Here is a 144179-nt window from a genome sequence, read left to right as displayed (position 1 = left end):
AAGCCGGATGTGGAGGTCCTGGGTTGGCATGGTTACACGTGGTCTGCGGTTGTGAGGCGTCCAGTTGGACATATTGCCAAATTCTCTAAAACGATGTTAGAGGAGGCGGCTTACGGTGGAAAAATGAACATTCAATTATCTGGCAACAGCTCTGGTGGACATTCCTGCAATCAGCAAGACAATTTGCTCCCTCAAAACCTGAGACATCTGTGACATCGTCATGTCTAACAAAACGGGCCTTTTATTGTCCTCAGCACAAGGTGCACCTGTGTAATGATCATGCTGTTTAATCAGCTTCTTGACATGCCACACCTGTCAGGTGGATGAATGCTCACTAACAGGGATGTAAAACACATTAGTCCTTCAACATTCGAGAGAGAGACACTTTTTGTGTGAACGGAAAAGATCTGTGATCATGAAACATGGATCCAACACTTTAAATGTTACGTTTTATATGTTAGTTCAGTGTTAATATCTGATTCAGATAAAGATACATAAAGTAATTCAATATGATACATTAAATGTCTAGATTAGTGAATTGCTGAATGGGTGGGTTCAACAGGATTTGTTGTTAAGCCTTGTCCTGGATTTAATGAAACACATTTTCACAATCATCTATTGAAATGATGGTCCAGAATTAGGGTTCATCTGTATGTATCCGGGGAACCAGCCATTTGAAGTACTTTATCATTTAGACTAGAGATTATAGACCTGATTCTACAGTTGACTGATCAGGTTCTGATATTCCCTGATTCTACAGTTGACTGATCAGGTTTCTACAGTTGACTGATCAGGTTTCTACAGTTGACTGATCAGGTTCAGATATTCCCTGATTCTACAGTTGACTGATCAGGTTCAGATATTCCCTGGTTCTACAGTTGACTGATCAGGTTTCTACAGTTGACTGATCAGGTTTCTACAGTTGACTGATCAGGTTCAGATATTCCCTGGTTCTACAGTTGACTGATCAGGTTTCTACAGTTGACTGATCAGGTTTCTACAGTTGACTGATCAGGTTCAGATATTCCCTGGTTCTACAGTTGACTGATCAGATTTCTACAGCTGACTGATCAGGTTCAGATGAATGTTAAAGGAACAAACTGGGACTGGGACATCCATTTTTGGACATTTTAAAAGTGACAGGATTGTTTTTCGAATCCTAGATTGTCCGTTTCAACCCAGTGCAGTTTTAACAGGCTGTTATATCTCTGCAGGTCGACACTCACAGTCTAAATGGGGGACTTCCGAATTTGAGTTGTGTCACCTTTCAATACTGCTGTAATAGAGATGGCATTCACACGTAGAAGCATGCACACACACACACACACACACACACACACACACACACACACACACACACACACACACACACACACACACACACACACAGACACATACACACACACACACACACATACACATACACACATACACATACACACACACACACACACACACACACACACACACACACACACATACACACACACACACACACACACACACACACACACACAGAGACATACACATACACACACACACACACATACACACACACACATACATACACACACACACACACACACACACATATTCCACACACACACACATACACACACACATTCCACATACACATACACATACACACACACACACACACAGATGTAGACGCAGGAATATGGACATGATATCGTCACTCCTAAAGTTACAACAGGTCAACTAACCACTATTGGAGAACCACGAGATATTCTCTCAGATCGGAAAGCAAACGGTCCAGAGTAGGAGGGACTGTGTCCTGTTTAATGTGTCCTGCTGTGGATCTGATGGTCTGTCACCCAGAGTAGGAGGGACTGTGTCCTGCTGTGGATCTGATGGTCTGTGACCCAGAGTAGGAGGGACTGTGTCCTGCTGTGGATCTGATGGTCTGTCACCCAGAGTAGGAGGGACTGTGTCCTGTTTAATGTGTCCTGCTGTGGATCTGATGGTCTGTCACCCAGAGTAGGAGGGACTGTGTCCTGTTTAATGTGTCCTGCTGTGGATCTGATGGTCTGTCACCCAGAGTAGGAGGGACTGTGTCCTGTTTAATGTGTCCTGCTGTGGATCTGATGGTCTGTCACCCAGAGTAGGAGGGACTGTGTCCTGTTTAATGTGTCCTGCTGTGGATCTGATGGTCTGTCACCCAGAGTAGGAGGGACTGTGTCCTGTTTAATGTGTCCTGCTGTGGATCTGATGGTCTGTCACCCAGAGTAGGAGGGACTGTGTCCTGCTGTGGATCTGATGGTCTGTCACCCAGAGTAGGAGGGACTGTGTCCTGTTTAATGTGTCCTGCTGTGGATCTGATGGTCTGTCACCCAGAGTAGGAGGGACTGTGTCCTGCTGTGGTTCTGATGGTCTGTCACCCAGAGTAGGAGGGACTGTGTCCTGCTGTGGATCTGATGGTCTGTCACCCAGAGTAGGAGGGACTGTGTCCTGTTTAATGTGTCCTGCTGTGGATCTGATGGTCTGTCACCCAGAGTAGGAGGGACTGTGTCCTGCTGTGGTTCTGATGGTCTGTCACCCAGAGTAGGAGGGACTGTGTCCTGCTGTGGATCTGATGGTCTGTCACCCAGAGTAGGAGGGACTGTGTCCTGTTTAATGTGTCCTGCTGTGGATCTGATGGTCTGTCACCCAGAGTAGGAGGGACTGTGTCCTGCTGTGGATCTGATGGTCTGTCACCCAGAGTAGGAGGGACTGTGTCCTGCTGTGGATCTGATGGTCTGTCACCCAGAGTAGGAGGGACTGTGTCCTGTTTAATGTGTCCTGCTGTGGATCTGATGGTCTGTCACCCAGAGCAGGAGGGACTGTGTCCTGCTGTGGATCTGATGGTCTGTCACCCAGAGTAGGAGGGACTGTGTCCTGCTGTGGATCTGATGGTCTGTCACCCAGAGTAGGAGGGACTGTGTCCTGTTAAATGTGTCCTGCTGTGGAATGATCCCTGTGTCTGTGTGAGCTCTATCTGTGTGGTGTGGTAGAAAGTTCTGCCAGGGAATTGCGTCGGATTCCCGGGTCAAGTTCTGTTTCCGGAACGATCTGTGTTTTTGTAACAGGAGACAGGGTTTGGCAGGAAGGCTCTTCATCTCCTCTCTTCTCTTCTCCTCCTCTGCTCTCTTCTCCTCCTCTCTTCTCTCTCCTCTGCCTTCTCTTCTCCTCCTCTCCTCTCTTCTCTCTCCTCTCCCTTCTCTTCTCTCTCATCTCCCTTCTCTTCTCTCTCCTCTCCCTTCTCTTCTCTCTCATCTCCCTTCTCTTCTCTCTCATCTCCCTTCTCTTCTCTCTCCTCCCTGTGTCTTCTCTCTCATCTCCCTTCTCTCTCCTCCTCTCCCTTCTCTTCTCTCTCTGCTCTCCCTTCTCTTCTCTCTCATCTCCCTTCTCTTCTCTCTCATCTCCTTCTCTTCTCTCTCCTCTCCCTTCTCTCTCTCTCATCTCCCTTCTCTTCTCTCTCCTCTCCCTTCTCTTCTCTCTCCTCTCCCTTCTCTTCTCTCTCCTCCCTTCTCTTCTCTCTCATCTCCCTTCTCTCTCTCTCCTCTGCCTTCTCTTCTCCTCCTCTCTCTCTTCTCTCTCCTCTCCTCTCTCTCTCTCAGAGTCCCTTCTCTTCTCTGTTTAATCCTCTCCTCTCTTGGTCTCCTCTCCCTTCTCTCCTCTCTGTTCTCTTCTCTCTCATCTCCCTTCTCTTCTCTCTCATCTCCCTTCTCTTCTCTCTCATCTCCTTCTCTTCTCTCTCATCTCCCTTCTCTTCTCTCTCCTCTCCCTTCTCTTCTCTCTCATCTCCCTTCTCGTCTCTCTCCTCTCCCTTCTCTTCTCTCTCCTCTCCTTCTCTTCTCTCTCATCTCCCTTCTCTTCTCTCTCATCTCCCTTCTCTTCTCTCTCCTCTCCCTTCTCTTCTCTCTCATCTCCCTTCTCTTCTCTGGACTCCTCTCCTTCTCTTCTCTCTCCTCTCTCCTTCTCTTCTCCTCCTCTCCCTTCTCTTCTCTCTCCTCTCCCTTCTCTTCTCTCTCCTCTCCCTTCTCTTCTCTCTCCTCTCCCTTCTCTTCTCTCTCATCTCCCTTCTCTTCTCTCTCATCTCCCTTCTCTTCTCTCTCATCTCCCTTCTCTTCTCTCTCATCTCCCTTCTCTTCTCTCTCCTCTCCCTTCTCTTCTCTCTCCTCTCCCTTCTCTTCTCTCTCATCTCCCTTCTCTTCTCTCTCCTCTGCCTTCTCTTCTCCTCCTCCTCTCTCTTCTCTCTCCTCTCCCTTCTCTTCTCTCTCCTCTCCTTCTCTTCTCTCTCTCTCCCTTCTCTTCTCTCTCCTCTCCTTCTTCTCTCCTCTCCCTCTCTTCTCTCTCATCTCCTTCTCTTCTCTCTTCTCTCCCTTCTCTTCTCTCTCTCTCCTTCTCTTCTCTCTCCTCTCCTCTCTTCTCTTCTCTCTCCTCTCCTCTCTCTCTCTCCTCTCCCTTCTCTTCTCTCTCATCTCCCTTCTCTTCTCTCTCATCTCCCTTCTCTTCTCTCTCCTCTCCCTTCTCTTCTCTCTCCTCTCCCTTCTCTTCTATCTTCTCTCTTCTCTCCCTTCACTCCCCTTCACTCTACTGCACCTCTCCATATTCTCAATCTTTATCATTAACACACTCACCAGATTTCAAGTGTTATTAATCATTCAATGAGGAAGTGTCTGAGGTCAATACAGAACACAAAGAGGACAGGAGGACAGGAGGAGAGGAGAGGAGATGAGATGAGAGGAGAGGAGAGGACAGGACAGGACAGGAGGAGAGGAGATGAGAGGAGAGGACAGGAGGAGAGGAGACGAGAGGAGGAGAGGAGAGGAGATGAGAGGAGGAGAGAAGAGGACAGGAGGAGAGGAGATGAGATGAGAGGAGGAGAGGAGAGGAGATGAGAGGAGAGTACAGGAGGAGATGAAATGAGAGGAGGAGAGGAGAGGAGGAGAGGAGAGGAGGAGAGAAGAGGACAGGAGGAATGGAGATGAGGGGAGAGAGAGGAGGAGAGAAGAGGACAGGAGGAGAGGAGGAGAGAGGAGAGGAGAGAGAGAGGAGAGAGAGAGATGAGAGGAGAGAGAGAGGAGAGAGAGAGGAGAGGAGATGAGATGAGATGAGATGAGATGAGATGAGATGAGATGAGATGAGAGGAGAGAGAGGAGAGGAGAGGAGAGGAGAGATGAGAGATGAGAGAGAGGAGATGAGAGGAGATGAGAGAGATGAGAGGAGAGGAGAGAGAGAGAGAGAGGAGAGGAGAGGAGAGGAGAGGAGGAGAGGAGAGGAGGAGAGAAGAGGAGAGGAGGAGAGGAGATGAGAGAGGGAGGAGAGAAGAGGACAGGAAGAGAGGAGGGGGAAGAGGAGAAGGAGGAGGAGCAGAGGAGGGGGAAGAGGAGAAGGAGGAGGAGCAGATATTATGATTGTGTATGAGTTGATAGATGGACTGTAGATCCTGTAATGTCAGAGACATGTCCTCCTAGCGTGTGGTAGATAGCGTGTGGTGGGTAGTGTGTGGTGGGTAGTGTGTGATGGATAGCATGTAGCGTGTGGTGGGTAGCGTGTGGTGGGTAGTGTGTGATGGATAGCGCGTGGTGGGTAGTGTGTGATGGATAGCGCGTGGTAGATAGCGTGTGGTGGGTAGCGTGTGGTGGGTAGTGTGTGATGGGTAGCGTGTGGTGGGTAGTGTGTGATGGGTAGCGTGTGGTGGGTAGTGTGTGATGGATAGCATGTAGCGTGTGATGGATAGCATGTAGCGTGTGATGGATAGCATGTAGCGTGTGATGGATAGCATGTAGCGTGTGATGGATAGCATGTAGCGTGTGATGGATAGCATGTAGCGTGTGATGGATAGCATGTAGCGTGTGATGGATAGCATGTAGCGTGTGATGGATAGCATGTAGCGTGTGATGGATAGCATGTAGCGTGTGATGGATAGCATGTAGCGTGTGATGGATAGCATGTAGCGTGTGATGGATAGCATGTAGCGTGTGATGGATAGCATGTAGCGTGTGATGGATAGCATATAGCGTGTGATGGATAGCATGTAGCGTGTGATGGATAGCATGTAGCGTGTGATGGATAGCATGTAGCGTGTGATGGATAGCATGTAGCGTGTGATGGATAGCATATAGCGTGTGATGGATAGCATGTAGCGTGTGATGGATAGCATGTAGCGTGTGATGGATAGCATGTAGCGTGTGATGGATAGCATGTAGCGTGTGCTCTCCTGGAAACAGAGAACAGAGAACAGTGGGAGTTACTGTCTCCAGGTACATTCAGACACTCTGACAGAGAGACAGGAAACAGGAAACAGAGAATAGTGGTAGTTACTGTCTCCAGGTACATTCAGACACTCTGATAGAGAGACAGGAAACAAGAAACAGAATAGTGGTAGTTACTGTCTACGTACATTCAGACACTCTGATAACAAATAGGGTTAAGTGCATTGCTCAAGGGCACGTCGACAGATGTCCTAGTCATCTCGGGGATTCAAACTGGCCCAACGATCTTAATTAACCACTTAACCTGCCACCCCAAACTAAAACTCTGTACTTTACAGATCTATCAAACTTTAAAACTCTCCTCTCTCTCCTCCAGGCATGGTAACAGTACTAAACAGTACAAGGTGAGGGTTGGGGATTATCATTCTCTGGTTCCCGAGGAGTTTGAGGAGGAGTACGCTGTCGATCAGATCGTCCTGCACCCTAGCTACCGTTCCCACAGCAACGACTACGACCTGGCCTTGGTGCGTCTGTCGCCGGGAGTGGCAGGGAAGGGCCGCGGTCGATGTGTGGCGTTCAGTCGCCACGTCCTGCCCGCCTGTCTGCCGCTACGCAAGGAGAGAGTCCTGAAACAGGCTTCCAACTGTCACATCACAGGCTGGGGGACACAGGTGAGATGGGGGGGCACAGGTGGGATTGGGGGGGGTGGAAGACCAGGGGGTGTTAGTGGGTGATTTAGTGTGGAAGACCAGGGGGTGCTAGTGGGTGATTTAGTGTGGAAGACCAGGGGGTGTTAATGGGTGATTTAGTGGGGATGATGAGGGGGTGTTAGTGGGTGATTTAGTGTGGAAGACGAGGGGGTGTTAATGGGTGATTTAGTGTGGAAGACCAGGGGGTGTTAGTGTGGAAGATGAGGGGGATGTTAATGGGGATTTAGTGTGGAAGATGAGGGGGTGTTAGTGGGTGATTTAGTGTGGAAGACGAGGGGGTGTTAATGGGTGATTTAGTGTGGAAGATGAGGGGATGTTAGTGGCTGATTTAGTGTGGAAGACCAGGGGGTGTTAGTTGGTGATTTAGTGTGGAAGACGAGGGGGTGTTAGTGGGTGATTCAGTGTGGAAGACCAGGGGGTGATTTAGTGTGGAAGATGAGGGGGATGTTAGTGGGTGATTTAGTGGGGAAGACGAGGGAGGTGTTAGTGGGTGATTTAGTGTGGAAGATGAGGGGGATGTTATTGGCTGATTTAGTGGGAAGACCAGGGGGTTTTAGTGGGTTATTTAGTGTGGAAGACGAGGGGGTGTTAGTGGGTGATTTAGTGTGGAAGACCAGGGGGTGGTAGTGGGTGATTTAGTGTGGAAGACCAGGGGGTGTTAGTTGGTGATTTGGTGTGGAAGACCAGGGGGTTTTAGTGGGTGATTTAGTGTGGAAGACGAGGGGGTGTTAGTGGGTGATTTAGTGTGGAAGACCAGGGGGTGGTAGTGGGTGATTTAGTGTGGAAGATGAGGGGGTGTTAGTGGGTGATTTAGTGTGGAAGATGAGGGGGCTGTTAGTGGGTGATTTAGTGTGGAAGACGAGGGGGTGTTAGTGGGTGATTTAGTGTGGAAGACGAGGGGGTGTTAATGGGTGATTTAGTGTGGAAGATGAGGGGATGTTAGTGGCTGATTTAGTGTGGAAGACCAGGGGGTGTTAGTGGGTGATTTAGTGGGGAAGATGAGGGGGTGTTAGTGTGGAAGATGAGGGGGTGTTAGTGGGTGATTTAGTGGGGAAGATGAGGGGGATGTTAGTGGGTGATTTAGTGGGGAAGATGAGGGGATGTTAGTGGGTGATTTAGTGGGGAAGATGAAACACACTAAAGGCCCAGTGTAATGGTAATCGTCTCTCTAATTAAACAGACTAAAGGCCCAGTGTAATGGTAATCGTCTCTAATTAAACAGACTAAAGGCCCAGTGTAATGGTAATCGTCTCTCTGATTAAACAGACTAAAGGCCCAGTGTAATGGTAATCGTCTCTCTAATTAAACAGACTAAAGGCCCAGTGTAATGGTAATCGTCTCTCTGATTAAACACACTAAAGGCCCAGTGTAATGGTAATCGTCTCTCTGATTAAACAGACTAAAGGCCCAGTGTAATGGTAATCGTCTCTCTAATTAAACAGACTAAAGGCCCAGTGTAATGGTAATCGTCTCTCTGATTAAACAGACTAAAGGCCCAGTGTAATGGTAATCGTCTCTCTAATTAAACAGACTAAAGGCCCAGTGTAATGGTAATCGTCTCTCTAATTAAACAGACTAAAGGCCCAGTGTAATGGTAATCGTCTCTCTAATTAAACAGACTAAAGGCCCAGTGTAATGGTAATCGTCTCTCTGATTAAACACACTAAAGGCCCAGTGTAATGGTAATCGTCTCTCTAATTAAACAGACTAAAGGCCCAGTGTAATGGTAATCGTCTCTCTAATTAAACAGACTAAAGGCCCAGTGTAATGGTAATCGTCTCTCTAATTAAACAGACTAAAGGCCCAGTGTAATGGTAATCGTCTCTCTAATTAAACAGACTAAAGGCCCAGTGTAATGGTAATCGTCTCTCTAATTAAACAGACTAAAGGCCCAGTGTAATGGTAATCGTCTCTCTGATTAAACACACTAAAGGCCCAGTGTAATGGTAATCGTCTCTCTAATTAAACAGACTAAAGGCCCAGTGTAATGGTAATCGTCTCTCTAATTAAACAGACTAAAGGCCCAGTGTAATGGTAATCGTCTCTCTGATTAAACACACTAAAGGCCCAGTGTAATGGTAATCGTCTCTCTAATTAAACAGACTAAAGGCCCAGTGTAATGGTAATCGTCTCTCTGATTAAACACACTAAAGGCCCAGTGTAATGGTAATCGTCTCTCTAATTAAACAGACTAAAGGCCCAGTGTAATGGTAATCGTCTCTCTGATTAAACACACTAAAGGCCCAGTGTAATGGTAATCGTCTCTCTAATTAAACAGACTAAAGGCCCAGTGTAATGGTAATCGTCTCTCTAATTAAACACACTAAAGGCCCAGTGTAATGGTAATCGTCTCTCTAATTAAACAGACTAAAGGCCCAGTGTAATGGTAATCGTCTCTCTAATTAAACACACTAAAGGCCCAGTGTAATGGTAATCGTCTCTCTAATTAAACAGACTAAAGGCCCAGTGTAATGGTAATCGTCTCTCTAATTAAACAGACTAAAGGCCCAGTGTAATGGTAATCGTCTCTCTAATTAAACAGACTAAAGGCCCAGTGTAATGGTAATCGTCTCTCTAATTAAACAGACTAAAGGCCCAGTGTAATGGTAATCGTCTCTCTAATTAAACACACTAAAGGCCCAGTGTAATGGTAATCGTCTCTCTAATTAAACACACTAAAGGCCCAGTGTAATGGTAATCGTCTCTCTAATTAAACAGACTAAAGGCCCAGTGTAATGGTAATCGTCTCTCTAATTAAACACACTAAAGGCCCAGTGTAATGGTAATCGTCTCTCTAATTAAACACACTAAAGGCCCAGTGTAATGGTAATCGTCTCTCTAATTAAACAGACTAAAGGCCCAGTGTAATGGTAATCGTCTCTCTAATTAAACAGACTAAAGGCCCAGTGTAATGGTAATCGTCTCTCTAATTAAACAGACTAAAGGCCCAGTGTAATGGTAATCGTCTCTCTGATTAAACACACTAAAGGCCCAGTGTAATGGTAATCGTCTCTCTAATTAAACAGACTAAAGGCCCAGTGTAATGGTAATCGTCTCTCTAATTAAACAGACTAAAGGCCCAGTGTAATGGTAATCGTCTCTCTAATTAAACACACTAAAGGCCCAGTGTAATGGTAATCGTCTCTCTAATTAAACAGACTAAAGGCCCAGTGTAATGGTAATCGTCTCTCTAATTAAACAGACTAAAGGCCCAGTGTAATGGTAATCGTCTCTCTAATTAAACACACTAAAGGCCCAGTGTAATGGTAATCGTCTCTCTAATTAAACACACTAAAGGCCCAGTGTAATGGTAATCGTCTCTCTAATTAAACAGACTAAAGGCCCAGTGTAATGGTAATCGTCTCTCTAATTAAACACACTAAAGGCCCAGTGTAATGGTAATCGTCTCTCTAATTAAACAGACTAAAGGCCCAGTGTAATGGTAATCTTCTCTCTGATTAAACAGACTAAAGGCCCAGTGTAATGGTAATCGTCTCTCTAATTAAACAGACTAAAGGCCCAGTGTAATGGTAATCGTCTCTCTAATTAAACAGACTAAAGGCCCAGTGTAATGGTAATCGTCTCTCTGATTAAACAGACTAAAGGCCCAGTGTAATGGTAATCGTCTCTCTGATTAAACACACTAAAGGCCCAGTGTAATGGTAATCGTCTCTCTAATTAAACAGACTAAAGGCCCAGTGTAATGGTAATCGTCTCTCTAATTAAACAGACTAAAGGCCCAGTGTAATGGTAATCGTCTCTCTGATTAAACAGACTAAAGGCCCAGTGTAATGGTAATCGTCTCTCTGATTAAACAGACTAAAGGCCCAGTGTAATGGTAATCTTCTCTCTAATTAAACAGACTAAAGGCCCAGTGTAATGGTAATCGTCTCTCTAATTAAACAGACTAAAGGCCCAGTGTAATGGTAATCGTCTCTCTAATTAAACAGACTAAAGGCCCAGTGTAATGGTAATCGTCTCTCTAATTAAACAGACTAAAGGCCCAGTGTAATGGTAATCGTCTCTCTAATTAAACAGACTAAAGGCCCAGTGTAATGGTAATCGTCTCTCTAATTAAACACACTAAAGGCCCAGTGTAATGGTAATCGTCTCTCTAATTAAACAGACTAAAGGCCCAGTGTAATGGTAATCGTCTCTCTAATTAAACAGACTAAAGGCCCAGTGTAATGGTAATCGTCTCTAATTAAACAGACTAAAGGCCCAGTGTAATGGTAATCGTCTCTCTAATTAAACAGACTAAAGGCCCAGTGTAATGGTAATCGTCTCTCTAATTAAACAGACTAAAGGCCCAGTGTAATGGTAATCGTCTCTCTAATTAAACAGACTAAAGGCCCAGTGTAATGGTAATCGTCTCTCTGATTAAACAGACTAAAGGCCCAGTGTAATGGTAATCGTCTCTGATTAAACAGACTAAAGGCCCAGTGTAATGGTAATCTTCTCTCTAATTAAACAGACTAAAGGCCCAGTGTAATGGTAATCGTCTCTCTAATTAAACAGACTAAAGGCCCAGTGTAATGGTAATCGTCTCTCTAATTAAACAGACTAAAGGCCCAGTGTAATGGTAATCGTCTCTCTAATTAAACAGACTAAAGGCCCAGTGTAATGGTAATCGTCTCTCTAATTAAACAGACTAAAGGCCCAGTGTAATGGTAATCGTCTCTCTAATTAAACACACTAAAGGCCCAGTGTAATGGTAATCGTCTCTCTAATTAAACAGACTAAAGGCCCAGTGTAATGGTAATCGTCTCTCTAATTAAACAGACTAAAGGCCCAGTGTAATGGTAATCGTCTCTCTAATTAAACAGACTAAAGGCCCAGTGTAATGGTAATCGTCTCTCTAATTAAACAGACTAAAGGCCCAGTGTAATGGTAATCGTCTCTCTGATTAAACAGACTAAAGGCCCAGTGTAATGGTAATCGTCTCTCTGATTAAACACACTAAAGGCCCAGTGTAATGGTAATCGTCTCTCTGATTAAACACACTAAAGGCCCAGTGTAATGGTAATCGTCTCTCTAATTAAACAGACTAAAGGCCCAGTGTAATGGTAATCGTCTCTCTAATTAAACAGACTAAAGGCCCAGTGTAATGGTAATCGTCTCTCTAATTAAACACACTAAAGGCCCAGTGTAATGGTAATCGTCTCTCTAATTAAACAGACTAAAGGCCCAGTGTAATGGTAATCGTCTCTCTAATTAAACAGACTAAAGGCCCAGTGTAATGGTAATCTTCTCTCTAATTAAACAGACTAAAGGCCCAGTGTAATGGTAATCGTCTCTCTGATTAAACACACTAAAGGCCCAGTGTAATGGTAATCGTCTCTCTAATTAAACAGACTAAAGGCCCAGTGTAATGGTAATCGTCTCTCTAATTAAACAGACTAAAGGCCCAGTGTAATGGTAATCGTCTCTCTAATTAAACAGACTAAAGGCCCAGTGTAATGGTAATCGTCTCTCTAATTAAACAGACTAAAGGCCCAGTGTAATGGTAATCGTCTCTCTAATTAAACAGACTAAAGGCCCAGTGTAATGGTAATCGTCTCTCTAATTAAACAGACTAAAGGCCCAGTGTAATGGTAATCGTCTCTCTAATTAAACAGACTAAAGGCCCAGTGTAATGGTAATCGTCTCTCTGATTAAACAGACTAAAGGCCCAGTGTAATGGTAATCGTCTCTAATTAAACAGACTAAAGGCCCAGTGTAATGGTAATCGTCTCTCTAATTAAACACACTAAAGGCCCAGTGTAATGGTAATCGTCTCTCTAATTAAACAGACTAAAGGCCCAGTGTAATGGTAATCGTCTCTCTAATTAAACAGACTAAAGGCCCAGTGTAATGGTAATCGTCTCTCTAATTAAACACACTAAAGGCCCAGTGTAATGGTAATCGTCTCTCTAATTAAACAGACTAAAGGCCCAGTGTAATGGTAATCTTCTCTCTGATTAAACAGACTAAAGGCCCAGTGTAATGGTAATCGTCTCTCTAATTAAACAGACTAAAGGCCCAGTGTAATGGTAATCGTCTCTCTAATTAAACAGACTAAAGGCCCAGTGTAATGGTAATCGTCTCTCTGATTAAACAGACTAAAGGCCCAGTGTAATGGTAATCGTCTCTCTGATTAAACACACTAAAGGCCCAGTGTAATGGTAATCGTCTCTCTAATTAAACAGACTAAAGGCCCAGTGTAATGGTAATCGTCTCTCTAATTAAACAGACTAAAGGCCCAGTGTAATGGTAATCGTCTCTCTGATTAAACAGACTAAAGGCCCAGTGTAATGGTAATCGTCTCTCTGATTAAACAGACTAAAGGCCCAGTGTAATGGTAATCTTCTCTCTAATTAAACAGACTAAAGGCCCAGTGTAATGGTAATCGTCTCTCTAATTAAACAGACTAAAGGCCCAGTGTAATGGTAATCGTCTCTCTAATTAAACAGACTAAAGGCCCAGTGTAATGGTAATCGTCTCTCTAATTAAACAGACTAAAGGCCCAGTGTAATGGTAATCGTCTCTCTAATTAAACAGACTAAAGGCCCAGTGTAATGGTAATCGTCTCTCTAATTAAACACACTAAAGGCCCAGTGTAATGGTAATCGTCTCTCTAATTAAACAGACTAAAGGCCCAGTGTAATGGTAATCGTCTCTCTAATTAAACAGACTAAAGGCCCAGTGTAATGGTAATCGTCTCTAATTAAACAGACTAAAGGCCCAGTGTAATGGTAATCTTCTCTCTAATTAAACAGACTAAAGGCCCAGTGTAATGGTAATCTTCTCTCTAATTAAACAGACTAAAGGCCCAGTGTAATGGTAATCGTCTCTCTGATTAAACAGACTAAAGGCCCAGTGTAATGGTAATCGTCTCTCTGATTAAACAGACTAAAGGCCCAGTGTAATGGTAATCGTCTCTCTGATTAAACAGACTAAAGGCCCAGTGTAATGGTAATCTTCTCTCTAATTAAACAGACTAAAGGCCCAGTGTAATGGTAATCGTCTCTCTAATTAAACAGACTAAAGGCCCAGTGTAATGGTAATCGTCTCTCTAATTAAACAGACTAAAGGCCCAGTGTAATGGTAATCGTCTCTCTAATTAAACAGACTAAAGGCCCAGTGTAATGGTAATCGTCTCTCTAATTAAACAGACTAAAGGCCCAGTGTAATGGTAATCGTCTCTCTAATTAAACACACTAAAGGCCCAGTGTAATGGTAATCGTCTCTCTAATTAAACAGACTAAAGGCCCAGTGTAATGGTAATCGTCTCTCTAATTAAACAGACTAAAGGCCCAGTGTAATGGTAATCGTCTCTCTAATTAAACAGACTAAAGGCCCAGTGTAATGGTAATCGTCTCTCTAATTAAACAGACTAAAGGCCCAGTGTAATGGTAATCGTCTCTCTGATTAAACAGACTAAAGGCCCAGTGTAATGGTAATCGTCTCTCTGATTAAACACACTAAAGGCCCAGTGTAATGGTAATCGTCTCTCTGATTAAACACACTAAAGGCCCAGTGTAATGGTAATCGTCTCTCTAATTAAACAGACTAAAGGCCCAGTGTAATGGTAATCGTCTCTCTAATTAAACAGACTAAAGGCCCAGTGTAATGGTAATCGTCTCTCTAATTAAACACACTAAAGGCCCAGTGTAATGGTAATCGTCTCTAATTAAACAGACTAAAGGCCCAGTGTAATGGTAATCGTCTCTCTAATTAAACAGACTAAAGGCCCAGTGTAATGGTAATCTTCTTTCTAATTAAACACACTAAAGGCCCAGTGTAATGGTAATCGTCTCTCTGATTAAACACACTAAAGGCCCAGTGTAATGGTAATCGTCTCTCTGATTAAACAGACTAAAGGCCCAGTGTAATGGTAATCGTCTCTCTCTGTCCTCCAGGTCGGTTTCTCTAATTAAACAGACTAAAGGCCCAGTGTAATGGTAATCGTCTCTCTAATTAAACAGACTAAAGGCCCAGTGTAATGGTAATCGTCTCTCTAATTAAACAGACTAAAGGCCCAGTGTAATGGTAATCGTCTCTCTAATTAAACAGACTAAAGGCCCAGTGTAATGGTAATCGTCTCTCTAATTAAACAGACTAAAGGCCCAGTGTAATGGTAATCGTCTCTCTAATTAAACAGACTAAAGGCCCAGTGTAATGGTAATCGTCTCTCTAATTAAACAGACTAAAGGCCCAGTGTAATGGTAATCGTCTCTCTGATTAAACAGACTAAAGGCCCAGTGTAATGGTAATCGTCTCTCTGATTAAACACACTAAAGGCCCAGTGTAATGGTAATCGTCTCTCTAATTAAACAGACTAAAGGCCCAGTGTAATGGTAATCGTCTCTCTGATTAAACACACTAAAGGCCCAGTGTAATGGTAATCGTCTCTCTAATTAAACAGACTAAAGGCCCAGTGTAATGGTAATCGTCTCTCTAATTAAACAGACTAAAGGCCCAGTGTAATGGTAATCTCTCTCTAATTAAACAGACTAAAGGCCCAGTGTAATGGTAATCGTCTCTCTGATTAAACACACTAAAGGCCCAGTGTAATGGTAATCGTCTCTCTAATTAAACACACTAAAGGCCCAGTGTAATGGTAATCGTCTCTCTAATTAAACAGACTAAAGGCCCAGTGTAATGGTAATCGTCTCTCTAATTAAACAGACTAAAGGCCCAGTGTAATGGTAATCGTCTCTCTAATTAAACAGACTAAAGGCCCAGTGTAATGGTAATCGTCTCTCTAATTAAACAGACTAAAGGCCCAGTGTAATGGTAATCGTCTCTCTAATTAAACAGACTAAAGGCCCAGTGTAATGGTAATCGTCTCTCTAATTAAACAGACTAAAGGCCCAGTGTAATGGTAATCGTCTCTCTGATTAAACACACTAAAGGCCCAGTGTAATGGTAATCGTCTCTCTGATTAAACACACTAAAGGCCCAGTGTAATGGTAATCGTCTCTCTAATTAAACAGACTAAAGGCCCAGTGTAATGGTAATCGTCTCTCTAATTAAACAGACTAAAGGCCCAGTGTAATGGCCCAATTAAACAGACTAAAGGCCCAGTGTAATGGTAATCGTCTCTCTAATTAAACAGACTAAAGGCCCAGTGTAATGGTAATCGTCTCTCTAATTAAACAGACTAAAGGCCCAGTGTAATGGTAATCGTCTCTCTAATTAAACACACTAAAGGCCCAGTGTAATGGTAATCGTCTCTCTAATTAAACAGACTAAAGGCCCAGTGTAATGGTAATCGTCTCTGATTAAACAGACTAAAGGCCCAGTGTAATGGTAATCGTCTCTCTGATTAAACAGACTAAAGGCCCAGTGTAATGGTAATCGTCTCTCTAATTAAACAGACTAAAGGCCCAGTGTAATGGTAATCGTCTCTCTAATTAAACAGACTAAAGGCCCAGTGTAATGGTAATCGTCTCTCTAATTAAACAGACTAAAGGCCCAGTGTAATGGTAATCGTCTCTCTAATTAAACAGACTAAAGGCCCAGTGTAATGGTAATCGTCTCTCTAATTAAACAGACTAAAGGCCCAGTGTAATGGTAATCGTCTCTCTAATTAAACAGACTAAAGGCCCAGTGTAATGGTAATCGTCTCTCTAATTAAACAGACTAAAGGCCCAGTGTAATGGTAATCGTCTCTCTAATTAAACACACTAAAGGCCCAGTGTAATGGTAATCGTCTCTCTAATTAAACACACTAAAGGCCCAGTGTAATGGTAATCGTCTCTCTGATTAAACACACTAAAGGCCCAGTGTAATGGTAATCGTCTCTCTGATTAAACAGACTAAAGGCCCAGTGTAATGGTAATCGTCTCTCTGATTAAACAGACTAAAGGCCCAGTGTAATGGTAATCGTCTCTCTGATTAAACAGACTAAAGGCCCAGTGTAATGGTAATCGTCTCTCTGATTAAACAGACTAAAGGCCCAGTGTAATGGTAATCGTCTCTCTGATTAAACAGTGTACTAAAAACAGGCCCAGTGTAATGGTAATCGTCTCTCTGATTAAACAGACTAAAGGCCCAGTGTAATGGTAATCGTCTCTCTAATTAAACAGACTAAAGGCCCAGTGTAAAACAGACTGGCCCAGTAATCGTCTCTCTAATTAAACAGACTAAAGGCCCAGTGTAATGGTAATCGTCTCTCTAATTAAACAGACTAAAGGCCCAGTGTAATGGTAATCGTCTCTGATTAAACAGACTAAAGGCCCAGTTAAAAACAGACTAAAGGCCCAGTGTAATGGTAATCGTCTCTCTGATTAAACAGACTAAAGGCCCAGTGTAATGGTAATCGTCTCTCTGTAGTGTAATCGTCTCTCAGGTCGGTTTCTCTAATTAAACAGACTAAAGGCCCAGTGTAATGGTAATCGTCTCTCTGTTAAACAGACTAAAGGCCCAGTGTAATGGTTTCTCTCTGATTAAACAGACTAAAGGCCCAGTGTAATGGTAATCGTCTCTCTGTCCTCCAGGTCGCTCCTACTCTAAGACCCTCCAACAGGCTCCTCTCTCCCTCCTCCCCCCCGTCGTCACTGCCAACAGCGTTACCACGGAGCCTTCACTAGCCGCATGCTCTGCGCCGGGACAGACGGCCAATCGGAGCGCCGCGTGGACAGTTGCCGTGGAGACAGCGGCGGCCCGTTGGTGTGTGAGCGTCCGGGCGGAGGGTGGGTAGTGTACGGTGTGACGTCGTGGGGTCACTCCTGTCGCACGCAACACTCACCTGGCGTCTACACTAAAGTCTCCGCCTTCACACCCTGGATACACAAGGTGATTGGACAATGAGAGGGATACAGGAACTGGATCGTCAAGGTGATTGGACAATGGGAAGAATATAGGAAGTGGATCTGCAAGGTGATTGGACATTGGGATAAGGGCATGAAGAGATGACAGCCAATATGAGACAGTGGTAGATAACGGACTGGCCAATTGAAAAGGACTATATTTGGAGCTTGTGATTTGATTGGTCAGTAAAATAAGTGGTTTCAAACCAGTTGAAAGGCTTAACCAATCTCACCCCTGTCTCTCTTTCATATCCACCCCTCCCCCTTTACCCCCCCTCTCTCTCTCTCCTTTCCCCTCTCCTCTTCCTCCTCGCTCCCTCTCTTCCTCCTCGTTCCTTCTCTTCCTCCTCGTTCCTTCTCTTCCTCCTCGTTCCCTCCTTCTCTTCCTCCTCGTTCCTCCTCTTCCTCCTCGTTCTCTCTCTTCCTCCTCGTTCCCCCTCTCTCCCTCCTCGTTCCCTCTCTTCCTCCTCGTTCCCTCTCTCTCCTCCTCGTTCCCTCTCTTCCTCCTCGTTCCCTCTCTTCCTCCTCGTTCCCTCTCTCTCCTCCTCGTTCTCTCTCTTTCCTCCTCGTTCCCTCTCTTCCTCCTCGTTCCCTCTCTTCCTCCTCGTTCCCTCTCTTCCTCCTCTTCCCTCTCTCTTCCTCCTCATTCCCTCTCTCTTCCTCCTCGTTCCCTCTCTCTTCCTCCTCCCCTCTCTCTTCCTCCTCGTTCCCTCTCTCTTCCTCCTCGTTCCCTCTCTCTTCCTCCTCGTTCCCTCTCTCTTCCTCCTCGTTCCCTCTCTCTTCCTCCTCGTTCCCTCTCTCTTCCTCCTCGTTCCCTCTCTCTTCCTCCTCGTTCCTCTCTCTTCCTCCTCGTTCCCTCTCTCTTCCTCCTCGTTCCCTCTCTCTTCCTCCTCGTTCCCTCTCTCTCTTCCTCCTTGTTCCCTCTCTCTCTCTTCCTCCTTGTTCCCTCTCTCTCTCTTCCACCTTGTTCCCTCTCTCTCTCTTCCTCCTCGTTCCCTCTCTCTCTTCCTCCTCGTTCCCTCTCTCTCTTCCTCCTCGCTCCCTCTCTCTCCTCCTCCTCCTCCTCCACATCCCAGACAACCGGTCTAAAATGTTTTATATTGTTCTATGAATGACCTGATGAAAGCAGCTACAGGTACAGCACATTGTTGTTGACATCCGACTCCTAGGGAACGACGGGGACCACAGGCAGGGAAAGGACTATGTCCTGAACACACACACACAACAATATTACTGAGTCTCCTTCGTACTATAAAGGAGAAGGTGGAGATTTACACTGAAAACATAGAGGTACTGCTGTCAGTCAGTATTTCACTGTTAGTCTACACCTGTTGTTTACAAAGCATGTGACTAATACAATCTAATTGGATTTGTTGTTGTTTACTGTTCACCCTCTGAGTCCGACAGCTAAACTGTTTATCAAACGGATTCAGATGGCACCCTATTCCCTATATAGTGCACTACTTTAGACCAGAGCCCTATGGCTCATTCCCGATATAGTGCTCACTACCTTTATAGCACCCTATTCCCTATATAGTGCACTACCTTTATAGACCCTATTCCCTATATAGGGCACTACCTTTATAGAACCCTATTCCCTATATAGGGCACTACCTTTATAGAACCCTATTCCCTATATAGTGCACTACTTTATAGAACCCTATTCCCTATATAGTGCACTACTTTATGACACCCTATTCCCTATATAGTGCTCACTACCTTTATAGAACCCTATTCCCTATATAGTGCACTACTATAGACCAGAGCCCTATTCCCTATATAGTGCACTACTTTATAGAACCCTATTCCCTATATAGTGCACTACCTTTATAGAACCATATTCCCTATATAGGACACTACTTTAGACCAGAGCCCTACTCCCTATATAGTGCACTACTTTATGACACCCTATTCCCTATATAGTGCTCACTACCTTTATAGAACCCTATTCCCTATATAGTGCACTACTATAGACCAGAGCCCTATTCCCTATATAGTGCACTACTTTATAGAACCCTATTCCCTATATAGTGCACTACCTTTATAGAACCATATTCCCTATATAGGACACTACTTTAGACCAGTAGAGTAATACATAGGGAATATAGTGCCATTTGGGACCTATTGTCTCTATGTACTTTATCCTTGTTCTCTAGTTGTAAACTTTCATTCTGTTAATATCGTGTTTTTAGTCACACTAGTATCTAATGTTGGGTCTTGGATTGTTTCTTTAGTGTTATTTAAACTCGTCCGGCGCTTGTGACTGTTACAGCGTTGCTATGGTGACAGATCGATCAGGTTTTCAACCCCCCGGGGTCGTCCACAGAGATACCGATCCCTCGGCTTCAGTTCAGAAGAGCAAGTCTTCAGGTGTTTTCAGGGTTACCTCGTCAAGGTCTGTAAGTGGGAGACCAGGGTTCAGATCCTATCCGGCTAGTGTACTACATCAGGACTAGGGGCCCATTTAGGATGCTGACCCTGTCTGTGTTGACTCAATGTACTGTACTACATCAGGACTAGGGGCCCATTTAGGATGCTAACCCTGTCTGTGTTGACTCAATGTACTGCTGCCTCATCAGGACTAGGGGCCCATTTAGGATGCTGACCCTGTCTGTGTTGACTCAATGTACTGTACTACATCAGGACTAGGGGCCCATTTAGGATGCTAACCCTGTCTGTGTTGACTCAATATACTGTACTACATCAGGACTAGGGGCCCATTTAGGATGCTGACCCTGTCTGTGTTGACTCAATGTACTGTACTACATCAGGACTAGGGGCCCATTTAGGATGCTGACCCTGTCTGTGTTGACTCAATGTACTGTACTACATCAGGACTAGGGGCCCATTTAGGATGCTAACCCTGTCTGTGTTGACTCAATGTACTGTACTACATCAGGACTAGGGGCCCATTTAGGATGCTAACCCTGTCTGTGTTGACTCAATGTACTGTACTACATCAGGACTAGGGGCCCATTTAGGATGTTGACCCTGTCTGTGTTGACTCAATGTACTGTACTACATCAGGACTAGGGGCCCATTTAGGATGCTAACCCTGTCTGTGTTGACTCAATGTCCTGTTGCCTCATCAGGACTAGGGGCCCATTTAGGATGCTAACCCTGTCTGTGTTGACTCAATGTACTGTACTACATCAGGACTAGGGGCCCATTTAGGATGTCTGTGTCCCTGTCTGTGTTAACTCAATGTACTGTACTACATCAGGACAAGGGGCCCATCTAGGATGCTAACCCTGTCTGTGTTGACTCAATGTCCTGTTGCCTCATCAGGACTAGGGGCCCATTTAGGATGCTAACCCTGTCTGTGTTGACTCAATGTACTGTACTACATCAGGACTAGGGGCCCATTTAGGATGTCTGTGTCCCTGTCTGTGTTAACTCAATGTACTGTACTACATCAGGACAAGGGGCCCATCTAGGATGCTAACCCTGTCTGTGTTGACTCAATGTCCTGTTGCCTCATCAGGACTAGGGGCCCATTTAGGATGCTAACCCTGTCTGTGTTGACTCAATGTACTGCTGCCTCATCAGGACTAGGGGCCCATTTAGGATGCTAACCCTGTCTGTGCTGACTCAATGTACTGTACTACATCAGGACTAGGGGCCCATTTAGGATGCTAACCCTGTCTGTGCTGACTCAATGTACTGTACTACATCAGGACTAGGGGCCCATCTAGGATGCTAACCCTGTCTGTGTTGACTCAATGTACTGTACTACTTCAGGACTAGGGGCCCATTTAGGATGCTAACCCTGTCTGTGTTGACTCAATGTACTGTACTACATCAGGACTAGGGGCCCATTTAGGATGCTAACCCTGTCTGTGTTGACTCAATGTACTGTACTACATCAGGACTAGGGGCCCATTTAGGATGCTAACCCTGTCTGTGTTGACTGTCCTGTTGCCTCATCAGGACTCCCATTTATGCTAACCCTGTCTGTGTTGACTCAATGTCCTGTTGCCTCATCAGGACTAGGGGCCCATTTAGGATGCTAACCCTGTCTGTGTTGACTCAATGTACTGTACTACATCAGGACTAGGGGCCCATTTAGGATGCTAACCCTGTCTGTGTTGACTCAATGTACTGTACTACATCAGGACTAGGGGCCCATTTAGGATGCTAACCCTGTCTGTGTTGACTCAATGTACTGTACTACATCAGGACTAGGGGCCCATTTAGGATGCTAACCCTGTCTGTGTTGACTCAATGTACTGTACTACGTCAGGACTAGGGGCCCATTTAGGATGCTAACCCTGTCTGTGTTGACTCAATGTACTGTACTACATCAGGACTAGGGGCCCATTTAGGATGCTAACCCTGTCTGTGTTGACTCAATGTACTGTACTACATCAGGACTAGGGGCCCATCTAGGATGCTAACCCTGTCTGTGTTGACTCAATGTACTGTACTACATCAGGACTAGGGGCCCATTTAGGATGCTAACCCTGTCTGTGTTGACTCAATGTACTGTACTACATCAGGACTAGGGGCCCATTTAGGATGCTAACCCTGTCTGTGTTGACTCAATGTCCTGTTGCCTCATCAGGACTAGGGGCCCATTTAGGATGCTAACCCTGTCTGTGTTGACTCAATGTCCTGTTGCCTCATCAGGACTAGGGGCCCATTTAGGATGCTAACCCTGTCTGTGTTGACTCAATGTACTGTACTACATCAGGACTAGGGGCCATTTAGGATTCTGACCCTGTCTGTGTTGACTCAATGTCCTGCTGCCTCATCAGGACTAGGGGCCCATTTAGGATGCTAACCCTGTCTGTGTTGACTCAATGTACTGTACTACATCAGGACTAGGGGCCCATTTAGGATGCTAACCCTGTCTGTGTTGACTTAATGTACTGTACTACATCAGGACTAGGGGCCCATTTAGGATGCTAATCCTGTCTGTGTTGACTCAATGTACTGTACTACATCAGGACTAGGGGCCCATTTAGGATGCTAACCCTGTCTGTGTTGACTCAATGTACTGTACTACATCAGGACTAGGGGCCCATTTAGGATGCTGACCCTGTCTGTGTTGACTCAATGTACTGCTGCCTCATCAGGACTAGGGGCCCATTTAGGATGCTGACCCTGTCTGTGTTGACTCAATGTACTGTACTACATCAGGACTAGGGGCCCATTTAGGATGCTGACCCTGTCTGTGTTGACTCAATGTACTGCTGCCTCATCAGGACTAGGGGCCCATCTAGGATGCTAAACCTGTCTGTGTTGACTCAATGTACTGTACTACATCAGGACTAGGGGCCATTTAGGATGCTGACCCTGTCTGTGTTGACTCAATTTACTGCTGCCTCACCAGGACTAGGGGCCCATTTAGGATGCTAACCCTGTCTGTGTTGACTCAATGTACTGTACTACATCAGGACTAGGGGCCCATTTTGGATGCTAACCCTGTCTGTGTTGACTCAATGTACTGTACTACATCAGGACTAGGGGCCCATTTAGGATGCTAACCCTGTCTGTGTTGACTCAATGTACTGTACTACATCAGGACTAGGGGCCCATTTAGGATGCTAACCCTGTCTGTGTTGACTCAATGTACTGTACTACATCAGGACTAGGGGCCCATTTAGGATGCTAACCCTGTCTGTGTTGACTCAATGTACTGTACTACATCAGGACTAGGGGCCCATTTAGGATGCTAACCCTGTCTGTGTTGACTCAATGTCCTGTTGCCTCATCAGGACTAGGGGCCCATTTAGGATGCTAACCCTGTCTGTGTTGACTCAATGTCCTGTTGCCTCATCAGGACTAGGGGCCCATTTAGGATGCTAACCCTGTCTGTGTTGACTCAATGTACTGTACTACATCAGGACTAGGGGCCATTTAGGATGCTGACCCTGTCTGTGTTGACTCAATGTACTGTACTACATCAGGACCAGGGGCCCATTTAGGATGCTAACCCTGTCTGTGTTGACTCAATGTACTGTACTACATCAGGACTAGGGGCCCATTTAGGATGCTAACCCTGTCTGTGTTGACTCAATGTCCTGTTGCCTCATCAGGACTAGGGGCCCATTTAGGATGCTAACCCTGTCTGTGTTGACTCAATGTACTGTACTACATCAGGACTAGGGGCCATTTAGGATGCTGACCCTGTCTGTGTTGACTCAATGTACTGTACTACATCAGGACTAGGGCCCATTTAGGATGCTAACCCTGTCTGTGTTGACTCAATGTACTGTACTACATCAGGACTGGGGCCCATTTAGGATGCTAACCCTGTCTGTGTTGACTCAATGTACTGTACTACATCAGGACTAGGGGCCCATTTAGGATGCTAACCCTGTCTGTGTTGACTCAATGTACTGTACTACATCAGGACTAGGGGCCCATTTAGGATGCTAACCCTGTCTGTGTTGACTCAATGTACTTTACTACATCAGGACTGGGGCCCATTTAGGATGCTGACCCTGTCTGTGTTGACTCAATGTACTGTACTACATCAGGACTAGGGGCCCATCTAGGATGCTAACCCTGTCTGTGTTGACTCAATGTCCTGTACTACATCAGGACTAGGGGCCCATTTAGGATGCTAACCCTGTCTGTGTTGACTCAATGTACTGTACTACATCAGGACTAGGGGCCCATTTAGGATGCTAACCCTGTCTGTGTTGACTCAATGTCCTGTTGCCTCATCAGGACTAGGGGCCCATTTAGGATGCTAACCCTGTCTGTGTTGACTCAATGTACTGCTGCCTCATCAGGACTAGGGGCCCATCTAGGATGCTAATCCATGTCTGTGTTGACTCAATGTACTGTACCTAGGGGCCCATTTAGGATGCTAACCCTGTCTGTGTTGACTCAATGTACTGTACTACATCAGGACTAGGGGCCCATTTAGGATGCTAACCCTGTCTGTGTTGACTCAATGTACTGCTGCCTCATCAGGACTAGGGGCCCATTTAGGATGCTAACCCTGTCTGTGTTGACTCAATGTACTGTACTACATCAGGACTAGGGGCCCATCTAGGATGCTAACCCTGTCTGTGTTGACTCAATGTACTGCTGCCTCATCAGGACTAGGGGCCCATCTAGGATGCTAACCCTGTCTGTGTTCTCAATGTACTGTACTACATCAGGACTAGGGGCCCATTTAGGATGCTAACCCTGTCTGTGTTGACTCAATGTACTGTACTACATCAGGACTAGGGGCCCATTTAGGATGCTAACCCTGTCTGTGTTGACTCAATGTACTGTACTACATCAGGACTAGGGGCCCATTTAGGATGCTAACCCTGTCTGTGTTGCCTCATCAGGACTAGGGGCCCATCTAGGATGCTAACCCTGTCTGTGTTGCCTCATCAGGACTAGGGGCCATCTAGGATGCTAACCCTGTCTGTGTTGACTCATCAGGACTAGGGGCCCATTTAGGATGCTAACCCTGTCTGTGTTGCCTCATCAGGACTAGGGGCCCATCTAGGATGCTAACCCTGTCTGTGCTGCCTCATAAAACTAGGATTTTTTAAAGAACTTTGTGTTTTTGATTGTCTAACGGTTATCTGATCTCTCATATGATTTAGGATCCAAACACTTCCTGTTATATATATATATAAATATATATGCACGACTGTTCAAAAGTTTTGGGGGTCGCTTAGACATTTCATTGTTTTAGAAAGAAAAGCACATTTTTACCTTTATTTAACGAGGCAAATCAGTTAAGAACAAATTCTTATTTACAATGACGGGCTAGGAACAGTGGGGTTAACTGGTCTAGGAACAGTGGGTTAACTGGCCTAGGAACAGTGGAACAGTGGGTTAACTGGTCTAGGAACAGTGGGGTTAACTGGTCTAGGAACAGTGGGTTAACTGGTCTAGGAACAGTGGGTTAACTGGTCTAGGAACAGTGGGTTAACTGGTCTAGGAACAGTGGGGTTAACTGGTCTAGGAACAGTGGGTTAACTGGCCTAGGAACAGTGGAACAGTGGGTTAACTGGTCTAGGAACAGTGGGGTTAACTGGTCTAGGAACAGTGGGTTAACTGGTCTAGGAACAGTGGGTTAACTGGTCTAGGAACAGTGGGTTAACTGGTCTAGGAACAGTGGGTTAACTGGTCTAGGAACAGTGGGTTAACTGGTCTAGGAACAGTGGGTTAACTGGTCTAGGAACAGTGGGTTAACTGGTCTAGGAACAGTGGGTTAACTGGTCTAGGAACAGTGGGTTAACTGGTCTAAACAGTGGGTTAACTGGTCTAGGAACAGTGGGTTAACTGGTCTAGGAACAGTGGGTTAACTGGTCTAGGAACAGTGGGTTAACTGGTCTAGGAACAGTGGGTTAACTGGTCTAGGAACAGTGGGTTAACTGGTCTAGGAACAGTGGGTTAACTGGTCTAGGAACAGTGGGTTAACTGGTCTAGGAACAGTGGGTTAACTGGTCTAACTGGTCTAGGAACAGTGGGTTAACTGGTCTAGGAACAGTGGGTTAACTGGTCTAGGAACAGTGGGTTAACTGGTCTAGGAACAGTGGGTTAACTGGTCTAGGAACAGTGGGTTAACTGGTCTAGGAACAGTGGGTTAACTGGTCTAGGAACAGTGGGTTAACTGGTCTAGGAACAGTGGGTTAACTGGTCTAGGAACAGTGGGGTTAGGAACAGTGGTTAACTGGTCTAGGAACAGTGGGTGTTAACTGGTCTAGGAACAGTGGGTTAACTGGTCTAGGAACAGTGGGTTAACTGGTCTAGGAACAGTGGGTTAACTGGTCTAGGAACAGTGGGTTAACTGGTCTAGGAACAGTGGGTTAACTGGTCTAGGAACAGTGGGTTAACTGGTCTAGGAACAGTGGGTTAACTGGTCTAGGAACAGTGGGTTAACTGGTCTAGGAACAGTGGGTTAACTGGTCTAGGAACAGTGGGTTAACTGGCCTAGGAACAGTGGGTTAACTGGTCTAGGAACAGTGGGTTAACTGGTCTAGGAACAGTGGGTTAACTGGTCTAGGAACAGTGGGGTTAACTGGTCTAGGAACAGTGGGTTAACTGGCCTAGGAACAGTGGAACAGTGGGTTAACTGGTCTAGGAACAGTGGGTTAACTGGTCTAGGAATAGTGGGTTAACTGGTCTAGGAACAGTGTGTTAACTGGTCTAGGAACAGTGGGTTAACTGGTCTAGGAACAGTGGGTTAACTGGTCTAGGAACAGTGGGTTAACTGGTCTAGGAACAGTGGGTTAACTGGTCTAGAAACAGTGGGTTAACTGGTCTAGGAACAGTGGGTTAACTGGTCTAGGAACAGTGGGTTAACTGGTCTAGGAACAGTGGGTTAACTGGTCTAGGAACAGTGGGTTAACTGGTCTAGGAACAGTGGGTTAACTGGTCTAGGAACAGTGGGTTAACTGGTCTAGGAACAGTGGGTTAACTGGTCTAGGAACAGTGGAACAGTGGGTTAACTGGTCTAGGAACAGTGGAACAGTTGGTTAACTAGCCTAGGAACAGTGGGTTAACTGCCTTGTTCACGAACGACAGATTTTTACCTTGTCAGGTCGGGGGATTCGATCTAGCAACATTTCGGTGACTGGCCCAACACTCTAACCACTAGACTACCTGCCTCCTCTACACTCTAACCACTAGGCTACCTGCCTCCTCTCCACTCTAACCACTAGGCTACCTGCCTCCTCTACACTCTAACCACTAGGCTACCTGCCTCCTCTACACTCTAACCACTAGACTACCTGCCTCCTCTATACTCTAACCACTAGGCTACCTGCCTCCTCTAACCACTAGGCTACCTGCCTCCTCTACACTCTAACCACTAGGCTACCTGCCTCCTCTACACTCTAACCACTAGGCTACCTGCCTCCTCTAACCACTAGGCTACCTGCCTCCTCTACACTCTAACCACTAGTCTACCTGCCTCCTCTACACTCTAACCACTAGGCTACCTGCCTCCTCTAACCACTAGTCTACCTGCCTCCTCTACACTCTAACCACTAGTCTACCTGCCTCCTCTAACCACTAGGCTACCTGCCTCCTCTACACTCTAACCACTAGGCTACCTGCCTCCTCTACACTCTAACCACTAGGCTACCTGCCACCTCTACACTCTAACCACTAGTCTACCTGCCTCCTCTACACTCTAACCACTAGACTACCTGCCTCCTCTACACTCTAACCACTAGACTACCTACCTCCTCTACACTCTAACCACTAGTCTACCTGCCTCCTCTACACTCTAACCACTAGTCTACCTGCCACCTCTACACTCTAACCACTAGTCTACCTGCCAGCCCGAAATGGTTTTCTAATGATCAATTAGACTTTTAAAATGATCAACTTGGATTAGCTAACACAACGTGCCATTGGAACACAGGAGTGATGGTTGCTGATAATGGGCCTCTGTACACCTATGTAGATATTCCATTAAAAATCAGCCGTTTCCAGCTACAATAGTCATTTACAACATTAACAATGTCTACACTGTATTGCTGATCAATTTGATGTTATTTTAACAGACAAACAAATTGCTTTTAGGATCTTAACACTTCCTGTTTTGTGTATAATTTACAATCCTAACACATCCCAACACTTCCTGTTATATCCTTTAGGATCCTAACACATCCCAACACTTCCTGCTATATAATTTAGGATCCTAACACATCCCAACACTTCCTGCTATATCCTTTAGGATCCTAACACATCCCAACACTTCCTGCTATATAATTTAGGATCCTAACACATCCCAACACTTCCTGCTATATAATTTAGGATCCTAACACATCCCAACACTTCCTGTTATATAATTTAGGATCCTAACACATCCCAACACTTCCTGTTATATCATTTAGGATCCTAACACATCCCAACACTTCCTGTTATATCATTTAGGATCCTAACACTTCCTGCTATATAATTTACAATCCTAACACATCCCAACACTTCCTGTTATATCCTTTAGGATCCTAACACATCCCAACACTTCCTGCTATATAATTTAGGATCCTAACACATCCCAACACTTCCTGCTATATCCTTTAGGATCCTAACACATCCCAACACTTCCTGCTATATAATTTAGGATCCTAACACATCCCAACACTTCCTGCTATATAATTTAGGATCCTAACACATCCCAACACTTCCTGCTATATAATTTAGGATCCTAACACATCCCAACACTTCCTGTTATATAATTTAGGATCCTAACACATCCCAACACTTCCTGTTATATTATTTAGGATCCTAACACATCCAAACACTTCCTGTTATATCATTTAGGATCCTAACACTTCCTGCTATATAATTTAGGATCCTAACACATCCCAACACTTCCTGTTATATAATTTAGGATCCTAACACATCCAAACACTTCCTGTTATATCATTTAGGATCCTAACACATCCCAACACTTCCTGTTATATCATTTAGGATCCTAACACATCCAAACACTTCCTGTTATATCATTTAGGATCCTAACACATCCCAACACTTCCTGTTATATCATTTAGGATCCTAACACTTCCTGTTATATCATTTAGGATCCTAACACATCCCAACACTTCCTGTTATATCATTTAGGATCCTAACACATCCTGTTATATTATTTAGGATCCTAACACATCCAAACACTTCCTGTTATATCATTTAGGATCCTAACACATCCAAACCCTTCCTGTTATATCATTTAGGTTCCTGGGGCGGCAGGGTAGCCTAGTGGTTAGAGTGTTGGACTACTAACTGGAAGGTTGCAAGCTCAAACCCCCGAGCTGACAAGGTACAAATCTGTCGTTCTGCCCCTGAACAGGCAGTTAACTCACTGTTCCTAGGCCGTCATTGAAAATAAGAATTTGTTCTTAACTGACTTGCCTAGTTAAATAAAGGTTAAAAAAAAGATAGATGGAGAGATGGAAGGATGTTTTTAAAGTGTGAACACATGTGAACAGTGGCCCATCTATCACACCCTAGTGAAGGGAGAGTCTAACATAAAGGCCTGCTTTGTCCACAGCTCTGAACTGTGTGTCTGCTTATTCAGCAACCACACACAAACAACACAATGGCTGTCATTCCACAAGGCATTGTTTGACAGGGCAGTGCTGTGTTAAAGAGAGAGAACTAAGATTGAACAACAAACCTGACTAACATTTGGTCCTAAACTACAGCATATCTGGGAAAGACGGGGTATATAGACGGGGAGAAAGATATATATAGAGGGAGAGAGAGAGACAGAGAGAGACAGAGAGAGAGAGACAGAGAGAGACAGAGAGAGACAGAGAGAGACAGAGAGAGACAGAGAGAGAGATATGGGGGGAGAGAGGGAGAGAGGGAGAGAGATGGAGGGAGAGAGAGAGAGGGAGGGAGAGAGAGAGAGAGAGAGATGGGGGAGAGAGGGAGAGATGAGGGGGAGAGAGGGAGAGAGAAGGGGGAGAGAGGGAGAGAGAGAGAGAGAGAGAGAGAGAGAGAGATATATGGGGGAGAGAGGGAGAGATGGAGAGAGAGAGAGACAGGGGGAGAGGGAGAGGGAGAGAGAGGAGAGAGAGAGAGAGAGACAGAGAGAGAGAGAGAGAGAGATGGGGGGTTAAGAGAAAGAGAGAGAGAGACAGCAATGAGAGAGAGAGACTTAACAACAGGAAGAGAGGAGTAGCTTGTATTCTGACAGGAAGTGTTTGGATGTGTTAGGATCCTAAATTTGGATGTGTTAGGATCCTAAATGATAACAGGAAGTGTTTGGATGTGTACCACTAGGCTACCCTGCCGCCCCATCTAACCCTCATCTCTCTTTCTCTCTCTTACCTTATAAACCCTTTTACTGACCTTAGATCAGTGTAATGGGATGCAGTCTCTCTGGATAAACCCTTTTACTGACCTTAGATCAGTGTAATGATATGCAGTCTCTCTAGATAAACCCTTTTACTGACCTTAGATCAGTGTAATGGGATGCAGTCTCTCTGGATAAACCCTTTTACTGACCTTAGATCAGTGTAATGATATGCAGTCTCTGGATAAACCCTTTTACTGACCTTAGATCAGTGTAATGATATGCAGTCTCTCTGGATAAACCCTTTTACTGACCTTAGATCAGTGTAATGATATGCAGTCTCTCTGAATAAACCATTTTACTGACCTTAGATCAGTGTAATGATATGCAGTCTCTCTAGATAAACCCTTTTACTGACCTTAGATCAGTGTAATGGGATGCAGTCTCTCTGGATAAACCCTTTTACTGACCTTAGATCAGTGTAATGGGATGCAGTCTCTCTGGATAAACCCTTTTACTGACCTTAGATCAGTGTAATGATATGCAGTCTCTCTGAATAAACCATTTTACTGACCTTAGATCAGTGTAATGATATGCAGTCTCTCTAGATAAACCCTTTTACTGACCTTAGATCAGTGTAATGACCTTAGATCAGTGTAATGACCTTAGATCAGTGTAATGGGATGCAGTCTCTGGATAAACCCTTTTACTGACCTTAGATCAGTGTAATGGGAGGCAGTCTCTCTAGATAAACCCTTTTACTGACCTTAGATCAGTGTAATGACCTTAGATCAGTGTAATGGGATGCAGTCTCTCTGGATAAACCCTTTTACTGACCTTAGATCAGTGTAATGGGATGCAGTCTCTCTGGATAAACCATTTTACTGACCTTAGATCAGTGTAATGACCTTAGATCAGTGTAATGGGATGCAGTCTCTCTGGATAAACCCTTTGACTGACCTTAGATCAGTGTAATGACCTTAGATCAGTGTAATGGGAGGCAGTCTCTCTAGATAAACCCTTTTACTGACCTTAGATCAGTGTAATGACCTTAGATCAGTGTAATGACCTTAGATCAGTGTAATGGGAGGCAGTCTCTCTGGATAAACCCTTTTACTGACCTTAGATCAGTGTAATGACCTTAGATCAGTGTAATGACCTTAGATCAGTGTAATGGGATGCAGTCTCTCTGGATAAACCCTTTTACTGACCTTAGATCAGTGTAATGGGAGGCAGTCTCTCTGGATAAACCCTTTTACTGACCTTAGATCAGTGTAATGGGGTGCAGTCTCTCTGGATAAACCCTTTGACTGACCTTAGATCAGTGTAATGACCTTAGATCAGTGTAATGACCTTAGATCAGTGTAATGGGATGCAGTCTCTCTAGATAAACCCTTTGACTGACCTTAGATCAGTGTAATGGGATGCAGTCTCTCTAGATAAACCCTTTGACTGACCTTAGATCAGTGTAATGACCTTAGATCAGTGTAATGGGATGCAGTCTCTCTAGATAAACCCTTTTACTGACCTTAGATCAGTGTAATGACCTTAGATCAGTGTAATGATATGCAGTCTCTCTGATAAACCCTTTTACTGACCTTAGATCAGTGTAATGATATGCAGTCTCTCTGAATAAACCATTTTACTGACCTTAGATCAGTGTAATGATATGCAGTCTCTCTAGATAAACCCTTTTACTGACCTTAGATCAGTGTAATGGGATGCAGTCTCTCTGGATAAACCCTTTTACTGACCTTAGATCAGTGTAATGATATGCAGTCTCTCTGAATAAACCATTTTACTGACCTTAGATCAGTGTAATGATATGCAGTCTCTCTAGATAAACCCTTTTACTGACCTTAGATCAGTGTAATGGGAGGCAGCAAGTCTCTCTGGATAAACCCTTTGACTGACCTTAGATCAGTGTAATGACCTTAGATCAGTGTAATGGGATGCAGTCTCTCTGGATAAACCCTTTTACTGACCTTAGATCAGTGTAATGACCTTAGATCAGTGTAATGGGATGCAGTCTCTCTGGATAAACCCTTTGACTGACCTTAGATCAGTGTAATGGGATGCAGTCTCTCTGGATAAACCCTTTGACTGACCTTAGATCAGTGTGATGACCTTAGATCAGTGTAATGACCTTAGATCAGTGTAATGGGATGCAGTCTCTCTGGATAAACCCTTTGACTGACCTTAGATCAGTGTAATGACCTTAGATCGGTGTAATGGGAGGCAGTCTCTCTAGATAAACCCTTTTACTGACCTTAGATCAGTGTAATGACCTTAGATCAGTGACCTTAGTGTAATGGGATATCAGTCTCTCTGGATAAACCCTTTTACTGACCTTAGATCAGTGTAATGACCTTAGATCAGTGTAATGACCTTAGATCAGTGTAATGGGATGCAGTCTCTCTGGATAAACCCTTTTACTGACCTTAGATCAGTGTAATGGGAGGCAGTCTCTCTAGATAAACCCTTTTACTGACCTTAGATCAGTGTAATGGGGTGCAGTCTCTCTAGATAAACCCTTTGACTGACCTTAGATCAGTGTAATGACCTTAGATCAGTGTAATGACCTTAGATCAGTGTAATGGGATGCAGTCTCTCTAGATAAACCCTTTGACTGACCTTAGATCAGTGTAATGACCTTAGATCAGTGTAATAGGATGCAGTCTCTCTAGATAAACCATTTTACTGACCTTAGATCAGCGTAATGGGAGGCAGTCTCTCTGGATAAACCATTTTACTGACCTTAGATCAGTGTAATGGGATGCAGTCTCTCTGGATAAACCCTTTGACTGACCTTAGATCAGTGTAATGGAATGCAGTCTCTCTGGATAAACCCTTTTACTGACCTTAGATCAGTGTAATGATATGCAGTCTCTCTGGATAAACCCTTTTACTGACCTTAGATCAGTGTAATGGGAGGCAGCAAGTCTCTCTGGATAAAAGCTTCTGCTAAATGGCATATTATTGTTATTAGGATACAGTATATCATCAGTGTCTGGGGTCAAAGGTCATCCTTCTATGTAAAGCAGTAGCTGGGTCGTTCCATCAAATGACTGCCTATTGTCCCTATGATATTTTAAGTAGAAATTGTGCACCAATAACTTCAAATCCTGTTATATTCCATGGAGAATTCAATGTCACTGCTACTAGAATGACCCTGCTACTGGAACAAACCTTTTAATATAGACCACATGGAGAATTCAATATCACTGCTACTAGAACAAACCTTTTAATATAGACCACATGGAGAATTCAATATCACTGCTACTAGAACGACCCTGCTACTGGAACAAACCTTTTAATATAGACCACATGGAGAATTCAATATCAGATTTTTAATATCAATAAGGACTTGCTAAAGTGCCAAAATTCAGCATTGTGACATGACCCTCTGTGCACCGCCTGCATTGTGACATGACCCTCTGTGCACCGCCTGCATTGTGACATGACCCTCCGTGCACCGCCTGCATTGTGACATGACCCTCCGTGCACCGTCTGCATTGTGACATGACCCTCTGTGCACCATCTGCATTGTGACATGACCCTCCGTGCACCGCCTGCATTGTGACATGACCCTCTGTGCACCGCCTGCATTGTGACATGACCTCTGCACCGCCTGCATTGTGACATGACCCTCCGTGCACCGCCTGCATTGTGACATGACCCTCTGTGCACCGCCTGCATTGTGACATGACCCTCTGTGCACCGCCTGCATTGTGACATGACCCTCTGTGCAGCCTGCATTGTGACATGACCCTCCGTGCACCGTCTGCATTGTGACATGACCCTCTGTGCACCGCCTGCATTGTGACATGACCCTCTGTGCACCGCCTGCATTGTGACATGACCCTCCGTGCACCGTCTGCATTGTGACATGACCCTCTGTGCACCGCCTGCATTGTGACATGACTCTCCGTGCACCGTCTGCATTGTGACATGACCCTCCGTGCACCGTCTGCATTGTGACATGACCCTCCGTGCACCGTCTGCATTGTGACATGACCCTCTGTGCACCGTCTGACATAGGGCGGTGAACAATTGGCCCAGCGTCGTCCGGGTTAGAGTTTGGCCGGGTTAGGGTATAGCCAGGGTAGGCCGTCATTGTAAATAAGAATTTGTTCTTAACTGACTTGCCTAGTTAGACAAAGGTTAATTAAAAAATAAATAATCTTCCTGGAAGATTTTAATCCACTGAACACCAACAGTCCTTCAAGGTTTTCACCATTATTGTAAAGCCCTCGTTGCATTCAATTGCCCCTCCCTGTTGCAAACAACAAGCTTCCATTTCCTCTGTCACAAGGAGTTATGAATGATTTAAGATGAAATCGTCAACCCTGTTCCGGTCAACCTGGTTCCGGTCAACCCTGTTCCGGTCATCCTGGTTCCGGTCAACCCTGTTCCGGTCAACCTGGTTCCGGTCAACCCTGTTCCAGTCAACCCTATTCCAGTCATCCCTGTTCCGGTCAACCTGGTTCCGGTCAACCCTGTTCCAGTCAACCCTGTTCCAGTCAACCCTGTTCCGGTCAACCCTGTTCCAGTCAACCCTGTTCCAGTCATCCCTGTTCCAGTCAACCCTGTTCCGGTCATCCCTGTTCCGGTCAACCCTGTTCCCAACCCTGTTCCAGTCAACCCTGTTCCCTGGTCAACCCTGTTCCAGTCCCTGTTCCAACCCTGTTCCGGTCAACCTGTTCCGGTCAACAACCCTGTTCCAGTCATCCCTGTTCCAGTCATCCCTGTTCCAGTCAACCCTGTTCCAGTCATCCCTGTTCCGGTCAACCCTGTTCCGGTCAACCCTGTTCCGTCAACCCTGTTCCGGTCAACCCTGTTCCAGTCATCCCTGTTCCAGTCAACCCTGTTAACCTCTTGAGATGGGAAACTGGTGGTTTAGTAATTTGAACATCTGCTCTTTATGACGGAATGTTAAAATGAGGTGAAATTGCATGTATTGTTTCATCAAGTTACACTTCTCAAAAGGCAGCGAATTGGTTCAACGACCCTGCTACTGGAACGACCCTGCTACTGGAACGACCCTGCTACTGGAACGACCCTGCTACTGGAACGACCCTGCTACTGGAACGACCCTGCTACTGGAACGACCCTGCTACTGGAACGACCCTGCTACTGGAACAGCCCTGCTACTGGAACGACCCTGCTACTGGAACAGCCCTGCTACCCCCTGCTACTGGAACAACCCTGCTACTGGAACCCCTGCTACTGGAACAACCCTGCTACTGGAACAGACCCTGCTACTGGAACAGACCCTGCTACTGGAACGACCCTGCTACTGGAACGAACCTGCTACTGGAACCCCTGCTACTGGAACGACCCTGCTACTGGAACGGCCCTGCTACTGGACCCTGCTACTGGAACGACTGCTACTGGAACTGGAACAACCCTGCTACTGGAACAACCCTGCTACTGGAATTGGTGGAACGACCCTGCTACTGGAACAGCCCTGCTACTGGAACGACCCTGCTACTGGAATTGGTGGAACGACCCTGCTACTGGAACAGCCCTGCTACTGGAATTGGTGGAACGACCCTGCTACTGGAACAGCCCTGCTACTGGAACACAAAAATCTCTCTTTCCTCCTGAAGTCTACACCTTCACTGCTCTCTACAACAACATCTGAAAGCTATAGGTTGGTAGAGGCATGGGCTAGCTAGAGGAAGTTAACGCCCCTCTTCCAGCACACTTTGGGCGGAAGTAGAGAATTGGTGACAAACGGCCTTTCTGATGATCATTGTTCACAGTTTATTCACGGTGGAATAACGCGATACAACATCACCACCGTGTGGTCGCATCTACTCCATTGCACCAGCACAAAGACAGGAACGCGACGAACTATGACGCAAATTACATGCGCAGCATTCGAACCGGATGGACGTCATCACAACTCGACTAACGTTCATTGTTTTCGAGTAAAAAAAGCTTTTCGACCTCCGACACCGCCGCAAGAAAAAAACTAGTTTTAAACTATTTTTTTTTTGTGTAACTAACTAACGAAATACTTTATTAAACTAAACACCGATAAAGAAATGAATAGTCGCCTACAGGAGATACGGGAAAAGCAGAAGCTGCGACGCCAGCTTCTAGCTCAACAGGTAGCTAGCTGTAGCTAAGCTAGTTATACTAGCTGGGGAGCTAACATGCGTTGTCTTCTTGTTTTTGACTTTATTTATTTATTCCACCTTTTATTTAACCTGGTAGGCCAGTTGAAAACAAGTTCTCATTTACATCTGAAACCCTGACCAAGATAAAAGCAAAGCAGTTCGACACATACAACAACACAGAGTTACACATAAACAAACATACAGTCAATAATACAGTAGAAAAACAAGTCTATATACAGTAGTATACTAGTAGTATACTATATACAGTGTGAGTGAGATGAGGGGAGGTTACATGCTGGCCCACTAAAGACTTTAGCCTGGGGAAGAGACATCTATGTATCTAGCTACATAACTACCATACCTTGTGAGTTGACTAACTAATGTAGCTAATGTAAACATGTAACGTTATGCTGTTGGTGTTTGGTTTAACTGAATAGTATTAGGTTAACAGGTATTAGCATGACTTAACATGTCATTGACCTAGCACATCGTCTAAAGTGAGCCTCTACTTAGCTATTAACTTGTTGTTAGTTAGCAATCGGAGTTACTGTACATATTGTTGTTATTTAGCTATTTTGGCTTATTTTGTGCCAATTGACCTTGATTGAGTTGAGTGGAAAAAGCTAAACGTATATTAGTTAACCAACGCATGATAGTTGACCAAGTATCTTTTATCAACTCATAATAGTTACGTATAACATAATTGTTCGTCCGATACATTAGTTACTGTTATGACGTGAGAGCATTTTGTGCGTATGATTGTAGATAAGAGACGGATCGCTTCTAGATGAACCATTATCTCTGTGCATTAGAGGCGTCTCATACTCATCTCATATGTATATACTGTACTCTATATCATCTACTGTATCTTGCCTTTGCCGCTCTGTACCATCACTCATTCATATATCCTTATGTACATATTCTTTATCCCTTTACACTTGTGTGTGTATAAGGTAGTAGTTGTGGAATTGTTAGTTAGATTACTTGTTGGTTATTACTGCATTGTCGGAACTAGAAGCACAAGCATTTCGCTACACTCACATTAACATCTGCTAACCATGTTTTGTGACAAATACAATTTGATTTGATTTTAACATATGTTTATAGCTAAGAGACGGATCGCTTCTAGATGAACCATTATCTCTCTGCATTAGAGGCGTCTCTAACGCCCAGAAAGCTCAGATTCAACATCCCATTATTAACCAGCTCTGCAACCGTTCATGTCAAAATACGTTTATTGATTCACCAAATATGGAGTGTCGCTAAGCAACTGTCTTCATTTACTCCCGTTATGCCGGTGTGTATATACACTGAACTAAAATAAAATATAAATGCAACATGTAAAGTTTCATGACCTAAAATGATCTATAAGCACATAAAGCATATTTATGCACTAATTTGTCAACATCCCTGTCATCTCCTTTACAGCATGATCGTTATACAGGTGCACCTTGTGCTGGGGACAATAAAAAGCCACTAAAAGTTCTGTCTCAACAAAAATGCCACAGATGTTTCATGTTTTGAGGGAGCAATTGGCATGCTGACTGCAGGAATGTCCACCAGAGCTGTAGCCAGAGAATTGAATGTTAATTTCTCTACCATAAGCCGCCTCCAACGTCGTTTTAGAGAATTTGGCAGTACGTCCAACCGGGATCACAACCGCAGACCACGTGTAACCATGCCAACCCAGGACCTCCACGTCCGGCTTCTTCACCTGCAGGATCATCTGAGACCAGTCACCCAGACAGCTGATGAAACTGAGGAGTATTTCTGGCTGTGATAAAGCCCTTTGTGGGGAAAAAAAAACACATTCTGATTGGCTGGACCTGGCTCCCCAGTGGGTGGTCCTGGCTCCCCAGTGGGTGGACCTGGCTCCCCAGTGGGTGGGCCTATGCCCTCCCAGGCCCACCCATGGCTCTGCCCCTGCCCAGTCATGTGAAATCCATAGATTAGGGCCTAAGGAATTTATTTCAATTGATTGATATCCTTATATGAACTAACTCAGTAAAAATCATTGAAGTTGTTGCGTATATCTTTTTGTTAAGGATACGTCAGTTAAGAACAAATTACTATTTACAATCCGGCCAAATGCGCGCCGCCCTACGGGACTCCCAATCACGGCCAGATGTGATGCAGCCTGGATTCAAACCAGGCCTCTTGCACTGAGATGCAGTGTCTTAGACCACTGCGCCATTCGGGAGCCCAGATTACACTGTTTCCATGAGGTGCCAAAGAGGATTATTTTTTAGAGCGCTCCCGAATGACGCAGTGGTCTGAGACACTGCATCTCAGTGCAGGTTGGGAGTTTACTACAGCTCAATACATTCTAGTTGGCACCTCATGTTTACCTCATTACTGCCATGCAGGTTGGGAGTTTACTACAGCTCAATACATTCTAGTTGGCACCTCATGTTTACCTCATTACTGCCATGCAGGTTGGGAGTTTACTCCAGCTCATTTATTTAGCCCTGTTTTGGAGGTAGATACCGGCTATAACTGGAGTAAATAAAGGTCATAGCGAATCTCCATATTTGGTGAATCAACTCATGTATTTTGGTGAATCAACTCATGTATTTTGGTGAATCAACTCATGTATTTTGGTGAATCAACTGATGTATTTTGGTGAATCAACTGATGTATTTTGGTGAATCAACTCATGTATTTTGGCATAACGCTTACAGAGCTGGTGAATGGGAGTATTAGTCTGAGTTATTATTTTATTTTTTTACATTCCGCACAGATACTGGTTCAGCTTGTAGCTAATCTTCGTATTGAACTAACTTGTCTGGTCCTCTCCTAGTTGGGAGCAAAGAGTGATAGTTAACTAGTAATGTTAGCTAAAAGCTAACTTGTCCGTTCCTGTCCTAGCTAACATTAATAGCTAACTAACTTGTTTGTTCCTGTCCTAGCTAACATTAATAGCTAACTAACTTGTTTGTTCCTGTCCTAGCTAACATTAATAGCTAACTAACTTGTTTGTTCCTGTCCTAGCTAACATTAATAGCTAACTAACTGGTCCGTTCCTGTCCTAGCTAACTAACTTGTCCGTTCCTGTCCTAGCTAACATTAATAGCTAGCTAACTTGTCTGTTCCTGTCCTAGCTAACTAACTTGTCTGTTCCTCTCCTAGCTAACTAACTTGTCTGTTCCTGTCCTAGCTAATATTAATAGCTAGCTAACTGGTCCGTTCCTCCCCTAGTTAGGAGCAGAGAGTGCGGACAGTATAGGAGCCGTTCTGAACAGCAAAGACGAACTGAAGGAGATTGAGGAGACCAGAGAGACATACAGGTATACACACACACACACACACACACACACACAGAGACAGACAGACACACACACAACTGTCACACACACACAGAGACTACTGTCACAGGTATAGACACACACACAGACTGCTGTTACAGGTATACATACACACTTCCAGCAATCATTGAGTGTTTCTCAATTCCTTGGGGACAACAGGAGTGTGCACATTTTTGTTCCAGCCCAGCCCAATCACTTGGTTTAACTATTCCACAAATTGTGTATGTGTAGGGCATCGTTCGATGCTGCCGGGCCGAGCTCCAAGAGGAAGCCTCAGGTGGAGGGAGAGGACACAGAGGAGGACGTTGAGGAGCCGAAGGTAGGAACACACACACGTCACTGAGAGAAACGTCTCTGTAATAGACTGGATCACTGAGAGGAACGTCTCTGTGATAGACTGGATCACTGAGAGGAACGTCTCTGTGATAGACTGGTTCACTGAGAGGAACGTCTCTGTGATAGACTGGGTCACTGAGAGGAACGTCTCTGTGATAGACTGGGTCACTGAGAGGAACGTCTCTGTAATAGACTGGGTCACTGAGAGGAACGTCTCTGTGATAGACTGGGTCACTGAGAGGAACGTCTCTGTGATAGACTGGGTCACTGAGAGGAACGTCTCTGTGATAGACTGGGTCACTGAGAGGAACGTCTCTGTGATAGACTGGGTCACTGAGAGGAACGTCTCTGTGATAGACTGGGTCACTGAGAGGAACGTCTCTGTGATAGACTGGGTCACTGAGAGGAACGTCTCTGTAATAGACTGTGTGTGTGTGTGTCTGTGTCTCTGTGTGTGCGTGTCTGTGTCTGTGTGTGTGTAGGAAGAGTTGGAGATGCAGCCGCCAGATGAGAGCAACCCTTATGAAGAGGTCTACAAGGACTCTACCACCTTCCTGAAGGTAACACACACACACACATACACACACACCACATTTACACACACACACACCACATACATGTCAACACTGTTGTTATAGGTTAACTGTCTGTCTGTCTGTATCAGGGTACCCAGAGTCTGAACCCCCATAATGACTACTGTCAACACTGTTGTTATAGGTTAACTGTCTGTCTGTCTGTATCAGGGTACCCAGAGTCTGAACCCCCATAATGACTACTGTCAACACTGTTGTTATAGGTTAACTGTCTGTCTGTCTGTATCAGGGTACCCAGAGTCTGAACCCCCATAATGACTACTGTCAACACTTTGTCGACACCGGACACCGACCACAGAACTTCATCAGAGACGTCGGTACGACAGTGTGTCTGTAATCTGTGTCTGTGTGTGTAATCTGTGTCTGTGTGTAATCTGTGTGTGTAATCTGTGTGTGCGTGTAATCTGTGTGTGTGTGTGTGTGTGTGTGTGTGTAATCTGTGTCTGTGTGTGTAATCTGTGTGTAATCTGTGTGTGCGTGTAATCTGTGTGTGTGTGTGTGTGTAATCTGTGTCTGTGTGTGTAATCTGTGTGTAATCTGTGTGTGTAATCTGTGTCTGTGTGTGTAATATGTGTCTGTGTGTGTAATCTGTGTGTAATCTGTTTGTGTGTGTAATCTGTGTCTGTGTGTGTAATCTGTGTGTAATCTGTGTGTGCGTGTAATCTGTGTGTGTGTGTGTAATCTGTGTCTGTGTGTGTAATCTGTGTGTAATCTGTGTGTGCGTGTAATCTGTGTGTGTAATCTGTGTGTGTGTGTAATCTGTGTGTGTGTGTAATCTGTGTCTGTGTGTGTAATCTGTGTGTAATCTGTTTGTGTGTGTAATCTGTGTCTGTGTGTGTAATCTGTGTGTAATCTGTGTGTGTGTGTAATCTGTGTCTGTGTGTAATCTATGTGTTTCAGGTCTGGCAGACCGGTTTGAAGAGTATCCTAAACTCAGAGAGCTGATCAGACTGAAGGATGAACTGATCTCAACCACCAACACTCCCCCCATGTAGGTCCCAGTCATTTAACCCCCCCCATGTTTACCCCCCATGGTCCCAGTCATTTATCCCCCCATGTATATCCCAGTCAGGTCCCAGTCATTTAATCCCCCCCATATAGGTCCCAGTCATTTTTCTCCCCCCCATGTCTCTGGATAGGAGAGTCTGTTAAATGACTCCCTGATAGGAGCGTCTGTTAAATGACTCCCTGATAGGAGAGTCTGTTAAATGACTCCCTACGGTAGTGACTCTGGATAGGAGACGTCTGCTAAATGACTCCCTGATAGGAGAGTCTGTTAAATGACTCCCTACTGTAGTGACTCTGGATAAGAGAGTCTGTTAAATGACTCCCTACTGTAGTGACTCTGGATAGGAGAGTCTGTTAAATGACTCCCTACTGTAGTGACTCTGGATAGGAGCCGTCTGCTAAATGACTCGCGTGTTAATGTAGGTATCTGCAGGCCGACCCAGAGCACTTTGACCTGCGTGATCTGAAGACTAAGTTTGATGTGATCCTGCTGGAGCCCCCACTTGAGGAGTACTACAGAGAGTCAGGAATACCCCACACAGAGCGCTACTGGAACTGGGACGATGTGAGTTACTGGGGGGGTACTGGACCTGGGACGATGTGAGTTACTGGGGGGATAGGAGAGTACTGGACCTGGGACGATGTGAGTTACTGGGGGTTCTACTGGACCTGGGACGATGTGAGTTACTGGGGGTTCTACTGGACCTGGGACGATGTGAGTTACTGGGGGGTATTGGACCTGGGATGATGTGAGTTACTGGGGGGTACTGGACCTGGGACGATGTGAGTTACTGGGGGGGGTACTGGACCTGGGACGATGTGAGTTACTGGGGGTACTGGACCTGGGACGATGTGAGTTACTGGGGGGTACTACTGGACCTGGGACGATGTGAGTTACTGGGGGGGGAGTACTACTGGACCTGGGACGATGTGAGTTACTGGGGGGGGTACTGGACCTGGGACGATGTGAGTTACTGGGGGTACTGGACCTGGGACGATGTGAGTTACTGGGGGTACTACTGGACCTGGGACGATGTGAGTTACTGGGGGGTACTACTGGACCTGGGACGATGTGAGTTACTGGGGGGGGGTACTGGACCTGGGACGATGTGAGTTACTGGGGGGGGGTACTACTGGACCTGGGATGATGTGAGTTACTGGGGGGTACTGCAGAGAGTCAGGAATACCCCACACAGAGCGCTACTGGACCTGGGACGATGTGAGTTACTGGGGGGGGTACTGGACCTGGGACGATGTGAGTTACTGGGGGGTACTGGACCTGGGACGATGTGAGTTACTGGGGGGTACTGGACCTGGGACGATGTGAGTTACTGGGGGGGTACTGGACCTGGGACGATGTGAGTTACTGGGGGGGGTACGACTACTGGACCTGGGGGACGATGTGAGTTACTGGGGGGGGGGTACTACTGGACCTGGGACGATGTGAGTTACTGGGGGGGGTACTGGACCTGGGACGATGTGAGTTACTGGGGGGTACTACAGAGAGTCAGGAATACCCCACACAGAGCGCTACTGGACCTGGGACGATGTGAGTTACTGGGGGGTACTGGACCTGGGACGATGTGAGTTACTGGGGGGTACTGGACCTGGGACGATGTGAGTTACTGGGGGTACTGGACCTGGGACGATGTGAGTTACTGGGGGGTACTGGACCTGGGACTGATGTGAGGGACGATGTTACTGGGGGTACTGGACCTGGGACGATGTGAGTTACTGGGGGGTACTGGACCTGGGATGATGTGAGTTACTGGGGGGTACTGGACCTGGGACGATGTGAGTTACTGGGGGGGTACTACTGGACCTGGGACGATGTGAGTTACTGGGGGGTACTGGACCTGGGACGATGTGAGTTACTGGGGGGTGAGTACTGGACCTGGGACGATGTGAGTTACTGGGGGTACTACTGGACCTGGGACGATGTGAGTTACTGGGGGTACTGGACCTGGGACTGTTACTGGGGTACTGGACCTGGGACGATGTGAGTTACTGGGGGTACTGGACCTGGGACGATGTGAGTTACTGGGGGGTACTACTGGACCTGGGACGATGTGAGTTACTGGGGGGGGGTACTGGACCTGGGACGATGTGAGTTACTGGGGGGGGTACTACAGAGAGTCAGGAATACCCACACAGAGCGCTACTGGACCTGGGACGATGTGAGTTACTGGGGGGTACTGGACCTGGGACGATGTGAGTTACTGGGGGGGGTACTGGACCTGGGACGATGTGAGTTACTGGGGGACTGATGGGGGGGTACTGGACCTGGGACGATGTGAGTTACTGGGGGGTACTGGACCTGGGACGATGTGAGTTACTGGGGGTACTGGACCTGGGACGATGTGAGTTACTGGGGGTACTGGACCTGGGACGATGTGAGTTACTGGGGGGTACTGGACCTGGGACGATGTGAGTTACTGGGGGGTACTGGACCTGGGACGATGTGAGTTACTGGGGGGGGTACTGGACCTGGGACGATGTGAGTTACTGGGGGGTACTGGACCTGGGACGATGTGAGTTACTGGGGGTACTGGACCTGGGAGATGATGTGAGTTACTGGGGGGGGTACTGGACCTGGGACGATGTGAGTTACTGGGGGGTACTGGACCTGGGACGATGTGAGTTACTGGGGGGTACTGGACCTGGGACGATGTGAGTTACTGGGGGGTACTGGACCTGGGACGATGTGAGTTACTGGGGGGGGTACTGGACCTGGGACGATGTGAGTTACTGGGGGGTACTGGACCTGGGACGATGTGAGTTACTGGGGGGTACTGGACCTGGGACGATGTGAGTTACTGGGGGGGACGATGTACTACTGGACCTGGGACGATGTGAGTTACTGGGGGGGGTACTGGACCTGGGACGATGTGAGTTACTGGACCTGGGGGGTTACTGGGGGTACTGGACCTGGGACGATGTGAGTTACTGGGGGGGGTACTGGACCTGGACCTGGGACGATGTGAGTTACTGGGGGTACTGGACCTGGGACGATGTGAGTTACTGGGGGGTACTACTGGACCTGGGACGATGTGAGTTACTGGGGGGGGGTACTGGACCTGGGGCGATGTGAGTTACTGGGGGGTACTGGACCTGGGACGATGTGAGTTACTGGGGGGTACTGGACCTGGGACGATGTGAGTTACTGGGGGTACTGGACCTGGGACGATGTGAGTTACTGGGGGGTACTGGACCTGGGGCGATGTGAGTTACTGGGAGTTACTGGGGGGTATGTACTGGACCTGGGACGATGTGAGTTACTGGGGGTACTGGACCTGGGACGATGTGAGTTACTGGGGGGGACCTGGGACGATGTGAGTTACTGGGGGGAGTACTACTGGACCTGGGACGATGTGAGTTACTGGGGGACTGGACCTGGGACGATGTGAGTTACTGGGGGGGGGTACTGGGACCTGGGACGATGTGAGTTACTGGGGGTACTGGACCTGGGACGATGTGAGTTACTGGGGGGTTACTGGGGGTACTGGACCTGGGACGATGTGAGTTACTGGGGGGTACTACTGGACCTGGGACGATGTGAGTTACTGGGGGGGGGATGTGAGTTACTGAGGGTACTGGACCTGGGACGATGTGAGTTACTGGGGGGTACTGGACCTGGGACCTGGGACGATGTGAGTTACTGGGGGGGGTACTACTGGACCTGGGACGATGTGAGTTGGACTGGGGGGGGGACCTGGGACGATGTGAGTACTGGACCTGGGACGATGTGAGTTACTGGGGGGTACTACTGGACCTGGGACGATGATGGAGTTACTGGGGGGTGTGAGTGGGGGGACCTGGGACGATGTGAGTTACTGGGGGGTACTACTGGACCTGGGACGATGTGAGTTACTGGGGGGGTACTACTGGACCTGGGACGATGTGAGTTACTGGGGGGGAGTACTGGACCTGGGACGATGTGAGTTACTGGGGGTACTACTGGACCTGGGATGATGTGAGTTACTGGGGGGTACTACTGGACCTGGGACGATGTGAGTTACTACTGGGACCTGGGACGATGTGAGTTACTGGGGGGTACTACTGGACCTGGGACGATGTGAGTTACTGGGGGGGGTACTACTGGGGGTACCTGGGGGACGATGTGAGTTACTGGGGGGGGTACTACTGGACCTGGGATGATGTGAGTTACTGGGGGGTACTGGACCTGGGATGATGTGAGTTACTGGGGGGGGGGGGACTGATGTGAGTTACTGGGGGGGGACCTGGGATGTGAGTTACTGGGGGGTACTGATGACCTGGGAATGAGTTACTGGGGGGACTGATGGGACGATGAGTTACTGGGGGGGGACTGGATGGGACGATGAGTTACTGGGGGGGACTGATGTGAGTTACTGGGGGGTACTGATGGGACGATGAGTTACTGGGGGGTACTGGGTAAAGAAGATGAATTTATAATGATGAAGATGTTTAATAGAAGCATTGTTTAATAAATTTTCTGTTGATTTCTCTCCTCCTCCCCCCTCCTCCCCCTCTTCTCTCTCCCCCTCTTTCCTCCCCCCTTCTTTCTCCCCCATCTCTCCCCTCCTCTCTCTCCTCCTGAGAATGGTAGTTATGGGGGGAGATACTCTTCTCTCTCCCCCTCTTTCCTCCCCCTTCTTTCTCCCCCATCTCTCCCCCCCTCTCTCTCCCCCCCCTCTCTCTCTCCCCCATCTCTCCCTCCTCTCTCTCCCCTCCCCCTCCTCTCTCTCTCTCCCTCTTCTTCTCTCCCTCTAGATAATGAAGCTGGAGATAGAGGAGATATCAGCCCTGCGTTCCTTTGTCTTTCTCTGGTGTGGATCAGGAGAGGGACTGGACCTGGGGAGAATGGTATTATACACAGAGAGGGACCTGGGGAGAATGGTATTATACACAGAGAGGGACCTGGGGAGAATGGTATTATACACAGAGAGGGACCTGGGGAGAATGGTATTATACACAGAGAGGGACCTGGGGAGAATGGTATTATACACAGAGAGGGACCTGGGGAGAATGGTATTATACACAGAGAGGGAGGGACCACAGAGAGGGACCTGGGGAGAATGGTATTATACACAGAGAGGGACCTGGGGAGAATGGTATTATACACAGAGAGGGGACTGGACCTGGGGAGAATGGTATTATACACAGAGAGGGACCTGGGGAGAATGGTATTATACACAGAGAGGGACCTGGGGACCTGGGGAGAATGGTATTATACACAGAGAGGGACCTGGGGAGAATGGTATTATACACAGAGAGGGACCTGGGGAGAATGGTATTATACACAGAGAGGGACCTGGGGAGAATGGTATTATACACAGAGAGGGAGGACCTGGGGAGAATGGTATTATACACAGAGAGGGACCTGGGGAGAATGGTATTATACACAGAGAGGGACCTGGGGAGAATGGTATTATACACAGAGAGGGACCTGGGGAGAATGGTATTATACACAGAGAGGGACCTGGGGAGAATGGTATTATACACAGAGAGGGACCTGGGGAGAATGGTATTATACACAGAGAGGGACCTGGGGAGAATGGTATTATACACAGAGAGGGACCTGGGGAGAATGGTATTATACACAGAGAGGGACCTGGGGAGAATGGTATTATACACAGAGAGGGACCTGGGGAGAATGGTATTATACACAGAGAGGGACCTGGGGAGAATGGTATTATACACAGAGAGGGACCTGGGGAGAATGGTATTATACACAGAGAGGGACCTGGGGAGAATGGTATTATACACAGAGAGGGACCTGGGGAGAATGGTATTATACACAGAGAGGGACCTGGGGAGAATGGTATTATACACAGAGAGGGACCTGGGGAGAATGGTATTATACACAGAGAGGGACCTGGGGAGAATGGTATTATACACAGAGAGGGACTGGGGACCTGGGGAGAATGGTATTATACACAGAGAGAGGGACTGGACCTGGGGAGAATGGTATTATACACAGAGAGGGACCTGGGGAGAATGGTATTATACACAGAGAGGGACCTGGGGAGAATGGTATTATACACAGAGAGAGGGACTGGACCTGGGGAGAATGGTATTATACACAGAGAGGGACCTGGGGAGAATGGTATTATACACAGAGAGGGACCTGGGGAGAATGGTATTATACACAGAGAGGGACCTGGGGAGAATGGTATTATACACAGAGAGGGACCTGGGGAGAATGGTATTATACACAGAGAGGGACCTGGGGAGAATGGTATTATACACAGAGAGGGACCTGGGGAGAATGGTATTATACACAGAGAGGGACCTGGGGAGAATGGTATTATACACAGAGAGGGACTGGACCTGGGGAGAATGGTATTATACACAGAGAGGGACCTGGGGAGAATGGTATTATACACAGACCTGAGGGGTACCTGGGGGGAGAATGGTATTATACACAGAGAGGGACTGGACCTGGGGAGAATGGTATTATACACAGAGAGGGACCTGGGGAGAATGGTATTATACACAGAGAGGGACCTGGGGAGAATGGTATTATACACAGAGAGGGACCTGGGGAGAATGGTATTATACACAGAGAGGGACCTGGGGAGAATGGTATTATACACAGAGAGGGACTGGACCTGGGGAGAATGGTATTATACACAGAGAGGGACCTGGGGAGAATGGTATTATACACAGAGAGGGACCTGGGGAGAATGGTATTATACACAGAGAGGGACCTGGGGAGAATGGTATTATACACAGAGAGGGACCTGGGGAGAATGGTATTATACCTGGGGAGAATGGTATTATACACAGAGAGGGACCTGGGGAGAATGGTATTATACACAGAGAGGGGGGACTGGACCTGGGGAGAATGGTATTATACACAGAGAGGGACCTGGGGAGAATGGTATTATACACAGAGAGGGACTGGACCTGGGGAGAATGGTATTATACACAGAGAGGGACCTGGGGAGAATGGTATTATACACAGAGAGGGACCTGGGGAGAATGGTATTATACACAGAGAGGGACCTGGGGAGAATGGTATTATACACAGAGAGGGACCTGGGGAGAATGGTATTATACACAGAGAGGGACCTGGGGAGAATGGTATTATACACAGAGAGGGACCTGGGGAGAATGGTATTATACACAGAGAGGGACCTGGGGAGAATGGTATTATACACAGAGAGGGACCTGGGGAGAATGGTATTATACACAGAGAGGGACCTGGGGAGAATGGTATTATACACAGAGAGGGACCTGGGGAGAATGGTATTATACACAGAGAGGGACTGGACCTGGGGAGAATGGTATTATACACAGAGAGGGACCTGGGGAGAATGGTATTATACACAGAGAGGGACTGGACCTGGGGAGAATGGTATTATACACAGAGAGGGACCTGGGGAGAATGGTATTATACACAGAGAGGGACCTGGGGAGAATGGTATTATACACAGAGAGGGACTGGACCTGGGGAGAATGGTATTATACACAGAGAGGGACCTGGGGAGAATGGTATTATACACAGAGAGGGACCTGGGGAGAATGGTATTATACACAGAGACCTGGGGACTGGACCTGGGGAGAATGGTATTATACACAGAGAGGGGGGAGAATGGTACACAGAGGACCTGGGGAGAATGGTATTATACACAGAGAGGGACCTGGGGAGAATGGTATTATACACAGAGAGGGACTGGACCTGGGGAGAATGGTATTATACACAGAGAGGGACCTGGGGAGAATGGTATTATACACAGAGAGGGACTGGACCTGGGGAGAATGGTATTATACACAGAGAGGGACCTGGGGAGAATGGTATTATACACAGAGAGGGACCTGGGGAGAATGGTATTATACACAGAGAGGGACCTGGGGAGAATGGTATTATACACAGAGAGGGACTGGACCTGGGGAGAATGGTATTATACACAGAGAGGGCCCTGGGGAGAATGGTATTATACACAGAGAGGGACCTGGGGAGAATGGTATTATACACAGAGAGGGACCTGGGGAGAATGGTATTATACACAGAGAGGGACCTGGGGAGAATGGTATTATACACAGAGAGGGACCTGGGGAGAATGGTATTATACACAGAGAGGGACTGGAGGTGAGGTGGTGTTGATATACATGTGAGTCTGTTGAGCGTGAAAAACCCGGCAGCTTTGCAGTTCTTGACTCAAACCGGACCCCTGGTACCTATTGCCATACCCCTTTCAAAGGCACTTCAACCTGTTGTCTTGCCCGTTCACCCTCTGAATGGCGCATCACTGTCTCAAGGCTTTAAAAAAAAACATTTTATTAACAAGTGACATCAAATAAGGGATCTTTCACCTGGATTCACCTGGTCAGCCTGTCATGGAGAGAGCAGCTGTTCCTAATGTTTGGTACACTCAGTGGACACAAACTCACACACACCTGTTATTCAGCTGGTATTCTCCCTAAACCGATCTAATTATCTCCCCTCCCCCTTCACTCACCCCTCCTCCTCCTCTCCTCTCCCTCCTCTCCTCTCCCTCCTCTTCCTCCCCCCTCTCCCTCCTCCCTCTCCTCCCTCTCCTCTCCCCCCCTTATCCCTCCTCCCTCCTCTCCCTCCTCCACAGTGTCTGAGAAAGTGGGGTTTCAGGCGTTGTGAGGATATCTGTTGGATCAAAACCAACAAGAACAACCCTGGAAAGACCAAAACCCTCGACCCTAAAGCTGTGTTTCAGAGAACCAAGGTAACACACACACTCTCTCCTTTCCTCCTCCTCCCTCCCCCTCTCCCCCTCCCCCTCCCCTCTCCCCTAGGAACACTGTCTAATGGGTATTAAAGGAACAGTCCTCTCCCCTCCCCCCTCTAGGAACACTGTCTAATGGGTATTAAAGGAACAGTCCTCTCCCCCCTCTAGGAACACTGTCTAATGGGTATTAAAGGAACAGTCCTCCCCCTCCCCCCCCCCTCTAGGAACACTGTCTAATGGGTATTAAAGGAACAGTCCTCTCCTCTCCCCCTCTAGGAACACTGTCTAATGGGTATTAAAGGAACAGTCCTCTCCCCCCTCTAGGAACACTGTCTAATGGGTATTAAAGGAACAGTCCCCCCTCTAGGAACACTGTCTAATGGGTATTAAAGGAACAGTCCTCCCCCCTCTAGGAACACTGTCTAATGGGTATTAAAGGAACAGTCCTCTCCCCCTCCCCCTCTAGGAACACTGTCTAATGGGTATTAAAGGAACAGTCCCCCCCCTCTAGGAACACTGTCTAATGGGTATTAAAGGAACAGTCCTCCCCCTCTAGGAACACTGTCTAATGGGTATTAAAGGAACAGTCCTCCCCCTAGGAACACTGTCTAATGGGTATTAAAGGAACAGTCCTCTCTAGGAACACTGTCTAATGGGTATTAAAGGAACAGTCCCCCCTCTAGGAACACTGTCTAATGGGTATTAAAGGAACAGTCCCCCCCCTCTAGGAACACTGTCTAATGGGTATTAAAGGAACAGTCCTCCCCCCTCTAGGAACACTGTCTAATGGGTATTAAAGGAACAGTCCTCTCCCCCCCCCCCCTCTAGGAACACTGTCTAATGGGTATTAAAGGAACAGTCCTCTCCCCCCCTCTAGGAACACTGTCTAATGGGTATTAAAGGAACAGTCCTCTCCCCCTCTAGGAACACTGTCTAATGGGTATTAAAGGAACAGTCCTCCCCCCCTCTAGGAACACTGTCTAATGGGTATTAAAGGAACAGTCCTCTCCCCCCCCTCTAGGAACACTGTCTAATGGGTATTAAAGGAACAGTCCTCTCCCCCTCTCCCCCCCCCTAGGAACACTGTCTAATGGGTATTAAAGGAACAGTCCTCTCCCCCACTGTCTAATGGGTATTAAAGGAACAGTCCTCCCCCTAGGAACACTGTCTAATGGGTATTAAAGGAACAGTCCTCTCCCTCCCCCCCTCTAGGAACACTGTCTAATGGGTATTAAAGGAACAGTCCTCCCCCCCTCTAGGAACACTGTCTAATGGGTATTAAAGGAACAGTCCTCCCCCCTAGGAACACTGTCTAATGGGTATTAAAGGAACAGTCCTCCCCCCTCTAGGAACACTGTCTAATGGGTATTAAAGGAACAGTCCTCCCCCCCCCTCTAGGAACACTGTCTAATGGGTATTAAAGGAACAGTCCTCTCCCCCCCCCTCTAGGAACACTGTCTAATGGGTATTAAAGGAACAGTCCCCCCCCCTCTAGGAACACTGTCTAATGGGTATTAAAGGAACAGTCCTCTCCCTCCCCCTCTAGGAACACTGTCTAATGGGTATTAAAGGAACAGTCCTCTCCCCCTCTAGGAACACTGTCTAATGGGTATTAAAGGAACAGTCCTCTCCCCCCCACTCTAGGAACACTGTCTAATGGGTATTAAAGGAACAGTCCTCTCCCCCCCCTCTAGGAACACTGTCTAATGGGTATTAAAGGAACAGTCCTCTCCCCCCCCCTCTAGGAACACTGTCTAATGGGTATTAAAGGAACAGTCCTCCCCCCTCCCCCCCTCTAGGAACACTGTCTAATGGGTATTAAAGGAACAGTCCTCTCCCCCCCCCTCTAGGAACACTGTCTAATGGGTATTAAAGGAACAGTCCCCCCCCTCTAGGAACACTGTCTAATGGGTATTAAAGGAACAGTCCTCTCCCCCCCCCCCTCTAGGAACACTGTCTAATGGGTATTAAAGGAACAGTCCTCTCCCCCTCTCTCCCCCCTCTAGGAACACTGTCTAATGGGTATTAAAGGAACAGTCCTCTCCCTAGGAACACTGTCTAATGGGTATTAAAGGAACAGTCCTCTCCCCCTCTCTCCTCCCCCCCCCTCTAGGAACACTGTCTAATGGGTATTAAAGGAACAGTCCTCTCCCCTCTAGGAACACTGTCTAATGGGTATTAAAGGAACAGTCCTCCCTCCCCTCTAGGAACACTGTCTAATGGGTATTAAAGGAACAGTCCTCTCCCCCAGTCCTCCCCCTCTAGGAACACTGTCTAATGGGTATTAAAGGAACAGTCCTCTCCCCCCTCTAGGAACACTGTCTAATGGGTATTAAAGGAACAGTCCTCTCCCCCCTCTAGGAACACTGTCTAATGGGTATTAAAGGAACAGTCCTCTCCCCCCCTCTAGGAACACTGTCTAATGGGTATTAAAGGAACAGTCCTCTCCCCCCTCTAGGAACACTGTCTAATGGGTATTAAAGGAACAGTCCTCTCCCCCCCTCTAGGAACACTGTCTAATGGGTATTAAAGGAACAGTCCTCTCCCCCTCTAGGAACACTGTCTAATGGGTATTAAAGGAACAGTCCTCTCCCCCCTCTAGGAACACTGTCTAATGGGTATTAAAGGAACAGTCCTCCCCCCCCCCCCCCTCTAGGAACACTGTCTAATGGGTATTAAAGGAACAGTCCTCTCCCCCCTCTAGGAACACTGTCTAATGGGTATTAAAGGAACAGTCCTCCCCCCCCCTCTAGGAACACTGTCTAATGGGTATTAAAGGAACAGTCCTCTCCCCCCCCCTCTAGGAACACTGTCTAATGGGTATTAAAGGAACAGTCCTCTCCCCCCTCTCCTCTCCCCCTCTAGGAACACTGTCTAATGGGTATTAAAGGAACAGTCCTCTCCTCTCCCCCCCCTCTAGGAACACTGTCTAATGGGTATTAAAGGAACAGTCCTCTCCCCCCCCTCTAGGAACACTGTCTAATGGGTATTAAAGGAACAGTCCTCTCCCCCTCTAGGAACACTGTCTAATGGGTATTAAAGGAACAGTCCTCTCCCCCCCCCCTCTAGGAACACTGTCTAATGGGTATTAAAGGAACAGTCCTCTCCCCCCTCTCTAGGAACACTGTCTAATGGGTATTAAAGGAACAGTCCTCCCCCCCCTCTAGGAACACTGTCTAATGGGTATTAAAGGAACAGTCCTCTCCCCCCTCTAGGAACACTGTCTAATGGGTATTAAAGGAACAGTCCTCCCCCCTCTAGGAACACTGTCTAATGGGTATTAAAGGAACAGTCCTCTCCCCCCCCCTCTAGGAACACTGTCTAATGGGTATTAAAGGAACAGTCCCCCCCCTCTAGGAACACTGTCTAATGGGTATTAAAGGAACAGTCCTCTCCTGTCTAATGGGTATTAAAGGAACAGTCTCCCCCCCTCTAGGAACACTGTCTAATGGGTATTAAAGGAACAGTCCTCTCCCCCCCCCCCTCTAGGAACACTGTCTAATGGGTATTAAAGGGAACAGTCCTCCCCCCCTCTAGGAACACTGTCTAATGGGTATTAAAGGAACAGTCCTCTCCCCCCCCCTCTAGGAACACTGTCTAATGGGTATTAAAGGAACAGTCCTCTCCCCTCTAGGAACACTGTCTAATGGGTATTAAAGGAACAGTCCTCCCCCCCTCCCCCTCTAGGAACACTGTCTAATGGGTATTAAAGGAACAGTCCTCTCCCTCCCCCTCTAGGAACACTGTCTAATGGGTATTAAAGGAACAGTCCTCTCCCCCAGTCCCCCCTCTAGGAACACTGTCTAATGGGTATTAAAGGAACAGTCCTCTCCCCCCCCTAGGAACACTGTCTAATGGGTATTAAAGGAACAGTCCTCCCCTCCCCCCCTCTAGGAACACTGTCTAATGGGTATTAAAGGAACAGTCCTCTCCCCCCCCTAGGAACACTGTCTAATGGGTATTAAAGGAACAGTCCTCTCCCCCCTCCCCCCTCTAGGAACACTGTCTAATGGGTATTAAAGGAACAGTCCTCTCCCCCCCCTCTAGGAACACTGTCTAATGGGTATTAAAGGAACAGTCCTCTCCCCCCTCTAGGAACACTGTCTAATGGGTATTAAAGGAACAGTCCTCTCCTCTCCCCCCCTCTAGGAACACTGTCTAATGGGTATTAAAGGAACAGTCCTCCCCCCTCTAGGAACACTGTCTAATGGGTATTAAAGGAACAGTCCTCCCCCTCTAGGAACACTGTCTAATGGGTATTAAAGGAACAGTCCTCTCCCCTCTAGGAACACTGTCTAATGGGTATTAAAGGAACAGTCCTCCCCCCCTCTAGGAACACTGTCTAATGGGTATTAAAGGAACAGTCCTCTCCCCCTCTAGGAACACTGTCTAATGGGTATTAAAGGAACAGTCCTCTCCCCCTCCCCCCTCTAGGAACACTGTCTAATGGGTATTAAAGGAACAGTCCTCTCCCCTCCCCCCCCTCTAGGAACACTGTCTAATGGGTATTAAAGGAACAGTCCTCTCCCAGTCCTCCCCAGTCCTCTAGGAACACTGTCTAATGGGTATTAAAGGAACAGTCCTCTCCCCCTCTAGGAACACTGTCTAATGGGTATTAAAGGAACAGTCCTCTCCCCCCTCTCTCTCCCCCTCTAGGAACACTGTCTAATGGGTATTAAAGGAACAGTCCTCTCCCCCCCCCTCTAGGAACACTGTCTAATGGGTATTAAAGGAACAGTCCTCTCCCCCTCTCCCCCCCTAGGAACACTGTCTAATGGGTATTAAAGGAACAGTCCTCTCCCCTCTAGGAACACTGTCTAATGGGTATTAAAGGAACAGTCCTCTCCCCCCCCCTCTAGGAACACTGTCTAATGGGTATTAAAGGAACAGTCCTCTCCCCCTCTCTAGGAACACTGTCTAATGGGTATTAAAGGAACAGTCCTCCCCCCCCCCCCCTCTAGGAACACTGTCTAATGGGTATTAAAGGAACAGTCCTCTCCCCCCTCTAGGAACACTGTCTAATGGGTATTAAAGGAACAGTCCTCCCCCTAGGAACACTGTCTAATCTAGGAACAGTCTGTCTAGGAACACTGTCTAATGGGTATTAAAGGAACAGTCCTCTCCCCCCCCCTCTAGGAACACTGTCTAATGGGTATTAAAGGAACAGTCCTCTTTAGGAACACTGTCTAATGGGTATTAAAGGAACCCCCCCTAGGAACACTGTCTAATGGGTATTAAAGGAACAGTCCTCTCCCCCCCCCTCTAGGAACACTGTCTAATGGGTATTAAAGGAACAGTCCTCCCCTCCACTGTCTAATGGGTATAGGAACACTGTCTGTCTAATGGGTATTAAAGGAACAGTCCTCTCCCCCTCTAGGAACACTGTCTAATGGGTATTAAAGGAACAGTCCTCTCCCCCCTCTAGGAACACTGTCTAATGGGTATTAAAGGAACAGTCCTCTCCCCCTAGGAACACTGTCTAATGGGTATTAAAGGAACAGTCCTCTCCCCCCTCCTCTCCCCCCTCTAGGAACACTGTCTAATGGGTATTAAAGGAACAGTCCTCCCCCCTCTAGGAACACTGTCTAATGGGTATTAAAGGAACAGTCCTCTCCCCCCCCCTCTAGGAACACTGTCTAATGGGTATTAAAGGAACAGTCCTCCCCCTCTAGGAACACTGTCTAATGGGTATTAAAGGAACAGTCCTCTCCCCCCTCTAGGAACACTGTCTAATGGGTATTAAAGGAACAGTCCTCTCCCCCCTCTCCCTGGGTATTAAAGGAACAGTCCCCCTAGGAACACTGTCTAATGGGTATTAAAGGAACAGTCCTCTCCTCTCCCCCTCTAGGAACACTGTCTAATGGGTATTAAAGGAACAGTCCTCTCCCCCTCTAGGAACACTGTCTAATGGGTATTAAAGGAACAGTCCTCTCCCCCCCCCTCTAGGAACACTGTCTAATGGGTATTAAAGGAACAGTCCTCTCCCCCCTCTAGGAACACTGTCTAATGGGTATTAAAGGAACAGTCCTCTCCCCCTCTAGGAACACTGTCTAATGGGTATTAAAGGAACAGTCCTCTCCCCCCCCTCTAGGAACACTGTCTAATGGGTATTAAAGGAACAGTCCTCTCCCCCCCCCCTCTAGGAACACTGTCTAATGGGTATTAAAGGAACAGTCCTCCCCCCCCCTCTAGGAACACTGTCTAATGGGTATTAAAGGAACAGTCCTCTCCTCCCCCCCCTAGGAACACTGTCTAATGGGTATTAAAGGAACAGTCCCCCCCCCCCCTCTAGGAACACTGTCTAATGGGTATTAAAGGAACAGTCCTCTCCCCAGGAACCCCCCCCCCTCTAGGAACACTGTCTAATGGGTATTAAAGGAACAGTCCTCTCCCCCCCTCTCTCTAGGAACACTGTCTAATGGGTATTAAAGGAACAGTCCTCCCCCCCCCCCTCTAGGAACACTGTCTAATGGGTATTAAAGGAACAGTCCTCTCCCCCTCTAGGAACACTGTCTAATGGGTATTAAAGGAACAGTCCTCTCCCCCAGTCCTCTCCCCCTCTAGGAACACTGTCTAATGGGTATTAAAGGAACAGTCCTCTCCCCCCCCTCTAGGAACACTGTCTAATGGGTATTAAAGGAACAGTCCTCTCCCCCTAGGAACACTGTCTAATGGGTATTAAAGGAACAGTCCTCTCCCCCCCCTCTAGGAACACTGTCTAATGGGTATTAAAGGAACAGTCCTCTCCCCCTCTAGGAACACTGTCTAATGGGTATTAAAGGAACAGTCCTCTCCCCCCTCTAGGAACACTGTCTAATGGGTATTAAAGGAACAGTCCTCTCCCCTCTAGGAACACTGTCTAATGGGTATTAAAGGAACAGTCCTCTCCCCCCCCCTCTAGGAACACTGTCTAATGGGTATTAAAGGAACAGTCCTCCCCCCTCTAGGAACACTGTCTAATGGGTATTAAAGGAACAGTCCTCTCCCCCCTCTAGGAACACTGTCTAATGGGTATTAAAGGAACAGTCCTCTCCCCCTAGGAACACTGTCTAATGGGTATTAAAGGAACAGTCCTCTCCCCCTCTAGGAACACTGTCTAATGGGTATTAAAGGAACAGTCCTCTCCCCCCCCCTCTAGGAACACTGTCTAATGGGTATTAAAGGAACAGTCCTCCCCCCCCTCTAGGAACACTGTCTAATGGGTATTAAAGGAACAGTCCTCCCCCCCCTAGGAACCCCCCCAACAGTCTAGGAACACTGTCTAATGGGTATTAAAGGAACAGTCCTCCCCCCTCTAGGAACACTGTCTAATGGGTATTAAAGGAACAGTCCTCTCCCCCTCTAGGAACACTGTCTAATGGGTATTAAAGGAACAGTCCTCTCCCCCCCCCTCTAGGAACACTGTCTAATGGGTATTAAAGGAACAGTCCCCCCCCCCCCCCTCTAGGAACACTGTCTAATGGGTATTAAAGGAACAGTCCTCTCCCCCTCTAGGAACACTGTCTAATGGGTATTAAAGGAACAGTCCTCTCCCCCCCTCTCTAATGGGTATTAAAGGAACAGTCCCCTCTAGGAACACTGTCTAATGGGTATTAAAGGAACAGTCCTCTCCCCCCCTCTAGGAACACTGTCTAATGGGTATTAAAGGAACAGTCCTCCCCCCCTCTAGGAACACTGTCTAATGGGTATTAAAGGAACAGTCCTCTCCCCCCCCCTAGGAACACTGTCTAATGGGTATTAAAGGAACAGTCCTCTCCCCCCCCCTCTGTCTAATGGGTATTAAAGGAACAGTCCCCCTCTAGGAACACTGTCTAATGGGTATTAAAGGAACAGTCCTCCCCCCCCCCTCTAGGAACACTGTCTAATGGGTATTAAAGGAACAGTCCTCTCCCCCTCTAGGAACACTGTCTAATGGGTATTAAAGGAACAGTCCTCCCCCCCCCCCCTCTAGGAACACTGTCTAATGGGTATTAAAGGAACAGTCCTCTCCCCCCCCCCTCTAGGAACACTGTCTAATGGGTATTAAAGGAACAGTCCTCTCCCCCTCTCTAGGAACACTGTCTAATGGGTATTAAAGGAACAGTCCTCTCCCCCCCTCTAGGAACACTGTCTAATGGGTATTAAAGGAACAGTCCTCTCCCCTCCCCCCCTAGGAACACTGTCTAATGGGTATTAAAGGAACAGTCCTCTCCCCCCCCCTCTAGGAACACTGTCTAATGGGTATTAAAGGAACAGTCCTCCTCCCCTAGGAACACCCCCCCTCTAGGAACACTGTCTAATGGGTATTAAAGGAACAGTCCTCTCCCCCCTCTAGGAACACTGTCTAATGGGTATTAAAGGAACAGTCCTCTCCCCCCCCTCTAGGAACACTGTCTAATGGGTATTAAAGGAACAGTCCTCTCCCCCCCTCTAGGAACACTGTCTAATGGGTATTAAAGGAACAGTCCTCCCCCCTCTAGGAACACTGTCTAATGGGTATTAAAGGAACAGTCCTCCCCCCCCCCTCTAGGAACACTGTCTAATGGGTATTAAAGGAACAGTCCTCTCCTCCCCCCCCCTCTAGGAACACTGTCTAATGGGTATTAAAGGAACAGTCCCCCCCCCTAGGAACACTGTCTAATGGGTATTAAAGGAACAGTCCTCCCCCCTCTAGGAACACTGTCTAATGGGTATTAAAGGAACAGTCCTCTCCCCCTCTAGGAACACTGTCCCCTCTAGGAACACTGTCTAATGGGTATTAAAGGAACAGTCCCCCTCTAGGAACACTGTCTAATGGGTATTAAAGGAACAGTCCCCCCCTCTAGGAACACTGTCTAATGGGTATTAAAGGAACAGTCCTCCCCCCCTCTAGGAACACTGTCTAATGGGTATTAAAGGAACAGTCCTCTCCACTGTCCCCAGTCCTCCTCTAGGAACACTGTCTAATGGGTATTAAAGGAACAGTCCCCCCCCCTCTAGGAACACTGTCTAATGGGTATTAAAGGAACAGTCCTCCCCCTCCCCCCTCTAGGAACACTGTCTAATGGGTATTAAAGGAACAGTCCTCCCCCCCCCTCTAGGAACACTGTCTAATGGGTATTAAAGGAACAGTCCTCTCCCCCCCTCTAGGAACACTGTCTAATGGGTATTAAAGGAACAGTCCTCTCCCCCCCTCTAGGAACACTGTCTAATGGGTATTAAAGGAACAGTCCTCTCCCCCCCTCTAGGAACACTGTCTAATGGGTATTAAAGGAACAGTCCTCTCCCCCTCTAGGAACACTGTCTAATGGGTATTAAAGGAACAGTCCTCTCCCCCCTCTAGGAACACTGTCTAATGGGTATTAAAGGAACAGTCCTCTCCCCCCCCTCTAGGAACACTGTCTAATGGGTATTAAAGGAACAGTCCTCTCCCCCCCCTAGGAACACTGTCTAATGGGTATTAAAGGAACAGTCCTCCCCCCCTCTAGGAACACTGTCTAATGGGTATTAAAGGAACAGTCCTCCCCCCCTCTAGGAACACTGTCTAATGGGTATTAAAGGAACAGTCCTCCCCCCTCTAGGAACACTGTCTAATGGGTATTAAAGGAACAGTCTGTCTAGGAACACTGTCTAATGGGTATTAAAGGAACAGTCCTCCCCCCCCTCTAGGAACACTGTCTAATGGGTATTAAAGGAACAGTCCTCTCCCCCTCTAGGAACACTGTCTAATGGGTATTAAAGGAACAGTCCTCTCCCACTGTCTAATGGGTATTAAAGGAACAGTCCTCCCCCTCTAGGAACACTGTCTAATGGGTATTAAAGGAACAGTCCTCCCCCCTAATGGGTATTAAAGGAACAGTCCTCCCCTCTAGGAACACTGTCTAATGGGTATTAAAGGAACAGTCCTCTCCCCTAATGGGTATTAAAGGAACAGTCCTAGGAACACTGTCTAATGGGTATTAAAGGAACAGTCCTCCCCCCCTCTAGGAACACTGTCTAATGGGTATTAAAGGAACAGTCCTCCCCCCTCTAGGAACACTGTCTAATGGGTATTAAAGGAACAGTCCTCCCCCCTCTGTCTAATGGGTATTAAAGGAACAGTCCTCTCTAGGAACACTGTCTAATGGGTATTAAAGGAACAGTCCTCTCCCCCTCTAGGAACACTGTCTAATGGGTATTAAAGGAACAGTCCCCCTCCCCCCTCTAGGAACACTGTCTAATGGGTATTAAAGGAACAGTCCTCCCCTCTCCCCCCTCTAGGAACACTGTCTAATGGGTATTAAAGGAACAGTCCTCTCCCCTGTCTAATGGGTATTAAAGGAACAGTCCTCTCCCCCCCCCCTCTAGGAACACTCTAATGGGTATTAAAGGAACAGTCCTCTCCCCCCCCCCTCTAGGAACACTGTCTAATGGGTATTAAAGGAACAGTCCTCTCCCCCCTCTAGGAACACTGTCTAATGGGTATTAAAGGAACAGTCCTCTCCCCCTCTAGGAACACTGTCTAATGGGTATTAAAGGAACAGTCCTCCCCCCCCCAGTCCTCCCCCCTCTAGGAACACTGTCTAATGGGTATTAAAGGAACAGTCCTCCCCCCCCCCTCTAGGAACACTGTCTAATGGGTATTAAAGGAACAGTCCTCCCTCCTCTAATGGGTATTAAAGGAACAGTCCCCCCCTCTAGGAACACTGTCTAATGGGTATTAAAGGAACAGTCCTCCCCCCCCCCCCTCTAGGAACACTGTCTAATGGGTATTAAAGGAACAGTCCTCCCCCTCCCCCCCCTAGGAACACTGTCTAATGGGTATTAAAGGAACAGTCCTCCCCCCCTCTAGGAACACTGTCTAATGGGTATTAAGGAACAGTCCTCTCCCCCCCCCCCCTCTAGGAACACTGTCTAATGGGTATTAAAGGAACAGTCCTCCCCCCCCCTCTAGGAACACTGTCTAATGGGTATTAAAGGAACAGTCCTCTCTCTAGGAACACTGTCTAATGGGTATTAAAGGAACAGTCCTCTCCCCCTCTAGGAACACTGTCTAATGGGTATTAAAGGAACAGTCCTCTCCCCCCCCTAGGAACACTGTCTAATGGGTATTAAAGGAACAGTCCTCCCCCCCCCCTCTAGGAACACTGTCTAATGGGTATTAAAGGAACAGTCCTCTCCCCTCCCCCCCCCTCTAGGAACACTGTCTAATGGGTATTAAAGGAACAGTCCTCTCCCCCCCTCTAGGAACACTGTCTAATGGGTATTAAAGGAACAGTCCTCCCCCCCTCTAGGAACACTGTCTAATGGGTATTAAAGGAACAGTCCTCTCCCCCTCTAGGAACACTGTCTAATGGGTATTAAAGGAACAGTCCTCCCCCTCTAGGAACACTGTCTAATGGGTATTAAAGAACAGTCCTCTCCCCCCCCTCTAGGAACACTGTCTAATGGGTATTAAAGGAACAGTCCTCTCCCCCCTCTAGGAACACTGTCTAATGGGTATTAAAGGAACAGTCCTCTCCTCTCCCCCCTCTAGGAACACTGTCTAATGGGTATTAAAGGAACAGTCCCCCCCCCTCTAGGAACACTGTCTAATGGGTATTAAAGGAACAGTCCCCCCCTCTCTAGGAACACTGTCTAATGGGTATTAAAGGAACAGTCCTCTCCCCCCAGTCTCCCCCCCTCTAGGAACACTGTCTAATGGGTATTAAAGGAACAGTCCTCCCCCCCTAGGAACACTGTCTAATGGGTATTAAAGGAACAGTCCTCCCCCCCCCTCTAGGAACACTGTCTAATGGGTATTAAAGGAACAGTCCTCCCCCCTCTAGGAACACTGTCTAATGGGTATTAAAGGAACAGTCCTCTCCTCCCCCCCCCCCCTCTAGGAACACTGTCTAATGGGTATTAAAGGAACAGTCCCCCCCCCCCTCTAGGAACACTGTCTAATGGGTATTAAAGGAACAGTCCTCCCCCCTCCCCCTCTCTAGGAACACTGTCTAATGGGTATTAAAGGAACAGTCCTCCCCCCCCCCTCTAGGAACACTGTCTAATGGGTATTAAAGGAACAGTCCTCTCCCCCCTCTAGGAACACTGTCTAATGGGTATTAAAGGAACAGTCCTCTCCCCCCCCTAGGAACACTGTCTAATGGGTATTAAAGGAACAGTCCTCTCCCCCTCTAGGAACACTGTCTAATGGGTATTAAAGGAACAGTCCTCTCCCCCCCCCCCCTCTAGGAACACTGGGTATTAAAGGAACAGTCTAATGGGTATATAAAGGAACAGTCCTCTCCCCTCTAGGAACACTGTCTAATGGGTATTAAAGGAACAGTCCTCTCCCCCTCTAGGAACACTGTCTAATGGGTATTAAAGGAACAGTCCTCTCCCCCTCTAGGAACACTGTCTAATGGGTATTAAAGGAACAGTCCTCCCCCCCCTCTAGGAACACTGTCTAATGGGTATTAAAGGAACAGTCCTCTCCCCCAGTCCCCTCTAGGAACACTGTCTAATGGGTATTAAAGGAACAGTCCTCCCCCCCCCTCTAGGAACACTGTCTAATGGGTATTAAAGGAACAGTCCTCCCCCTCTAGGAACACTGTCTAATGGGTATTAAAGGAACAGTCCTCTCCCCCCCTCTAGGAACACTGTCTAATGGGTATTAAAGGAACAGTCCTCTCCCCCTCTCTAGGAACACTGTCTAATGGGTATTAAAGGAACAGTCCTCTCCCCCTCTAGGAACACTGTCTAATGGGTATTAAAGGAACAGTCCTCTCCCCCCCCCTCTAGGAACACTGTCTAATGGGTATTAAAGGAACAGTCCTCTCCCCCCCCTCTAGGAACACTGTCTAATGGGTATTAAAGGAACAGTCCTCCCCCCCTCTAGGAACACTGTCTAATGGGTATTAAAGGAACAGTCCTCTCCTCCCCCCCCCCCTCTAGGAACACTGTCTAATGGGTATTAAAGGAACAGTCCTCTCCCCCCCTCTAGGAACACTGTCTAATGGGTATTAAAGGAACAGTCCTCCCCCCTCTAGGAACACTGTCTAATGGGTATTAAAGGAACAGTCCTCTCCCCCCTCTAGGAACACTGTCTAATGGGTATTAAAGGAACAGTCCTCCCCCCCCCCCTCTAGGAACACTGTCTAATGGGTATTAAAGGAACAGTCCTCCCCCCCCCTCTAGGAACACTGTCTAATGGGTATTAAAGGAACAGTCCTCTCCCCCCCTAGGAACACTGTCTAATGGGTATTAAAGGAACAGTCCTCTCCCCCTCTCTAGGAACACTGTCTAATGGGTATTAAAGGAACAGTCCTCCCCCCCTCTAGGAACACTGTCTAATGGGTATTAAAGGAACAGTCCTCTCCCCCCCCCCTCTAGGAACACTGTCTAATGGGTATTAAAGGAACAGTCTCCCCCCCTCTAGGAACACTGTCTAATGGGTATTAAAGGAACAGTCCTCTCCCCCTCTAGGAACACTGTCTAATGGGTATTAAAGGAACAGTCCTCTCCCCCCCCTAGGAACACTGTCTAATGGGTATTAAAGGAACAGTCCTCTCCCCCTCTCTAGGAACACTGTCTAATGGGTATTAAAGGAACAGTCCTCTCCCCTCTAGGAACACTCTAGGAACACTGTCTAATGGGTATTAAAGGAACAGTCCTCCCCCCTAGGAACACTGTCCCTGGGTATTAAAGGAACAGTCCCTCTAGGAACACTGTCTAATGGGTATTAAAGGAACAGTCCTCTCCCCCCCCCTCTAGGAACACTGTCTAATGGGTATTAAAGGAACAGTCCTCCCCCTCCCCCCCTAGGAACACTGTCTAATGGGTATTAAAGGAACAGTCCTCCCCCCCCCTCTAGGAACACTGTCTAATGGGTATTAAAGGAACAGTCCTCTCCCCACCCTCCCCCCCCTCTAGGAACACTGTCTAATGGGTATTAAAGGAACAGTCCTCTCCCCCTCTAGGAACACTGTCTAATGGGTATTAAAGGAACAGTCCTCTCCCCCCCCTCTAGGAACACTGTCTAATGGGTATTAAAGGAACAGTCCTCTCCCCCCCTCTAGGAACACTGTCTAATGGGTATTAAAGGAACAGTCCTCTCCCCCCCCCCTCTAGGAACACTGTCTAATGGGTATTAAAGGAACAGTCCTCTCCCCCCCCCCCCCTCTAGGAACACTGTCTAATGGGTATTAAAGGAACAGTCCTCTCCCCCCCCCTAGGAACACTGTCTAATGGGTATTAAAGGAACAGTCCCCCCCCAGTCTAGGAACACTGTCTAATGGGTATTAAAGGAACAGTCCTCTCCCCCCTCTAGGAACACTGTCTAATGGGTATTAAAGGAACAGTCCTCTCCCCCCCCTCTAGGAACACTGTCTAATGGGTATTAAAGGAACAGTCCTCTCCCCCCTCTAGGAACACTGTCTAATGGGTATTAAAGGAACAGTCCTCTCCCCCTCTAGGAACACTGTCTAATGGGTATTAAAGGAACAGTCCCCCCCTCTAGGAACACTGTCTAATGGGTATTAAAGGAACAGTCCTCTCCCCCTCTAGGAACACTGTCTAATGGGTATTAAAGGAACAGTCCCCCCCCCCTCTAGGAACACTGTCTAATGGGTATTAAAGGAACAGTCCTCTCCCCCTAGGAACACTGTCTAATGGGTATTAAAGGAACAGTCCTCCCCCCCCCCCCCCCTCTAGGAACACTGTCTAATGGGTATTAAAGGAACAGTCCTCTCCCCCCCCCCCCTCTAGGAACACTGTCTAATGGGTATTAAAGGAACAGTCCTCCCCCCCCCCCCCCTCTAGGAACACTGTCTAATGGGTATTAAAGGAACAGTCCTCCCCCCCTCTAGGAACACTGTCTAATGGGTATTAAAGGAACAGTCCTCCCCTCTAGGAACACTGTCTAATGGGTATTAAAGGAACAGTCCTCTAGGAACACTGTCTAATGGGTATTAAAGGAACAGTCCTCTCCCCCTCTAGGAACACTGTCTAATGGGTATTAAAGGAACAGTCCTCTCCCCCCCCCCCTCTAGGAACACTGTCTAATGGGTATTAAAGGAACAGTCCTCTCCTCCCTGTCTAATGGGTATTAAAGGAACAGTCCTCTAGGAACACTGTCTAATGGGTATTAAAGGAACAGTCCTCTCCTGTCCCCCCCTCTAGGAACACTGTCTAATGGGTATTAAAGGAACAGTCCTCTCCCCCCTCTAGGAACACTGTCTAATGGGTATTAAAGGAACAGTCCTCCCCCCCCCCTCTAGGAACACTGTCTAATGGGTATTAAAGGAACAGTCCTCTCCCCCCCTCTAGGAACACTGTCTAATGGGTATTAAAGGAACAGTCCTCCCCCCTCTAGGAACACTGTCTAATGGGTATTAAAGGAACAGTCCTCTCCCCACTGTCTCCCCCCTCTAGGAACACTGTCTAATGGGTATTAAAGGAACAGTCCTCTCCTCTAGGAACACTGTCTAATGGGTATTAAAGGAACAGTCCTCCCCCCCCTCTAGGAACACTGTCTAATGGGTATTAAAGGAACAGTCCTCTCCCCCCCCCTCTAGGAACACTGTCTAATGGGTATTAAAGGAACAGTCCTCCCCCCCCCTCTCTAGGAACACTGTCTAATGGGTATTAAAGGAACAGTCCTCTCCCCCCCCCTCTAGGAACACTGTCTAATGGGTATTAAAGGAACAGTCCTCTCCCCCTCTAGGAACACTGTCTAATGGGTATTAAAGGAACAGTCCTCCCCCCTCTAGGAACACTGTCTAATGGGTATTAAAGGAACAGTCCTCTCTAGGAACACTGTCTAATCCCAGTCCTCCCCCTAGGAACACTGTCTAATGGGTATTAAAGGAACAGTCCTCTCCCCCCTCTAGGAACACTGTCTAATGGGTATTAAAGGAACAGTCCTCCCCCCCCTAGGAACACTGTCTAATGGGTATTAAAGGAACAGTCCTCCCCCCTCTAGGAACACTGTCTAATGGGTATTAAAGGAACAGTCCTCTCCCCCCCCCCTAGGAACACTGTCTAATGGGTATTAAAGGAACAGTCCTCTCCCCCTCTAGGAACACTGTCTAATGGGTATTAAAGGAACAGTCCTCCCCCCCTCCCTCTAGGAACACTGTCTAATGGGTATTAAAGGAACAGTCCCCCCCCCCCCCTCTAGGAACACTGTCTAATGGGTATTAAAGGAACAGTCCTCTCCCCCCCCTCTAGGAACACTGTCTAATGGGTATTAAAGGAACAGTCCTCCCTCTAGGAACCCCTAATGGGTATTAAAGGAACAGTCCTCTAGGAACACTGTCTAATGGGTATTAAAGGAACAGTCCTCTCCCCCCTCTAGGAACACTGTCTAATGGGTATTAAAGGAACAGTCCTCTCCCCCCCCCCCTCTAGGAACACTGTCTAATGGGTATTAAAGGAACAGTCCTCTCCCCCACTGTCTCTAGGAACACTGTCTAATGGGTATTAAAGGAACAGTCCTCTCCCCCTCTAGGAACACTGTCTAATGGGTATTAAAGGAACAGTCCTCTCCCCCCCCCCCCTCTAGGAACACTGTCTAATGGGTATTAAAGGAACAGTCCTCCCCCCTAGGAACACTGTCTAATGGGTATTAAAGGAACAGTCCTCCCCCTAGGAACACTGTCTAATCAGTCCCCCCCCTCTAGGAACACTGTCTAATGGGTATTAAAGGAACAGTCCTCTCCCCCTCCCCCTCTAGGAACACTGTCTAATGGGTATTAAAGGAACAGTCCTCTCCCCCTCTAGGAACACTGTCTAATGGGTATTAAAGGAACAGTCCTCTCCCCCTCTAGGAACACTGTCTAATGGGTATTAAAGGAACAGTCCTCTCCCCCCCCTCTAGGAACACTGTCTAATGGGTATTAAAGGAACAGTCCTCCCCCCCCCCTCTAGGAACACTGTCTAATGGGTATTAAAGGAACAGTCCTCTCCCCCCCCCTCTAGGAACACTGTCTAATGGGTATTAAAGGAACAGTCCTCCTCCCCCTCTAGGAACACTGTCTAATGGGTATTAAAGGAACAGTCCTCCCCCCCTAGGAACACTGTCTAATGGGTATTAAAGGAACAGTCCTCCCCCCTCTAGGAACACTGTCTAATGGGTATTAAAGGAACAGTCCTCCCCCCCCCCCTCTAGGAACACTGTCTAATGGGTATTAAAGGAACAGTCCTCTCCCCCCCCCCTCTAGGAACACTGTCTAATGGGTATTAAAGGAACAGTCCTCCCCCCCCCCCCCCTCTAGGAACACTGTCTAATGGGTATTAAAGGAACAGTCCTCTCCCCCCTCTAGGAACACTGTCTAATGGGTATTAAAGGAACAGTCCTCCCCCTCTAGGAACACTGTCTAATGGGTATTAAAGGAACAGTCCTCCCCCCCCTCTAGGAACACTGTCTAATGGGTATTAAAGGAACAGTCCTCCCCCCCCCTCTAGGAACACTGTCTAATGGGTATTAAAGGAACAGTCCTCTCCCCCCTCTAGGAACACTGTCTAATGGGTATTAAAGGAACAGTCCTCCCCCTCTAGGAACACTGTCTAATGGGTATTAAAGGAACAGTCCTCCCCCCCCTCTAGGAACACTGTCTAATGGGTATTAAAGGAACAGTCCTCTCCCCCCTCTAGGAACACTGTCTAATGGGTATTAAAGGAACAGTCCTCTCCCCCCCCCCCCCTCTAGGAACACTGTCTAATGGGTATTAAAGGAACAGTCCTCTCCCCCCCCTCTAGGAACACTGTCTAATGGGTATTAAAGGAACAGTCCTCTCCCCCCCCCCCCCCCCCTCTAGGAACACTGTCTAATGGGTATTAAAGGAACAGTCCTCCCCCCCTCTCTAGGAACACTGTCTAATGGGTATTAAAGGAACAGTCCTCTCCCCCCCCCCCTCTAGGAACACTGTCTAATGGGTATTAAAGGAACAGTCCTCCCCCCCCCCTCTAGGAACACTGTCTAATGGGTATTAAAGGAACAGTCCTCTCCCCCCCTCTAGGAACACTGTCTAATGGGTATTAAAGGAACAGTCCCCCCTCTAGGAACACTGTCTAATGGGTATTAAAGGAACAGTCCTCCCCCCCCCCCCCCCTCTAGGAACACTGTCTAATGGGTATTAAAGGAACAGTCCTCCCCCCCCCCCTCTAGGAACACTGTCTAATGGGTATTAAAGGAACAGTCCTCCCCCCTCTAGGAACACTGTCTAATGGGTATTAAAGGAACAGTCCTCCCCCCCCCCCTCTAGGAACACTGTCTAATGGGTATTAAAGGAACAGTCCTCTCCCCCTCTAGGAACACTGTCTAATGGGTATTAAAGGAACAGTCCTCCCCCCCCCCCCCCTCTAGGAACACTGTCTAATGGGTATTAAAGGAACAGTCCCCCCCCTCTAGGAACACTGTCTAATGGGTATTAAAGGAACAGTCCTCTCCCCCCCTAGGAACACTGTCTAATGGGTATTAAAGGAACAGTCCTCCCCCCCTCTCTAGGAACACTGTCTAATGGGTATTAAAGGAACAGTCCTCTCCCCCCCTCCCCCCCCCCTAGGAACACTGTCTAATGGGTATTAAAGGAACAGTCCTCTCCCCCCCCCTCTAGGAACACTGTCTAATGGGTATTAAAGGAACAGTCCTCTCCCCCCCTCTAGGAACACTGTCTAATGGGTATTAAAGGAACAGTCCTCTCCCCCTCTAGGAACACTGTCTAATGGGTATTAAAGGAACAGTCCTCTCCCCCTCCCCCCCCCTCTAGGAACACTGTCTAATGGGTATTAAAGGAACAGTCCTCTCCCCCCCCAGTCCCCCCCTAGGAACACTGTCTAATGGGTATTAAAGGAACAGTCCTCTCCCCCCCCTCTAGGAACACTGTCTAATGGGTATTAAAGGAACAGTCCTCTCCCCTCTAGGAACACTGTCTAATGGGTATTAAAGGAACAGTCCTCTCCCCCCTCTAGGAACACTGTCTAATGGGTATTAAAGGAACAGTCCTCTCCCCCTCTAGGAACACTGTCTAATGGGTATTAAAGGAACAGTCCTCTCCCCCCCCTCTAGGAACACTGTCTAATGGGTATTAAAGGAACAGTCCCCCCCCCTCTAGGAACACTGTCTAATGGGTATTAAAGGAACAGTCCTCTCCCCCCCCCCCCCCCCCTCTAGGAACACTGTCTAATGGGTATTAAAGGAACAGTCCTCTCCCCCCCTCTCCACTGTCTAATGGGTATTAAAGGAACAGTCCCCCCCCTCTAGGAACACTGTCTAATGGGTATTAAAGGAACAGTCCTCCCCCCCCTCTAGGAACACTGTCTAATGGGTATTAAAGGAACAGTCCTCTCCCCCCTCTAGGAACACTGTCTAATGGGTATTAAAGGAACAGTCCTCCCCCCCACTGTCCAGTCCCCCTCTAGGAACACTGTCTAATGGGTATTAAAGGAACAGTCCTCTCCCCCCCCCCTCTAGGAACACTGTCTAATGGGTATTAAAGGAACAGTCCCCCCCCTCTAGGAACACTGTCTAATGGGTATTAAAGGAACAGTCCTCTCCCCCTCTAGGAACACTGTCTAATGGGTATTAAAGGAACAGTCCTCTCCCCCTGTGTCTAATGGGTATTAATTAAAGGAACCCCCCCCTCTAGGAACACTGTCTAATGGGTATTAAAGGAACAGTCCTCTCCCCCTCTCCCCCCCCCTCTAGGAACACTGTCTAATGGGTATTAAAGGAACAGTCCTCTCCCCCCCCTCTAGGAACACTGTCTAATGGGTATTAAAGGAACAGTCCTCCCCCCCCCTCTAGGAACACTGTCTAATGGGTATTAAAGGAACAGTCCTCTCCCCTCTAGGAACACTGTCTAATGGGTATTAAAGGAACAGTCCTCTCCCCCTCTAGGAACACTGTCTAATGGGTATTAAAGGAACAGTCCTCTCCCCTCCCCCCCCTCTAGGAACACTGTCTAATGGGTATTAAAGGAACAGTCCTCCCCCCTCTAGGAACACTGTCTAATGGGTATTAAAGGAACAGTCCTCTCCCCCCTCTCCCCCCCCCTCTAGGAACACTGTCTAATGGGTATTAAAGGAACAGTCCTCTCCCCCCCTCCCCCCCTGTCTAGGAACACTGTCTAATGGGTATTAAAGGAACAGTCCTCCCCCCTCCCCCTCTAGGAACACTGTCTAATGGGTATTAAAGGAACAGTCCTCCCCCCCCTCTAGGAACACTGTCTAATGGGTATTAAAGGAACAGTCCTCTCCCCCTCTAGGAACACTGTCTAATGGGTATTAAAGGAACAGTCCTCTCCCCCCCCCCCCTCTAGGAACACTGTCTAATGGGTATTAAAGGAACAGTCCCCCTCTAGGAACACTCTCCCCCCCTCTAGGAACACTGTCTAATGGGTATTAAAGGAACAGTCCTCTCCCCTCTCTAGGAACACTGTCTAATGGGTATTAAAGGAACAGTCCTCCCCCCCCCCCTCTAGGAACACTGTCTAATGGGTATTAAAGGAACAGTCCTCTCCCCCCCCCCTCTAGGAACACTGTCTAATGGGTATTAAAGGAACAGTCCTCTCCCCCCCACTCTAATGGGTATTAAAGGAACAGTCCCCCCCTCTAGGAACACTGTCTAATGGGTATTAAAGGAACAGTCCTCCCCCCCTCTAGGAACACTGTCTAATGGGTATTAAAGGAACAGTCCTCTCCCCCTCTAGGAACACTGTCTAATGGGTATTAAAGGAACAGTCCTCCCCCTCTAGGAACACTGTCTAATGGGTATTAAAGGAACAGTCCTCTCCCCCCCCTCTAGGAACACTGTCTAATGGGTATTAAAGGAACAGTCCTCTCCCCACTGTCTAATGGGTATTAAAGGAACAGTCCCCCCTAGGAACACTGTCTAATGGGTATTAAAGGAACAGTCCTCTCCTCCCCCCCCTCTAGGAACACTGTCTAATGGGTATTAAAGGAACAGTCCTCCCCCCCCTCTAGGAACACTGTCTAATGGGTATTAAAGGAACAGTCCTCTCCCCCCCCCCCTCTAGGAACACTGTCTAATGGGTATTAAAGGAACAGTCCTCTCCCCCCCCCCCCTCTAGAACACTGTCTAATGGGTATTAAAGGAACAGTCCTCCCCCCCTCTAGGAACACTGTCTAATGGGTATTAAAGGAACAGTCTCTCCTCTCCCCCCCCTCTAGGAACACTGTCTAATGGGTATTAAAGGAACAGTCCCCCCCCCCCCTCTAGGAACACTGTCTAATGGGTATTAAAGGAACAGTCCTCTCCACTGTCTAATGGGTATTAAAGGAACAGTCTCCCCCCCCTCTAGGAACACTGTCTAATGGGTATTAAAGGAACAGTCCTCTCCCCCTCTCTCTCTCCCCCTCTAGGAACACTGTCTAATGGGTATTAAAGGAACAGTCCTCTCCCCCCCCCCTCTAGGAACACTGTCTAATGGGTATTAAAGGAACAGTCCTCCCCCCTCTAGGAACACTGTCTAATGGGTATTAAAGGAACAGTCCTCTCCCCCCCTCTAGGAACACTGTCTAATGGGTATTAAAGGAACAGTCCTCTCCCCCCCCCCCCTCTAGGAACACTGTCTAATGGGTATTAAAGGAACAGTCCTCTCCCCCCTCTCTCTAGGAACACTGTCTAATGGGTATTAAAGGAACAGTCCTCTCCCCCCCCCCTCTAGGAACACTGTCTAATGGGTATTAAAGGAACAGTCCTCCCCCCCCTCTAGGAACACTGTCTAATGGGTATTAAAGGAACAGTCCTCCCCCCCCTCTAGGAACACTGTCTAATGGGTATTAAAGGAACAGTCCTCTCCCCCCCCCTCTAGGAACACTGTCTAATGGGTATTAAAGGAACAGTCCTCCCCCCCTCTAGGAACACTGTCTAATGGGTATTAAAGGAACAGTCCTCCCCCCCTCTAGGAACACTGTCTAATGGGTATTAAAGGAACAGTCCTCTCCCCTCCCTCTAGGAACACTGTCTAATGGGTATTAAAGGAACAGTCCTCCCCCCCCCCCTCTAGGAACACTGTCTAATGGGTATTAAAGGAACAGTCCTCTCCCCTCCCCCTCTAGGAACACTGTCTAATGGGTATTAAAGGAACAGTCCTCCCCCCCTCTAGGAACACTGTCTAATGGGTATTAAAGGAACAGTCCTCCCCCCCCCCTCTAGGAACACTGTCTAATGGGTATTAAAGGAACAGTCCTCTCCCCCCCTCTAGGAACACTGTCTAATGGGTATTAAAGGAACAGTCCTCCCCCCCTCTAGGAACACTGTCTAATGGGTATTAAAGGAACAGTCCTCTCCCCCTCTAGGAACACTGTCTAATGGGTATTAAAGGAACAGTCCTCCCCCCCCCTCTAGGAACACTGTCTAATGGGTATTAAAGGAACAGTCCTCTCCCCCCCCCTCTAGGAACACTGTCTAATGGGTATTAAAGGAACAGTCCTCTCCCCCTCTAGGAACACTGTCTAATGGGTATTAAAGGAACAGTCCTCTCCCCCCCCCCCCCCTCTAGGAACACTGTCTAATGGGTATTAAAGGAACAGTCCTCTCCCCCCCTCTAGGAACACTGTCTAATGGGTATTAAAGGAACAGTCCTCTCCCCCTCTAGGAACACTGTCTAATGGGTATTAAAGGAACAGTCCTCTCCCCCCTCTCCCCCCCCTCTAGGAACACTGTCTAATGGGTATTAAAGGAACAGTCCTCTCCCCCCCCCTCTAGGAACACTGTCTAATGGGTATTAAAGGAACAGTCCTCCCCCCCTCTAGGAACACTGTCTAATGGGTATTAAAGGAACAGTCCTCCCCCCCCTCTAGGAACACTGTCTAATGGGTATTAAAGGAACAGTCCTCTCCCCCTCTCCCCCCCCTCTAGGAACACTGTCTAATGGGTATTAAAGGAACAGTCCTCTCCCCCCTCTAGGAACACTGTCTAATGGGTATTAAAGGAACAGTCCTCTCCCCCCCCTCTAGGAACACTGTCTAATGGGTATTAAAGGAACAGTCCTCTCCCCCCTCTAGGAACACTGTCTAATGGGTATTAAAGGAACAGTCCTCCCCCCCCCCTCTAGGAACACTGTCTAATGGGTATTAAAGGAACAGTCCTCTCCCCTGTCTAATGGGTATTAAAGGAACCCCCTCTAGGAACACTGTCTAATGGGTATTAAAGGAACAGTCCTCACTGTCCCCAGTCCCCCTAGGAACACTGTCTAATGGGTATTAAAGGAACAGTCCTCTCCCCCCCCCCCCTCTAGGAACACTGTCTAATGGGTATTAAAGGAACAGTCCTCTCCCCCCCCTCTAGGAACACTGTCTAATGGGTATTAAAGGAACAGTCCTCCCCCCCCCCCTCTAGGAACACTGTCTAATGGGTATTAAAGGAACAGTCCTCCCCCCTCCCTCCCCCCCTCTAGGAACACTGTCTAATGGGTATTAAAGGAACAGTCCCCCCCCTAGGAACACTGTCTAATGGGTATTAAAGGAACAGTCCTCCCCCCTCTCCCTCTAGGAACACTGTCTAATGGGTATTAAAGGAACAGTCCTCTCCCTAGGAACACTGTCTAATGGGTATTAAAGGAACAGTCCTCCCCCCTCTAGGAACACTGTCTAATGGGTATTAAAGGAACAGTCCTCTCCCCCCCCCCCCTCTAGGAACACTGTCTAATGGGTATTAAAGGAACAGTCCTCCCCCCCCCTAGGAACACTGTCTAATGGGTATTAAAGGAACAGTCCTCCCCCCCTCTAGGAACACTGTCTAATGGGTATTAAAGGAACAGTCCTCTCCCCCCCCCTCTAGGAACACTGTCTAATGGGTATTAAAGGAACAGTCCTCCCCCCCCTCTAGGAACACTGTCTAATGGGTATTAAAGGAACAGTCCTCCCCCCTCCCCCCCCTAGGAACACTGTCTAATGGGTATTAAAGGAACAGTCCTCCCCCCCCCTCTAGGAACACTGTCTAATGGGTATTAAAGGAACAGTCCTCCCCCCCCCCCTCTAGGAACACTGTCTAATGGGTATTAAAGGAACAGTCCTCTCCCCCCCCCCCCTCTAGGAACACTGTCTAATGGGTATTAAAGGAACAGTCCTCTCCCCCTCTAGGAACACTGTCTAATGGGTATTAAAGGAACAGTCCTCCCCCCCCCCTCTAGGAACACTGTCTAATGGGTATTAAAGGAACAGTCCTCCCCCTCTAGGAACACTGTCTAATGGGTATTAAAGGAACAGTCCTCCCCTCCCCCTCTAGGAACACTGTCTAATGGGTATTAAAGGAACAGTCCTCTCCCCCCCTCTAGGAACACTGTCTAATGGGTATTAAAGGAACAGTCCTCTCCCCCCCCCCCTCTAGGAACACTGTCTAATGGGTATTAAAGGAACAGTCCTCCCCCCCCCCTCTAGGAACACTGTCTAATGGGTATTAAAGGAACAGTCCTCTCCCCCTCTAGGAACACTGTCTAATGGGTATTAAAGGAACAGTCCTCCCCCCTCTAGGAACACTGTCTAATGGGTATTAAAGGAACAGTCCTCTCCCCCTCTAGGAACACTGTCTAATGGGTATTAAAGGAACAGTCCTCCCCCACCCCCCCCCCCTCTAGGAACACTGTCTAATGGGTATTAAAGGAACAGTCCTCTCCCCCTCTAGGAACACTGTCTAATGGGTATTAAAGGAACAGTCCTCTCCCCCCCCTCTAGGAACACTGTCTAATGGGTATTAAAGGAACAGTCCTCCCCCCCCCTCTAGGAACACTGTCTAATGGGTATTAAAGGAACAGTCCTCTCCCCCTCCCCCCTCTAGGAACACTGTCTAATGGGTATTAAAGGAACAGTCCTCCCCCTCTAGGAACACTGTCTAATGGGTATTAAAGGAACAGTCCTCCCCCCCCTCTAGGAACACTGTCTAATGGGTATTAAAGGAACAGTCCTCTCCCCCTCTAGGAACACTGTCTAATGGGTATTAAAGGAACAGTCCTCTCCCCTAGGAACACTGTCTAATGGGTATTAAAGGAACAGTCCTCTCCCCCTCCCCCTCTCTAGGAACACTGTCTAATGGGTATTAAAGGAACAGTCCTCTCCCCCTCTAGGAACACTGTCTAATGGGTATTAAAGGAACAGTCCTCTCCTCCCCCCCCTCTAGGAACACTGTCTAATGGGTATTAAAGGAACAGTCCTCCCCCTCCCCCCTCTAGGAACACTGTCTAATGGGTATTAAAGGAACAGTCCTCTCCCCCCCCTCTAGGAACACTGTCTAATGGGTATTAAAGGAACAGTCCTCTCCCCCCCCCTCTAGGAACACTGTCTAATGGGTATTAAAGGAACAGTCCTCCCCCCCCTCTAGGAACACTGTCTAATGGGTATTAAAGGAACAGTCCTCTCCCCCCCTCTAGGAACACTGTCTAATGGGTATTAAAGGAACAGTCCTCTCCCCTCTAGGAACACTGTCTAATGGGTATTAAAGGAACAGTCCTCTCCCCCCCTCTAGGAACACTGTCTAATGGGTATTAAAGGAACAGTCCTCTCCCCCCCCTCTAGGAACACTGTCTAATGGGTATTAAAGGAACAGTCCTCCCCCTCTAGGAACACTGTCTAATGGGTATTAAAGGAACAGTCCTCTCCCCCCTCTAGGAACACTGTCTAATGGGTATTAAAGGAACAGTCCTCTCCCCCCCCCCTCTAGGAACACTGTCTAATGGGTATTAAAGGAACAGTCCTCTCACTGTCTCTATTAAAGGAACAGTCCCCCTCTAGGAACACTGTCTAATGGGTATTAAAGGAACAGTTCTTCCCCTCTAGGAACCTGTCTAATGGGTATTAAAGGAACAGTCCCTCTAGGAACACTGTCTAATGGGTATTAAAGGAACAGTCCTCTCCCCCCCCCCTCTAGGAACACTGTCTAATGGGTATTAAAGGAACAGTCCTCTCCCCCTCTAGGAACACTGTCTAATGGGTATTAAAGGAACAGTCCTCTCCCCCTCTAGGAACACTGTCTAATGGGTATTAAAGGAACAGTCCTCTCCCCCCCCTCTCTAGGAACACTGTCTAATGGGTATTAAAGGAACAGTCCTCTCCCCCCCTCTAGGAACACTGTCTAATGGGTATTAAAGGAACAGTCCTCTCCCCCCTCTCCCCCCCCTCTAGGAACACTGTCTAATGGGTATTAAAGGAACAGTCCTCTCCCCCCCTCTAGGAACACTGTCTAATGGGTATTAAAGGAACAGTCCTCTCCCCCCTCTAGGAACACTGTCTAATGGGTATTAAAGGAACAGTCCTCTCCCCCCCCCTCTAGGAACACTGTCTAATGGGTATTAAAGGAACAGTCCTCTCCCCTAGGAACCCCCCCCCTCTAGGAACACTGTCTAATGGGTATTAAAGGAACAGTCCTCCCCCCCTCTAGGAACACTGTCTAATGGGTATTAAAGGAACAGTCCTCCCCCCCCCCTCTAGGAACACTGTCTAATGGGTATTAAAGGAACAGTCCTCCCCCCCCCCCCCCCCTCTAGGAACACTGTCTAATGGGTATTAAAGGAACAGTCCTCTCCCCCCCCCCTCTAGGAACACTGTCTAATGGGTATTAAAGGAACAGTCCTCCCCCCCCCCTCTAGGAACACTGTCTAATGGGTATTAAAGGAACAGTCCTCTCCCCTCCCCCCTCTAGGAACACTGTCTAATGGGTATTAAAGGAACAGTCCTCTCCCCCCCCTCTAGGAACACTGTCTAATGGGTATTAAAGGAACAGTCCTCCCCCCCCCTCTAGGAACACTGTCTAATGGGTATTAAAGGAACAGTCCTCCCCCTGTCTAATGGGTATTAAAGGAACAGTCTAGGAACACTGTCTAATGGGTATTAAAGGAACAGTCCTCTCCTCCCCCCTCTAGGAACACTGTCTAATGGGTATTAAAGGAACAGTCCCCCCCCCCTCTAGGAACACTGTCTAATGGGTATTAAAGGAACAGTCCTCTCCCCTCTAGGAACACTGTCTAATGGGTATTAAAGGAACAGTCCTCTCCCCCCCCCCTCTAGGAACACTGTCTAATGGGTATTAAAGGAACAGTCCTCTCCCCCCCCCCCCTCTAGGAACACTGTCTAATGGGTATTAAAGGAACAGTCCTCTCCCCCCCCCCCTAGGAACACTGTCTAATGGGTATTAAAGGAACAGTCCTCCCCCCTAGGAACACTGTCTAATGGGTATTAAAGGAACAGTCCTCTCCCCCTCTAGGAACACTGTCTAATGGGTATTAAAGGAACAGTCCTCTCCCCCTCTAGGAACACTGTCTAATGGGTATTAAAGGAACAGTCCTCCCCCCTCTAGGAACACTGTCTAATGGGTATTAAAGGAACAGTCCTCTCCCCCCCCTCTAGGAACACTGTCTAATGGGTATTAAAGGAACAGTCCTCTCCCCCTCTAGGAACACTGTCTAATGGGTATTAAAGGAACCCCCCCTAGGAACACTGTCTAATGGGTATTAAAGGAACAGTCCTCTCCCCCCTAGGAACACTGTCTAATGGGTATTAAAGGAACAGTCCTCTCCCCCCTCCCCCTCTAGGAACACTGTCTAATGGGTATTAAAGGAACAGTCCTCCCACTGTCTAATGGGTATTAAAGGAACAGTCCTCTAGGAACACTGTCTAATGGGTATTAAAGGAACAGTCCTCCCCCCCTCTAGGAACACTGTCTAATGGGTATTAAAGGAACAGTCCTCTCCCCCCCCCTCTAGGAACACTGTCTAATGGGTATTAAAGGAACAGTCCTCCCCCTCTAGGAACACTGTCTAATGGGTATTAAAGGAACAGTCCTCCCCCCTCTCCTCTCCCCCTCTAGGAACACTGTCTAATGGGTATTAAAGGAACAGTCCTCTCCCCCTCTCCTCTCCCCCCTCTAGGAACACTGTCTAATGGGTATTAAAGGAACAGTCCCCCCCCCCTCTCCTCTAGGAACACTGTCTAATGGGTATTAAAGGAACAGTCCTCTCCCCCCCCTCTAGGAACACTGTCTAATGGGTATTAAAGGAACAGTCCTCTCCCCTCTAGGAACACTGTCTAATGGGTATTAAAGGAACAGTCCTCCCCCCCCCTCTAGGAACACTGTCTAATGGGTATTAAAGGAACAGTCCTCTCCCCCCTCCACCCCCTCTAGGAACACTGTCTAATGGGTATTAAAGGAACAGTCCTCTCCCCCCCCCCCCCCTCTAGGAACACTGTCTAATGGGTATTAAAGGAACAGTCCTCCCCCCTCTAGGAACACTGTCTAATGGGTATTAAAGGAACAGTCCTCTCCCCCCCCCCCCTCTAGGAACACTGTCTAATGGGTATTAAAGGAACAGTCCCCCCTCTAGGAACACTGTCTAATGGGTATTAAAGGAACAGTCCTCCCCCCTCTAGGAACACTGTCTAATGGGTATTAAAGGAACAGTCCTCTCCCCCCCCTCTAGGAACACTGTCTAATGGGTATTAAAGGAACAGTCCCCCCTCTAGGAACACTGTCTAATGGGTATTAAAGGAACAGTCCTCTCCCCCCAGTCCCCTAGGAACACTGTCTAATGGGTATTAAAGGAACAGTCCTCTCCCCCTCTCTAGGAACACTGTCTAATGGGTATTAAAGGAACAGTCCTCCCCCCTCTAGGAACACTGTCTAATGGGTATTAAAGGAACAGTCCTCCCCCTCTAGGAACACTGTCTAATGGGTATTAAAGGAACAGTCCTCCCCCCTCTCTAGGAACACTGTCTAATGGGTATTAAAGGAACAGTCCTCTCCCCCTCTAGGAACACTGTCTAATGGGTATTAAAGGAACAGTCCTCTCCCCCCCCTCTAGGAACACTGTCTAATGGGTATTAAAGGAACAGTCCTCCCCCCTCTAGGAACACTGTCTAATGGGTATTAAAGGAACAGTCCTCTCCCCCCTCTAGGAACACTGTCTAATGGGTATTAAAGGAACAGTCCTCCCCCCTCTAGGAACACTGTCTAATGGGTATTAAAGGAACAGTCCTCTCCCCCCTAGGAACACTGTCTAATGGGTATTAAAGGAACAGTCCTCTCCCCCCTCTAGGAACACTGTCTAATGGGTATTAAAGGAACAGTCCTCTCCCCCTCTAGGAACACTGTCTAATGGGTATTAAAGGAACAGTCCTCCCCACTCTAGGAACACTGTCTAATGGGTATTAAAGGAACAGTCCTCCCCCTCTAGGAACACTGTCTAATGGGTATTAAAGGAACAGTCCTCTCCCCTAGGAACACTGTCTAATGGGTATTAAAGGAACAGTCCTCTCCCCCCCCCCTCTAGGAACACTGTCTAATGGGTATTAAAGGAACAGTCCTCCCCCCCCCCTCTAGGAACACTGTCTAATGGGTATTAAAGGAACAGTCCTCTCCCCCCCTCCCCTGTCTAGGAACACTGTCTAATGGGTATTAAAGGAACAGTCCTCCCCCCCTCTAGGAACACTGTCTAATGGGTATTAAAGGAACAGTCCTCTCCCCCTAGGAACACTGTCTGGGTATTAAAGGAACAGTCCCCCCCTCTAGGAACACTGTCTAATGGGTATTAAAGGAACAGTCCTCTCCCCCCCTCTAGGAACACTGTCTAATGGGTATTAAAGGAACAGTCCTCTCCCCTCTAGGAACACTGTCTAATGGGTATTAAAGGAACAGTCCCCCCCTCTAGGAACACTGTCTAATGGGTATTAAAGGAACAGTCCTCTCCCCCCTCTAGGAACACTGTCTAATGGGTATTAAAGGAACAGTCCTCTCCCCCTCTAGGAACACTGTCTAATGGGTATTAAAGGAACAGTCCTCCCCCCCTCTAGGAACACTGTCTAATGGGTATTAAAGGAACAGTCCTCTCCCCCCTCTAGGAACACTGTCTAATGGGTATTAAAGGAACAGTCCTCCCCCCCTCTAGGAACACTGTCTAATGGGTATTAAAGGAACAGTCCTCTCCCCCTCTAGGAACACTGTCTAATGGGTATTAAAGGAACAGTCCTCTCCCCAGTCCTCTCCCCTAGGAACACTGTCTAATGGGTATTAAAGGAACAGTCCTCCCCCCCCCCCCTCTAGGAACACTGTCTAATGGGTATTAAAGGAACAGTCCTCTCCCCCCTCTAGGAACACTGTCTAATGGGTATTAAAGGAACAGTCCTCCCCCCCCTCTAGGAACACTGTCTAATGGGTATTAAAGGAACAGTCCCCCCCCCTCTAGGAACACTGTCTAATGGGTATTAAAGGAACAGTCCTCCCCCCTCTCTCCCCCCTCTAGGAACACTGTCTAATGGGTATTAAAGGAACAGTCCTCTCCCCCTCTCCAGTCCCCCCCCCTCTCTAGGAACACTGTCTAATGGGTATTAAAGGAACAGTCCCCCCTCTAGGAACACTGTCTAATGGGTATTAAAGGAACAGTCCTCTCCCCCCCCTAGGAACACTGTCTAATGGGTATTAAAGGAACAGTCCTCTCCTCTCTAGGAACACTGTCTAATGGGTATTAAAGGAACAGTCCCCCCCCCTCTAGGAACACTGTCTAATGGGTATTAAAGGAACAGTCCTCTCCCCCCCCCTCTAGGAACACTGTCTAATGGGTATTAAAGGAACAGTCCTCCCCCCTCTAGGAACACTGTCTAATGGGTATTAAAGGAACAGTCCTCTCCCCCCTCTAGGAACACTGTCTAATGGGTATTAAAGGAACAGTCCTCTCCCCCCCCTCTAGGAACACTGTCTAATGGGTATTAAAGGAACAGTCCTCCCCCCCCCTCTAGGAACACTGTCTAATGGGTATTAAAGGAACAGTCCTCCCCCCTCTCTCCCCCTCTAGGAACACTGTCTAATGGGTATTAAAGGAACAGTCCTCTCCCCTCCCCCCTCTAGGAACACTGTCTAATGGGTATTAAAGGAACAGTCCTCTCCCCCTCTAGGAACACTGTCTAATGGGTATTAAAGGAACAGTCCTCTCCCCCCCCTCTAGGAACACTGTCTAATGGGTATTAAAGGAACAGTCCTCCCCTCTAGGAACACTGTCTAATGGGTATTAAAGGAACAGTCCTCTCCCCCCCCAGTCTAGGAACACTGTCTAATGGGTATTAAAGGAACAGTCCTCCCCCTAGGAACACTGTCTAATGGGTATTAAAGGAACAGTCCTCCCCCTCTCTAGGAACACTGTCTAATGGGTATTAAAGGAACAGTCCTCCCCCCCTCTAGGAACACTGTCTAATGGGTATTAAAGGAACAGTCCTCTCCCCCCCCCCTCTAGGAACACTGTCTAATGGGTATTAAAGGAACAGTCCTCTCCCCCTCTCCTCTCCCCCTCTAGGAACACTGTCTAATGGGTATTAAAGGAACAGTCCTCTCCCCCCTCTAGGAACACTGTCTAATGGGTATTAAAGGAACAGTCCTCTCCCCTCTAGGAACACTGTCTAATGGGTATTAAAGGAACAGTCCTCTCCCCCCCCCCCCTAGGAACACTGTCTAATGGGTATTAAAGGAACAGTCCTCCCCCCCCCCTCTAGGAACACTGTCTAATGGGTATTAAAGGAACAGTCCTCTCCCCCTCTAGGAACACTGTCTAATGGGTATTAAAGGAACAGTCCTCTCCCCCCTCTAGGAACACTGTCTAATGGGTATTAAAGGAACAGTCCTCTCCCCCCCCTCCCTCTAGGAACACTGTCTAATGGGTATTAAAGGAACAGTCCTCTCCCCCCCTCTCTAGGAACACTGTCTAATGGGTATTAAAGGAACAGTCCTCCCCCCTCTAGGAACACTGTCTAATGGGTATTAAAGGAACAGTCCTCTCCCCCAGTCCCCCTAGGAACACTGTCTAATGGGTATTAAAGGAACAGTCCTCTCCCCCTCTAGGAACACTGTCTAATGGGTATTAAAGGAACAGTCCTCTCCCCCTCTAGGAACACTGTCTAATGGGTATTAAAGGAACAGTCCTCTCCCCCTCTCCTCTCCCCCTAGGAACACTGTCTAATGGGTATTAAAGGAACAGTCCTCTCCCCCCCTCTAGGAACACTGTCTAATGGGTATTAAAGGAACAGTCCTCCCCCCCCCTCTAGGAACACTGTCTAATGGGTATTAAAGGAACAGTCCTCCCCCCCTCTAGGAACACTGTCTAATGGGTATTAAAGGAACAGTCCTCCCCCCTCTAGGAACACTGTCTAATGGGTATTAAAGGAACAGTCCTCTCCCCCCCCTCTCTGTCTAATGGGTATTAAAGGAACAGTCCCCCCCCTCTAGGAACACTGTCTAATGGGTATTAAAGGAACAGTCCTCTCCCCCCCCCCCCCTAGGAACACTGTCTAATGGGTATTAAAGGAACAGTCCTCTCCCCCCCCTCTAGGAACACTGTCTAATGGGTATTAAAGGAACAGTCCTCCCCCCCTCTAGGAACACTGTCTAATGGGTATTAAAGGAACAGTCCTCTCCCCCCCTAGGAACACTGTCTAATGGGTATTAAAGGAACAGTCCTCTCCCCCCTGTCTCTAGGAACACTGTCTAATGGGTATTAAAGGAACAGTCCTCTCCCCCTAGGAACACTGTCTAATGGGTATTAAAGGAACAGTCCTCTCCCCTCTAGGAACACTGTCTAATGGGTATTAAAGGAACATCCCCCCCTCTAGGAACACTGTCTAATGGGTATTAAAGGAACAGTCCTCTCCCCCCCCCCTCTAGGAACACTGTCTAATGGGTATTAAAGGAACAGTCCTCCCCCCACTCTCTAGGAACACTGTCTAATGGGTATTAAAGGAACAGTCCTCTCCCCCCTCTCTCCCCCTCTAGGAACACTGTCTAATGGGTATTAAAGGAACAGTCCTCTCCCCCTCTCACTGTCTAATGGGTATTAAAGGAACAGTCCTCTCCCCCCTCTAGGAACACTGTCTAATGGGTATTAAAGGAACAGTCCTCCCCCCCCCCTCTAGGAACACTGTCTAATGGGTATTAAAGGAACAGTCCTCTCCCCCCCCCTCTAGGAACACTGTCTAATGGGTATTAAAGGAACAGTCCTCCCCCAGTCCTCTCCCCCCTCTAGGAACACTGTCTAATGGGTATTAAAGGAACAGTCCTCTCCCCCTCTCCCCCCCCTCTAGGAACACTGTCTAATGGGTATTAAAGGAACAGTCCTCTCCCCCCTAGGAACACTGTCTAATGGGTATTAAAGGAACAGTCCTCCCCCCCTCTAGGAACACTGTCTAATGGGTATTAAAGGAACAGTCCTCTCCCCCCCCTCTAGGAACACTGTCTAATGGGTATTAAAGGAACAGTCCTCCCCCCCTCTAGGAACACTGTCTAATGGGTATTAAAGGAACAGTCCTCTCCCCCTCTAGGAACCTGTCTAATGGGTATTAAAGGAACAGTCCCCCTCTAGGAACACTGTCTAATGGGTATTAAAGGAACAGTCCTCTCCCCCCCCCTCTAGGAACACTGTCTAATGGGTATTAAAGGAACAGTCCTCCCCCCCTCCTCTAGGAACACTGTCTAATGGGTATTAAAGGAACAGTCCTCCCCCTCTAGGAACACTGTCTAATGGGTATTAAAGGAACAGTCCTCCCCCCCTCTCCCCCTCTAGGAACACTGTCTAATGGGTATTAAAGGAACAGTCCTCTCCCCCCCTCTAGGAACACTGTCTAATGGGTATTAAAGGAACAGTCCTCCCCCCCCCTCTCCCCCTAGAACACTGTCTAATGGGTATTAAAGGAACAGTCCTCCCCCCCCCCTCTAGGAACACTGTCTAATGGGTATTAAAGGAACAGTCCTCTCCCCCTCTCTAGGAACACTGTCTAATGGGTATTAAAGGAACAGTCCTCTCCCCCTCTCCCCCCTCTAGGAACACTGTCTAATGGGTATTAAAGGAACAGTCCTCTCCCCCTCCTCTAGGAACACTGTCTAATGGGTATTAAAGGAACAGTCCTCTCCCCCCCCCCCCCTCTAGGAACACTGTCTAATGGGTATTAAAGGAACAGTCCCCCCCCTCTAGGAACACTGTCTAATGGGTATTAAAGGAACAGTCCTCTCCCCCTCTAGGAACACTGTCTAATGGGTATTAAAGGAACAGTCCTCTCCCCCCCCTCTAGGAACACTGTCTAATGGGTATTAAAGGAACAGTCCTCTCCCCCCCTCTAGGAACACTGTCTAATGGGTATTAAAGGAACAGTCAGGCGGTCTACAGATGGGGATTTCATCCACGCCAACGTGGATATCGACCTGATTATTACCGAGGAGCCTGAGATCGGGAACGTGGAGAAGCCGGTGGAGATATTTCATATTATCGAACACTTCTGTCTGGGGAGACGAAGACTACACCTGTTTGGACGAGACTCTACCATCAGACCAGGTGGGTCATCAGACCAGGTGGGTCATCAGACCAGGTGGGTCATCAGACCAGGTGGGTCAACAGACCAGGTGGGTCATCAGACCAGGTGGGTCATCAGACCAGGTAGGTCAACAGACCAGGTGGGTCATCAGACCAGGTAGGTCAACAGACCAGGTGGGTCATCAGACCAGGTGGGTCATCAGACCAGGTGGGTCATCAGACCAGGTAGGTCAACAGACCAGGTGGGTCATCAGACCAGGTGGCACCATTCATTCCTATGTGAAGACTCAATAGCACACTGAAGCCAGTTAAGATGGTGTCTCATGGAGACAGGAGCAGTTCCATCCACTCCAGGAAGTGACGCTGCAGACTAGCTCAGTGCTGCCCCCTCTCGTTGATTAACTCTAGTTGAAGGCTGACCGGGGTACTGCAGGCTAGCTCAGTGCTGCCCCCTCTCGTTGATTAACTCTAGTTGAAGGCTGACCGGGATACTGCAGACCAGCTCAGTGCTGCCCCTCTCGTTGATTAACTCTAGTTGAAGGCTGACTGGGGTACTGCAGACTAGCTCAGTGCTGCCCCCTCTCGTTGATTAACTCTAGTTGAAGGCTGACTGGGGTACTGCAGGCTAGCTCAGTGCTGCCCCCTCTGTTGATTAACTCTAGTTGAAGGCTGACTGGGGTACTGCAGGCTAGCTCAGTGCTGCCCCCTCTCGTTGATTAACTCTAGTTGAAGGCTGACTGGGGTACTGCAGGCTGCTCTCTGCTGCCCCCTCTCGTTGATTAACTCTAGTTGAAGGCTGACCGGGGTACTGCAGGCTAGCTCAGTGCTGCCCCCCTCTCGTTGACTAGCTCAGTGCTGCCCCCTCTCGTTGATTAACTCTAGTTGAAGGCTGACCGGGGTACTGCAGGCTAGCTCAGTGCTGAGGAAAACTGAAGACTCCCTCTCGTTGATTAACTCTAGTTGAAGGCTGACTGGGGTACTGCAGGCTAGCTCAGTGCTGCCCCCTCTCGTTGACTAGCTCACTGCTGTCTCGTTGACTAGCTCAGTGCTGCCCCCTCTCGTTGACTAGCTCAGTGCTGCCCCCTCTCGTTGACCAGCTCAGTGCTGCCCCCTCTCGTTGACTAGCTCAGTGCTGCCCCCTCTCGTTGACAGAGCTCAGTGCTGTCCCCTGCAGTTGACTAGCTCAGTGCTGCCCCCTCTCGTTGACTAGCTCAGTGCTGGCCCCTCTCGTTGACTACACAGTGCTGCCCCCTCTCGTTGACTGGCTCAGTGCTGTCCCCTCTCGTTGACAGCTCAGTGCTGCCCCCTCTCGTTGACTAGCTCAGTGCTGCCCCCAACTCGTTGACTAGCTCAGTGCTGCCCCCTCTCGTTGACTAGCTCAGTGCTGCCCCCTTTCGTTGACTAGCTCAGTGCTGCCCCCTCTCGTTGACTAGCTCAGTGCTGCCCCCTTTCGTTGACTAGCTCAGTGCTGCCCCCCAGGTTGACTCAGCTCAGTGCTGCCCCTTTCAGGACTAGCTCAGTGCTGCCCCCTTTCGTTGACTAGCTCAGTGCTGCCCCCTCTCAGGTTGACTCTCAGTGCTGCCCCCTCTCGACCTAGCTCACTGCTGTCCCCTCTCGTTGAGAGCTCAGTGCTGCCCCCTCTCGTTGACTAGCTCAGGTGCTGCCCCTCTCGTTGACTGGCTCTCTGACTGCCCCCTCTCGTTGACTAGCCAGTGCTGCCCCCTCTCGTTGACTCAGCTCAGTGCTGCCTCCTCTCGTTGACTAGCTCAGTGCTGCCCCCCTCTCGACCCCTTGACTAGCTCAGTGCTGCCCCCTCTCGTTGACTAGCTCAGTGCTGCCCCCTCGTTGACTAGCTCAGTGCTGCCCCCTCTCGTTGACCAGCTCAGTGCTGCCCCCTCTCGTTGACTAGCTCAGTGCTGCCCCCTCTCGTTGACTAGCTCAGTGCTGCCCCCATCCTCGTTGACTAGCTCAGTGCTGCCCCCTCTCGTTGACTAGCTCAGTGCTGCCCCCTCTCGTTGACTAGCTCAGTGCTGCCCCCTCTCGTTGACTAGCTCAGTGCTGCCCCCTCTCGTTGACTAGCTCACTGCTGCCCCCTCTCGTTGACTAGCTCAGTGCTGCCCCCTCTCGTTGACTCTCAGTGCTGCCCCTCTCGTTGACTAGCTCAGTGCTGCCCCCTCTCGTTGACTAGCTCAGTGCTGCCCCCTCTCGTTGACTAGGGAGGCTGCCCCCTCTCGTTGACTAGCTCAGTGCTGCCCCTCTCGTTGACTCAGCTCACTGCTGCCCCCTCTCGTTGACTAGCTCACTGCTGCCCCCTCTCGTTGACTAGCTCAGTGCTGCCCCCTCTCGTTGACTAGCTCAGTGCTGCCCCCTCTCGTTGACTAGCTCACTGCTGCCCCCTCTCGTTGACTAGCTCAGTGCTGCCCCCTCTCCCTCTCATTGACTAGCTCAGTGCTGCCCCTCTCTCGTTGAATAACTCTAGTTGAAGGCTGACTGGGGTACTGCAGACTAGCTCAGTGCTGCCCCCTCTCGTTGATTAACTCTAGTTGAAGGCTGACTGGGGTACTGCAGGCTAGCTCAGTGCTGCCCCCTCTCGTTGAATAACTCTAGTTGAAGGCTGACTGGGGTACTGCAGCATGTCATTACAACTCCTTCTGTGTGCATTTTAAAAAGTAATCGGTGCAAAGACATACATGTGGTGTATTAGAAGTAATTATTGGTATCATGATTGTCTTCAAATCTTTATTTAATTTACTTCACCATAAAGATTGACATTTTTTTAAATTCACTTATAATTGGGGGATCCTGTTTTCTTGCTAACAATGCCTGCAGTACCACGGTCGGCTTTGAGCTTGCGTGTCTTCAACGGGAGAGTCGTTCTCTCCTGGATCACACACACACACGCGGAATCGAGAGGGAATCGGCAGGGAATCAGGAATCCTCTGAATCGAGAGGAAATCGGCAGGAAATCAGGAATCCTCCATGATTTCAGGGGAGAAAAAAATTAACCCTGAATCAGATAGAGGACTGGAGAATGATTGGAGACTTCTAGATTTTTTATTTTTTTTACCCTGAATCAGATAGAGGACTGGAGGATGATTGGAGACTTCTAGATTCAGATAGAGGACTGGAGAATGATTGGAGCCTTCTAGATTCAGATAGAGGACTGGAGAATGATTGGAGCCTTCTAGATTCAGATAGAGGACTGGAGAATGATTGGAGCCTTCTAGATTCAGATAGAGGACTGGAGGATGATTGGAGACTTCTAGATTCAGATAGAGGACTGGAGAATGATTGGAGCCTTCTAGATTCAGATAGAGGACTGGAGAATGATTGGAGCCTTTTAGATTCAAATAGAGGACTGGAGAATGATTGGAGCCTTCTAGATTCAGATAGAGGACTGGAGAATGATTGGAGCCTTCTAGATTCAGATAGAGGACTGGAGGATGATTGGAGCCTTCTAGATTCAGATAGAGGACTGGAGGAGCCTTCTAGATTCAGATAGAGGACTGGAGGAGCCTTCTAGATTTGTTCAGGTTATGGTCCATTTATTTTGGTTAAATGTATTTCCCTCTCCCTCCTCTCCTCCCTCCTCTCCTCTCCTCTCCTCTCCTCTCCTCTCTCTCTCTCCTCTCCTCTCCTCTCCTCTCTCTCTCTCTCTCCTCTCCCTCCTCTCCTCTCTCCCCCTCTCTCTCCTCTCCTCTCCTCTCTCCCCCTCCTCTCCTCCTCTCCTCTCTCTCCCTCCCCTCCTCTCTCCCTCCTCTCCTCTCTCTCCCATCTCCTCTCTATCTCTCTTCTCCTCTCTCTCCCCCCTCTATCTCCCCTCTCTCTTCCTCCTCTCCTCTCTCCCCCTCTCTCTCCCTCCTCTCCTCTCTATCTCTCTTCTCCTCCCCCCTCTCTATCTCTCTCTCCCTCCTCTCCTCTCTCCCCCTCTCTCTCCCTCCTCTCCTCTCTCCCTCCTCTCCTCTCTCCCTTCTCTCTCTCTCCAGGGTGGTTGACAGTAGGTCCTACTCTGACCAACAGTAACTTCAACTCAGAGTCTTACTCCTCCCACTTCTCAATCACACAGTCTCACCTCTCAGGTAGGTCCTTCATCACACACACACACACACACACACACACACACACACACACACACACTTGTCTGTCCTTTCACTCCTCCATCTCCATCCCTCTTCTCTCTTGTCTTCTCTCTCTCTCCATCTCTTCTCTCTCTTCTCTTTCTCTCCTCCCATCTCATCTCTCTTTCTTTCCTCCATCTCTCTCTCTCCATCTCATCTCTCTCTTTCCTCTCCTCCATCTCTTCATCTCTTTTTCTCTCTCTCCTCCATCTCATCTCTCTTTTCTCTCTCTTCCATCTCTCTCTCCATCTCTTCTCTCTCTTCTCTCCTCCTCCATCTCTTCTTCTCTCTCTTCTCTCCTCCTCTCCCTCTCCTCCATCTCATCTCCCTCTCGTCCATCTTTTCTCTCTCTTCTCTCTCTCCTCCATCTCTTCTCTCTCTCCTCCATCTCTTCTCTCTCTTCTCTCTCTCCTCCATCTCTTCTCTCCTCCATCTCTTCTCTCTCTCCTCTCCCTCTCCTCCATCTCATCTCCCTCTCGTCCATCTCTTCTTTCTCTCCTCGCTCTCTCCTCCATCTCATATCTCTCTCCTCTCCTTCTCCTCCATCTCATCTCTCTCTCTTTTCCATCTCTTCTTCTCTGGTCTAAACCCTCTGTTTTCTCCTCCATCTCTTCTTCTCTTGTCTAAACCCTCTGTTCTCTCCTCTTGATGTGTCCTCCAGGCTGTACGGAGGAGATAGAACGTCTGCGACCCAAGTCACCTCCCTCCAAGCTGAAGTCAGACCGTGGAGGGGGGTCATCCCGTGGAGGTCGGGGGGGTCCTAACGCCGGCCGGGGAGGGGACAGGGGCCGGGAGAGGAACAGGTCCTTTAGGGGGACAGGGGAGGGTTCAGAGGGCGGGGGGGTCCACACCGCGGGTTCCCACCTCGCTAGGGACGGGCAGACATTATACTGAGAGGTGGTCGGACACTCATATTCTGTACCCTCGTCCAGAAGTGTCTACTCCTTCTCTCCTCGTGATTGGTTGGTGCACCAGTCCGGTCCTTTTAAATCCACGAGGGGAGTGAACACGTGCACACTTCAGGAGAAGGGAGGAGCCCCTCCCACCTCTCTCTCTATCACACACACACACACACACACACACACACACACACACACACACACACACACACATATACACACACACACACACACACACAGTCTCTCACACACACACACACACACACACACACAGACACACACCTCTCCAGTCTCTCACATACACACACACATACATACACACACACACACACACACACACACCTCTCCAGTCTCTCACATACACACACACATACACACACACACACACACACACACACCCTCTCCAGTCTCTCACATACACACACATACACACACACATACATACACACACATATACACACACACACACATCTCCAATCTCTCTCACACACACACACACATCTCCAATCTCTCTCACACACACACACCTCTCCAGTCTCTCACACACACATACACACATACATACATACACACACACATACACACACACACATACATACACACACATATACACAGACACACACCGCTCCAGTCTCTCACACACAGACACACACCTCTCCAGTCTCTCACACACACCTATCTAGATGGTTGTAAAATAGTCTTCTGATCCATTGATAATAAACATGTTTTTATTAATGTTTGTTTTTACCTTCTAATAAAACATCATCAGAACCATTATGTCTGGAGTGGGTTTAATCTACCAGAACATCATCAGAACCATTGATATGTCTGGAGTGGGTTTAATCTACCAGAACATCACCAGAACCATTGATATGTCTGGAGTGGGTTTAGTCTACCAGAACCATTGATATGTCTGGAGTGGGTTTAATCTACCAGAACATCATCAGAACCATTGATATGTCTGGAGTGGCTTTAATGTACCAGAACATCATCAGAACCATTATGTCTGGAGTGGGTTTAATCTACCAGAACATCATCAGAACCATTGATATGTCTGGAGTGGGTTTAATCTACCAGAACATCATCAGAACCATTATGTCTGGAGTGGGTTTAATCTACCAGAACATCATCAAACCATTATGTCTGGAGTGGGTTTAATCTACCAGAACATCATCAGAACCATTATGTCTGGAGTGGGTTTAATCTACCAGAACATCATCAAACCATTATGTCTGGAGTGGGTTTAATCTACCAGAACATCATCAGAACCATTATGTCTGGAGTGGGTTTAATCTACCAGAACATCATCAAAACCATTATGTCTGGAGTGGGTTTAATCTACCAGAACATCATCAGAACCATTATGTCTGGAGTGGGTTTAATCTACCAGAACATCATCAAAACCATTATGTCTGGAGTGGGTTTAATCTACCAGAACATCATCAGAACCATTATGTCTGGAGTGGGTTTAATCTACCAGAACATCATCAGAACCATTATGTCTGGAGTGGGTTTAATCTACCAGAACATCATCAGAACCATTGATATGTCTGGAGTGGGTTTAATCTACCAGAACCACTGATATGTCTGGAGTGGGTTTAATCTACCAGAACATCACCAGAACCACTGATATGTCTGGAGTGGGTTTAATCTACCAGAACATCATCAGAACCATTATGTCTGGAGTGGGTTTAATCTACCAGAACATCATCAGAACCATTGATATGTCTGGAGTGGGTTTAATCTACCAGAACATCATCAGAACCATTATGTCTGGAGTGGGTTTAATCTACCAGAACATCATCAGAACCATTATGTCTGGAGTGGGTTTAATCTACCAGAACATCATCAGAACCATTATGTCTGGAGTGGGATAATCTACCAGAACATCATCAGAACCATTGATATGTCTGGAGTGGTTTAATCTACCAGAACATCATCAGAACCACTGATATGTCTGGAGTGGGTTTAATCTACCAGAACATCACCAGCACCACTGATATGTCTGGAATGGGTTTAATCTACCAGAACATCATCAGAACCATTGATATGTCTGGAGTGGGTTTAATCTACCAGAACATCATCAGAACCATTATGTCTAGAGTGGGTTTAATCGACCAGAACATCATCAGAACCATTGATATGTCTGGAGTGGGTTTAATCTACCAGAACATCATCAGAACCATTATGTCTAGAGTGGGTTTAATCGACCAGAACATCATCAGAACCATTGATATGTCTGGAGTGGTTTAATCTACCAGAACATCATCAGAACCATTGATATGTCTGGAGTGGGTTTAGTCTACCAGAACCATTGATATGTCTGGAGTGGGTTTAATCTACCAGAACATCATCAGAACCATTGATATGTCTGGAGTGGGTTTAATCTGGAACATCATCAGAACCATTGATATGTCTGGAGTGGTTTAATCTACCAGAACATCATCAGAACCATTGATATGTCTGGAGTGGGTTTAGTTTATGTCTGGAGTGGTTTAATCTACCAGAACATCATCAGAACCATTGATATGTCTGGAGTGGGTTTAATCTACCAGAACATCATCAGAACCATTGATATGTCTGGAGTGGGTTTAGTCTGCCAGAACCATTGATATGTCTGGAGTGGTTTAATCTACCAGAACATCATCAGACCCATTGATATGTCTGGAGTGGGTTTAATCTACCAGAACATCACCAGAACCACTGATATGTCTGGAGTGGGTTTAATCTACCAGAACATCATCAGAACCATTGATATGTCTGGAGTGGGTTTAATCTACCAGAACATCATCAGAACCATTATGTCTGGAGTGGGTTTAATCTACCAGAACATCATCAGAACCATTGATATGTCTGGAGTGGGTTTAATCTACCAGAACATCATCAGAACCATTATGTCTGGAGTGGGTTTAATCTACCAGAACATCATCAGAACCATTGATATGTCTGGAGTGGTTTAATCTACCAGAACATCATCAGAACCATTGATATGTCTGGAGTGGGTTTAGTCTACCAGAACCATTGATATGTCTGGAGTGGGTTTAATCTACCAGAACATCATCAGAACCATTGATATGTCTTGAGTGGGTTTAATCTACCAGAACATCATCAGAACCATTGATATGTCTGGAGTGGGTTTAGTCTACCAGAACCATTGATATGTCTGGAGTGGTTTAATCTACCAGAACATCATCAGACCCATTGATATGTCTGGAGTGGGTTTAGTCTACCAGAACCATTGATATGTCTGGAGTGGTTTAATCTACCAGAACATCATCAGACCCATTGATATGTCTGGAGTGGGTTTAATCTACCAGAACATCATCAGAACCATTGATATGTCTGGAGTGGGTTTAATCTACCAGAACATCATCAGAACCATTGATATGTCTGGAGTGGGTTTAATCTACCAGAACATCATCAGAACCATTGATATGTCTGGAGTGGGTTTAATCTACCAGAACATCATCAAAACCATTATGTCTGGAGTGGGTTTAATCTACCAGAACATCATCAGAACCATTGATATGTCTGGAGTGGTTTAATCTACCAGAACATCATCAGAACCATTGATATGTCTGGAGTGGGTTTAGTCTACCAGAACCATTGATATGTCTGGAGTGGGTTTAATCTACCAGAACATCATCAGAACCATTGATATGTCTGGAGTGGGTTTAGTCTGCCAGAACCATTGATATAGACCAGGTGGGTCATCAGACCAGGTGGGTCATCAGACCAGATGGATCATCAGACCAGGTGGGTCATCAGACCAGGTGAATCATCAGACCTGGTGGGTCATCAGACCTGGTGGGTCATCAGACCAGGTAGGTCAACAGACCAGGTGGGTCATCAGACCAGGTGGGTCATCAGACCAGGTAGGTCAACAGACCAGGTGGGTCATCAGACCAGGTGGCACCATTCATTCCTATGTGAAGACTCAATAGCACACTGAAGCCAGTTAAGATGGTGTCTCATGGAGACAGGAGCAGTTCCATCCACTCCAGGAAGTGACGCTGCAGACTAGCTCAGTGCTGCCCCCTCTCGTTGATTAACTCTAGTTGAAGGCTGACCGGGGTACTGCAGGCTAGCTCAGTGCTGCCCCCTCTCGTTGATTAACTCTAGTTGAAGGCTGACTGGGGTACTGCAGACTAGCTCAGTGCTGCCCCCTCTCGTTGATTAACTCTAGTTGAAGGCTGACCGGGGTACTGCAGACCAGCTCAGTGCTGCCCCCTCTCGTTGATTAACTCTAGTTGAAGGCTGACCGGGGTACTGCAGACCAGCTCAGTGCTGCCCCCTCTCGTTGATTAACTCTAGTTGAAGGCTGACTGGGGTACTGCAGACTAGCTCAGTGCTGCCCCCTCTCGTTGATTAACTCTAGTTGAAGGCTGACTGGGGTACTGCAGGCTAGCTCAGTGCTGCCCCCTCTCGTTGATTAACTCTAGTTGAAGGCTGACTGGGGTACTGCAGGCTAGCTCAGTGCTGCCCCCTCTCGTTGATTAACTCTAGTTGAAGGCTGACTGGGGTACTGCAGGCTAGCTCTCTGCTGCCCCCTCTCGTTGATTAACTCTAGTTGAAGGCTGACCGGGGTACTGCAGGCTAGCTCAGTGCTGCCCCCTCTCGTTGATTAACTCTAGTTGAAGGCTGACTGGGGTACTGCAGGCTAGCTCAGTGCTGCCCCCTCTCGTTGACTAGCTCAGTGCTGCCCCCTCTCGTTGATTAACTCTAGTTGAAGGCTGACTGGGGTACTGCAGGCTAGCTCAGTGCTGCCCCCTCTCGTTGACTAGCTCAGTGCTGCCCCCTTTCGTTGACTAGCTCAGTGCTGCCCCCTTTCGTTGACTAGCTCAGTGCTGCCCCCTCTCGTTGACTAGCTCAGTGCTGCCCCCTTTCGTTGACTAGCTCAGTGCTGCCCCCTCTCGTTGACTAGCTCAGTGCTGCCCCCTCTCGTTGACTAGCTCAGTGCTGCCCCTCTCGTTGACTAGCTCACTGCTGCCCCCTCTTGTTGACTAGCTCAGTGCTGCCCCCTCTCGTTGACTAGCTCAGTGCTGCCCCCTCTCGTTGACTAGCTCACTGCTGCCCCCTCTCGTTGACTAGCTCAGTGCTGCCCCCTCTCGTTGACTAGCTCAGTGCTGCCCCCTCTTGTTGACTAGCTCAGTGCTGCCCCCTCTCGTTGACTAGCTCTCTGCTGCCCCCTCTCGTTGACTAGCTCAGTGCTGCCCCCTCTCGTTGACTAGCTCAGTGCTGCCCCCTCTCGTTGACTAGCTCACTGCTGCCCCCTCTCATTGACTAGCTCAGTGCTGCCCCCTCTCATTGACTAGCTCAGTGCTGCCCCCTCTCGTTGACTAGCTCAGTGCTGCCCCCTCTCGTTGACTAGCTCACTGCTGCCCCCTCTCGTTGACTAGCTCAGTGCTGCCCCTCTCGTTGACTAGCTCAGTGCTGCCCCCTCTCGTTGACTAGCTCAGTGCTGCCTCCTCTCGTTAACTGGCTCAGTGCTGCCCCCTCTCGTTGACTAGCTCAGTGCTGCCCCCTCTCGTTGACTAGCTCAGTGCTGCCTCCTCTCGTTGACCAGCTCAGTGCTGCCCCTCTCGTTGACTAGCTCAGTGCTGCCCCCTCTCGTTGACTAGCTCAGTGCTGCCCCCTCTCGTTGACTAGCTCAGTGCTGCCCCCTCTCGTTGACTAGCTCACTGCTGCCCCCTCTTGTTGACTAGCTCAGTGCTGCCCCCTTTCGTTGACTAGCTCAGTGCTGCCCCCTTTCGTTGACTAGCTCAGTGCTGCCCCCTCTCGTTGACTAGCTCAGTGCTGCCCCCTCTCGTTGACTAGCTCAGTGCTGCCCCCTCTCGTTGACTAGCTCAGTGCTGCCCCCTCTCGTTGACTAGCTCAGTGCTGCCCCCTCTCGTTGACTAGCTCAGTGCTGCCCCCCTCTCGTTGACTAGCTCAGTGCTGCCCCCTCTCGTTGAATAACTCTAGTTGAAGGCTGACTGGGGTACTGCAGACTAGCTCAGTGCTGCCCCCTCTCGTTGATTAACTCTAGTTGAAGGCTGACTGGGGTACTGCAGGCTAGCTCAGTGCTGCCCCCTCTCATTGATTAACTCTAGTTGAAGGCTGACTGGGGTACTGCAGCATGTCATTACAACTCCTTCTGTGTGCATTTTAAAAAGTAATCGGTGCAAAGACATACATGTGGTGTATTAGAAGTAATTATTGGTATCATGATTGTCTTCAAATCTTTATTTAATTTACTTCACCATAAAGATTGACATTTTTTTTCATTCACTTATAATTGGGGGATCCTGTTTTCTTGCTAACAATGCCTGCAGTACCACGGTCGGCTTTGAGCTTGCGTGTCTTCAACGGGAGAGTCTTTCTCTCCTGGATCACACACACACACGCGGAATCGAGAGGGAATCGGCAGGAAATCAGGAATCCTCTGAATCGAGAGGAAATCGGCAGGAAATCAGGAATCCTCTGAATCGAGAGGGAATCGGCAGGAAATCAGGAATCCTCCATGATTTCAGGGGAGAAAAAAATGAACCCTGAATCAGATAGAGGACTGGAGAATGATTGGAGACTTCTAGATTTTTTATTTTTTTTACCCTGAATCAGATAGAGGACTGGAGGATGATTGGAGACTTCTAGATTCAGATAGAGGACTGGAGAATGATTGGAGCCTTCTAGATTCAGATAGAGGACTGGAGAATGATTGGAGCCTTCTAGATTCAGATAGAGGACTGGAGAATGATTGGAGCCTTCTAGATTCAGATAGAGGACTGGAGAATGATTGGAGCCTTCTAGATTCAGATAGAGGACTGGAGAATGATTGGAGCCTTCTAGATTCAGATAGAGGACTGGAGAATGATTGGAGCCTTCTAGATTCAGATAGAGGACTGGAGAATGATTGGAGCCTTCTAGATTCAGATAGAGGACTGGAGGATGATTGGAGACTTCTAGATTCAGATAGAGGACTGGAGGAGCCTTCTAGATTCAGATAGAGGACTGGAGGAGCCTTCTAGATTCAGATAGAGGACTGGAGGAGCCTTCTAGATTTGTTCAGGTTATGGTCCATTTATTTTGGTTAAATGTATTTCCCTCTCCCTCCTCTCTCTCCCCTCTCCTCTCCTCTCCTCTCTCTCTCTCTCTCCCTCTCTCTCCTCTCCTCTCCTCTCTCCCTCCTCTCCTCTCTCCCCTCTCTCTCTCCTCTCCCTCTCTCTCTCTCCCCCTCTCTCTCCCTCCTCTCCTCTCTCCCCCTCCCTCTCCCTCCTCTCCTCCCTCCCTCCTCTCCTCTCCTCTCTCCCATCTCCTCTCTATCTCTCTTCTCCTCTCTCTCCCCCTCTATCTCCCCCTCTCTCTTCCTCCTCTCCTCTCTCCCCCTCTCTCTCCCTCCTCTCCTCTCTATCTCTCTTCTCCTCCCCCTCTCTATCTCTCTCTCCCTCCTCTCCTCTCTCCCCCTCTCTCTCCCTCCTCTCCTCTCTCCCTCCTCTCCTCTCTCCCTTCTCTCTCTCTCTCCAGGGTGGTTGACAGTAGGTCCTACTCTGACCAACAGTAACTTCAACTCAGAGTCTTACTCCTCCCACTTCTCAATCACACAGTCTCACCTCTCAGGTAGGTCCTTCATCACACCACACACACACACACACACACACACACACACACTGTCTTGTCTGTCCTTTCTCTCCTCCATCTCCTCTCCCTCTTCTCTCTCTTCTCTCTCTCCTCCATCTCTTCTCTCTCTTCTCTCTCTCCTCCATCTCATCTCCTCTCTTTCCTCTCCTCCATCTCTTCTCTCTCTTCTCTCTCTCCTCCAATTCATCTCTCTTCTCTCTCTCCTCCATCTCTTCTCTCTCTTCTCTCTCTCTTCTCTCTCTCCTCCATCTCTTCTCTCCTCTATCTCTTCTCTCTCTCCTCTCCCTCTCCTCCATCTCATCTCCCTCTCGTCCATCTCTTCTCTCTCTTCTCTCTCTCCTCCATCTCTTCTCTCTCTCCTCCATCTCTTCTCTCTTCTCTCTCTTCCATCTCTCTCTCCTCCATCTCTTCTCTCTCTCCATCTCTCTCTCTCTCATCTCCCTCTCCTCCATCTCATCTCCCTCTCCTCCATCTCTTCTTTCTCTCCTCTCCTCTCCTCCATCTCATCTCTCTCTCCTCTCCTTCTCCTCCATCTCATCTCTCTCTTTTTCCATCTCTTCTTCTCTGGTCTAAACCCTCTGTTTTCTCCTCCATCTCTTCTTCTCTTGTCTAAACCCTCTGTTCTCTCCTCTTGATGTGTCCTCCAGGCTGTACGGAGGAGATAGAACGTCTGCGACCCAAGTCACCTCCCTCCAAGCTGAAGTCAGACCGTGGAGGGGGTCATCCCGTGGAGGTCGGGGGGGTCCTAACGCCGGCCGGGGAGGGGACAGGGGCCGGGAGAGGAACAGGTCCTTTAGGGGGGACAGGGGAGGGTTCAGAGGGCGGGGGGGTCCACACCGCGGGTTCCCACCTCGCTAGGACGGGCAGACATTATACTGAGAGGTGGTCGGACACTCATATTCTGTACCCTCGTCCAGAAGTGTCTACTCCTTCTCTCCTCGTGATTGGTTGGTGCACCAGTCCGGTCCTTTTAAATCCACGAGGGGGAGTGAACACGTGCACACTTCAGGAGAAGGGAGGAGCCCCTCCCACCTCTCTCTCTATCACACACACACACACACACACACACACACATACACACACACACACACACACACACACACTCAGTCTCTCACACACACACACACACACACACAGACACACACCTCTCCAGTCTCTCACATACACACACACATACATACACACACACACACACACACACACCTCTCCAGTCTCTCACATACACACACACATACATACACACACACACACACACACACACAACCCTCTCCAGTCTCTCACATACACACACATACACACACACATACATACACACACATATACACACACACACACATCTCCAATCATCATCAGAACCATTATGTCTGGAGTGGGTTTAATCTACCAGAACATCATCAGAACCATTGATATGTCTGGAGTGGGTTTAAGAACCATCTGGAGTGGGTTTAATCTACAGAACATCATCAGAACCATTGATATGTCTGGAGTGGGTTTAATCTACCAGAACCATTGATATGTCTGGAGTGGGTTTAATCTACCAGAACATCATCAGAACCACTGATATGTCTGGAGTGGGTTTAATCTACCAGAACATCATCAGAACCATTGATATGTCTGGAGTGGGTTTAATCTACCAGAACATCATCAGAACCATTGATATGTCTGGAGTGGGTTTAATCTACCAGAACATCATCAGAACCATTGATATGTCTGGAGTGGGTTTAATCTACCAGAACATCATCAGAACCATTATGTCTGGAGTGGGTTTAATCTACCAGAACATCATCAGAACCATTATGTCTGGAGTGGGTTTAATCTACCAGAACATCATCAGAACCATTATATGTCTGGAGTGGGTTTAATCTACCAGAACATCATCAGAACCATTATGTCTGGAGTGGGTTAATCTACCAGAACATCATCAGAACCATTGATATGTCTGGAGTGGTTTAATCTACCAGAACATCATCAGAACCATTGATATGTCTGGAGTGGGTTTAATCTACCAGAACATCATCAGAACCATTGATATGTCTGGAGTGGGTTTAATCTACCAGAACATCATCAGAACCATTATGTCTGAACATCATCAGAACCATTGATATGTCTGGAGTGGGTTTAATCTACCAGAACATCATCAGAACCATTATGTCTGGAGTGGGTTTAATCTACATCAGAACATCATCAGAACCATTGATATGTCTGGAGTGGGTTTAATCTAGAACATCAGAGAACCACATATGTCTGGAGTGGGTTTAATCTACCAGAACATCATCAGAACCATTATATGTCTGGAGTGGGTTTAATCTACCAGAACATCATCAGAACCATTGATATGTCTGGAGTGGGTTTAATCTACCAGAACATCATCAGAACCATTGATATGTCTGGAGTGGGTTTAATCTACCAGAACATCATCAGAACCATTGATATGTCTGGAGTGGGTTTAATCTACCAGAACATCATCAGAACATGTCATCTACCAGAACATCATCAAACCATTGATGTCTGGAGTGGGTTTAATCTACCAGAACATCATCAGAACCATTGATATGTCTGGAGTGGGTTTAATCTACCAGAACATCATCAGAACCATTGATATGTCTGGAGTGGGTTTAATCTACCAGAACATCATATGTCAGAACCATTGATATCTGGAGTGGGTTTAATCTACCAGAACATCATCAGAACCATTGATATGTCTGGAGTGGGTTTAATCTACCAGAACATCATCAGAACCATTGATATGTCTGGAGAATCATCAGAACATCATCAGAACCATTATGTCTGGAGTGGGTTTAATCTACCAGAACATCATCAGAACCATTGATATGTCTGGAGTGGGTTTAATCTAGAACCAGAACATCATCAGAACCATTGATATGTCTGGAGTGGGTTTAATCTACCAGAACATCATCAGAACCATTGATATGTCTGGAGTGGGTTTAATCTACCAGAACATCATCAGAACCATTGATATGTCTGGAGTGGGTTTAATCTACCAGAACATCATCAGAACCATTGATGTCTGGAGTGGGTTTAATCTACAGAACATCATCAGAACCATTGATATGTCTGGAGTGGGTTTAATCTACCAGAACATCATCAGAACCATTGATATGTCTGGAGTGGGTTTAATCTACCAGAACATCATCAGAACCATTGATATGTCTGGAGTGGGTTTAATCTACCAGAACATCATCAGAACCATTGATATGTCTGGAGTGGGTTTAATCTACCAGAACCATTGAACCATTGATATGTCTGGAGTGGGTTTAATCTAGAACCAGAACATCATCAGAACCATTGATATGTCTGGAGTGGGTTTAATCTACCAGAACATCATCAGAACCATTGATGTCTGGAGTGGGTTTAATCTACCAGAACATCATCAGAACCATTGATGTGATATGTCTGGAGTGGGTTTAATCTACCAGAACATCATCAGAACCATTGATATGTCTGGAGTGGGTTTAATCTACCAGAACATCATCAGAACCATTGATATGTCTGGAGTGGGTTTAATCTACCAGAACATCATCAGAACCATTGATATGTCTGGAGTGGGTTTAATCTACCAGAACATCATCAGAACCATTGATATGTCTGGAGTGGGTTTAATCTACCAGAACATCATCAGAACCATTGATATCTGGAGTGGGTTTAATCTACCAGAACATCATCAGAACCAGAACATCATCAGAACCATATGTCTGGAGTGGGTTTAATCTACCAGAACATCATCAGAACCATTGATATGTCTGGAGTGGGTTTAATCTACCAGAACCATTGATATGTCTGGAGTGGGTTTAATCTACCAGAACATCATCAGAACCATTGATATGTCTGGAGTGGGTTTAATCTACCAGAACCATTGATATGTCTGGATGGGTTTAATCTAGAACCATTGATATGTCTGGAGTGGGTTTAATCTACCAGAACATCATCAGAACCATTGATGTCTGGAGTGGGTTTAATCTACCAGAACATCATCAGAACCATTGATATGTCTGGAGTGGGTTTAATCTATCATCAGAACCATTGATATGTCTGGAGTGGGTTTAATCTACCAGAACATCATCAGAACCATTGATATGTCTGGAGTGGGTTTAATCTACCAGAACATCATCAGAACCATTGATATGTCTGGAGTGGGTTTAATCTACCAGAACATCATCAGAACCATTGATATGTCTGGAGTGGGTTTAATCTACCAGAACATCATCAGAACCATTGATATGTCTGGATGGGTTTAATCTACCAGAACATCATTGATATGTCTGGAGTGGGTTTAATCTACCAGAACATCATCAGAACCATTGATATGTCTGGAGTGGGTTTAATCTACCAGAACATCATCAGAACCATTGATATGTCTGGAGTGGGTTTAATCTATCTCATCAGAACCATTGATATGTCTGGAGTGGGTTTAATCTACCAGAACATCATCAGAACCATTGATATGTCTGGAGTGGGTTTAGAACATCATCAGAACCATTGATATGTCTGGAGTGGGTTTAATCTACCAGAACATCATCAGAACCATTCTGGAGTGTTTAATCTGAACATCATCAGAACCATTGATATGTGGGTTTAATCTACCAGAACATCATCAGAACCATTGATATGTCTGGAGTGGGTTTAATCTACCAGAACATCATCAGAACCATTGATATGTCTGGAGTGGGTTTAATCTGTCTGAACATCATCAGAACCATTGATATGTCTGGAGTGGGTTTAATCTACCAGAACATCATCAGAACCATTGATATGTCTGGAGTGGGTTTAATCTACCAGAACATCATCAGAACCATTGATATGTCTGGAGTGGGTTTAATCTACCAGAACATCATCAGAACCATTGATATGTCTGGAGTGGGTTTAATCTACCAGAACATCATCAGAACCATTGATATGTCTGGAGTGGGTTTAGTCTACCAGAACCATTGATATGTCTGGAGTGGGTTTAATCTACCAGAACATCATCAGAACCATTGATATGTCTGGAGTGGGTTTAATCTACCAGAACATCATCAGAACCATTGATATGTCTGGAGTGGGTTTAATCTACCAGAACATCATCAGAACCATTGATATGTCTGGAGTGGGTTTAATCTACCAGAACATCATCAGAACCATTGATATGTCTGGAGTGGGTTTAATCTACCAGAACATCATCAGAACCATTGATATGTCTGGAGTGGGTTTAATCTACCAGAACATCATCAGAACCATTGATATGTCTGGAGTGGGTTTAATCTACCAGAACATCATCAGAACCATGGAGTGATTTAATCTATGTCTGAGTCTGGGGGTTTAATCTACCAGAACATCATCAGAACCATTGATATGTCTGGAGTGGGTTTAATCTACCAGAACATCAGAACCATTGATATGTCTGGAGTGGGTTTAATCTACCAGAACATCATCAGAACCATTGATATATGTCTGGAGTGGGTTTAATCTACCAGAACATCATCAGAACCATTGATATGTCTGGAGAACCATTGGTTTAGTCTACCAGAACCATTGAACCATATGTCTGGAGTGGGTTTAATCTACCAGAACATCATCAGAACCATTGATATGTCTGGAGTGGGTTTAATCTACCAGAACCATTGATATGTCTGGAGTGGTTTAATCTAGAACATCAGAACCATTGATATGTCTGGAGTGGGTTTAATCTACCAGAACATCATCAGAACCATATGTCTGGAGTGGGTTTAATCTACCAGAACATCATCAGAACCATTATGTCTGGAGTGGGTTTAATCTACCAGAACATCATCAGAACCATTGATATGTCTGGAGTGGTTTAATCTACCAGAACATCATCAGAACCATTGATATGTCTGGAGTGGGTTTAATCTACCAGAACATCATCAGAACCATTATGTCTGGAGTGGGTTTAATCTACCAGAACATCATCAGAACCATTGATATGTCTGGAGTGGGTTTAATCTACCAGAACATCATCAGAACCATTGATATGTCTGGAGTGGGTTTAATCTGGAACCATTGATATGTCTGGGGTTTAATCTACCAGAACATCATCAGAACCATTGATATGTCTGGAGTGGGTTTAATCTACCAGAACATCATCAGAACCATTATGTCTGGAGTGGGTTTAATCTACCAGAACATCATCAGAACCATTGATATGTCTGGAGTGGGTTTAATCTACCAGAACATCATCAGAACCATTATGTCTGGAGTGGGTTTAATCTACCAGAACATCATCAGAACCATTGATATGTCTGGAGTGGTTTAATCTACCAGAACATCATCAGAACCATTGATATGTCTGGAGTGGGTTTAATCTACCAGAACATCATCAGAACCATTGATATGTCTGGAGTGGGTTTAATCTACCAGAACATCATCAGAACCATTGATATGTCTGGAGTGGGTTTAATCAGAACATCATCAGAACCAGATATGTCTGGATCAATCTACCAGAACCATTGATATGTCTGGAGTGGGTTTAATCTACCAGAACATCATCAGAACCATTGATATGTCTGGAGTGGGTTTAATCTAGAACCAGAACCATTGATATGTCTGGAGTGGGTTTAATCTACCAGAACATCATCAGAACCATTGATATGTCTGGAGTGGGTTTAATCTACCAGAACATCATCAGAACCATTGATATGTCTGGAGTGGGTTTAATCTACCAGAACATCATCAGAACCATTGATATGTCTGGAGTGGGTTTAATCTACCAGAACATCATCAGAACCATTGATATGTCTGGAGTGGGTTTAATCTACCAGAACATCATCAGAACCATTGATGTCTGGAGTGGGTTTAATCTACCAGAACATCATCAGAACCATTATGTCTGTCTGAGTGGGTTTAATCTACCAGAACATCATCAGAACCATTGATATGTCTGGAGTGGGTTTAATCTACCCAGAACATCAATCTAGAACCAGAACCATGATATGTCTGGAGTGGGTTTAATCTACCAGAACATCATCAGAACCATTGATATGTCTGGAGTGGGTTTAATCTGATATGTCCAGAACATCATCAGAACCATTGATATGTCTGGAGTGGGTTTAATCTACCAGAACATCATCAGAACATTGATATGTCTGGAGTGGGTTTAATCTACCAGAACATCATCAGAACCATTGATATGTCTGGAGTGGGTTTAATCTACCAGAACATCATCAGAACCATTGATATGTCTGGAGTGGGTTTAATCTACCAGAACATCATCAGAACCATTGATATGTCTGGAGTGGGTTTAATCTACCAGAACCATTGAACCATGTCTGGAGTGGGTTTAATCTACCAGAACATCATCAGAACCATTGATATGTCTGGAGTGGGTTTAATCTACCAGAACATCATCAGAACCATTGATATGTCTGGAGTGGGTTTAATCTACCAGAACATCATCAGAACCATTGATATGTCTGGAGTGGGTTTAATCTACCAGAACATCATCAGAACCATTGATATGTCTGGAGTGGGTTTAATCTACCAGAACATCATCAGAACCATTGATATGTCTGGAGTGGGTTTAATCTACCAGAACATCATCAGAACCATTGATATGTCTGGAGTGGGTTTAATCTACCAGAACATCATCAGAACCATTGATATGTCTGGAGTGGGTTTAATCTAGAACATCATCAGAACCATTGATATGTCTGGAGTGGGTTTAATCTACCAGAACATCATCAGAACCATTGATATGTCTGGAGTGGGTTTAATCTACCAGAACATTTAATCAGAACCATGAACCATGATGTGTCTGGAGTGGGTTTAATCTACCAGAACATCATCAGAACCATTGATATGTCTGGAGTGGGTTTCTACCAGAACCATTGATATGTCTGGACATCTACCAGAACATCATCAGAACCATTGATATGTCTGGAGTGGGTTTAATCTACCAGAACATCATCAGAACCATTGATATGTCTGGAGTGGGTTTAATCTACCAGAACATCATCAGAACCATTGATATGTCTGGAGTGGGTTTAATCTACCAGAACATCATCAGAACCATTGATATGTCTGGAGTGGGTTTAATCTACCAGAACATCATCAGAACCATTGATATGTCTGGAGTGGGTTTAATCTACCAGAACATCATCAGAACCATTGATATGTCTGGAGTGGGTTTAATCTACCAGAACATCATCTTGATATGTCTGGAGAACATCATCAGAACCATTGATATGTCTGGAGTGGGTTTAATTACCACCAGAACATCATCAGAACCATTGATATGTCTGGAGTGGTTTAATCTACCAGAACATTTAATCTGGACCAGAACATCATCAGAACCATTGATATGTCTGGAGTGGGTTTAATCTACCAGAACATCATCAGAACCATTGATGTCTGGAGTGGGTTTAATCTACCAGAACATCATCAGAACCATTGATATGTCTGGAGTGGGTTTAATCTACCAGAACATCATCAGAACCATTGATATGTCTGGAGTGGGTTTAATCTACCAGAATTGATCATTGAACCATTATGTCTGGAGTGGGTTTAATCTACCAGAACATCATCAGAACCATTGATATGTCTGGAGTGGGTTTAATCTACCAGAACATCATCAGAACCATTGATATGTCTGGAGTGGGTTTAATCTACCAGAACATCATCAGAACCATTGATATGTCTGGAGTGGGTTTAATCTACCAGAACATCATCAGAACCATTGATATGTCTGGAGTGGGTTTCTAAGAACATCACAGAACCATTGATATGTCTGGATGGGTTTAATCTACCAGAACATCATTGATATGTCTGGAGTGGGTTTAATCTACAGAACATCATCAGAACCATTGATATGTCTGGAGTGGGTTTAATCTACCAGAACATCATCAGAACCATTGATATGTCTGGAGTGGGTTTTTAATCTACCAGAACATCATCAGAACCATTGATATGTCTGGAGTGGGTTTAATCTGGACCAGAACATCATCAGAACCATTGATATGTCTGGAGTGGGTTTAATCTACCAGAACATCATCAGAACCATTGATATGTCTGGAGTGGGTTTAATCTACCAGAACATCATCAGAACCATTGATATGTCTGGATTTAATCTGAAACCATTGATATGTCTGGAGTGGGTTTAATCTACCAGAACATCATCAGAACCATTGATATGTCTGGAGTGGGTTTAATCTACCAGAACATCATCAGAACCATTGATATGTCTGGAGTGGGTTTAATCTACCAGAACATCATCAGAACCATTGATATGTCTGGAGTGGGTTTAATCTACCAGAACATCATCAGAACCAGAACATCATCAGAACCATTGATATGTCTGGAGTGGGTTTAATCTACCAGAACATCATCAGAACCATTGATATGTCTGGAGTGGGTTTAATCTACCAGAACATCATCAGAACCATTGATATGTCTGGAGTGGGTTTAATCTACCATCATCAGAACCATTGATATGTCATCTAGAACCATTGATATGTCTGGAGTGGGTTTAATCTACCAGAACATCATCAGAACCATTGATATGTCTGGAGTGGGTTTAATCTACCAGAACATCATCAGAACCATTGATATGTCTGGAGTGGGTTTAATCTACCAGAACCATTGATATGTCTGGAGTGGGTTTAATCTACCAGAACATCATCAGAACCATTGATATGTCTGGAGTGGGTTTAATCTACCAGAACATCATCAGAACCATTGATATGTCTGGAGTGGGTTTAATCTAAGAACATCATCAGAACCATTGATATGTCTGGAGAACATCATCAGAACCATTGATATGTCTGGAGTGGGTTTAATCTACCAGAACATCATCAGAACCATTGATATGTCTGGAGTGGGTTTAATCTACCAGAACATCATCAGAACCATGATATGTCTGGAGTGGGTTTAATCTACCAGAACATCATCAGAACCATTGATATGTCTGGAGTGGGTTTAATCTACCAGAACATCATCAGAACCATTGATATGTCTGGAGTGGGTTTAATCTACCAGAACATCATCAGAACCATTGATATGTCTGGAGTGGGTTTAATCTACCAGAACATCATTGATATGTCTGGAGTGGGTTTAATCTACCAGAACATCATCAGAACCATTGATATGTCTGGAGTGGGTTTAATCTACCAGAACATCATCAGAACCATTGATATGTCTGGAGTGGGTTTAATCTACCAGAACATCATCAGAACCATTGATATGTCTGGAGTGGGTTTAATCTACCAGAACATCATCAGAACCATTGATATGTCTGGAGTGGGTTTAATCTAGAACCAGAACCATCTGGAGTGGGTTTAATCTACCAGAACATCATCAGAACCATGATATGTCTGGAGTGGGTTTAATCTACCAGAACATCATTGATATGAACCATTATGTCTGGAGTGGGTTTAATCTACCAGAACATCATCAGAACCATTGATATGTCTGGAGTGGGTTTAATCTACCAGAACATCATCAGAACCATTGATATGTCTGCAGTGGGTTTAATCTACCAGAACATCATCAGAACCATTGATATGTGGGTTTAATCTACCAGAACATCATCAGAACCATTGATATGTCTGGAGTGGGTTTAATCTACCAGAACATCATCAGAACCATTGATATGTCTGGAGTGGGTTTAATCTACCAGAACCATCAGAACCATTGATATGTCTGGAGTGGGTTTAATCTACCAGAACATCATCAGAACCATTGATATGTCTGGAGTGGGTTTAATCTACCAGAACATCATCAGAACCATTGATATGTCTGGAGTGGGTTTAATCTACCAGAACATCAGAACCATTGATATGTCTGGAGTGGGTTTAATCTACCAGAACATCATCAGAACCATTGATATGTCTGGAGTGGGTTTAATCTAGAACATCATCAGAACCATTGATATGTCTGGAGTGGGTTTAATCTACCAGAACATCATCAGAACCATTGATATGTCTGGAGTGGGTTTAATCTACCAGAACATCATCAGAACCATTGATATGTCTGGAGTGGGTTTAATCTACCAGAACATCATCAGAACCATTGATATGTCTGGAGTGGGTTTAATCTACCAGAACATCATCAGAACCATTGATATGTCTGGAGTGGGTTTAATCTACCAGAACCATCTGGAGTGGGTTTATCAGAACCATCAGAACCATGATATGTCTGGAGTGGGTTTAATCTACCAGAACATCATCAGAACCATTGATATGTCTGGAGTGGGTTTAATCTACCAGAACATCATCAGAACCATTGATATGTCTGGAGTGGGTTTAATCTACCAGAACATCATCAGAACCATATGTCTGGAGTGGGTTTAATCTACCAGAACATCATCAGAACCATTGATATGTCTGGAGTGGGTTTAATCTACCAGAACATCATCAGAACCATTGATATGTCTGAACCATTGATATGTCTGGTTTTAATCTACCAGAACATCATCAGAACCATTGATATGTCTGGAGTGGGTTTAATCTACCAGAACATCATCAGAACCATTGATATGTCTGGAGTGGGTTTAATCTACCAGAACATCATCAGAACCATTGTCTGGATATGTCTGGAACCAGTGGGTTTTAATCTACCAGAACATCATCAGAACCATTATGTCTGGAGTGGGTTTAATCTACCAGAACATCATCAGAACCATTGATATGTCTGGACTACAGAACATCATCAGAACCATTGATATGTCTGGAGTGGGTTTAATCTACCAGAACATCATCAGAACCATTGATGTCTGGAGTGGGTTTAATCTACCAGAACATCATCAGAACCATTGATATGTCTGGAGTCAGAACCATTGATATGTCTGGAGTTTTAATCTACCAGAACATCATCAGAACCATTGATATGTCTGGAGTGGGTTTAATCTACCAGAACATCATCAGAACCATTGATATGTCTGGAGTGGGTTTAATCTACCAGAACATCATCAGAACCATTGATATGTCTGGAGTGGGTTTAATCTACCAGAACATCATCAGAACCATTGATATGTCTGGAGTGGGTTTAATCTACCAGAACATCATCAGAACCATTGATATGTCTGGAGTGGGTTTAATCTACCAGAACATCATTGATATGTCTGGAGTGGGTTTAATCTACCAGAACATCATCAGAACCATTGATATGTCTGGAGTGGGTTTAATCTACCAGAACATCATCAGAACCATTGATATGTCTGGATTGATATGTCTGGAGTGGGTTTAATCTACCAGAACATCATCAGAACCATTGATATGTCTGGAGTGGGTTTAATCTACCAGAACATCATCAGAACCATTGATATGTCTGGAGTGGGTTTAAGAACATCTAGAACCAGAACATCATCTACCAGAACATCATCAGAACCATTGATGTCTGGAGTGGGTTTAATCTACCAGAACATCATCAGAACCATTGATGTCTGGAGTGGGTTTAATCTACCAGAACATCATCAGAACCATTGATGTCTCTGGAGTGGGTTTAATCTACCAGAACATCATCAGAACCATTGATATGTCTGGAGTGGGTTTAATCTACAGAACCATTGATATGTCTGGAGTGGGTTTAATCTACCAGAACCATCATATGTCAGAACCATCATCAGAACCATTGATATGTCTGGAGTGGAACATCATTTAATCTACCAGAACATCATCAGAACCATTGATATGTCTGGAGTGGGTTTAATCTACCAGAACATCATCAGAACCATTGATATGTCTGGAGTGGGTTTAATCTACAGAACATCATCAGAACCAGAACATCATCAGAACCATTGATATGTCTGGAGTGGGTTTAATCTACCAGAACATCATCAGAACCATTGATATTCTGGAGTGGGTTTAATCTACCAGAACATCATCAGAACCATTATGTCTGGAGTGGGTTTATATGTCTGGAGTGGTTTAATCTACAGAACATCATCAGAACCATTGATATGTCTGGAGTGGGTTTAATCTAGAACAGAACATCATCAGAACCATTGATATGTCTGAACCATTGATATGTCTGGAGTGGTTTAATCTACCAGAACATCATCAGAACCATTGATATGTCTGGAGTGGGTTTAATCTACCAGAACATCATCAGAACCATTGATATGTCTGGAGTGGGTTTAATCTAGAACATCAGAACCATTGATATGTCTGGAGTGGGTTTAATCTACCAGAACATCATCAGAACCATTGATATGTCTGGAGTGGGTTTAATCTACCAGAACATCATTGAACCATATGTCTGGAGTGGGTTTAATCTACCAGAACATCATCAGAACCATTGTCTGGAGTGGGTTTAGTCTGTCTGAACCATCTGAACCATTGTCTGGAGGGTTTAATCTACCAGAACATCATCAGAACCATTGATATGTCTGGAGTGGGTTTAATCTACAGAACCATTGATATGTCTGGAGTGGTTTAATCTACCAGAACATCATCAGAACCATTGATATGTCTGGAGTGGGTTTAATCTACCAGAACCATTGATATGTATGTCTGGAGTGGTTTAATCTACCAGAACATCATCAGAACCATTGATATGTCTGGAGTGGAACATCATCAGTTTAATCTGTCCAGAACATCAATCTACCAGAACCACTGATATGTCTGGAGTGGGTTTAATCTACCAGAACATCATCAGAACCATTGATATGTCTGGAGTGGGTTTAATCTACCAGAACATCATCAGAACCATTGATATGTTTAATCTGAACATCAGAACCATTTATGTCTGGAGTGGTCTTACCAGAACATCATCAGAACCATTGATATGTCTGGAGTGGGTTTAATCTACCAGAACATCATCAGAACCATTGATATGTCTGGAGTGGGTTTAATCATTGGTAACCCTGTTCCTGGAGAGTGTTGAGACCCTCCTATTGGTCAAACCCTGTTCCTGGAGAGAGACCTCCCTATTGGTCCAACCCTGTTCCTGGAGAGAGACCCTCCTATTGGTCCAACCCTGTTCCTGGAGAGAGACCTTCCTAGAGGGTAGTGGTGCTGCAGTAACAGTGTTGACCACTAGAGGGTAGTAGAGAGTAGTGGTGCTACAGTAACAGTGTTGACCACTAGAGGGTAGTAGAGGGTAGTAGTGCTGCAGTAACAGTGTTGACCACTAGAGGGTAGTAGTGCTGCAGTAACAGTGTTGACCACTAGAGGGTAGTAGTGCTGCAGTAACAGTGTTGACCACTAGAGGGTAGTAGTGCTAGTAAGTAACAGTGTTGACCACTGAGGGTAGTAGTGCTGCAGTAACAGTGTTGACCACTAGAGGGCAGTAACAGTGTTGACCACTAGAGGGTAGTAGTGCTGCAGTAACAGTGTTGACCACTAGAGGGTAGTAGTGCTGCAGTAACAGTGTTGACCACTAGAGGGTAGTAGTGCTGCAGTAACAGTGTTGACCACTAGAGGGTAGTGTGCTGCAGTAACAGTGTTGACCACTAGAGGGTAGTAGTGCTGCAGTAACAGTGTTGACCACTAGAGGGTAGTAGTGCTGCAGTAACAGTGTTGACCACTAGAGGGTAGTAGTGCTGCAGTAACAGTGTTGACCACTAGAGGGTAGTAGTGCTGCAGTAACAGTGTTGACCACTAGAGGGTAGTAGTGCTGCAGTAACAGTGTTGACCACTAGAGGGTAGTAGTGCTGCAGTAACAGTGTTGACCACTAGAGGGTAGTAGTGCTGCAGTAACAGTGTTGACCACTAGAGGGTAGTAGTGCTGCAGTAACAGTGTTGACCACTAGAGGGTAGTAGTGCTGCAGTAACAGTGTTGACCACTAGAGGGTAGTAGTGCTGCAGTAACAGTGTTGACCACTAGAGGGTAGTAGTGCTGCAGTAACAGTGTTGACCACTAGAGGGTAGTAGTGCTGCAGTAACAGTGTTGACCACTAGAGGGTAGTAGTGCTGCAGTAACAGTGTTGACCACTAGAGGGTAGTAGTGCTGCAGTAACAGTGTTGACCACTAGAGGGTAGTAGTGCTGCAGTAACAGTGTTGACCACTAGAGGGTAGTAGTGCTGCAGTAACAGTGTTGACCACTAGAGGGTAGTAGTGCTGCAGTAACAGTGTTGACCACTAGAGGGTAGTAGTGCTGCAGTAACAGTGTTGACCACTAGAGGGTAGTAATGCTGCAGTAACAGTGTTGACCACTAGAGGGTAGTAGTGCCCTGGTACGCTGTAGTAGATGTCTGCAGAGAGGAAGAGCGTTTCTAAAACCAGAAATAATATATCCGTGCTCCTACATCTGCATCGCTTCCTGTTTGGGGTTTTAGGCTGGGTTTCTATTGAGTACTTTGTGACATCAACTGACGTAAAAAGGGCTTTATAAATACATTTCATTGATTGATAATACCACGAAGTGAGTCACTTTCTCATTGACCTCCATTAAAAAAAAAAAAGACAAATTTGGTCAACAAAAAATGTAATTGCTAGTTTGCTCAAATAGAAGTTCCGTAATGGTTCGGGTTTTTTTTAGTGACGCACGTGGCATTTCCGGCAACTTTGGCAAAAAACACATTTATATCAGGACTTGTGCCTCTTGTTTACACGTGTATTTGACCTCTCATTGGCTAGAATGGTCCCACCTGATCTCGCCTCCCTTCCATCTTTGAGAACATGTATTTTCATTATTAGAGCTGTCACTCGACTGTCTTGTCAATATAACAGATAATATTTGATGTAGGTTATTGTATTAAATGTCATCAAATAAATTACATGAATTGTCTAGAGATCATCTGGTTTCATCTTTTTCTGTCTAAATCACTTTTACTAGATCATCTGATATTCTAGATCAGTTAGTTTTGTCTAGTCTAGATGTTTCTAGCTCGATGTCTGCCTGTCTCTCCCTGGCTCCTCTAGCTAGCTTACTGTCTCCCTGACTCCTCTAGCTAGCTCACTGTACCTCTGTCTCTCCCTGGCTCCTCTAGCTAGCTTACTGTCTCCCTGACTCCTCTAGCTAGCTCACTGTACCTCTGTCTCTCCCTGACTCCTCTAGCTAGCTCACTGTACCTCTGTCTCTCCCTGGCTCCTCTAGCTAGCTCGCTGTACCCCTGTCTCTCCATGGCTCCTCTAGCTAGCTCACTGTACCCCTGTCTCTCCCTGGCTCCTCTAGCTAGATCGCTGTCTCCCTGGCTCCTCTAGCTAGCTCACTGTACCCCTATCTCTCCCTGGCTCCACTAGCTAGCTCGCTGTCTCCCTGTCTCTCCCTGGCTCCTCTAGTTAGTTTGATGTCTGCCTGTTTCTCCCTGGCTCCTCTAGCTAGCTCGCTGTCTCCCTGTCTCTCCCTGGCTCCTCTAGCTAGCCAACCTTTTAATACAGTATGTAGTGGTATTAACACTGAGGACCAGCCAGCCTTTTAATACAGTATGTAGTGGTATTAACACTGAGGACCAGCCAGCCTTTTAATACAGTATGTAGTGGTGAGTATTAACACTGAGGACCAGCTAACCTTTTAATACAGTATGTAGTGGTATTAACACTGAGGACCAGCCAACCTTTTAATACAGTATGTAGTGGTGAGTATTAACACTGAGGACCAGCCAACCTTTTAATACAGTATGTAGTGGTATTAACACTGAGGACCAGCCAACCTGTTAATACAGTATGTAGTGGTATTAACACTGAGGACCAGCCAACCTTTTAATACAGTATGTAGTGGTATTAACACTGAGGACCAGCCAACCTTTTAATACAGTATGTAGTGGTATTAACACTGAGGACCAGCCAACCTTTTAATACAGTATGTAGTGGTATTAACACTGAGGACCAGCCAGCCTTTTAATACAGTATGTAGTGGTATTAACACTGAGGACCAGCCAGCCTTTTAATACAGTATGTAGTGGTGAGTATTAACACTGAGGACCAGCCAACCTTTTAATACAGTATGTAGTGGTATTAACACTGAGGACCAGCCAGCCTTTTAATACAGTATGTAGTGGTGAGTATTAACACTGAGGACCAGCCAACCTTTTAATACAGTATGTAGTGGTATTAACACTGAGGACCAGCCAACCTTTTAATACAGTATGTAGTGGTGAGTATTAACACTGAGGACCAGCCAACCTTTTAATACAGTATGTAGTGGTATTAACACTGACCAGCCGGACCAGCCAGCCTTTTAATACAGTATGTAGTGGTATTAACACTGAGGACCAGCCAACCTTTTAATACAGTATGTAGTGGTATTAACACTGAGGACCAGCCAACCTTTTAATACAGTATGTAGTGGTATTAACACTGAGGACCAGCCAACCTTTTAATACAGTATGTAGTGGTGAGTATTAACACTGAGGACCAGCCAACCTTTTAATACAGTATGTAGTGGTATTAACACTGAGGACCAGCCTTTTAATACAGTATGTAGTGGTATTAACACTGAGGACCAGCCTTTTAATACAGTATTTAGTGGTGTTATGGGATTTTTATGAATAATTACTAAATTATGTATACATTTAGCTTATAACTAAACAGAATACTACTCTGGTACTGTATGAATGTATGGATCTTATTATAATCAGAATACTGAGTATAATGTGACGTAGTTTTAGTCAAGAATTAGAACAAGGACTGTCTGTTCCTTGTTCGAAACGAATGGAGCTAACGTCAGACCGGCTGGAATACTGTGTTCCTTACAGGACATTCTGTCCCTTGTTAGAAACGAATGGAGCTAACGTCAGACCGGCTGGAATACTGTGTTCCTTACAGGACATTCTGTCCCTTGTTAGAAACGAATGGAGCTAACGTCAGACCGGCTGGAATACTGTGTTCTGGGACATTCTGTCCCTTGTTAGAAACTGGAGCTGTTCCGGCTGGAATACTGTGTTCCTTACAGGACATTCTGTCCCTTGTTAGAAACGAATGGAGCTAACGTCAGACCGGCTGGAATACTGTGTTCCTTACAGGACATTCTGTCCCTTGTTAGAAACGAATGGAGCTAACGTCAGACCGGCTGGAATACTGTGTTCCTTACAGGACATTCTGTCCCTTGTTAGAAACGAATGGAGCTAACGTCAGACCGGCTGGAATACTGTGTTCCTTACAGGACATTCTGTCCCTTGTTAGAAACGAATGGAGCTAACGTCAGACCGGCTGGAATACTGTGTTCCTTACAGGACATTCTGTCCCCACCCAGGGAGAGGAGAGACCTTGGGCTCGTAGTAGATTGTTTAACAGGTGGCAGACAATGTGAGAAGGGTTGTGAACTATATTGCCATTGTATCTAAGAGGAGGAGGGACATTTATGACGAAATGTGAGGTATATAAACCAATGTATTATAAACCAAGGTATTATGACCAGAGCTCTCGAGAATAAACGCTACTGATTAATTTTGAGACTGATCTTTGTCTATTTTATGCAAATAAGAACCTTACAAATTATTAGAAACGGACATAGTGTTTTGCTTTGTTACAATTGAATTGGTTAATGAACATAAAGGAATTAAATTCCTCTAACAAGTAGTGAGTATTAAAACTGTCACCTGTGTTTAAAGAGAAGGGCATGGATCCAACGGTTCAATAGTAGTGGCTGCTGCATTCTGGGAAATGGTTTAACCATAGTCAAGAACTGGCAAGGAAGTTGACTGTAATCGGCTTCTTGCTATTTAGGGAGGCAAGATCTATTTTTTTTTTTCCAAAGACACCCACTTTAAATCTTAACTTTTTAACTAGCTCATCCGTATGTTTTTTTAAACATTCAATCTTTGTTAATCCAAATGCCCAGATATATTTTTATATTTAACAAGGCAAGTTATGAAACAATTCTATCCCCGGACGACGCTGGGCCAATTATGCGCCGACTCAGATGGAGTCCATCTGAAATAACATGTATTTAGTTTCCCCCACATTTTAAAACAACCAGGGCTTTCTGTAAGGTCAGATGGCAGCTCTGGTTAACAGTGTTATTTTAACAGGTAAATTGACTGCAAACATATTATCATTTACAGCAACAACCTGGGGAATAGTTAAAGGGATGAACGAGCCAATTGGAAGCTGGGGGTAGTATGAGGGACAGCTTGGGAATTTAGCCAGGACACCAGGGGTTAACTCCCCTACTCTGACGATAAGTGCCATGGGATCTATAGTGACCTCAGAGAGTCAGGACACCCGTTTAACGTCCCATCTGAAAGACGGCACCCTACACAGGGCAACATCCCCAATCACTGCCCTGGGGCAATTGGGATATTTTTTTTAGACCAGAGGAAAGAGTGCCTTCTACTGGCCCTCCAACACCACTTCCAGCAGCATCTGGTCTCCCATCCAGGGACTGACCAGGACCGACCCTGCTTAGCTTCAGAGGCCAGCCAGGTATGCAGGGTGGTATGCTGCTGGCTATATAGTGGGTATATATAGGACCAACCCTGCTTAGCTTCAGAGGTGGGATGCAGGGTGGTATGCCGGGAGGGTATGCAGGCTGGTATGCAGGGTGGTATGCTGGGTGGTATGCAGGCTGGTATGCAGGGTGGGATGCAGGCTGGTATGCAGGGTGGTATGCAGGGTGGTATGCTGGGTGGTATGCAGGCTGGTATGCAGGGTGGTATGCTGCTGGTGGGACAATGGCATACATAAGTGTTACAGATGCCAATTACAGGATGTATAAATAAGGCACGTGATGGTCAATGGTCTGGAAGGCCTTGGTCTGTAAATAAGGCACGTGATGGTCAATGGTCTGGAAGGCCTTGGTCTATAAATAAGGCACGTGATGGTCAATGGTCTGGAAGGCCTTGGTCTATAAATAAGGCACGTGATGGTCAATGGTCTGGAAGGCCTTGGTCTATAAATAAGGCACGTGATGGTCAATGGTCTGGAAGGCCTTGGTCTATAAATAAGGCACGTGATGGTCAATGGTCTGGAAGGCCTTGGTCTGTAAATAAGGCACGTGATGGTCAATGGTCTGGAAGGCCTTGGTCTGTAAATAAGGCACGTGATGGTCAATGGTCTGGAAGGCCTTGGTCTATAAATAAGGCACGTGATGGTCAATGGTCTGGAAGCTTGGTCTATAAATAAGGCACGTGATGGTCAATGGTCTGGAAGGCCTTGGTCTATAAATAAGGCACGTGATGGTCAATGGTCTGGAAGGCCTTGGTCTATAAATAAGGCACTTGATGGTCAATGGTCTGGAAGGCCTTGGTCTATAAATAAGGCACGTGATGGTCAATGGTCTAGAAGGCCTTGGTCTGTAAAGTATTTCAGTATTTATGCTGCAGTAGTTTATGTGTCGGGGTGCTAGGGTCAGTTTGTTATATCTGGAGTACCTCTCCTGTCCTATTCGGTGTCCTGTGTGAATCTAAGTGTGCGTTCTCTAATTCTCTCTTTCTCTCTCTCGGAGGACCTGAGCCCGGGGTTTGGGGTTTTAGGCTGGGTTTCTGTACAGCACTTTGAGATATCGGCTGATGTACGAAGGACTATATAAATAAATATGATTTGATTTGATTTGAACTTATGAAATACTTTTTTCTTTACATAGTTGAATGTGCTGACAACAAAATCACACAAAAATGATCAATGGAAATCAAATTTATCAACCCATGGAGTTCTGGATTTGGAGTCACACTCAAAATTAAAGTGGAAAACCACACTACAGGCTGATCCAACTTTGATGTAATGTCCTTAAAACAAGTCCAAATGAGGCTCAGTAGTGTGTGTGGCCTCCACGTGCCTGTATGACCTCCCTACAACGCCTTGGCATGCTCCTGATGAGGTGGCGGATGGTCTCCTGAGGGATCTTCTCCCAGACCTGGACTAAAGCATCCGCCAACTCCTGGACAGTCTGTGGTGCAACGTGGCAATGGTGGATGGAGCGAGACATGATGTCCCAGATGTGCTCAGTTGGATTCAGGTCTGGGGAACGGGCGGGCCAGTCCATAGCATCAATGCCTTCCTCTTGCAGGAACTGCTGACACACTCCAGTCACATGAGGTCTAGCATTGTCTTGCATTAGGAGGAACCCAGGGCCAACCGCACCAGCATATGGTCTCACAAGGGGTCTGAGGATCTCATCTCGGTACCTAATGGCAGTCAGGCTACCTCTGGCGAGCACATGGAGGGCTGTGCGGCCCCCCAAAGAAATGCCACCCCACACCATGACTGACCCACCGCCAAACCGGTCATGCTGGAGGATGTTGCAGGCAGCAGAACGTTCTCCAGGGCGTCTCCAGATTCTGTCACGTCTGTCACATGTGCTCAGTGTGAACCTGCTTTCATTTGTGAAGAGCACAGGGTGCCAGTGGCGAATTTGCCAATCTTGGTGTTCTCTGGCAAATGCCAAACGTCCTGCACTGTGTTGGGCTGTAAGCACAACCCCCACCTGTGGACGTCGGGCCTTCATACCACCCTCATGGAGTCTGTTTCTGACCGTTTGAGCAGACATATGCACAATTGTGGGCTGCTGGAGGTCATTTTGCAGGGCTCTGGCAGTGCTCCTCCTGCTCCTCCTTGCACAAAGGTGGAGGTAGCGGTCCTGCTGCTGGGTTGTTGCCCTCCTTCGGCCTCCTCCACGTCTCCTGATGTACAGGCCTGTCTCCTGGTAGCGCCTCCATGCTCTGGACACTACGCTGACAGACACAGCAAACCTTCTTGCCACAGCTCACATTGATGTGCCATCCTGAGCCACTTGTGTGGGTTGTAGACTCCGTCTCGTATTACCACTAGAGTGAAAGCACCGCCAGCATTCAAAAGTGACCAAAACATCAGCCAGGAAGCATAGGAACTGAGAAGTGGTCTGTGGTCACCACCTGCAGAACCACTCCTTTATTGGGGGTGTCTTGCTAATTGCCTATAATTTCCACCTGTTGTCTATTCCATTTGCACAACAGCATGTGAAATTTATTGTCAATCAGTGTTGCTTCCTAAGTGGACAGTTTGATTTCACAGAAGTGTGATTGACTTGGAGTTACATTGTGTTGTTTCAGTGTTCCCTTTATTTTTTTATGTTATATATAGTTATATTTAACACCTCATCTGAAACTGAGCCCTGTTGTATATAGTTATATTTAAAACTTAATCTGAAACTGAGCCCTGTTGTATATAGTTATATTTAACACTTAATCTGAAACTGAGCCCTGTTGTATATAGTTATATTTAACACCTCGTCTGAAACTGAGCCCTGTTGTGTATATAGTTATATTTAACACCTCGTCTGAAACTGCTCTGTCCAGGTATTAAACCAGACTGGTGCACATTAAGAATAGAATGAGACATTTAAAAAAGTTATTAGCTGAAAGTTACTCAGGGATTCTAAAACTTTGAAAAGGTGTGATCATTTGGAAATTGAACGTTAGTTATCTCAGTCAGAAGGATGTCCTTTATGTAAGGGGAGGACATGTGCCGCTTTCCAGATCTTAGAGACAACACAGTATTTAGTCAGCCACCAATTGTGCAAGTTCTCCCACTTAAAAAGATGAGAGAGGCCTGCAATTTTCATCATAGGTACACTTCAACTATGACAGACAAAATTATTTAAATAATTCTCCAGAAAATCACATTGTAGGATTTTAATTTATTTATTTGCAAATGATGGTGGAAAATAAGTATTTTAGTATGACTAAATACTTTTTTGCCCCACTGTAAGTTAATGACTCTGTAATAAGTGGGGCAGAAGGCTGCAGTTTGAAGTGAATCAAGTGATTCAGCTCCTATGGTTTTATACTGCAGTTAGAAGGAATCAAGTGATTCAGCTCCTATGGTTTTATACTGCAGTTAGAAGGAATCAAGTGATTCAGCTCCTATGGTTTTATACTGCAGTTAGAAGGAATCAAGTGATTCAGCTCCTATGGTTTTATACTGCAGTTAGAAGGAATCAAGTGATTCAGCTCCTATGGTTTTATACTGCAGTTGGAAAGTGAATCAGCTCCTATGGTTTTATACTGCAGTTGGAAAGTGAATCAGCTCCTATGGTTTTATACTGCAGTTGGAAAGTGAATCAGCTCCTATGGTTAAATTAAGATCAGAGGTCTATTTTTCTTACAAAACTCACTGCAAATGTGGACCAGTGGACTAGATTAACTGTAAAGAAGACAACTGGACCAGATTAACTGTAAAGAAGACAACTGGACCAGATTAACTGTAAATAAAACAACTGGACTAGATTAACTGCAAAGAAGACAACTGGGCCAGATTAACTGTAAATAAGACAACTGGACTAGATTAACTGTAAAGAAGACAACTGGACCAGATTACCTGTAAAGAAGACAACTGGACCAGATTAACGGTAAAGAAGACAACTGGACCAGATTAACTGTAAAGAAGACAACTGGACCAGATTAACTGTAAAGAAGACAACTGGACCAGATTAACTGTAAAGGAGACAACTGGACCAGATTAACTGTAAAGGAGACAACTGGACCAGATTAACTGTAAATGAGACAACTGGACCAGATTAACTGTAAAGAAGACAACTGGACCAGATTAACTGTAAAGAAGACAACTGGACCAGATTAACTGTAAAGAAGACAACTGGACCAGATTAACTGTAAAGAAGACAACTGGACCAGATTAACTGTAAAGAAGACAACTGGACCAGATTAACTGTAAAGAAGACAACTGGACCAGATTAACTGTAAAGAAGACAACACCATGTTATATTTTTTGAAAATGCTTTATTTATCTAGTTAACCACTATAAATACAACAAGCTGAAAAATAACCAGGAGCAAAACCAGTCCCAGGTCTAAACAGGGACACCAGGAGCATAGAAAACCAGTCCCAGGTCTAAACAGGGACACCAGGAGCATAGAAAACCAGTCCCAGGTCTAAACAGGGACAGCGGAGCATAGAAAACCAGTCCCAGGTCTAAACAGGGACAGCGGAGCATAGAAAACCAGTCCCAGGTCTAAACAGGGACAGCGGAGCATAGAAAACCAGTCCCAGGGACACCAGGAGCATAGAAAACCAGTCCCAGGTCTAAACAGGGACAGCGGAGCATAGAAAACCAGTCCCAGGTCTAAACAGGGACAGCGGAGCATAGAAAACCAGTCCCAGGTCTAAACAGGGACAGCGGAGCATAGAAAACCAGTCCCAGGTCTAAACAGGGACAGCGGAGCATAGAAAACCAGTCCCAGGTCTAAACAGGGACAGCGGAGCATAGAAAACCAGTCCCAGGTCTAAACAGGGACAGCGGAGCACAGTTTGGCAATAAGGCACACTAAGAACAGTTTACAGTGTTATTATTAATAATAATGTTATTTCTTTAACGAGGCACGTGTTGTTCTGTTGGAGATGGAGACGACACGCCAGGTGTTCAAACCTACAGGTGGGGGCAGGGAGTGTCTGAGGGGGGGGTGAAGGAGTGGAGGGAGGAGGGGGGGAGGGAGGGTGTGTGAGGGAGTGGAGGGTGTGAGGGAGGAGGGGGGGTGAGGGAGGGGTGTGAGGGAGGAGGGGGTGAGGGAGGGGTGTGAGGGCGTGGAAGGGGTGAGGGAGGGGGGTCGGTAGAGGTCAGTTTCACTCAGCTCTGTTCATTCTGAATGGATCCATAGACCTCCACACAAAACAGCCTGATATCTCTGTCCACCCAACATAAAAACAACTAATTCTACATTACATTGTTAACATAAACACCAAATTACAAAAAAGGTTCAAACTAATTGGACAGGTTTTTTTTTTTTTGAGAAGAAAAAAAAACAAGTTTTTAAAATGTATTTTAGTTTGATCTCTAAACTCTATTTAAAGGAAAGATGTTTACTCTTGGAATATATTATAACATTTCTTCTGACGTCATAAACAACATAATGAATATATTAAATATATCCTGACTTCTTGTCATCATAAAACAACGCAATAAAAGTTACTCGTCGGTATTTAATGAAATTCCAGTTTTTCTTGAGAGAGAGAAACCCTTTACAGGCCAGTCAGAGAGAGAAAGAGGCTCTTTACAGGCCAGACAGAGAGAGAGAGGGTCTTTACAGGCCAGACAGAGAGAGAGAGAGAGAGAGGTTCTTTACAGGCCAGACAGAGAGAGAGAGAGACAGGCCAGACAGAGAGAGAGAGGCTCTTTACAGGCCAGACAGAGAGAGAGAGAGAGAGAGAGAGGCTCTTTACAGGCCAGACAGAGAGAGAGAGAGAGAGAGAGGCTCTTTACAGGCCAGACAGAGAGAGAGAGAGAGAGAGAGGCTCTTTACAGGCCAGACAGAGAGAGAGAGAGAGAGAGAGGCTCTTTACAGGCCAGACAGAGAGAGAGAGAGAGAGAGAGGCTCTTTACAGGCCAGACAGAGAGAGAGAGAGAGAGAGAGAGAGAGAGAGGGGCTCTTTACAGGCCAGACAGAGAGAGAGAGAGAGAGGCTCTTTACAGGCCAGACAGAGAGAGAGAGAGGTCTTTACAGGCCAGACAGAGAGAGAGAGAGGTTCTTTACAGGCCAGACAGAGAGAGAGAGAGGTTCTTTACAGGCCAGACAGAGAGAGAGAGAGGCTCTTTAAAGGCCAGACAGAGAGAGAGAGAGAGAGAGAGAGAGAGAGAGGCTCTTTTACAGGCCAGACAGAGAGAGAGAGAGAGAGAGAGAGGCTCTTTTACAGGCCAGACAGAGAGAGAGAGAGAGAGAGAGCTCTTTACAGGCCAGACAGAGAGAGAGAGAGAGAGAGAGAGAGAGGCTCTTTACAGGCCAGACAGAGAGACAGTTGGGCCTGATATTCCAAAAATACTGTTGAATCCATTTACATCCCAACTGCTTATCTCCTTCAAGTTCACCAGCATCAACACAACTAACACCCCCACTACAAATAAAGACAAATACTACATTAACCCAAAAGACTTCAATAGAGACATGGACGGGCAAACTGCCTGTCATACAGGTGGGTGTGAATAGAGAGTGATACTAGGACAGCAACATGTAGTTTAAGGTTCTCTCTCTCTCTCTTCTTCTTCTCTCCCAACAAACAAACATTTGTCAGCCTCGTGTAGCAGCTTTTTTTATGTTGTTTTCACGTTGGATGTGGAGGCTGATGTGTGTTAGTTACTAGCAGGTCAGGTCAGCCTGACAGGAGTTACAGAGGAACACTATGAGGGGGAAGAGAGAACCTGTGTGTGTGTCTCTAAGGCTTAGTTCCAGATGTTTCCACGTTGGAGGCTGATGTGTGTTAGTTACTAGCAGGTCAAGTCAGCCTGACAGGAGTTACAGAGGAACACTGTGAGGGGGAAGAGAGAACCTGTGTGTGTGTCTCTAAGGCTTAGTTCCAGAGTTGTTTTCCCGTTGGAGGCTGATGTGTGTTAGTTACTAGCAGGTCAAGTCAGCCTGAGTTATAGCTAAAGGGGAGCTGTGAGGGGGAAGAGAGAACCTGTGTGTGTGTCTCTAAGGCTTAGTTCCAGTTGGCAGGTTAGTTTCAATAGAATTATATTCCTCATCACAAAGCTGTTAAAAAAAGGGGTCTAAGGGCCCCAGGGCACTGAGTTCCAACTAAACTAACTAAATAGTACAATCTGGGTACATATGGAATTGTTTTAAGATGGTCCAATCTGACTCGTTAGGATGCTACAGAAGTATCTGTGAGAAGACCAATTTTTCAGGGATGTTTCACCACGATCTCTTGACAAACACCGCTGTAGCTCTGTCACCTTCCACCTCAGATGAGGAAGGTGGATTCCACCTCAGATGAGGAAGGTCACCTTCCACCTCAGATGAGGAAGGTCTATTCCAGGCTGACAGGCGGGCGTGGTGGATTGAGACACAGCCCATGAGGGTTGGTGTATTATGCTAATTAGATGTCAGCGTGGGCGTGGTGGATTGAGACACAGCCCATGAGGGTTGGTGTATTATGCTAATTAGATGTCAGCGTGGGCGTGGTGGATTGAGACACAGCCCATGAGGGTTGGTGTATTATGCTAATTAGATGTCAGCGTGGGCGTGGTGGATTGAGACACAGCCCATGAGGGTTGGTGTATTATGCTAATTAGATGTCAGCGTGGGCGTGGTGGATTGAGACACAGCCCATGAGGGTTGGTGTATTATGCTAATTAGATGTCAGCGTGGGCGTGGTGGATTGAGACACAGCCCATGAGGGTTGGTGTATTATGCTAATTAGATGTCAGCGTGGGCGTGGTGGATTGAGACACAGCCCATGAGGGTTGGTGTATTATGCTAATTAGATGTCAGCCTGGGCGTGGTGGATTGAGACACAGCCCATGAGGGTTGGTGTATTATGCTAATTAGATGTCAGCGTGGGCGTGGTGGATTGAGACACAGCCCATGAGGGTTGGTGTATTATGCTAATTAGATGTCAGCGTGGGCGTGGTGGATTGAGACACAGCCCATGAGGGTTGGTGTATTATGCTAATTAGATGTCAGCGTGGGCGTGGTGGATTGAGACACAGCCCATGAGGGTTGGTGTATTATGCTAATTAGATGTCAGCGTGGGCGTGGTGGATTGAGACACAGCCCATGAGGGTTGGTGTATTATGCTAATTAGATGTCAGCGTGGGCGTGGTGGATTGAGACACAGCCCATGAGGGTTGGTGTATTATGCTAATTAGATGTCAGCGTGGGCGTGGTGGATTGAGACACAGCCCATGAGGGTTGGTGTATTATGCTAATTAGATGTCAGCGTGGGCGTGGTGGATTGAGACACAGCCCATGAGGGTTGGTGTATTATGCTAATTAGATGTCAGCGTGGGCGTGGTGGATTGAGACACAGCCCATGAGGGTTGGTGTATTATGCTAATTAGATGTCAGCGTGGGCGTGGTGGATTGAGACACAGCCCATGAGGGTTGGTGTATTATGCTAATTAGATGTCAGCGTGGTCGTGGTGGATTGAGACACAGCCCATGAGGGTTGGTGTATTATGCTAATTAGATGTCAGCGTGGGCGTGGTGGATTGAGACACAGCCCATGAGGGTTGGTGTATTATGCTAATTAGATGTCAGCGTGGGCGTGGTGGATTGAGACACAGCCCATGAGGGTTGGTGTATTATGCTAATTAGATGTCAGCGTGGGCGTGGTGGATTGAGACACAGCCCATGAGGGTTGGTGTATTATGCTAATTAGATGTCAGCGTGGGCGTGGTGGATTGAGACACAGCCCATGAGGGTTGGTGTATTATGCTAATTAGATGTCAGCGTGGGCGTGGTGGATTGAGACACAGCCCATGAGGGTTGGTGTATTATGCTAATTAGATGTCAGCGTGGGCGTGGTGGATTGAGACACAGCCCATGAGGGTTGGTGTATTATGCTAATTAGATGTCAGCGTGGGCGTGGTGGATTGAGACACAGCCCATGAGGGTTGGTGTATTATGCTAATTAGATGTCAGCGTGGGCGTGGTGGATTGAGACACAGCCCATGAGGGTTGGTGTATTATGCTAATTAGATGTCAGCGTGGGCGTGGTGGATTGAGACACAGCCCATGAGGGTTGGTGTATTATGCTAATTAGATGTCAGCGTGGGCGTGGTGGATTGAGACACAGCCCATGAGGGTTGGTGTATTATGCTAATTAGATGTCAGCGTGGGCGTGGTGGATTGAGACACAGCCCATGAGGGTTGGTGTATTATGCTAATTAGATGTCAGCGTGGGCGTGGTGGATTGAGACACAGCCCATGAGGGTTGGTGTATTATGCTAATTAGATGTCAGCGTGGGCGTGGTGGATTGAGACACAGCCCATGAGGGTTGGTGTATTATGCTAATTAGATGTCAGCGTGGGCGTGGTGGATTGAGACACAGCCCATGAGGGTTGGATTATGCTAATTAGATGTCAGCCTGGGCGTGGTGGATTGAGACACAGCCCATGAGGGTTGGTGTATTATGCTAATTAGATGTCAGCCTGGGCGTGGTGGATTGAGACACAGCCCATGAGGGTTGGTGTATTATGCTAATTAGATGTCAGCCTGGGCGTGGTGGATTGAGACACAGCCCATGAGGGTTGGTGTATTATGCTAATTAGATGTCAGCGTGGGCGTGGTGGATTGAGACACAGCCCATGAGGGTTGGTGTATTATGCTAATTAGATGTCAGCGTGGGCGTGGTGGATTGAGACACAGCCCATGAGGGTTGGTGTATTATGCTAATTAGATGTCAGCGTGGGCGTGGTGGATTGAGACACAGCCCATGAGGGTTGGTGTATTATGCTAATTAGATGTCAGCGTGGGCGTGGTGGATTGAGACACAGCCCATGAGGGTTGGTGTATTATGCTAATTAGATGTCAGCGTGGGCGTGGTGGATTGAGACACAGCCCTGAGGGTTGGTGTATTATGCTAATTAGATGTCAGCGTGGGCGTGGTGGATTGAGACACAGCCCATGAGGGTTGGTGTATTATGCTAATTAGATGTCAGCGTGGGCGTGGTGGATTGAGACACAGCCCATGAGGGTTGGTGTATTATGCTAATTAGATGTCAGCGTGGGCGTGGTGGATTGAGACACAGCCCATGAGGGTTGGTGTATTATGCTAATTAGATGTCAGCGTGGGCGTGGTGGATTGAGACACAGCCCATGAGGGTTGGTGTATTATGCTAATTAGATGTCAGCGTGGGCGTGGTGGATTGAGACACAGCCCATGAGGGTTGGTGTATTATGCTAATTAGATGTCAGCGTGGGCGTGGTGGATTGAGACACAGCCCATGAGGGTTGGTGTATTATGCTAATTAGATGTCAGCGTGGGCGTGGTGGATTGAGACACAGCCCATGAGGGTTGGTGTATTATGCTAATTAGATGTCAGCGTGGGCGTGGTGGATTGAGACACAGCCCATGAGGGTTGGTGTATTATGCTAATTAGATGTCAGCGTGGGCGTGGTGGATTGAGACACAGCCAGCCCATGAGGGTTGGTGTATTATGCTAATTAGATGTCAGCGTGGGCGTGGTGGATTGAGACACAGCCCATGAGGGTTGGTGTATTATGCTAATTAGATGTCAGCGTGGGCGTGGTGGATTGAGACACAGCCCATGAGGGTTGGTGTATTATGCTAATTAGATGTCAGCGTGGGCGTGGTGGATTGAGACACAGCCCATGAGGGTTGGTGTATTATGCTAATTAGATGTCAGCGTGGGCGTGGACATCGACTCTTAGTGCCTTCTGTGTTTGCTACACACAGAGACAGCAAAACACTGAATGTATAAAAAAACCTTCATATCTTTTACAGGGAAATCTGTTGCCTTTTAGAAATCAGCGAGAGAGAGAGAGAGAGAATACTAAGTTTGTGTTGGTATGAAACCCAAAGAGATCCAGGACCAGAGAGGTATCGGCAGGGATTCAATCTGATCGCGGCTTGTCGACGATGCTGCTGCCTAATTGGAAATTACCTCTAAACGTCAAGCGGTTTGGGATTAAATCCTGACCATAGTCTCTGTTCCAACGACCAGCTACCGCTGAGAATGAAGCAGTCTATTGGGCATGTAGTAATTCTGGGAAATGCTAGTGTAGTGTACAGAGTAAAACATATTCAACAGGCACTGCAGTTGAGCTCAGAGATCATAAGATCGGCTAGTGGAAAGGCACAATAGTCGAACCCAGAGAGACACAGATCTCTAGTAGAAAGGCACTGCAGTAGAAAGGCTTTACAGTGGGTTGAAGCTCAGCGGAGTGTGATGCTGCTAGCTTAGCATAAAGCTAACAGGGTGTTTCGGTAAGCTTAGCATAAAGCTAACAGGGTGTTTCGGTAAGCTTAGCACGTAGCATATGCTAGTTTAGCAGTTAGCTTAGCGTACGTAGCATATGCTAGTTTAGCAGTTAGCTTAGCACGTAGCATATGCTAGTTTAGCAGTTAGCTTAGCGTACGTAGCATATGCTAGCGCTAGAGAGTGTTAGGGCAGAGCAATACAAAATAATAAACGCCTTTGTCCATATTTGTTCACCATGTGAGAATCAAGCAATTACAAACAATTAGAATAAAGTACAGAACAACAACAACAACAACATGATAAAATAAAACAATTCAGTCTTAGTCTGCTGGAGGAGACAGTGAAGTGACAGGCCCAGGTTCCAGAACAGAAGTATAACATATCTAAAAACACCCATAAAAAGTACACATTTTTAAATGATACCCAGTATTACAGTATCTGAAAACTAATAGATACCCCCAACAAGCAAACTCATCTATGAAGCTAACAGCATGAATGGATTAATGAATACAACTTAAAATACAAACTCTTTTAATAATAAATTCAAAAAAAAATAAAAAGTCTTCAGTAGTTTCTGTAGTATTTTTTTTTCTCATTTTAGTTTTTATTTAGTTATATTTGTGTTGTTTTAAACGTTAACTAAAGTTTGAAAAAACAAAGTAAAATGTTATCTTTCTTTTTCTATTTCAGAAAACTAACAACAGAAACATAGACCTCTTCGGAAATACTTCAGTGTACCTTCAATGTTCTTGTTGCCCAGGCAACAGGGAGGAGAGGGTGGGGGGGGTCGTTGTCAGGGTGATGAAGTGATGTCATAGAAGGTGAGGGGGGTCCGTTGTCTGGGTGATGCAGTGATGTCATAGAAGGTGGGGGGGTTTCGTTGTCAGGGTGATGAAGTGATGTCATAGAATGTGGGGGTGGGGTGATGTTGAGCGTAAAGCTCAAGGTGAGCACTTCAACCCATGACCAGACCACATCTCCTTCATTGGGTCTTATATGTTTTCTTCTACACAGTCTGCTATACATCAATGGTTCTGATGGAAGTGGATGATTATAGACCCTGGGGATTCCTGGGATACCTACAAGATCTGGACTAATGCTGTTTTTCTCCTCTACCTGGTCATTAATGGTACCCACCTGGTGTCCCAGGTCTAAATCAGGCCCTGATTAGAGGGGAATCACCCACCTGGTGTCTCAGGTCTAAATCAGGCCCTGATCAGAGGAGAACAATGACTGGTGTCTCAGGTCTAAATCAGGCCCTGATCAGAGGAGAACAATGACTGGTGTCTCAGGTCTAAATCAGTCCCTGATTAGAGGAGAACAATGAAACAAAGCAGAGGAACTCTCCAGATTTGAATATGAGCGATATAGGCTCTATTCTATTCATAGAATATATTGTGTGAATGTTGTGTGAACATTGGGGAACGTCTGGTCCAGTATTCATTAGGACCAATGTGAACCTGTCAGTAGGACGTTGTTAAAACGTTGAAGGTTTGGCGCACGTCATAACGTAGCCTAGATGTTGGGCTGACGTTGAAGAACCGACACAGAGTAGAGTTTGTGTTAAAGGGTCCATTTAGTTTGTTTTTTGACATTGTGGACGTTGCGTAGACGTCGCTGTTGAAGACATTGAGTTGACGTGTCGTTATTTGAACAGGGGAGAGGTGATATGTGGGGATGAGGTCTTCTGTAGGTCGTCTGTAGTTCCTGACGTCGTGACACACAAGTTGTTTGAACGTTGAGTGGTGGTTGAACAGGCGTTGTGGACCAGACAGCTGGTAGCTGTTGTCAGTAGGTCTGGTATCTGTTGTCAGTAGGTCTGGTAGCTGGTATCTGTTGTCAGTAGGTCTGGTAGATGTTGTCAGTAGGTCTGGTAGCTGTTGTCAGTAGGACTGGTATCTGTTGTCAGTAGGTCTGGTAGCTGGTATCTGTTATCAGAAGGTCTGGTAGATGTTGTCAGTAGGTCTGGTAGCTGTTGTCAGTAGGTCTGGTATCTGTTGTCAGTAGGTCTGGTAGCTGGTATCTGTTGTCAGTAGGTCTGGTAGATGTTGTCAGTAGGTCTGGTAGCTGTTGTCAGTAGGTCTGGTATCTGTTGTCAGTAGGTCTGGTAGCTGGTATCTGTTATCAGTAGGTCTGGTAGCTGGTATCTGTTGTCAGTAGGTCTGGTAGATGTTGTCAGTAGGTCTGGTAGCTGTTGTCAGTAGGTCTGGTATCTGTTGTCAGTAGGTCTGGTAGCTGGTAGATGTTGTCAGTAGGTCTGGTAGCTGGTAGATGTTGTCAGTAGGTCTGGTAGATGTTGTCAGTAGGTCTGGTAGCTGGTAGATGTTGTCAGTAGGTCTGGTAGCTGGTAGATGTTGTCAGTAGGTCTGGTAGATGTTGTCAGTAGGTCTGGTAGACATCGTGGATGGGCACCTGAAACGCTGCGGCAGGGAAGGCCTGGGGCACGGCGTAACCCGCGTACCCTCCGTAGGCTGCAGCCGCCACGGCTGCGTTCTTCTGCAGGGCTGCCAGGGCAGCAGCGTTGTAGTTGGTGATGGGCATATAGCCTGCTCCATACAGACCACTGGCCGTGGGGATACGCTGCATGTTGTGGGTCATGGTGTACACTGGCGTGATGGGACGACCCTGAGGGGGAGGGGGGAGGGAGGGAGGGAGGGGAGGGAGGGAGAGGGTAGTGAGGGTTAGTGTGGAGGTGAGGAGACAGCAGGTATAACAGTCTGTGTGTGTACCTGGTAGGGTGGAGGTGAGGAGACAGCAGGTATAACAGTCTGTGTGTGTACCTGGTAGGGTGGAGGGAGGAGACAGCAGGTATAACAGTCTGTGTGTGTACCTGGTAGGGTGGAGGTGAGGAGACAGCAGGTATAACAGTCTGTGTGTGTACCTGGTAGGGTGGAGGGGAGGAGACAGCAGGTATAACAGTCTGTGTGTGTACCTGGTAGGGTGGAGGAGACAGCAGGTATAACAGTCTGACCTGGTAGGGTGGAGGAGGAGGAGACAGCAGGTATAACAGTCTGTGTGTGTACCTGGTAGGTCTGTGGAGGGTAGGGTGGAGGAGAGACAGCAGGTATAACAGTCTGTGTGTGTACCTGGTAGGTGGAGGGAGGAGACAGCAGGTATAACAGTCTGTGTGTGTACCTGGTAGGGTGGAGGGGAGGAGACAGCAGGTATAACAGTCTGTGTGTGTACCTGGTAGGGTGGAGGGGAGGAGACAGCAGGTATAACAGTCTGTGTGTGTACCTGGTAGGGTGGAGGTGAGGAGACAGCAGGTATAACAGTCTGTGTGTTCTGGGCTGTGTGTGTACCTGGTAGGGTGGAGGAGGAGACAGCAGGTATAACAGTCTGTGTGTGTACCTGGTAGGGTGGAGGTGAGGAGACAGCAGGTATAACAGTCTGTGTGTGTACCTGGTAGGGTGGAGGGTGAGGAGACAGCAGGTATAACAGTCTGTGTGTGTACCTGGTAGGGTGGAGGTGAGGAGACAGCAGGTATAACAGTCTGTGTGTGTACCTGGTAGGGTGGAGGGGAGGAGACAGCAGGTATAACAGTCTGTGTGTGTACCTGGTAGGGTGGAGGTGAGGAGACAGCAGGTATAACAGTCTGTGTGTACCTGGTAGGGTGGAGTGGAGGAGACAGCAGGTATAACAGTCTGTGTGTGTGTACCTGGTAGGGTGGAGGGAGGAGACAGCAGGTATAACAGTCTGTGTGTGTACCTGGTAGGGTGGAGGAGGAGACAGCAGGTATAACAGTCTGTGTGTGTACCTGGTAGGGTGGAGGGAGGAGACAGCAGGTATAACAGTCTGTGTGTGTACCTGGTAGGGTGGAGGGGAGGAGACAGCAGGTATAACAGTCTGTGTGTGTACCTGGTAGGGTGGAGGGGAGGAGACAGCAGGTATAACAGTCTGTGTGTGTACCTGGTAGGGTGGAGGGGAGGAGACAGCAGGTATAACAGTCTGTGTGTTCTGTACCTGGTAGGGTGGAGGGAGGAGACAGCAGGTATAACAGTCTGTGTGTGTACCTGGTAGGGTGGAGGGAGGAGACAGCAGGTATAACAGTCTGTGTGTACCTGGTGTGTGGAGGGACCTGGTAGGGTGGAGGTAGGGTGGAGACAGCAGGTATAACAGTCTGTGTGTGTACCTGGTAGGGTGGAGGGAGGAGACAGCAGGTATAACAGTCTGTGTGTGTACCTGGTAGGGTGGAGGGGAGGAGACAGCAGGTATAACAGTCTGTGTGTTCTGGTCTGTGTGTGACCTGGTAGGGTGGAGGGGGTGGAGGAGGAGACAGTCTGTGTGTTCTAACAGTCTGTGTGTGTACCTGGTAGGGTGGAGGGGAGGAGACAGCAGGTATAACAGTCTGTGTGTGTACCTGGTAGGGTGGAGGGAGGAGGAGACAGCAGGTATAACAGTCTGTGTGTGTATAACCTGGTAGGGTGGAGGGTGGAGGAGACAGCAGGTATAACAGTCTGTGTGTTCTGGGCTGTGTGTACCTGGTAGGGTGGAGGGAGGAGACAGCAGGTATAACAGTCTGTGTGTGTACCTGGTAGGGTGGAGGGAGAGGAGACAGCAGGTATAACAGTCTGTGTGTGTACCTGGTAGGGTGGAGGGAGGAGACAGCAGGTATAACAGTCTGTGTGTCTGTGTGTACCTGGTAGGGTGGAGGGGAGGAGACAGCAGGTATAACAGTCTGTGTGTGTACCTGGTAGGGTGGAGGGGAGGAGACAGCAGGTATAACAGTCTGTGTGTGTACCTGGTAGGGTGGAGGGGAGGAGACAGCAGGTATAACAGTCTGTGTGTGTACCTGGTAGGGTGGAGGGAGGAGACAGCAGGTATAACAGTCTGTGTGTGTACCTGGTAGGGTGGAGGGAGGAGACAGCAGGTATAACAGTCTGTGTGTGGTAGGGTGGAGGTGAGGAGACAGCCTGGTAGGGTGGAGGGGGGGAGGAGACAGCAGGTATAACAGTCTGTGTGTGGTAGGGTGAGGGGAGGAGACAGCAGGTATACCTGGTAGGGTGGAGGGGAGGAGACAGCAGGTATAACAGTCTGTGTGTGTGTGTGTGTACCTGGTAGGGTGGAGGTGAGGAGACAGCAGGTATAACAGTCTGTGTGTGTACCTGGTAGGGTGGAGGGGAGGAGACAGCAGGTATAACAGTCTGTGTGTGTACCTGGTAGGGTGGAGGTGAGGGGAGGGGGGAGACAGCAGGTATAACAGTCTGTGTGTGTACCTGGTAGGGTGGAGGGGAGGAGACAGCAGGTATAACAGTCTGTGTGTGTACCTGGTAGGGTGGAGGGAGGAGACAGCAGGTATAACAGTCTGTGTGTGTACCTGGTAGGGTGGAGGGGAGGAGACAGCAGGTATAACAGTCTGTGTGTGTACCTGGTAGGGTGGAGGGGAGGAGACAGCAGGTATAACAGTCTGTGTGTGTACCTGGTAGGGTGGAGGGAGGAGACAGCAGGTATAACAGTCTGTGTGTTCTGGGCTGTGTGTGTACCTGGTAGGGTGGAGGGGAGGAGACAGCAGGTATAACAGTCTGTGTGTGTACCTGGTAGGGTGGAGGGGAGGAGACAGCAGGTATAACAGTCTGTGTGTTCTGGGCTGTGTGTGTACCTGGTAGGGTGGAGGGGAGGAGACAGCAGGTATAACAGTCTGTGTGTGTACCTGGTAGGGTGGAGGTGAGGAGACAGCAGGTATAACAGTCTGTGTGTGTACCTGGTAGGGTGGAGGGGAGGAGACAGCAGGTATAACAGTCTGTGTGTGTACCTGGTAGGGTGGAGGGGAGGAGACAGCAGGTATAACAGTCTGTGTGTTCTGGGCTGTGTGTGTACCTGGTAGGGTGGAGGGGAGGAGACAGCAGGTATAACAGTCTGTGTGTGTACCTGGTAGGGTGGAGGGGAGGAGACAGCAGGTATAACAGTCTGTGTGTGTACCTGGTAGGGTGGAGGGAGGAGACAGCAGGTATAACAGTCTGTGTGTGTACCTGGTAGGGTGGAGGGGAGGAGACAGCAGGTATAACAGTCTGTGTGTGTACCTGGTAGGGTGGAGGGGAGGAGACAGCAGGTAGACAGTCAGGTATAACAGTCTGTGTGTGTACCTGGTAGGGTGGAGGGAGGAGACAGCAGGTATAACAGTCTGTGTGTGTACCTGGTAGGGTGGAGGGAGGAGACAGCAGGTATAACAGTCTGTGTGTGGTACCTGGTACCTGGTAGGGTGGAGGGGAGGAGACAGCAGGTATAACAGTCTGTGTGGGTAGGGTGGAGGAGGAGACAGCAGGTATAACAGTCTGTGTGTTCTGTGTGTTCGGTAGGGTGGAGGGAGGAGACAGTGTGTGTACCTGGTAGGGTGGAGGGGAGGAGACAGCAGGTATAACAGTCTGTGTGTGTACCTGGTAGGGTGGAGGGAGGAGACAGCAGGTATAACAGTCTGTGTGTGTACCTGGTAGGGTGGAGGAGGAGACAGCAGGTATAACAGTCTGTGTGTGTACCTGGTAGGGTGGAGGGGGAGGAGGAGACAGCAGGTATAACAGTCTGTGTGTGTGGGCTGTGTGTGTACCTGGTAGGGTGGAGGGGAGAGACAGCAGGTATAACAGTCTGTGTGTGGTAGGGTGGACCTGGGTATAACAGTCTGTGTGGTAGGGTGGGGGAGGGGACAGCAGGTATAACAGTCTGTGTGTGTACCTGGTAGGGTGGAGGTGAGGAGACAGCAGGTATAACAGTCTGTGTGTGTACCTGGTAGGGTGGAGGGGAGGAGACAGCAGGTATAACAGTCTGTGTGTGTACCTGGTAGGGTGGAGGGGAGGAGACAGCAGGTATAACAGTCTGTGTGTGTACCTGGTAGGGTGGAGGTGAGGAGACAGCAGGTATAACAGTCTGTGTGTTCTGGGCTGTGTGTGTACCTGGTAGGGTGGAGGGGAGGAGACAGCAGGTATAACAGTCTGTGTGTGTACCTGGTAGGGTGGAGGGGAGGAGACAGCAGGTATAACAGTCTGTGTGTTCTAGGTATAACAGTCTGTGTGTGTACCTGGTAGGGTGGAGGGAGGAGGAGACAGCAGGTATAACAGTCTGTGTGTGTGGAGGTACCTGGTAGGGTGGAGGGGAGGAGACAGCAGGTATAACAGTCTGTGTGTGTACCTGGTAGGGTGGAGGGAGGAGACAGCAGGTATAACAGTCTGTGACAGAGGGAGGTATAAACAGTCTGTCTGTGTGTGTGTACCTGGTAGGGTGGAGGGAGGAGACAGCAGGTATAACAGTCTGTGTGTGTACCTGGTAGGGTGGAGGGAGGAGACAGCAGGTATAACAGTCTGTGTGTGTACCTGGTAGGGTGGAGGGGAGGGGAGACAGCAGGTATAACAGTCTGTGTGTGTACCTGGTAGGGTGGAGGGGAGGAGACAGCAGGTATAACAGTCTGTGTGTGTACCTGGTAGGGTGGAGGTGAGGAGACAGCAGGTATAACAGTCTGTGTGTGTACCTGGTAGGGTGGAGGGGAGGAGACAGCAGGTATAACAGTCTGTGTGTGTACCTGGTAGGGTGGAGGTGAGGAGACAGCAGGTATAACAGTCTGTGTGTTCTGGGCTGTGTGTGTACCTGGTAGGGTGGAGGGGAGGAGACAGCAGGTATAACAGTCTGTGTGTGTACCTGGTAGGGTGGAGGGGAGGAGACAGCAGGTATAACAGTCTGTGTGTTCTGGGCTGTGTGTGTACCTGGTAGGGTGGGAGGGAGGAGACAGCAGGTATAACAGTCTGTGTGTGTACCTGGTAGGGTGGAGGGGAGGAGAGGTAGGTATAACAGTCTGTGTGTAACTGGTAGTCTGTGTGTGTACCTGGTAGGGTGGAGGGAGGAGACAGCAGGTATAACAGTCTGTGTGTGTACTGGTAGGGTGGAGGGTGAGGAGACAGCAGGTATAACAGTCTGTGTGTGTACCTGGTAGGGTGGAGGGAGGAGACAGCAGGTATAACAGTCTGTGTGTGTACCTGGTAGGGTGGAGGGAGGAGACAGCAGGTATAACAGTCTGTGTGGAGGGAGGACCTGGTAGGGTGTGACCTGGTAGGGTGGAGGACAGCAGGTATAACAGTCTGTGTGTGTACCTGGTAGGGTGGAGGGAGGAGACAGTCTGTGTGTGTACCTGGTAGGGTGGAGGGGAGGAGACAGCAGGTATAACAGTCTGTGTGTGTACCTGGTAGGGTGGAGGGGAGGAGACAGCAGGTATAACAGTCTGTGTGTGTACCTGGTAGGGTGGAGGGAGAGGAGACAGCAGGTATAACAGTCTGTGTGTGTACCTGGTAGGGTGGACCTGGTAGGGTGGAGGAGAGGAGACAGCAGGTATAACAGTCTGTGTGTGTACCTGGTAGGGTGGAGGGAGGAGACAGCAGGTATAACAGTCTGTGTGTGTACCTGGTAGGGTGGAGGGGAGGAGACAGCAGGTATAACAGTCTGTGTAGGGTGGAGGGCTGTGTGTACCTGGTAGGGTGGAGGGGGAGGAGACAGCAGGTATAACAGTCTGTGTGTGTACCTGGTAGGGTGGAGGGAGGAGACAGCAGGTATAACAGTCTGTGTGTGTACCTGGTAGGGTGGAGGGAGGAGACAGCAGGTATAACAGTCTGTGTGTGTACCTGGTAGGGTGGAGGGTGGAGGAGACAGCAGGTATAACAGTCTGTGTGTGTACCTGGTAGGGTGGAGGGAGGAGACAGCAGGTATAACAGTCTGTGTGTGTACCTGGTAGGGTGGAGGGAGGAGGACAGCAGGTAGTCTGTATAACAGTCTGTGTGTGTGTGTGTAGTCTGGTAGGGTGGAGGGTGGAGGAGGACAGCAGGTATAACAGTCTGTGTGTGTACCTGGTAGGGTGGAGGGGAGGAGGAGACAGCAGGTATAACAGTCTGTGTGTGTACCTGGTAGGGTGGAGGGTAGGGGAGGAGGACAGCAGGTATAACAGTCTGTGTGTTCTGGGCTGTGTGTGTACCTGGTAGGGTGGAGGGGGAGAGACAGCAGGTATAACAGTCTGTGTGTGTACCTGGTAGGGTGGAGGTGAGGAGACAGCAGGTATAACAGTCTGTGTGTGTACCTGGTAGGGTGGAGGGGAGGAGACAGCAGGTATAACAGTCTGTGTGTGTGTGGGCCTGGTAGGGTGGAGGAGGAGGAGACAGCAGGTATAACAGTCTGTGTGTGTACCTGGTAGGGTGGAGGGGAGGAGACAGCAGGTATAACAGTCTGTGTGTGTGGTACCTGGAGGGGAGACAGCAGGTATAACAGTCTGGTAGTAGGGTGTGTGTGTACCTGGTAGGGTGGAGGGAGGAGACAGCAGGTATAACAGTCTGTGTGTGTACCTGGTAGGGTGGAGGGGAGGAGACAGCAGGTATAACAGTCTGTGTGTGTACCTGGGCTAGGGTGGAGGAGGAGACAGCTGGTAGTCTGTGTGTGTACCTGGTAGGGTGGAGGGAGGAGACAGCAGGTATAACAGTCTGTGTGTGTACCTGGTAGGGTGGAGGGGAGGAGACAGCAGGTATAACAGTCTGTGTGTTCTGGGTGGAGGGAGGAGACTGTGTGTGTACCTGGTAGGGTGGAGGGGAGGAGACAGCAGGTATAACAGTCTGTGTGTGTACCTGGTAGGGTGGAGGGAGGAGACAGCAGGTATAACAGTCTGTGTGTGTACCTGGTAGTCTGGTGTGTGTACCTGGGGGTGGAGACAGCAGGTATAACAGTCTGTGTGTGTACCTGGTAGGGTGGAGGGGAGGAGACAGCAGGTATAACAGTCTGTGTGTGTGTGTGTACCTGGTAGGGTGGAGGTGAGGAGACAGCAGGTATAACAGTCTGTGTGTGTACCTGGTAGGGTGGAGGGAGGAGACAGCAGGTATAACAGTCTGTGTGTGTACCTGGTAGGGTGGAGGGGAGGAGACAGCAGGTATAACAGTCTGTGTGTGTACCTGGTAGGGTGGAGGGGAGGAGACAGCAGGTATAACAGTCTGTGTGTTCTGGGCTGTGTGTGTACCTGGTAGGGTGGAGGTGGAGGAGACAGCAGGTATAACAGTCTGTGTGTGTACCTGGTAGGGTGGAGGTGAGGAGACAGCAGGTATAACAGTCTGTGTGTGTACCTGGTAGGGTGGAGGGGAGGTGAGGAGACAGCAGGTATAACAGTCTGTGTGTGTACCTGGTAGGGTGGGTGGAGGGGAGGAGACAGCAGGTATAACAGTCTGTGTGTGTACCTGGTAGGGTGGAGGTGTACCTGGTAGGGTGGAGGGAGGAGACAGCAGGTATAACAGTCTGTGTGTGTACCTGGTAGGGTGGAGGGGAGGAGACAGCAGGTATAACAGTCTGTGTGTGTACCTGGTAGGGTGGAGGGGAGGAGACAGCAGGTATAACAGTCTGTGTGTGTACCTGGTAGGGTGGAGGGAGGAGACAGCAGGTATAACAGTCTGTGTGTACCTGGTGTCTGTGTGTGTACCTGGTAGGGTGGAGGTGAGGAGACAGCAGGTATAACAGTCTGTGTGTGTACCTGGTAGGGTGGAGGGGAGGAGACAGCAGGTATAACAGTCTGTGTGTGTACCTGGTAGGGTGGAGGTAGGGGAGACAGCAGGTATAACAGTCTGTGTGTGTGGACCTGGTAGGGTGGAGGGAGGAGACAGCAGGTATAACAGTCTGTGTGTGTACCTGGTAGGGTGGAGGGAGGAGACAGCAGGTATAACAGTCTGTGTGTGTACCTGGTAGGGTGGAGGGGAGGAGACAGCAGGTATAACAGTCTGTGTGTGGGTCTGTGTGTGTACCTGGTAGGGTGGAGGGAGGAGACAGCAGGTATAACAGTCTGTGTGTGTACCTGGTAGGGTGGAGGGGAGGAGACAGCAGGTATAACAGTCTGTGTGTGTACCTGGTAGGGTGGAGGGGTGGAGGAGACAGCAGGTATAACAGTCTGTGTGTGTACCTGGTAGGGTGGAGGGGAGGAGACAGCAGGTATAACAGTCTGTGTGTGTACCTGGTAGGGTGGAGGGGAGGAGACAGCAGGTATAACAGTCTGTGTGTGTACCTGGTAGGGTGGAGGGAGGAGACAGCAGGTATAACAGTCTGTGTGTGTACCTGGTAGGGTGGAGGGAGGAGAGGAGACAGTCTGTGTGTGTACCTGGTATAACAGTCTGTAGGGTGGAGGGAGGAGACAGCAGGTATAACAGTCTGTGTGTTCTGTTCTGGGTCTGTGTGTGTACCTGGTAGGGTGGAGGGGAGGAGACAGCAGGTATAACAGTCTGTGTGTGTACCTGGTAGGGTGGAGGGGAGGAGACAGCAGGTATAACAGTCTGTGTGTGTACCTGGTAGGGTGGAGGGGAGGAGACAGCAGGTATAACAGTCTGTGTGTTCTGGGCTGTGTGGTCGTGCTGCAGGGCCAGGGGGTTAATGAGGTGTTCCACAGAGTGATGCATCTTCCCTTCCTCCATCAGCTTGGCTCCCTGGAACACCGGGTACTGGCCTCCTAGAGCCTGCAGGCCCACTGCACGCACACATACACACACACACACACACACACACACACACACACACACACACACACACACACACACACACACACACACACACACACAAAACCCCAGAATGAGAGTCAGATTGGGAAATGCCACTATGAGATGTCAAAGACAGAGGCACAGTTTTAACAGGACAAGAGACAGAGAGAGAGAGAGAGAGAGAAGAGAAGCAGGAGAGAGAGGAGAGAGAGAGAGAGAGAGAGAGAGAGAGAGAGAGAGAGAGAGAGAGAGAGAGAGAGAGAGAGAGAGAGAGAGAGAGAGAGAGAGAGAGAGAGAGAGAGAGAGAGAGAGAGAGAGAGAGAGAGAGAGAGAGAGAGAGGAGAGAGAGGAGAGAGAGAGTCAGAGAGAGAGAGAGAGAGACAGAGAGAGAGAGAGAGAGAGAGAGAGAGAGAGAGAGAGAGAGAGAGAGAGAGAGAGAGAGAGAGAGAGAGAGAGAGAGAGAGAGAGAGAGAGAGAGAGAGAGAGAGAGAGAGAGAGAGAGAGAGAGAGAGAGAGAGAGAGAGAGAGAGAGAGAGAGAAAAGAGAGAGAGACAGAGAGAATGGAGTTACCCAAGTTAGTGTTCGCCTCTGTTGGTTGGGGTGTGATTCGGATTAAAATGGTGCTCAGCTCTTGATTAAACCCCCTTCACACACACACACGCTAATACACACACACACACACACACACACACACACACACACACACACACGCTAATACACATGCCAACACAAGGTCACTCATTGTTTCAGATGGACAAAAGTCCACTGTGTTTCTCTGATCCAGTTTATTCCAGAGACTGAGAGAAGGATTGTGGGGGATTGAGCAATCACGTCCAGATTAGGAGAATCAGATTATCGTTCCATACCGGAGATATACACCTAACAGAAACCTAAATAAACCAATGAGTGACGTTTAAATCAGAAGAGATCAAAAGGCGGGGGTCAGAGATTGTTGATCTCTGACCCCCTTGATCTGAAGTGTTGAAGAATTTACAGTAAAGGAAAAACACATCACCATCATCACCAAGAGAGGTTTCTGTTTTTCTCTCCTGGTCTGAATAAGGGATAGTAGGACAGAGCAGGTAAAACAGAAGGATGCAATGGAAAGAGAGAGAGAGACAGACAGCCTCTCTGAGAAGAATGGCTTGCAGTTCAACTCCAGTCCAGGAGAGGGGGCAGTAGTGTCTCTTAGCCTCTTTTTTTTCCCCCAGAAAGCTGCGGTCTGTCAACGGTGACCTGAGCTGCATAAAAGGTCATCTATCAGCTGATATTAAAGTATTATAGTGAGAATCTATGACCCATCAATTCATCCTCAGGCTTCCTATATCTCATTTCCTGTCTGTTATTTCCTGCCTGCTGCCTCCCTCTGGGAACTGGAGTTGAGTGGTGGAAAGACCAGGCCTGGTTTAGACCGGTAGAGAGTTAGTTTGGACCAGGCCTGGTTTAGACCAGTAGGGATTTAGTTTAGACCAGTAGGGAGTTAGTTTAGACCAGGCCTGGTTTAGACCAGTAGGGAGTTAGTTTAGACCAGGCTTGGTTTAGACCAGTAGGGAGTTAGTTTAGACCAGGCCTGGATTAGACCAGTAGGGAGTTAGTTTAGACCAGGCCTGGATTAGACCAGTATGGAGTTAGTTTAGATCAGGCCTGGTTTAGACCAGCAGGGAGTTAGTTTAGACCAGGCCTGGTTTAGACCAGTAGGGAGTTAGTTTAGACCAGGCCTCGTTAAGACCAGTAGAGAGTTAGTTTAGACCATTAGGGAGTTAGTTTAGACCAGGCCTGGTTTAAACCAGTAAAGAGTTAGTTTAGACCAGTAGGGAGTTAGTTTAGACCAGTAGGGAGTTAGTTTAGACCAGTAGGGAGTTTGTTTAGACCAGGCCTGGTTTAGACCAGTAGGGAGTTAGTTTAGACCAGGCCTGGTTTAGAGGTATCTTTCACTGACTTGAGCCAGGCTTGAGACAGGAAGGAGACAGGCTTGAGACAGGAAGGAGACAGGCTTGAGACAGGAAGGAGACAAGAAGGAGAAAACTGAAGGAAGCAGGCGGCGATATAGGGGACAGTTTAGGGGGACGACGGGGGGTACGACGGGGGGTACGACAGGGGTGTGACTGACTTGTGCAAGGCTTGATGCCCAACGGGTTGACTGAGGCAGTCAGCTCCATAGAGGGTACCAGCTCGTAGGCCTTGTTGTCGGGGCCCTTGGCTTTGCCTTCATGGTACCGGCTGTAGATACCCCGCCCAGCAGAGTAACCACCCAGGTATGACCCCCGGGGGCCGGGGGCACGGCTACCTGCCGTCGCTCGGCCTCGACCTCGCACAGCACCTGCTGGAGATGGGCCACAGTGGGAGGGGGGGGCGCTGTTTAGGGTTACGCTTCAATATATAGGGAAATGGGATATGTTTAGGGCACGTTCTGCTTAGCACAGGGCCCAGCGTCGTCAGGGTTTGACCGGGGGAGGCCGTCATTGTAAATAAGTTTTGTTTCATAGGTTTGACGTCTTCACTATTATTCTACAATGTATAAAATAGTCAAAACTAAAGAAAAACCCTTGAATGAGTCGGTGTGTCCAAACTTTAAACTGGTACTGTGTGTATAGATAGATATTTTATAATATTCTGCCCCAGACATTACTACGAGCCCATCCTCCCTATTTAAAGTGCCACCAGCCTCCTGTGGCACTGAAGTTCATTATTGCTATCCGTGATCCTTGGGACGTCACTACCTTAAACCCCTAACCTACCCTAGACTCCTACCCTAAACTCCTACCCTACCCTAAACCTCTACCATACCCCTACCCTACCCTAGACTCCTACCCTAAACTCCTACCCTACCCTAAACCTCTACCATACCCTAAACCCCTACCCTATCCTAAACCCCAACCCTACCCTAGACTCCTACCCTACCCTAAACCCCTACCATACCCTAAATCCCCACCCTACCCTAAAGCCCTACCCTACCCTAAACTCCTATCCTAAACCCCAACCCTAATACCTACCCTACTCTAAACCCCTACCATACCCTAAAACCATACCTAAACCCCTACCCTAATCTAAACCCCATACCCTACCATAAACACCTACCCTAAACCCCTAGACTAAACTCCTAACTGAAACTCCTAACTGAAACCCCTACCATAAACCCTACCCTACTCTAAACTCCTACCCTTCCCTAAACCCCTACCCATACCCCTACCCTACCCTAAACCCCACCCTACCCTAAACCCCTAACCTAAACCTCTACCCTAAACCCCTACCGTACCCTAAACCCCTACCCTAACACTTACCCTACCCTAAATCCCTACCCTAAAACCCTACCCTAAACCCCACCCTACCCTAAACCCATTACCATAAACCACCTACCCTACCCTAAACCTCAACCCTAAACCCCTACCCTAAACCCCTACCCTAAACCCCTACCCTAAATCCTACCCTACCCTAAACCCCTACCCTAACCTAAATCCCTACCCTAAACCCCTACCCTAAACCCCTACCCCCTAAAACCCTAAAACCCCTACCCTAAACCCCTACCCTAAACCCCTACCCTAAACCCCTACCCTAAACCCCTAAACCCTAAAACCCCCCTACCCTAAACCCCTACCCTAAACCCCTGCCCTAAACCCTACCCTAAACCCCTACCCTAAACCCTAAACCCTAAACCCTAAAACCCTACCCTAAACCCCTACCCTAAACCCTAAACCCCCTAAACCCTAAACCCCCCTACCCTAAACCCTACCCTAAACCCCTACCCTAAACCCCTACCCTAAACCCCCCTAAACCCTAAACCCCTACCCTAAACCCCTAAACCCCTAAACCCTACCCTAAACCCCTACCCTAAACCCCTACCCTAAACCCTAAACCCCCCCTACCCTAAACCCCTACCCTAAACCCCTACCCTAAACCCCTACCTAAACCCTACCCTAAACCCTAAACCCCTACCCTAAACCCCTACCCTAAACCCCCCCTACCCTAAACCCCCTAAACCCCCCTAAACCCCTACCCTAAACCCTACCCCTAAACCCTACCCTAAACCCCTACCCTAAACCCCTAAACCCCTACCCTAAACCCCTACCCTAAACCCCCTAAACCCCTACCCTAAACCCCTACCCTAAACCCCTACCCTAAACCCCTACCCTAAACCCCTACCCTAAACCCCTACCCTAAACTTTAACTCTTACTTTAACCGTTGTAAATGTCAAATCCAATGGGGTGATGTCCGAGAGTTGGGACGTCCCAAGGAATCCAGTTTGGACATTTCCCATCAACCCCTACCCTAAAACCCTACCGTACCCTAAACCGCTACCGTACCCTAAACCCCTACCCTACCCTAAATCCCTACCCTAAATTCCTACCCTAAACCCCTACCCTAAACCCCTTCCCTACCCTACCCTAAACCCTACCCTAAACCCCTACCCTACCCTAAACCCCCTACCCTACCCTAAACCCCTACCCTAAACCCCCCTACCCTACCCTAAACCCTAAATCCCTACCCTAAACTCTAAACCCATACCCTAAACCCCTACCCTACCCTAAACCCCTACCCTAAACCCCTACCCTACCCTACCCTAAACCCCCTACCCTAAACCCCCCCTACCCTAACCCCTACCCTAACCCCTACCCTAAATCCCTACCCTAAACCCTAAATCCCTACCCTAAACCCTAAACCCCTACCCTAAACCCCTACCCTAAACCCCTACCCTAAACCCCTACCCTAAACCCCTACCCTAAACCCTAAACCCCTACCCTAAACCCCTACCCTAAACCCCTACCCTAAACCCTAAACCCCTACCCTAAACCCCCCCTACCCTAAACCCCTACCCCCTAAACCCTAAACCCCTACCCTAAACCCTACCCTAAACCCCTACCCTAAACCCTACCCTAAACCCCTA

General features: G+C 47.4%; 3 protein-coding genes across 11 annotated transcripts in view; 2 read left to right on the top strand and 1 right to left on the bottom strand.

Moving 5' to 3' along the window:
- LOC121845628 (neurotrypsin-like) overlaps window positions 1–18030 on the top strand; it is a gene marked incomplete at its 5' end in the record, with an annotated part of 63376 nt that extends 45346 nt beyond the window's left edge. Inside the window, 2 exon segments of the mRNA XM_042317245.1 lie at window positions 6595–6889; window positions 17413–18030. Coding sequence (XP_042173179.1) covers window positions 6595–6889; window positions 17413–17505 — 388 coding nt within the window.
- An 18298-nt stretch (window positions 18031–36328) lies between these two features.
- Window positions 36329–98448, top strand: mettl14 (methyltransferase 14, N6-adenosine-methyltransferase subun). The gene is made up of 14 exons (XM_042317244.1): window positions 36329–36558; window positions 39766–39854; window positions 40104–40191; window positions 40691–40768; window positions 41031–41118; window positions 41702–41792; window positions 42233–42374; window positions 46562–46654; window positions 50380–50496; window positions 84524–84734; window positions 88700–88792; window positions 89493–89634; window positions 98055–98057; window positions 98136–98448. The coding sequence occupies exons 1-14, from the start codon at window positions 36493–36495 to the stop codon at window positions 98203–98205; spliced, it is 1371 nt and encodes a 456-aa protein (XP_042173178.1). The 5' UTR covers window positions 36329–36492; the 3' UTR covers window positions 98206–98448.
- A 30267-nt stretch (window positions 98449–128715) lies between these two features.
- Window positions 128716–144179, bottom strand: part of rbm47 (RNA binding motif protein 47) — an 82234-nt gene continuing 66770 nt past the window's right edge. For 5 of the 9 annotated variants that reach the window (XM_042317236.1, XM_042317235.1, XM_042317240.1 and 2 more), the window contains 3 exons: window positions 141407–141619; window positions 139108–139286; window positions 128716–130456 (listed from right to left, as the gene is read on the bottom strand). In XM_042317236.1, coding sequence (XP_042173170.1) covers window positions 130211–130456; window positions 139108–139286; window positions 141407–141619 — 638 coding nt within the window. In that variant the 3' untranslated portion in view covers window positions 128716–130210. The remainder of the gene's footprint in view (window positions 130457–139107; window positions 139287–141406; window positions 141620–144179) is intronic. The other 4 variants (XM_042317239.1, XM_042317241.1, XM_042317242.1 and 1 more) reach the window with 2 other exon arrangements.

Source organism: Oncorhynchus tshawytscha, unplaced genomic scaffold (genome assembly GCF_018296145.1).
Source record: "Oncorhynchus tshawytscha isolate Ot180627B unplaced genomic scaffold, Otsh_v2.0 Un_scaffold_7219_pilon_pilon, whole genome shotgun sequence".
Classification (NCBI taxonomy): domain Eukaryota; kingdom Metazoa; phylum Chordata; class Actinopteri; order Salmoniformes; family Salmonidae; genus Oncorhynchus; species Oncorhynchus tshawytscha.
The sequence above is the reverse complement of the archived record's forward strand: the minus strand, read 5'-3'. Positions and strand labels throughout refer to the sequence as shown.

Excerpts from the sequence above, each read along its gene's own strand:
- mettl14 (XM_042317244.1), top strand. The coding sequence starts at position 36,493 with ATGAATAGTCGCCTACAGGAGATACGGGAAAAGCAGAAGCTGCGACGC. Across the intron at positions 39,855-40,103 it reads GAGACCAGAGAGACATACAG|GGCATCGTTCGATGCTGCCG; the intron begins GTATACACACAC and ends GTGTATGTGTAG. Across the intron at positions 84,735-88,699 it reads AGACTCTACCATCAGACCAG|GGTGGTTGACAGTAGGTCCT; the intron begins GTGGGTCATCAG and ends CTCTCTCTCCAG.